At 40.2% G+C, this 143,875-nt stretch overlaps 7 protein-coding genes across 9 annotated transcripts; 3 read left to right on the top strand and 4 right to left on the bottom strand.

Moving 5' to 3' along the window:
• Positions 1-15,318: 15,318 nt before the first annotated feature.
• gsx1 (GS homeobox 1) lies at positions 15,319-16,662 on the top strand. The gene is made up of 2 exons (XM_088321151.1): positions 15,319-16,065; positions 16,133-16,662. The coding sequence occupies exons 1-2, from the start codon at positions 15,702-15,704 to the stop codon at positions 16,486-16,488; spliced, it is 720 nt and encodes a 239-aa protein (XP_088177277.1). The 5' UTR covers positions 15,319-15,701; the 3' UTR covers positions 16,489-16,662.
• Positions 16,663-26,452: 9,790 nt separating this feature from the next.
• On the bottom strand, positions 26,453-47,060 carry arhgap31 (Rho GTPase activating protein 31). Its single transcript, XM_088321515.1, has 12 exons — positions 46,698-47,060; positions 43,063-43,165; positions 40,748-40,892; positions 38,485-38,567; positions 38,292-38,399; positions 38,057-38,199; positions 36,564-36,768; positions 36,373-36,494; positions 34,273-34,329; positions 31,179-31,820; positions 28,897-29,006; positions 26,453-28,811 (listed from the first exon to the last, which is right to left on the bottom strand). Exons 1-12 carry the CDS (start codon positions 46,795-46,797, stop codon positions 26,943-26,945), a joined length of 3,687 nt encoding a protein of 1,228 aa, XP_088177641.1. The 5' UTR covers positions 46,798-47,060; the 3' UTR covers positions 26,453-26,942.
• Positions 43,189-96,965, top strand: LOC148349082 (cationic amino acid transporter 2). 3 transcript variants are annotated; one of them, XM_088321519.1, is made up of 18 exons: positions 43,189-43,401; positions 46,480-46,594; positions 48,319-48,510; positions 55,480-55,627; positions 70,388-71,779; positions 71,867-71,961; positions 78,753-78,873; positions 81,662-82,043; positions 82,127-82,282; positions 86,027-86,183; positions 87,599-87,732; positions 87,814-88,036; positions 89,730-89,866; positions 89,933-90,035; positions 92,040-92,164; positions 92,241-92,407; positions 95,456-95,564; positions 95,639-96,965. In XM_088321519.1, exons 7-18 carry the CDS (start codon positions 78,802-78,804, stop codon positions 95,752-95,754), a joined length of 1,881 nt encoding a protein of 626 aa, XP_088177645.1. In that variant the 5' UTR covers positions 43,189-43,401; positions 46,480-46,594; positions 48,319-48,510; positions 55,480-55,627; positions 70,388-71,779; positions 71,867-71,961; positions 78,753-78,801; the 3' UTR covers positions 95,755-96,965. The 3 variants fall into 3 exon arrangements, with proteins under 3 accessions (XP_088177645.1, XP_088177643.1, XP_088177644.1); XM_088321517.1 differs by lacking the exons at positions 48,319-48,510; positions 95,456-95,564; positions 95,639-96,965 and having other exon boundaries at positions 92,241-92,551; XM_088321518.1 differs by lacking the exons at positions 43,189-43,401; positions 46,480-46,594; positions 48,319-48,510; positions 95,456-95,564; positions 95,639-96,965 and adding an exon at positions 44,820-45,452 and having other exon boundaries at positions 92,241-92,551.
• On the bottom strand, positions 53,615-62,204 carry b4galt4 (beta-1,4-galactosyltransferase 4). Its single transcript, XM_088321520.1, has 7 exons — positions 61,760-62,204; positions 59,349-59,787; positions 58,138-58,370; positions 55,488-55,675; positions 55,263-55,385; positions 53,882-53,986; positions 53,615-53,816 (listed from the first exon to the last, which is right to left on the bottom strand). The coding sequence occupies exons 2-7, from the start codon at positions 59,593-59,595 to the stop codon at positions 53,687-53,689; spliced, it is 1,026 nt and encodes a 341-aa protein (XP_088177646.1). The 5' UTR covers positions 59,596-59,787; positions 61,760-62,204; the 3' UTR covers positions 53,615-53,686.
• casr (calcium-sensing receptor) lies at positions 70,296-74,983 on the bottom strand. Its single transcript, XM_088321516.1, has 5 exons — positions 74,696-74,983; positions 72,760-73,599; positions 71,788-72,018; positions 71,490-71,613; positions 70,296-71,428 (listed from the first exon to the last, which is right to left on the bottom strand). Exons 1-5 carry the CDS (start codon positions 74,966-74,968, stop codon positions 70,296-70,298), a joined length of 2,601 nt encoding a protein of 866 aa, XP_088177642.1. The 5' UTR covers positions 74,969-74,983.
• Positions 96,966-99,951: 2,986 nt separating the features above from the next.
• Positions 99,952-120,203, top strand: kif20a (kinesin family member 20A). Its single transcript, XM_088321050.1, has 19 exons — positions 99,952-100,178; positions 102,071-102,233; positions 102,333-102,449; positions 102,530-102,649; positions 104,124-104,262; positions 104,360-104,535; positions 104,598-104,697; positions 108,118-108,330; positions 109,663-109,774; positions 109,864-109,938; positions 112,481-112,624; positions 112,686-112,854; positions 112,925-113,074; positions 114,497-114,636; positions 114,718-114,820; positions 114,887-115,070; positions 116,532-116,617; positions 118,130-118,267; positions 119,630-120,203. Exons 2-19 carry the CDS (start codon positions 102,075-102,077, stop codon positions 119,984-119,986), a joined length of 2,682 nt encoding a protein of 893 aa, XP_088177176.1. The 5' UTR covers positions 99,952-100,178; positions 102,071-102,074; the 3' UTR covers positions 119,987-120,203.
• Positions 120,204-121,351: 1,148 nt separating this feature from the next.
• On the bottom strand, positions 121,352-133,056 carry LOC148349080 (cell division cycle protein 23 homolog). The gene is made up of 16 exons (XM_088321051.1): positions 132,917-133,056; positions 132,506-132,578; positions 130,199-130,336; positions 130,064-130,106; positions 129,887-129,992; positions 126,605-126,737; positions 126,348-126,525; positions 125,268-125,365; positions 125,112-125,193; positions 124,883-125,036; positions 124,698-124,817; positions 124,545-124,620; positions 122,875-122,936; positions 122,724-122,802; positions 122,536-122,655; positions 121,352-121,572 (listed from the first exon to the last, which is right to left on the bottom strand). Exons 1-16 carry the CDS (start codon positions 133,027-133,029, stop codon positions 121,417-121,419), a joined length of 1,731 nt encoding a protein of 576 aa, XP_088177177.1. The 5' UTR covers positions 133,030-133,056; the 3' UTR covers positions 121,352-121,416.
• Positions 133,057-143,875: the final 10,819 nt, after the last annotated feature.

Below are 143,875 nucleotides of genomic sequence, written 5' to 3'. Positions count from 1 at the left end.
CTGTGTTTGGTTCCTGGCAAAATTTGCACCATTCCTCTCTTTCTGCCCCCTTGGACTGTACCCTGGAGAATGATAGAAGAATAGAATAGAACAGAATATACCTTTAATGTCATTGTTACAAAATGGGTTGAACATATTGTAACAACCAAATTGGACGTGGCACTCCAGGTTCACATTTAACAGTGAGGATAAAAGAGAATAAAGAAGATCTAGGCTAGTCCTGATGATCTTGTTATGTGACCATACCACTGCAGGTTGCTTCTTCTCACAGTTGACAACAGTTCTTCATAGGGTCTAATGTGACCTCTGATGGTGTTGGGCACCGTTTTGTTGGTCACATGGGCTCAGTAGCTGATGCCTCTAAGGTTCCTGTAGCATTGCATCTCCAAGGCCTGGATTTCTCTTCCAGCTTTGCTGTGAGAATCCATGTCTCGCAAGCGTAGAAGATGGAAGTCACCAGTGCTTGCATGAGTGTGATCTTTGATTCCACTGCGATGTTCTTGTCCCTCCAGAAGGGTTTGAGTCTGGCAAGTATGGCTGTGGTTTCAGCTATCCTGGCTATGATTTCTGGTTCTCACCCCTCTTTGTCGCAAGCCAGTAACACGGAGACAGGACCCAATAGCGTTTATTTTACTCAGTTTTTATTAAGAAAGAGAGCAGTGCTTGCATCCACGATCCGATGATTGTCGGATTGTCGGTAGCAGCTGGCAGGAACGCGAAAGTGGCACTTCCGCGTCGAGCGAGCAGGGTTGGGTGGGGTTACTTTAACTTGATTACTTTCAATTACTTTCGGATTACTAAATATGAATAAAATGACCAAATTTTGTGCAGGCTTGGGGAGTAACGGAAAACATGGAACGGCAAAAATGGTGTTGGCAAGCTGTTTGGATTTATTTTCATTTTGTTTCTGTCGCATTTTATGTTAGTTTTGCCGGAGATCAAAGAGATCAAAGCCAGGAGAGAAAGCTTACCACGTGTTGTGAGTCATCATTTTATTCATATTTAGTTTCTTTTGTCTTTTATTAGCATATTTGGTATTGGAGTAATCCAAAAGTAATTAAAAGTAATCAAGTTAAAGTAACCCTACCCAACCCTGCGAGCGAGGGTAGTCGTTGACAGCGAGAAAACAGGTCGATGGCCAGGACGGGGGAGCAAAACAGAAACGGGTCCAGAAAAGAGGTCGGCAACAGGTATCAAGCAGGAAACAGGGCAAAACAGGTCGATGGCCGGGACGGAGGAGCAGAAGCAGACACGGGTCCAGAAAAAAGTCGTAAACAGGTATCAGGCAGGAAAACAAGGCAGGATAATGTCAGAGAGTACAACAGCTTGCCTAGCTGATAGCATGGGTTTGCAGACAGTCTGACGGCTTCCTTTCGGAAGACGGAAGTTCAAAAAGAGTCCAACAGCCAATCAGGGCCGCGGCTGTTGGCGCCATCGGGGCAGCCTCAGGTGCCCCGAATCAGTACTCATGACACTCTTCGTATATGACAGCTCCAAGATCTTTCAATTTAATGACACTTTGACGGTGATGTTTGTGGTGATACCTTCCAACACAAAGCTAAAAACGAACAAAACAGAATGAGCCGCAGTGTTTTGCCACTTGCTCCCTGACCTCCCCCTCCTCCCTTTTCCCTCACCCCCCTCTGAGGTTTCCCATGAGACCCCAATTGACTCAATTAAGCCAACACACAACTAGCATATGCTTAAAGATGTTTGTTCTCACCCAAACGACTTTGCAGCTGCATCCAGACCACTCTCCCAAAAACGTCCTCCCATCCCGTGTTTCTGTGATCTTTCGTCACGCCGGGCGGCGTCCCCTGGAAAAATTTGGCGTGGCGGCGATGAGGTCTAGAAAAAACAGTCACAATGGAGTCAAACGTCCAACTGAATAAGGGGAGGATCGGCAAAGTCAAGTCAAAAACCAGGGAGGGTTTGTCCAGAGTCGTCTTGAAGCCATAACTCGTCTTTGTCCGGCCCACAATAATGTCTCGGGCTCGCGGCACGAAGCTCGGCAGGGAGAAAAAAATCAAGGGCTACAAAAGATGAAGGCACCGAGGCGGCTATTGGCACTCAAACGCCTCCGCTCCATCACTGTCGTGTACGGAGGCCCTTGAAGGGGCCTTGCTGACCTGCCCATCTCCCTTTGCTGGGGTTCAAATGGCAAGACGCTTCTTTTGTGTAGGAGAGAGTTCATTAAATTCATTGGTTTGACCCAAAAAGTTGAACAATTTGGAGAAAAAGACAAAATCAACTGGAGGCAGGCGTACGTAATCGCCTGCTGACCTTCCAAACTCTTTGAAGAGAGATTCGAGGCTTTTTATGTGAAAAGCAATCGATGGCAGAACAAATGGATTCACATCAAAAGGTTCGCAAGGATCGGATACATTTAGAGGTCACCAGTATAATAGATTTATTCCAAAATTGTGAGATATGTTTAAGGCTTGTATAAGTAACCTGTATTGTTTTGCACTAAAAAAATAAACATTTCATAAAGTAATATGCTCTATAAAGATAAATGAAGTTGAGTTTAACTTAGTTTTGGAATATGCGCTTCAAGAGTTTGGCGACTTCCTCCTCCGTGGTAAAAAGTGGCCGAAAAAAAACGATCCAACCATTTTCTCAACCGCATCAAGATTTCTTATTACACTTTCATTTCAAAAGAAACGACTCGCCTCTTCTTTACACTTTACACCAACCTTATTGAACGAATGCAGGAGATATTAGACAATAAGATTGTCAAAGTTCTTAAGAGTGCTGGAGATACAGTGCAGTGTGTATACACACGAACTAGGAAGTAGAAGCCGGATTTCTTCTTCGGGGTGGAGGCATGGTGACCTCTCATAGCGCCACCACACGCCGGTAGTGGCGGAAAGAAGCACTACAGTACTGTCCTGTACTCGGAAAAAGGTGCACACAATACAAAATCGATCTTACAGCAATGTACGGATATTTTTCGACATCCCGAATATTTTTTCCGTATCTACCGTTAAGTCGAATGGTCCTAAGTAGGGGAGCATCTGTATTTATAATTGACTATTTGTTTAAAATCTTTTTTTTAAGTAGCATTTCAAGTATTATTTTCTTACTTTACTGTTTTTTTTTTGGTTTTGTTTTTATGATTAATGGTTTGAAAAATTTTTTTAATTCCGTACTAATTTAAGTGTTATTTTCTTATTTTGTTACATGTTTTGCCTTTTTTATAATCAGTTGTATTTAAAAAAAAATCTAAATCCCTATTTTGAGCGTTATTTTCTAATTTTACCGTATTTTGGGGCTGTTTGAATATTTCTTTTACAATTAATGATTTTTCTAAATATTTTCAAATTGTTCTTTTAAGTATTATGATTTTGCTATATTTTTAAGTTTTATGTAAATAGTTATTATTTACATTTTAAATGTATACTTTAGCTGTTATTATCTTATTTTATTATATGTTAAGTATATTAAGCTATTTTTTCAATTAAAAAAATAAACATTTGAAGTATTTTGTTATTCGGCATTTTTCGATTGTCAGCCAATAATTTAATTATAACTATACACTTTTTACATTTTTCAGTTCACGTGGGCCAGGGGTCCTCAACGTGGTGCTCGCGGGCACCAGGTAGCCCCCAGATCGGTTCTGAAAATAGCTCAACAGTGACAGGTCATAGTGATTTCCAGGAAAATTCAATTTCTAACTGAATCTTTAAATACATGATCAATTCTTCCAAAATTATTTTTGAAATTAGCCTGTAAAGTATATGTATCGTCATGGGTTATAAACCGAATAGTGACAATGATGCAGTGTACAAGCTTGCGATAATAGTCGATATAAACCATCCCTGGCTTCATAATCAATCATCTTTGCAAGCGTTCACTGTTCAAAATTTACTCACACATAATCATGAGTCAAATAAAGAACAGTGACAATGATGCTTATCAATAATATTCCAAATAAACCAACCCTGGCATTATAAGCACTCTTCTTTGCAAGTGTTCACTAATCAAAATAAACAACCCTAGTCATATGAAGAACAATGACAATGATGGAATCAATGCGCAGGTTCTCAATAATAGTAAAAAATAAACCAACCCTGGCATTAAAAGAAATCTTTTTTTCAAGCTTTTAATAGTCAAGATAACCCAAACATCGACAGAGGTTATATGGAGAACAGTGACAGTGTTGCTTATCAATCATAGTCAAAATAAACCAATCTTATGATTTCTAACTGCAGCTTTAAATACGAGATCAATGATTCCCAAATTATCTTTTAAATTACCCTATAATTTATATATGTAAATCACTCAATGCCCTAAAACAAGGCAGATAATTTAGCGGTGGACTGAGCCTATTTTCACCCTATTTCTAATTATCACAACATGATAATAACATAGTAACAACATAAGGTGTTGTTTTAGAAATGCATGTCAAAATGGGTGCCTTTCGCGCTCATTAGTAAGAAAAAAAGTAGCGCTCCGCTTGAAAAAGGTTGGTGACCCCTGGGATAAATGACAAAGCCAAGTCCGAGATGTCAGAAAGCAACTTGAGCCTGCAAGTTCCCATAACGCGGCTCTCATTTACATGTAAATCGCCTCATTAGGTTGGCGAGACGCTCAGGTTTAACATCCATCTTCCATGTATCATTGAAAGGCCTTGAAATGGGCAAACTTAGGTTAAATTGAACAAGTTTACACCTTAAAAGACTTTTTCCAAATGTGATTTTTATTGAAAAATATAAAGTCATAAATAAAATATGGTCAAATAAGTACAAAAACATATTAGATTAAAAAATATATCTGAAAAAAAAAAGGTTAAGAATTAATAAAACATGAAAAAATGTGAGTAAAATAATTTGGAGTCTGAAAAATATTTGCAATATGATTATCATAATAATAATTTGTCAGGACCAGAACGGAGACAGAACCCACTTGCGTTACGTTTCTCTCGGTTTTATTTGAATAAAGGAAAGGTTTGCACCCACGATCAAGTGATCGCTGGTCACGGGAAGCAGGTCGCTCTGAACGCGGAAGAGGGACTTCCGTGGCCAGCGACGGCGGTGATGGGAACGGAAAAAACGGGTCTGTAGCTAGGACAGGAGAGCAAAAAAAGTGGTCGGGATCAGAAACAAGTTGAATGAAATGAAATGAAAAGATCTGCATTTATTTAGCGGATTCGAACTGCGATCTCTTGATCCCAAGACGAGCGCTCTACTTTCTGAGCCACTGCCGCCCCAAAGCCAGGAGAGGACAGTAGACGTTGTCAGGAACAAAAAAAACGGTCAAAGCCGGGTCCCAGACCGGAGCAAAAACAGGTGGGAGTCAGGGTCGAAAAAGGCTTGCCTAGAGTAATCTGAGGTTTGCAGACAGACTGACCAAAGGGGACAGATAGGAGTGGTTTTAAATAGGGACAGGGAGCCAAACAGAGTCCGAGGCAGTTGGCGCTAAAAGAACGTGCACAGCTGATTCACATCAGTAATCATAACATAATTAGAAATCCTAAAAATAATACTTAAAAATATCAATTAAACTGAATAGTTTATGATGCAATTTACTTTGACATTAGAAAAATAATTTAAAAGATACTGAAAGAATTGATTGTGTTGTTTATTTGGTAACTAAAATAAATTTGTCTAAACATACAGTGGTAGCTCTACCAATGAATGTCTACATACGAAAGTTTCAGGTTACGAAGTACCTGAACGGGAAAATATTGCCTCTGGTTACAAAGGCGTTTCAGGATATGAAGTCCAGTCCATGCTGCAATTAGCCACTCCCAGAGTTTCCTGAATGTAAACAAACTGGCTATCGCTTCAAATCTGCCTGGAAACCAGTGCGCATGTGTGCTCCCAGCATGCTCTTCGTGTCACTGTCACATTTCAGAGACGGGGAAGAGGAGGGGTCCAGGGAAGATAGCGCAGAGGAGGGTGCAGGCATCATTCAATCAGCCCACATGAAGACAATTAGGCAAAATTCCATGAAGTCTCAGAACTTGTGGAAAGGAATCACCCGGAAATGGTGTTGACAAGTCGGGCTATCGCTACGTCTTCCTGGTGCATTTCCGACGGATTGTCAAAAGCCGGCAAAAGTAGACGTCATTGGATCAGTTTTTCAAGATATTTGGGGCAAAAAAGTAAATGAATATTCTTTGGGGGGTTTTTTGGCATGATGTGTCTCTTGTTTTATGTTTATTGTGCGGTGATCTAATTGTAAAATTGTAAATGTGAGTGTGTTCTTGACTCTAACCACCTCCCACTAGTGGGGTATGGCTTCAGTTGGCCCGGAGAATAATGGGTGCCACAAGGCTGTACTTGCCCAAGACACACCACAGGAAAGGGTGCCTCTACGACCCTAGTGGTTAGGGAATCCAACCAACCAATTTATGTTTCATGTTCTGATGCTCTTTTATGATTTATTTTAAAGAATCTGACGGTACTTTTGCAAGGCCTGGAACAGATTAGCGCATTTATATTCAAAATACGTCTCTACTTACGACAATTTCTGGTTACGAGGCTGTATTCTCTTTGTTTTTACTCTACAAAATCTGTCTTGCTGTGAGTAAAGAGGTGTATTATGGCTTAATGAGGGGAATTGCAATCACTTTTAAGGGGAACAATTGGCTTTTTCCTCGTTTCAACAAGTTCACATGCAACAACGTTCACCTGTAGAGTCCATTTCATCTCCCAAGGCTCCGTCCTAAGCCCCCTCGCTTAAAGATTCATTGGTCCCTATAGACAGCGTCAGGCCCGGCATATTGCGCCATTCAGCCGCTACTTAAGTGTCATCTGTTATCTATCGAGCTGGTGTTTGTGTCGAGCGTATGAATGATAATCAGCTCTTTTGTGCGTCCCGAGAGGTGCGGCGGGGCGGCCATTTTGCCTCGGGGGGAGATTAGTAGGGCCCAGCCGGCCCTATGTGTCACGTCGCCAGTCACAGCGCCCGTCCTCGGCCCACTGGGACCTTAAATCCTGTTACACTCGCAGCTAAAACCATCATTGCTATTAGAGATGTGTGGGTGTTAAGTGCACGTACATATTAAGTGCAAAAAAAGGGGGGGTGGTCTTAAAACTATGAATAATTCATTCCAAAAAGAAAAGGAGATATTGACTACATCTCCATAAACAGACTGCGCTCTTTTTTTGTCTGCGGGCACGAGATCTTGGCCTATCCTTGCATAAAAGCTCGAGATGGTCCCGCGGATCAGCCGGGGCCCGGTCGGTATTATCGTCGGGGATCGCTTATTGAGTGATGTCGATTGTTCCCGCTTAATATCTTATAAATAATTTACTCCTTGGAGGACTTGTATCGCTTTAATCCGTTTGGGACGATCTCCATAGGCAGCTGGACAGAATTGGATTGGGACTGTGGAAGGATTCTGTAGCCTTACACAGTTGAATTGAGTTTCATGTCATTAAATATGTTAATATTGTTTTTTATTGTATATATTTTTTATTCCTATTTTTGTTACTGGATGTAAATGTCATTGCACTTATTTCCATTGCACTATTCTTTTTGATTCATAAACACTGCACTAGCATTATTTAACCTAGGCCAGTCTCTAGTCCAGGGGTGTCAAACATGCGGCCCGGGGGCCAGATCAGGCCCGCTAAGGGATTTGAATCCGGCCCGCGAGACAACGCTCAGAGAAGCGCAAGAGAAAAACGAGCTGCAGGTCTAAATACGTCCACTTGATGTTGCCAAAGCCAGGTGCCTCTCACAAAGACGGTGTACTTGTATTTATTTCTTTATCTCTCTCTTTCTTTATCTCTCTCTGTAGCTCTCTCTTTCTTTATCTCTCTCTTTATCTCTTTCTTTATCTCTCTCTTTATCTCTCTTTCTCTTTATTGCTCTCTCTCTCTTTATCCCTCTCTCTCTTTATCTCTCTCTTTATCTCTCTCTCTCTTTCTCTCTCTCTCCTTTTTTTCTCTCTCCCTCTTTCACTCTCTGTCTCTTTCTCTTTCTTAGTTTCTCTTTGCCTCTTTCTCATCTGCGTCTTTTTACCTTCTTTTGGTCTCTCTTCCATTTTTCCTTTTCTCTCTTTTGCTCTCTCCTGCTTTCCCCTTCTCTCCTTCTCCCAATCTCCCTTTCTCTCCTTCTCTTTTCTCTCCTTCCCTCTTTCCCTGTATCTATTTCTCTTTGGATATCATTCTTTCTCTCTCTTTTTTTCCCCCTCTCTCAATATTTGTCTTTATATCTTTTTTGTTTCTCAAATTCTCTCTCCCTCTCTCTTCTTTCTGTCTTCTCTCTCTCTCTCTCTCTTTCTCCCTTTGTCTTTTTCATTGTCCCACCCTCTCTCTTTTTCTCTCCTTCGCGTTGTCTTATTTCTTTCTCTATTTTTCTTTCCCTCTAGTACACTAGTCCGGCCCCCGAGAGAATGTTTGTTCTATCTTGTGGCCCCAGAGGTAAAATGAGTTTGACACCCCTGCTCTAGTCTAAGGACTATGTTATAAATAGCTTCTGTTTATCTATCCTGACAGTCTTTTATTTTCTCTTTAAATACTTTATTACATGTTTACCCTGGAGTGGCATGTCTAATCTCTTTGCATACAATGTTTTTACAACGTTGATATCAATGACGATAAAAACTATTCGATTCAATTCAATTACGAGTCTCATCTCATCTCATTAGCTGTACCGCTTATCCATATTAGGGTCGCGGGGGGGCTGGAGCCCATCCCAGCCATCTCCGGGCAGTGGGCAGGGGACACCCTGAACTGGTTGCCAGCCAATCGCAGTCAATTACGAGTGTTTGTTTTAATTATTGGAAACGGGTGAGTACCTATACTAGGTATTGATATGTTCATTTTAATTTGTTTCAATGTAACTATATTTAGCACTACTGTTTTTGTTATATAAGATTTACAAATTACTGTTTTATATCCTTATTCTTTTATTATTACACTGATATTTGTGTTTATTATTAGGAATGGGTAAGAACCAATATTGAGGAATTAATTTTAATTTTAATTTTAATTTTAATTTTAATTTTAATTTTAATTTTAATTTTAATTTTAATTTTAATTTTAATTTTAATTTTAATTATCTTATTGTCTTAGTCATATTATTAAAATTAAAATTATTGTTTTATTTTATTATTATCACACTTATTTATTTTTTTCATCAGGAATGGGCAAGTTCCAATTTCCTGTATCTTTATATTTATTTTATATCATCTTTGTTATGTTGTTTATGTTATCCTTTTTCAGCATCGTTACTAATATTGTTTTTTATTATTAGAAATGAGAGAATATCAATACCAAATTTTCGTATATTTAATTCAATTACTGATAACAAAGGAATTTAAGTAATTTGACAAGCAAATACTGTAAAAACTATAGTTCTATTCTTTATTTTGTGCAAGTTCCTTAAAAGTTATCTGTCCCAACTGTGCCCCTCCACGATAATGGGGGATGTGCAAGCTCAGGGAGGTTCTACCCTCTAAACATGCTTTATCTTAATCGATGCAATCTATCTGTCATGAACCAGAACAGGATCAGAACCCAAACGCGTGACGTTTCTCACACAAACCTTTTGTTTTACGGGAAATGGGGAGTCATGTACGTTAGGCAGCAGTCTAGCGTGAAATGATAGGAAGCCAGAGGCCGACAAAATCGATACCAATTGCCCGAGTAGATATCGTACAGATGGGTTTGATACCGGACAGGACAGGACAGACAGGATTGATAATGAAACAGCATATCGAAAATAAACAGGACAAACTAGACGGGAACGAAAACTGAAGAGAATAATAAACTGAACAAAAATAAACGGGAACGAAAAACTGGAAACCGATATTAATCAGGATAAAAATAAAAGGGGAACAATACCGGACAGGAAATACCAACAGAAAACAGGACTGAATCAAAACCCACGTCTTGCGGGGCAGAGGTTCGTTGACGGACTGACAAAGGAAGAATAAGAGCACTGAGCTTAAATGGACAAAAAGCCACACGGGTGGGGCCAATTGGGCGCCCTGGCAACCGTGACACTATCAAGTCTATCCGTATCTTAGAAAACCTGCGAATTTGCATTCAAATACTAATATATTTTCAGTCTCTTGTGTTGAGAATGACCTAAACATTTTGGAATAGGCAGAGTTGAGTCATAATGTTGGCAGATTTGAAATCATGATGTTAAATAAAATGGTCTCAAACGTGATATTCTCCTATTTTTGCATGTTTTGGTGTAAGTAAGCATGATATAAATAATCTTGCATTATTTTACATAAAAACCTGATAATTCTAACATTAAAATTAAGCAAGGCTGAGTGGGTAGCGCTTCAGCCTCACAATGCAGAGGTCCAGTGTTCAATTTCATCTACCGGCCTCCCTGTGCTGAGTTTGCATGTTCTCCCACTGACTGCGAAGGTTTCATCTGCGGCATTCTGGTTTCTTTCCAAAAGCGTGCATGTTGATGGGCGGGTCCAAATTGTCACCATAGGTGTAAATGAGTTGTCTGTCTCTGTGTGCCCTGCAACTGGTTGTCAACCAGTTTAGGGGTCCCCTGAGATGGGCTCCAGCAACCCTAGTAAGGATAAGCGGTGCAGAAAATGGAAAAAATATAGCATGTAGGTTTTTTTATGATTTGTGGTGGACCTAGATGCAGGAATTATTGTAAGGTGGTCAAAAGTCTGGCATTTAATAAAAAAAAAAGGATCTATAATGTAACAAAAAAATGGTCAAAGATAATAATAAAACTGCCTGAAATAAAAAACAAACCTCAGAAACCAGGATGGAACTGCTAAAAGGTATTGATGGTGGAAAGTGGATGATATAAAATGAAAATGACCCCACAAGGGGTGCTGTCCAAAAATGTTTTTTATGAAACTTCAAGCTAATTAGAGACAGTTGTGGAGTGATTGTAACCATTTGTCCCAATTACAAACCAATCAGGCGCCCTCTGGTGGATAGGCGTGCCAGATCCTAACAAGATTTTATGCATAACATACATAAAACTTCTTCAAATGCAAAGTTTTACTGTTGCTGGATAAGTTTAAATGCGGTTTTTGTTTGATATGACCCTATTAAGGTTTTCATTTATAGTGGCAGAATGAAAAACTATAACATGTAAAAAAAAAACACAGGAAATTGATTATCTATACACGACACTGCCGTGCGGAATTAACATGTTTTTCTGAGGATTCAACAGTTATTTAATGTAAAGCAGTTCTGCAGTAAAGTTATTTACCATAGGCTGCTGTATTTATTTGGCAGGAATGCTTTAGTAACGAAAGTTTTCCAGTAAAAACGACCGTTTTTGTATGTAACGCGTAACGCAGCAGCGTTAGCGAATCTCCACGACACGTTGAACTTCTGCAGGGGTTGGGGGTACTTGGTGGGTCAGAACTATTTGTCAGTCTCCAGTTGGGTTTGCAAATTGGGATCGTGGCGACCCCTGCAGAAGCTCTATCCCTGTCCACGGGGGCAACCCATTTGGGAATTAACGCGTATAATAGCCGCTTTACGCACAGCGATTGATCAAAACCTCGGCTTTTAAAATAAAAACCCGGCGGTGTTATGGGTTTAAATGCTCCTAATTCACCGTAATGGCGAACCTGTGATTACAGGTCCAATTTTTGGGCCGTTGGAGGTACGTGACACCGTTTGGATGGATTTAGGAGGACGTTTGAGGGTCAAGGGTGGGGGGGGGGGGTTCCCTTTCCCCGTGCTTTTTTCTTTTTTTGACGTAAAAGATTTCCCAAAAGCTCGACTTTTTCGTTTGTGGTCTTTGAGGGTCGCCTTAAAGCGAAAGCAAATGTTTTCCTATGAGTTAATTGAATGAGCGCGCAATGCGAGGCCGCTGCCGCTCCATGACAGAGCGGCCTTTGTTGCGTCTATCCGCCGCTGTCACACACTTTAATTCGACTCTCTTTCTCCCTCATTCAAAGGCTCCACAATGACATTCAATAAAAGGCCGGCGAGTGAAAACCTGGTTATTTTTACATATTCTTCCCCCTGAACCGACCCCTCGACGCTCCCCCCACGACTCCGCATGGGGGCCCGAGCAAAGGAATTAATCACTGCTCTTTAACAGAACTGCCTCCAGGCGATGACTTGTCCCTTTTTTTGTGGCTTGAAAATGACACATTAACCCTGTGTTTTGTCTGCATGGGCTTAAAGAGACAGTGTGTATTATTTAGAGCCTCCTAGTGGTAAGAAGAACAACCATCAGTTGTTTCAAAGAAAACAATATTGATTTGAATTACAAGTAAAAATTCATTCAATGACATATAAATGTACATTTTTTTAAAAATAGAGGCAGCTGGCATGTTTTTTTAGATATCCTGCTGCTATACAAAAACGAAAAGCTATCTTTTTTTTATTCTTGTTGTTTTTTCCCCTTTTTTGGAATTGTTTTTCTCCTGTTTTCTTTCCTTTCCTGCTTTCTTTTTACTATTTTTTTTCTTCTTCTTTCTTTTAGAATTTTCACCCTCGCTTGTTTCCCTCGTTTTTGTTCTCTTTTTTAATTTTTCTTCAGTTTTCTTTGATGTTTTTTTTAATCTCCGTTTATTTATCTTTCTTTAGTTTTTGCTTTCATTTTACATTCTGTTCTTTTTTGTTTTTCTTACGTTTTCCTTCTTTTTCTCCTCTTTTTACTTTCTCTTTTTCCATTTTTCTTTTCTATTTTTCCTGTTTCCCTTTTATTTTCTTTGTTATTGTATGTGTTTGTCCTGCTGTCGGTCACCCCACTTGAGGGATATGACCAAGGTAGGTAAGATAGATAGATAGATAGATAGATAGATAGATAGATAGATAGATAGATAGATAGATAGATAGATAGATAGATAGATAGATAGATAGATAGATAGATAGATAGATAGATAGATAGATAGATAGATAGATAGATAGATAGATAGATAGATAGATAGATAGATAGATAGATGGATTGTTCCTGTTTATTTCATTTTTATGATTTTTTTTTATCCTTGGTTCTTTTTTCTCTCTCATTCATGAAAGGCTGGGTACAAGGAAAACAGTGCATTTGGGTCATTTGAGTCTCTTCAGTTTGTTTTTTATTTCACTGCGCAATACAGTGACATCTAGTGGTAACATATTACACACTGTCTCTTCGACCTTCAGCTCTAAAAAACGGAATACTTGATACAGTGATGTTTCGGACCAATACTACAGCTTGAATAGTCCGATAACACATACGATACAATTATACAGCATGTTTGAACTTGATTTTTTTCGTCAACTTTGCAAAGAATAAAGTGCAATTGCAGCTCCATTACACTAGGGAGCAGTAGCACTCTCATTGGCAGTATTTTGTTTACATTTACCTTCCATGCGGTGCATATAGCAGAGTATGAGCATTGAGTATAAAGTGTAGATAAAGTGAAGCAGACATCATTAAAAAAAATAATCAACCGGAATGAGGGAGAGGATTTCTTCTTCTGAGGGGGATGATGTGACAGAAAATGATTGAAAAGCACTGACTTAACACAGTTTTCTGGATTTATATGATAAAATATTAAAATGTATTTATTTCATAAAGCCCACCTCAAATTGGTCGATTTCTTTAAAAGGAAATCACCCACCAATTTATATATTTTTTTGTTCTAAAAGCAACTCCAAATTGGCCAATTTTAAAAGAGAAAATCACTCACCAATTGGATTGTTTTGTTTAAAAAAAGAGTCCTGTTGTGCAAAACGTCCACCAGAACTCGATCATTTAGTTTCAAATGAGGTTTTTCCTTTTTAAAGTACCTCAATAATTATATTTTTCTACAATTTTTTTCTTAGCCCCATTCAGGTGTCCCCAGAAGTTACATCAATTACTGTTATAAACTACGTTTTTTACAATAAACGCCACAATTTATTTTATTTTCAATCCAAGATAGATTCTTCCTTTTTACAGGCTGCCAGTAATTAACAAAGTATACCCCAAAATGAACATACATTTCTGTTAAAAAAAAAAAACAACAACAACAAAAAACTAAATATTTTTGTCGAGAAAACTTAAAAAAAATTCAAAAAGAAAGTCGTGTTTGAGTTTTTTATAAATTACACCATTTTCGTAAAATAAATTTCAGAAAATAAAAATGAATACGTGTACTGTGTTGTCAATAAACAACCCCCAAACCGCGGCAGTCATTTTGTGTGGAAATACTCCAAAATGTAGATTATTCTAAATTGTCCCCAAAATTACATACATTCCTGTAAAATAAAATAAAAAGGAATAAGTGTGTTGATAAACAAAAAATTTAGTCATTTTGTCCAAGACAATCCAGAAAGTTGGATTAGATTAATCTGAGTAATGGTTTTGTCCGTTTTGAACCCTAATTTTGGGTTATTTTTAACCCATGTGTTTTTAAAAGTCTACCATTTTTTAGTTTTCTGATTGACAGAAGAAGATACCGGTATCAACTTGCATGTTCATGGTTCACAGATCCCATAACTACATACTGTGGTGTGTCTTGGGCAAGTACAGCCTGGCAGTGTCCATCCTTCTCCAAGGTATTTGGGGTTGCTCCCCATATGAAACAGATAGGTTCATGGTTACCAGTAGCAGGAGAACTCATATATAGCACCTTTATCATCTGGTCGCCGTTGTTTTGGGTGTAAAGCGTCATCTGAGATGCCGTAAGGGCACCATTTCCTGTGGTGTGTCTTGGGCAAGTGTAGTGGTGCACATCCCTCTCCAGGCCAACAAATGTTTCCATCTGGTCTCAAACTGGGGACCTTTCACGTGTTAGGGGAATGTGCTAACCACAGTTAGGTCTGGGGGGAAACTATTTTTTTCTGAAGTTTTGAGGTTCACATTGGAAAGTATGCTTTGCATCACTTCTGGCTTTCAATTTTTTGTTGGAAAACAAACATTATGGCGATTATAGGCTCCAAAGCTATTTGTCTGATAATGTATTATTTATCTATCTAGATTCAAGTTATGTATGTATTTAAACAGATAAATAATTGGATACAAAAATGAAACCGTTTTTATTTTAATAATAAAATATTTCAATGAAATTGCTTCATTAAAAATACGTGGGTAAATAAATACACGCGTGTCTAAATCAATTATTAACTTGCAAATACCCAAGCTACTGACATAAATAGCCATCTAATAACACTTTACCGTAGTGAGACATGCTAAAAAATATCACTCAGGAATGTCTACACACTGCAGATAAACAACACATGACATTCTACTTTTTAAAAAATAAAGTAAAATCCAATCACCATCCAACTCTTGTCACCTTTTGGGAAAAGAAGCATCATAGCATCAGCTTCGCAAAGCTTTAACTTAATCTGTATTAATGTAAAACAAGTAGTCTTTTTATCAAGGAATGATACCTTTAATGTCTGGTATTGGCATCTGTCCCTGACAAAAAAATAATCTTAAATAGATCCTTAAATGGTTTTTCCCCCCGATGTGTCGATTTAAGCTGCGTTTTATGATAAAATAAGAGTGCCGATAAAAGGGTCGAATGGGGCAGTGCCGCCTCTCGCGGCGTGGGTGGGGCCGACAAGAATAGACTACATTATGCAGTTCATTTAGTTAACAAGTGAAATAATGGGGAAGCGTGCAGTGGGAACGCACGCGGCACAAAACCCTATTGAGAACTCTCGGCCAGCTTTTGCTGCGTAACCGTCACATGTCCGGAGCGCCTCCATCCACGGAGCCTATTTAAAGGAGCCCACGGCGCGCCTTCAGCACCACTTCGCTGTCCACCCTTTGCACGCGAGAACTCCCCCCTTCCCTATCCCTCACCCACCGCAACCATGCCGAGATCCTTTTTGGTGGATTCGTTGATTTTAAGAGAAGCCAACGAGAAGGGGAACGAAACCTGTAGTCCTCCGCTCTTCCCGTACGCGGTGCCCGGCGCGCACCCGCATGCGCTACCGGGTTCGTGTCACTCCAGGAAAGCGGGCCTGCTTTGCTTCTGCCCGCTTTGCGTCGCCGCTTCCCAGCTTCACCCTTCCCCACCCGCAATGCCGCTCCTCAAGGCGTCCTTCCCCGCTTTTGGATCGCATTACGCAGCGTTTGCGCGCCAGCACGCCCCTTCCAACCTGAACCACGGGGCTACCATGTACCAAACCGCTTACGCAGTACCGGACCCTCGTCAGTACCACTGCATCTCAATCGGTAAGTCCTTTTTTTTATCACCCTCTTCACACAAAAAATCCTAAAATCCCCTTTTTTGAATCACCAGAAAACACCAACAGCAAACTCCAGAGCAGCAAACGAATGCGCACGGCCTTCACCAGCACGCAACTTTTGGAGCTGGAGCGCGAGTTCACCTCCAATATGTACCTGTCCAGGCTGAGGCGCATCGAGATCGCCACCTACCTCAACTTGTCCGAAAAACAGGTGAAAATCTGGTTCCAGAACCGAAGGGTCAAGCATAAAAAGGAAGGAAAGAGTGGAAGCGGAGGCCCGCGCGCTTCCAACGGCGGCTGCAAATGCTCGTCAGCCGCCAGATGCTCGGAGGAAGAAGAGGACGACGGACCCGTTTCGCCTTCGTCCTTCTCTGAGAAGGATGATGTGGACTTGCCCGTGTCCCCCTAAAATACTGATGACTTTTTTAACGAGCCAAAAAAGACTGTTTTATTTCTGTACATATGAAAGAATATTTAATCAGGGAATTGTCCTGAATGACTGTGTAATACTGTATACATGTTTTCCGTTTTGTAGTTTTTTTTTTGTCCCTTGAAAACAAATGAAAAATAGTATTTTCCCTTCCGTTTTCGAGCCCGGCTTCTGTGTATTTTTGCGTTGCAAATTTATTTATTTATTTAAACATGTTGAATAAAAAATTCTAAGCCGCATTGGTGGTCTTGGTGGTCTTTCCTCCCCGTGAAACTAGAATTTTAAACGTTATAATAGAGAATAGAATGATATAATAGAATTGATTGTCATTGTAACCAGTGAAATGCACAAAGAAATTAAAAATGCCATCAAGATGGTGCAAGAACATATACCAGATAAAATATCACAGCTAAAATAAGTATATAAAATATATTAGTTAAACATAAACAAATTAAGCAAACTGAGTCATCCCTATAGTCGCAATTGCACATTCCCGTCCAAGCAATTCACAGCATTAAGGGTGATTATTGCCTTAAGGTAGAATCTGTTTTTATTCTCCTAGTTCTAGACTTGATGTTCTTCAATAGTCGACCTGAGGGCAACAATTAAAACAAGTGGCGTCCGGGGTGGAAGGTGTCCTTTAACAATTTTCTAAACCCTCTATGATAAACCATGAAAAGACGTCTTTACGCTCACACTCTTTGTGGTTTTCTCCCGGTGACAAGCAGATTTCCCCGCCACTCACTCATTCATTTGTGGTCTTGAGATGAAACCATAAGTCTCGTGTGACCTCACGAGTTCATCGTCATCAATTAAATGGAGCTTCTGACGCTTTAAGATATCGATCTATTCAATTCGACGTGGTGATAGCGCGGCTTGTTGTGCGTGTGCGCATGAGTTGCGTGCGGATCCCGCCGTGTGGAGTTGTTCCCATCGTGGGATTTATGACGAAATAAATATTAGCAAATTATTTTTTGCCTTAACGTGTGCTTTAATCTGTATATGTTTCCTTGCTGTCACATAGATCCGCGCGCGCAATTGGTCTAGTCGGAATTTCGCGCGTTTTACGCACCGTTCTCAAGGGGTTCTGCTTTACTTTCTGGACCTTGGATTTATTTGGTCTCACTCAATAGACTTTGAATAGTATCTGTGGCATTTTAAATACATTGTGAGATAGTTTAAAGAGGGGAAAACATTTTGAAAAGTGCTCATTATGGATTTCGCCTTTGGATGTTTGGTTTCGCTTTTAAACCTTCCTTTAATGCTCCACTTAACAAAACTTCAATATTTGCATTTGTTAAGAGACGGGATTATAGGCTATTTTGTTAATTGCATCATATAGCCCCATTTTGCTTTGAAAGTGCTGTGCAAAGAAGCTTTTATGCCTTGAATAGCTATACGCGCCCTGGGGGAGCTTTATGCGCCCGCTGCTCCAAATGCTTAATTTATTTATTCTTAATTTTGTGCCGATCAATTCATTGAAGCAAAAAAAAGGAGAACCGTGGAATAAAAGGCGATTGTGGACGTAACCCCAACGGGGGCTGACGAGAAGGGCTCCCCTATCCCCCCCTCCCTGACGCTGGAGAGCCGCTTGAGTCAACAGGCGCCCATCTAGCAGACTCGCCCTCGTCTTTTATCCGGCCTAATTTTTTATTTACGGCTTTTCTTTGACATGTCTCTTATCTATCAGATTAAAAGAACGGCTTGTAACAAATCAGTCTGCCTGGTTTACAACAGCATTTAAAAGGGGACAAAAGGAGCGGGGCAGTCAGTACCTGAGAGTCTGGTAGACGGGCGCAGCGCTCGCAGCTGATTCGATGGTTTGAAAAAATACGCACGAAACAAAATACTTGAATCCTGAAAAAGAGCCCTTTGTACGTCCCTTTAGAAATCAAGCAATTCTGCATGACAAAGGACAATTAATAAGCCGTCTTTTCACGACCAGCAGCTGGTTTCCCCGTCAAGGAAAGTTGGAGAGAAGAAAAAAAATCGGGCTGAATGCGCGCAAAAGCCCCCTTTTGCGCGCACACAGCAACCCAAGGTGACCCATTTGGCACAGTGAAAATAACCAAGCCGAGGTAAAAGAGGGGGGAACTGTCAAAAACATTTAAGCTGAAATATCTTGAAATTGCAAATCCCTTTATGTGGAGGGACGCTGCCGATGTGGGTTAGTGGTACAAAGGAGGTGGTTAAGTTGGAGAGGCTTTGCAAACGGACACGTGGCTTTCTCAATGAGAGCTTGCAAAGCTTGCTGGGACTCTGCGTACTCGAATACTTTTCAACTTGTGCTTGGACGGTATATAATCTAAAGAGGAACAAACAAATGAAGCTCTTAGCGCCCTTCTTTGAGTTATTGAACTTGTTTGTTGGCCTTGCGTTTCGAGGAAAAAAGGCAGCTGCTGCTCTGAACTTGCAACCTGTTTTTAAATCAACCACAAAGAATATTTAAATCGAATTAGCAGCCGTATTAAATTGTCATTTTATTTTCGTGTTTGTTTAAAAAACACCACCGACCTTGTGATGTATTTTTTTCAATTAAAAACAAACACAGCCGTCGTTTAAGCACAGCGAATGTTGATTTAGCTAAATGCGCTTCATAAAAAGTCAGCAAATGTTTTTGTAACTAATTCCGCTTCATAAATAGTCAATGATCTATTTTTTACTGTTTGAAAACACGTTGCTCTTGTTTTCTGCGTTCCATACGTCAAATATATGCGTTTTTTTTCTCACGGAACACGTTTCTGCCAAAATGTCAGAGAAGGAAACTGGCGCCTTGAACTCCTCCAGTGTATTCTTCTCGGCAACATTTGAACCCATTCAGCTGCATATAATCTGTTTAACAGCTAATCAGTAATGTAAAATGAAGGACTGGCACGCAGCTTCACTTTTCCCTCACGTTGACCCCCCCCCAAGAACACCCCCCCCCCCTAACCCTTTCTCAATTGAATATTCAACGCGCGCAACCGGGCTTCGCTTTTCGCTTCGCCTTTTTTTTCCAGGGTGCTCAGAATGCGCTTTTTTTCAACTTGGTCTTTGCTTATTGTGGGGGGGTCAGGGGTCATCAAATAATGAACTGACGTAGACATGGAAGTGACCCCTGCAAGTGGCAAATGATAGACTTCGACGCGCAAGTGTATTATGCTTGGCTCCTTTTACGCGTTTGGATTGGTTTAGAATTTTGAAGTAAATACTGGAGCCAACAATGTTTTTTTTAATATATATTTTGGCAATAAACAAAACAAATCAGTTTTTTTTGCGTTTGAAGTCCCAAATAAATTGTATTGGAAATGATTTAATAAGCTTGATAATAGATGATGGATTTTTACGCACCAAGATACTGATGATTACTTTAAATATTTCGTTAACACCAATGGATTCTAACATGTAGTACGCGTTAAGGTATACTTAAGGGCCCCTTAAACGCACCCACACCATGCAAACTGGAGTTTTTGTGGTTGTGCATGCAGCTGGACTATGCAGCCAGTTTAGCGCATGAGCGTCATCTGCTGGCAAGGAAAGACAACGTGAGCAACATATCGATTGAGGACATGCATGGGCAAACAAGGAGTCGGTGCAGGAGGTTTAAAAAGTGATTTACTGCTTTCATCGATTTGTCTCTATCCACCGAAAATCTCCAATCCAATACTTCAGCAGTACATAAGGAAAAAATAGGCCTATCCAAGTACTCTTATTTCCATTTTTGAATAAATATCCTTACAAATATTTACATATTCGTGTTAGATTTCATTTTATGTTTGTTTATAACTAAACTACAATAATTTCATCAAATTGGTTTTGAAACACCCAGAATGAATGCGAAAGAGTGGGTCCCTGTTTTTAAAGGGAAAGTGTGTATGTATAGTGAAGCCCCTCCTAGTGGTAAAAAAATATATAGATTGAAATAAATAAGCAAAAACACGTGAACCTTTCAAAAATAGCATGCACTTTTTGACTACTTATACAGTGGCTTGCGAAACTATTTGCCCCCCTTGAACTTGGTGACCTTTTGCCACATTTCAGACTTCAAACATAAAGATATAAAACGGTAATTTCTTGTGAAGCATCAACAATAAGTTGGACAGAATCATGAAGTGGAACACACTTTATTGGATATTTTAAACTTTTTTTAACAAATAAAAAACGAAAAAGTGGGTGTGCAAAATGATTCAGCCCCTTTACTTTCAGTGCAGCAAACTCTGTCCAGAAGTTCAGCGAGGATCTCTGAATGATTCAATGTTGATCTAAATGGCTAACGACGATAAATGGAATCCACCTGTATCAAGTCTCTGTATGAATGCACCTGCACTGTGATAGTCTCAGAGGTCTGTTTAAAGCGCAGAGAGCCTCATGAAGAACGAGGAACACACCAGGCAGGTCCGGGTTACTGTTGTGTAGAGGTTTGAAGCTGTATTTGGATACAAAAAGATTTCCCAGGCTTTAAACATCCCAAGGCGCACTGTGCAAGCAATAATATTGAAATGGAAAGAGTATCACGCCACTGCAAATCTAAAAAGTTCAAGGGGGGCAAATAGTTTCACAAGCCACTGTAGGTTGAGAAATTTGCATTTATTTTACATAGGATAGGCCTCATCTAGAGGGAGCTGACATGATTGTCCGGCATCTTGCTGCTACGGGCACCCAAAAAACTACAAAAGCCTATCATAAGGCTGTGAGTTTGGTTACTCTGAGTTTTCGTAGTTTGGATTCGTCATTGTGCTTTTTATCCCTTGTTTTTGTTTGGACTACATCGACATTTAGCGTTCAAATATTACACAATGTCCCTATAAGCTATAACTTGATAATATGCATTGAAAATATTCAAATTGAGACCAGGCTAGCTCAGAAGGTTTATTTTGTTTTCTTGGGGGCCATTTTTATAAAAAATCTCAATAAGGCCCACACAAACAAGTCAATATGTTGTGTACTTGGAGCTAAAACCACAAATATGAAGTTAGCAATTGTTTTAAGCTTCGTTTCAGTGCTGTAATGGCCATGTTGGCTGCGGCTGCATCGGCTCGCTACAACGGGTCAGGTGCAATCGACATTTCGTTCTGTGTACATTGTTACACAGAATGACAATACAAGGAAATTATTATTATTATTATTATTATAATGATCCACCAGGGGCCCGTGGACCTGTTCTAAAAATAGCTCACCGGTGCTTGGTCGTTGTGATTTTCTAGTAAAATGATTCTTTTAGTCAGGGGTGTCAAACTCATTTTAACTCGGGGGCCACACGATAGAACAAACATTCTGTCGGGGGCCGGACCAGTAGATTAAAGAGAAAGAAAAAGAGAGATAAAGAAATAAGAGAAAGAGGGAGGGAAAAGGAAAGAGGGCAGAACAAAAAAAGCAAAAAGAGAGAGAGGGAGAAAAAAAAGAGATAAAAAGTCGTGAGAGAGGGGAAAAAGAAAGGGAGAGGAAGAAAGAAATCCAAAGAGAAATAGAAAGACAGAAGGAGAGAAAAGAGAAAAGAAAGTGCGAAGGGTAGGAAGAGAGAAAGAGAAAAGAGAGAAAAGGAAAAGGGAAATTTGAGCAAAAGAAGTTAAAAAGACACAGAGAGAGAAAGAAACAAAGAGCAACAAAGGAAGAGAAAAAGAGAGACACAGAGAGTGAAAGAGACAGATACAGAGAGTGGGAGAAAGGGATGGAAAAGAGAGAGAGAAAGAAAGAAAAAGAAATACAAGTACAGTGACTTTGTTCGAGGAACCTGGCTTTGGCAACATCAAGTTGACATATTTCAACCTGAAGCTTGTTTTTCTCTTGCGCTTCTCTGAGTGTTGTCTCGCGGGCCGGATTCAATCCCTTAGCGGGCCTGATTGACACCTGTGCTTTTAGTGGTTGACTGAGTCTGTGTAACCTCACTTCCAATAATTAACCGGTTAATAACAGGCAGGTTTCAGGGTGGGAAGGAGCACCACAGAACAGATTTTTAATCTCCACATCCCATGCGAGAAGTTTCAACAACACCAGGGAAACTTCTATCACGTTTTTGTTGATTTTAAGAAGGTCTTTGACGGAGTATGGCAAGCCGCTTTATGGGCAACCATGTAGAAGTACAACATGGGCGGGAAACTAGTTCTGACCATTGAACAACTGTACGCCAATGCCAACAATGTAATACTGATCAATGGTACCATTGGACCGTGGTTTTGAACCACAGTCGATGTGAGAGAAGGCTACATTCTCTCTCTAACTTTATTCAACATTTACTTTGAGAAGATCATGTCTGAAGCTCTGGAGCAACATGAAGATACAGTCAGTATTGGGGGACACAAAATCACAAACCTCAGTTTTGCTGATGATTTTTCCGCATTGGCTTGCGACAAACAGGAACTCTGAGATCTGGTCAGTCGCCTGGACAAAGCATCAACCCGGTATGGAATAAAAATTCGCACGGCAAAATTGACTTACAATCCCATGTGTTTCACCACATAAATCACCATCAACCACAGAGAGCTAGAACCTGTCACCAAATTTAAATATCATGGAGCTGTGAGATTAGATGAGGGATCAGAAACAGAACCCATCTGGTAGGACAAAAACATAGCAGTGAAATACAAGATCAGACTCATGCAGATGCTGGTCTTTTCCATCTTCCTCTATGCTTGCGAGACATGGACTCTTGCAGCAAAACCTAAAAGGATAATCCAGGCCATGGAGATGCGATACTACGGCAAACTTCTAGGCATCAGCTACTTCGCGCAACACCATCAGAGGCCACTTTGGACCCTACCAACAACCGTTGACAACCTTGTGCAGGCAAAAACCTCAGTGGTATGGTCACATCACAAGATCATCAGGACTGACCAAAATCATTCTCCAGGGCACAGTCCAAGGGGGCAGAAGGACAGGAAAAACGAAAAAGAACTGGGCCGATAACATTAAGTAATGGACTGGAGCCAACTGTGCCAGGACCCAAGAACGGGCCAGGGACTATCAACAGTGGAGGAGGCTGTCCAGAGTTGCGTCCTCATTGGTGCCCTGACGACCCATACGTGAACCGTAAATAGCATAGTAATAACATGACAAGCTGTTCTTTAAGAAATGCATAGCAAATTGGGCACCCTTTGCACTACATAGTATCAATAGTATCAGCTTGAAAAAGGTTCGAGACCCCTGCTCCAGACTGTGTGCCAAAAGCAGCAACTACGACATTTAAAAATCTGCACCGTGGAGCACCTGGAGGAGGCCAAGAAGGTTGAAGAAGTCATCTCCTCAATCAAAAGCCAAATCCAGGAACTGAAGCCCAACCTGGCGTCCATTATTGGCATTGTGTTAGAGTCTGACACACTTCCTACTACCAGAAGGCTTCAAGGGGTTTAAACTGGGCACTCGTGTGTCCAATTATCACAGAACCCTTTAAAAGGACATTTTGAACATTACATATTGACTTTGCAGTTGCCATTTCCATGCCCCCTTTCATCCGGTCTTCTGTTATCCATTCCGGTTCCCCGCGTTTGGGTCCACCTTCACAAACGTGCTACACGAAGAAGCAAAAAAAAAAATGGCTGGCAAAAATATTGAGCATGGGAATGAAAAAAGTTTGCTGGCATGGAACAAAGAGAAGGAAATAGTAGAGGGTAAGAAGGACATTAATACATTCAAAGCAAGATATTTTTTCCGACCCAAGCTTTGTAGAAGTTTGGACATTATGTGATATTGATGGTCCAAATTGTCCCTAGGTGTGAATGAGCGAGCGAGTTGTCTGTCCCTGTGTGCCCTGCGATTGGCTGGCAACCAGTTCAGGATGTCCCCTGCCCACCGCCCGATGATTGCTGGGATGGGCTCCAGCACCCCCGCGACCCTACTGAGGATAAGCGGTGCAGCTAATGAGATGAGATGCTCCACTGTAAAGCCTAAGATTGGTATTTCTACAGTTTTGTTACTTTTCATTTTTGTATAAAACAGAATTATTTAAGAGCTGGTATTTGGCAGAGATTGATCTTCTGCCAAATGAATGCTCGATGTAGATTCCCGCTAAACTGTGCACATTTTAATCCTAAAAAACAATATATTTTATTTTTATATACCATTGTATAGATAATTATTATATTTTTACAGTTTTTGTTTGGTTAAAAAGCCTCATGGTCCACATTTGCCCATTCGTGGCCGTAGTCATCCCACCCCAGAGTTGTTTTTAGTCTGCAAACAAGCCACTTATGCAGAAGTGCATCAGGTCTCTCTAAGGGTCCTCAGGGGCCCCTCATATATATTTTTTCCCTTTAAGTGCAGCCCTTTATCTGACACTTTCCACTGCACAATGCGGCCTGGAGGAGCAGCTAACCTGAAAATAAACAACATCGGTTAGCTTGACTGATTTAGCCGTTTTAATGAACGCAGTGCTAGTATTGTACATACGTATGCAGAGTGTGGAAACAGCCCAAATGTCACTTTCCCATTTCAAAATCATTTTTTTCTTTTTCTTTTTTCGGAACTGCACCATTGCAGAACTTTTTTGAGTGACCATAAAGCAAAACAAAAAAACATTAACATCAAAATGGTGTCATGATTACTGATGTGACTCACCTGTGCCCGCTCATTTGGCGCCAACCGCCACGGGTTCTGATTGGCTCCCCGTCTCCATTTAATCCCAGTCCTGTCATCCCCCTGTTGTCAGTCCGTCTGCGAACCTCTGTGCATACTAGGCAGGCCTTTTTCGACCCTGACTCCCACCTGTCCCGTTTTTGCTCCCGTCTGTCTCCGGCGACGACCCGTTTTGATCCTGACCAAGTCTCCCGTCCCAGCTTACGACCTCTTTTTGTCCCCGACTACGTCTACTCTCCCGCTCTGGCTTACGACTAGTTTCCAACCCCTACCACCCCTTGCTCTCCCAGTCCCGGCTACCGATCAGTTTTTCCGTCCCTCATGCCGCCATCACTCGCTACGGAAGATTCACTTCCGTGTTCAGATCACAATCCAAGCATGAGAGCGACTTGCTTCCCGCGTCCAGCAAACACCAGATCAGATTCAATAAAACTTGTGGTAAACGCTACGCAATTGGGTCCTGTTTCCGTTCTGGTGCTGACAAATGGTCAACGTGTATAAAAAATGCATCCATGACATCTAGACTTCAGTTAAAAATGTTGTAGGTCTAAAGTGTTTTAGATACTTCAAAAATCTGGTGGAACAATTCCAGGATCCGTCAAGTCGTTGGCTTAAAGGGACAGTGTGAATTATTTGATCACAATTGTTTGCTGTACTTTGTCGTGCAACACAAAATGAGTGCTAAAAAGCTCAGGGAAGAATATAAACTAGAGGCTCAGAGTGACCAAAGTTCACTGTTTTCCTTGAAAAAATTGCCAAGCCTTTCCCAAGGTTTTTGGGTTTCAGTAGTATTACTGTAGTATTTTTGTATTCGAGTAGTTTATTTTGTAATATATGTGTATTTTGGGGGGTTTTCAAACTAAGAGCAAAATAAAATATTAAGCCCCCATTTAATCACTTAATTTGATACTTAGTTTTGTAGTACCTCTGTATTTTTGTAGTATTTCTGTAGGAGGATGTTTGTATTCTTTCTATAGTAGTATTGTTTCTAGAATTGCTAGAGTATTTTTGTAGTACTGTATTGTCATAGTTGTTTTTGTGTAGAATTTATGACGATATGGGTCTCGAAGCTGGCAATGATGCTAAGGCGATAGCAAAAACATAGTAACCATGGAAACAGAGCTTCTGATTATTAAAAAATACAAAAGTAGGCTCACGAATGGCTACACTTGTTGCATAGCCAGAACCAAATGATTAGGACAATTGAAAAAAAGAAGGTGATTGAAGCAACAGAGTCTTCTAAATGCATGGCAATCCTCGTAAGTGGAAGTTTTAAAATCTGTTTTTTAATTCTCAGTCGCTGTCTTTTCCTTCCCTCTTTATCCACCTGCTACTCCACTAGACCAGCCCAAGTCACGTCAAAAATAGATCAAATTTCAGTTTTCCTTCACTTGTATATTTATTTATACTTTTATTTAATCATGTACATGTATTTAACACATGAATAGTATTTATTTATTTATGGTGTAATGAGGATCCGGAACGTGTTGCAAGAGGGTCGTATCCCCTGCTGATTGATATAGATTCCCCTGTTATATCAATTAGCAGGAGATAGCGATTTCAATTGGCATTTCCCATCTCAGAATGGATCGATGTTGTATCCGGGGGCATACTATACATATGTAATCTCCTTTATGATAATTGTTACAGTTTAGCGGGGCATTCTTTTTTTTTCTCCAGTGAGTGACAGAACCTGGCATTTCCGAGACTGCTCCATACAGAAAAAAAATCTCCAGTAAAATGAACCTTCATTGGCGTTCAAGTTTAAAAGTAAAATCTGCAGAAGTTCTTCTTTATATGATTTTTGTGAGAAAATTTTAAATTACACAAACCACCAAACTGTGATTTACAATGTTCTTTTTCTCTGTGAGTTATTTACAATTTGGTTACTCAATGTGTCTATGGTTCCTGCTATCATATATCATGGATCTCCTTTGCGGCTGGTAGAAGCAGCTGGTTGAGGTTTCCAGTCTCTGACCACTTTTTGGGATGGTCATTTTGCTTTGAAGAGCAACCCCCTCCCCCGAAGTCTCTTTCGCCGTGGACTCCTCGTTCAGACTCTTAATGGAAGACAGAAACTTGCCCTCTTCACCCGATGGAGGGTGATCCATGATGGGAAAAGGGGGACTGAACAGTATGAGACTCTGAGGTCTCTGCCGGTTTCGAAACGACGGTCTTTGTAAAAGGTTCGCTTTGCTGGGTTTGGGACAATCGACGAATACTTCAAGACTTGGGTGGTGACGCCTGGTGATGACCGGGAGTTCTGTCAGGGTATTCCTTGCGTTTTCTGCTGTTTTTTCAACCTTTACGTATGGCTTTTGTTTAGGAGCAGGTTCTTTATTCTCTAACTCTTCCTTCAGGGACGATGCAGAGTGGTCTGTGTTGGTTTGTGGACATTCTTTGTTCCGGTCCTTTCCTGTGTCGGTGTCTCCGTCTCTTTTGGAATGAGGGATCTGGCTATACTGAACCTTTGGGGGTACGACAGGCACAGCCTTAGCCTGGCAAGTTTTGATCATGAAAGCGGTCCGCACTGACGAGACGCTGACGGGAGCAGAGTTCCGCCGCAAAGGTGCCTGGCGATCATTCAGGAACAGGTCTAGCTCTGAAAGAAGCCCGTCATTCGTAGTCGCTGACAAACTCCTTGAACAGGAGGAAAACTCGTATGGAGGACGACTTTGCTGATTAGAGATGTCCCTGATGGATCGAGAACCCAAGTCCAAATTGAGGGAGTATGGTCTGTGCTTGGAAAGGTTTTCTTCTCTTTTATCGGCTGAATCATGAGACATCTGTCTGTAAAAATGTTTCTGTTTCTTTGGTCCGTATTTCCCAGTTGAAGCTTGCGTTCCGTTGCTGGAGTTGACGCTTGTCTGTGTTGAAGACAAATAAGAGGTTTTGGTTTCACAGTTGTTGTTCGATATTTGAGGAATGGTTCCTGGCAAAGTCTTAGCCAGATATTCATTTTGGGATTCTGTGCTCGAAGGGAACGCTGTCTGTTCCTCATCTTCTTGTGATTTGAACAACAGTGGCTGTTTAAACAATTCTTCTATGTCGGGTGAGTGCAGGGGACTGGTGACCCACTGTTTGCTGGAGCTGAGGTCCTCTAATGATTCCACAAGGTCGAGTTCTTCAGAATTCCCTGCATAAATATCGTCCTCGTGAATTACCAGATCTAGAGAATTGGGTCTCTCTATCAAGCATACAGAAAACTTGGGAGTAGCTTCAGGAATTGTCTCCACATGAGATGAGACGTTCTGGTTTCCTTCAGGACGTTTGGGTTTTTCAGATTGTTTTTGGTCTTCACCTGCTGAAGAGTCACTTATAAGGTCTTCACAAAGACAGGTTTCCTTCAAATGTGTTAGGTCGTTGTTCAAAGATGGACTCACTAGAGGTATCTGCTGAGCTTTCTTGTTATTTTCTTCCAGATCAGGACGGACTGTTTTCCTGTTCTCATTAACCCAGACATCAGTTTTATAAAGAGTGAATAGTATGTCTGACTCTGATGGTTGCTTTTTTGTAGAGTCCGCCCTGGAGGGGTTACTATGCTTACTGAGAGAAATATTTGAAGTCTGGTCTTTGGAGAACATGGAAAGCGACGAGGAGCTGCGACTTCTTTTCGACTTAACATCCATGGTTAACCTCCTGTTCTCGCAAGGTGAAGTGGAACCGCAAGTCTTATCCGAGAAATCAATTTCATTTTCGGTTATTTTCAGCTCTTGGCGGACGTCACGCCAAAGCTCGTCTACGATTTGTGTATCCTGGGTTTAAGGGACAAAAAAAGTTGACACAATGAACGGAGACAATTCTTAAACAAGTTCCAAAGCCTTCCGAACTTCTTTTTACCTGTTGGGCATTACTTTCATTGTTGACAGGTCTTGTAGAAGTTAATTCTCTCTCTACTGAAATCGCTTCCACTGCTCCCCTGGTTCCCTGTATCACTTCACAGGGTGGACCTGAGAATAAAGCATGTCATTAATTTCTGATCTCTTACAGCACTTTTGACACGCATGCTGTATACAAAGAGTGTCACAAAAGTCAAAGCTATTTCCTAGATTATATATACAAACATCGTAAAATTCGGAATATAAGGCACACCTGATTATAAGCCACACCCAGTACATTTTTAAAGGAAAAAACATTTTGTACATACATATGTACAATGTGACCAAATTGAAAAATGAGACATTCACAGAGAAAGACGGTACACAGAGTTTTAATAATATACAGTACCTTAACCCCTTAATGTTCAGCCGGCCCGCCAGGGGGCTGCCGAACTTTTCATAGAAAAATACGTGTCCGTACAATAACACCAGTCACTGAAATATGTCCGCCACATATGTTTGGAAGGCTAAAACTCTTAGGATTAAGGATATGATGATCATTTCAAAATATAATCATCAAAGTAACATCACTATCAGTCTGAAATAAGATACCCGAAAACTATAAAGCCGAGGTGACTCTATTACGTCCCGTGGCCGTCTTAAACTTCTTTGAATGTCCGCGAATATGGCTTGATTACATCAAGGACAATCCATAGAACCCAACAGTGTAAAATAATTACTCCAAAACACACGATAATGCCGACAGATTTTCTTTTCCCATGATGAGGGTTTGTTCATGCTAGTTTTATTCATGCACAAAATGCAAAGTTATATTAGAGTTGGGTCTTCCTTGACACACATTCCACCTGTTTCACTTTAATATTATATATATATATATATATATGGACTATAATATGGACTATAATCCAACACAAGGGTGTGTTTACTTGTGCACATTACTGCACAAGCACAGCTTACCTTATTAGACATAATTTTATACACTAAAGCACTGTGACACTTGTAGTACAGAGACGGATAATACACGCAAACTCCTGTTTACACGCTAAAAAAGCCTCACGAGTATTGGTTTATCCCTCTGGGATATTTCCATTTTATTATCTGGCCCACAGGCAAAAATGCCACTATTGTATCCATCCATATAAGATGTGAGTCAATGCTTCTGAAAAAACATGTATGGGCACACCTTACAAACACCCGATGCAGCAATGGTGCCCACTTTTGAATCGAGAGCAAGCAAGCACAGTATTTGGTTGATAATGTAGTGAAGGTTATTTACATGGAGATAAGACATGACACTCCAGGACAAACAATTAATAGACAGGTTTAAAAATGGGTCAGGGCTTGATAAGATGAGAAAGATGTGGTGGAAATACTGTATTTGTTCGTGTACAGAACCTCTCATTTTTTATCAAAAATTGGTATACAATCTCGGACTCTTTCTTAGCTCAAACTAAGCATTGTAAGTGACATACGTTGTTGAATATACGCGGCCATGATTCAAATGATTTATTGACAACTATGAACATAATAACAACATACCGTAACATTTAGAATGTATTTATTTCATGTCCTTCAAACCTTGGTTCATCATCAGATGCACAAAAGAGTTATTTCCCTCGTCCTGCTTTTTTATGTTTATTTATATCGTCCAGGGCGAGTTTCTGTTTTCTCCATTCTCTAACATGCATTTCTGGTATAGATAATAAAATAGTGTGATAATGAGATATAATCTAAAGCGCGCTATATACAAATATACATGGTACTGCTGCCTGTGCTAACTACACTGATTTTTAGGAAATATCATAATATTCCTCTCCCCACTTCAAAACATTTTCTCATTGGATCATACAATTAACTTTCGTCACCCTTTTTGACTTCAAAACTGTGAATTTCTTTTAAAGATAAGAGATAAAGGCCTAAAAAGAAGTCTTGAAAAAAAATAAGATGAAATAGGATTTTAGTATGTATTATGTAGTAATAATACAAATACCGTGATGCCAAAAGCCAAGAGATGGCGACAGCGAGTAAAAAGGTTTTAAATTCTTCACAGCTCTTTTAAATCCTTCACGATCAAAAATAGTTATACACCAAAATAGTCGAGCTGAAAACTTAAAATTTTATCACTTGGATATTTGAATGTCATCTTTTGCAATAGCACTGGTGGAACTAAGCTGATACATCTGTTAAGAGTAATGAAAGGAGGAAGAAAAGGAATGAATTTGGAAGATTCGATCAGGAACAGATGGCAGTTTTAAAAAAAGGCTTCAAAGAAGCAGCTCTTACCCTCTGGCGGTACACTTGAGGCCACCTCCGATGATTTGTTCTCCTCTGTTCCATCTCTCATGTCAAGCTCCACTTCGGGACCCTTGTGGTTTCTCCCGCTCTTCTCAAAGGTCTCCCTGCAGGGTTTCAGAGTGGCCGCAGCCATTCGGTCTTTGGAGAGCCCTCTGCACGGTGTGCTGTTTGAGCTGATGACGGCCGATACACGCAGTGGTACAGACACCGCAAAAGGCTCCGATATGTTAACGGCTCGACGCTGATGCCTCGGCGATGACTCCAGCGGAAAGAAACTTCCCGGGAAGGAAGGTCGAGAGTTGCTGTTGTAGGAAGAACCGGAGTATAGCATCCTCCTGTTTTTAGGCGATGTCGGTTTGTAGCTGCTCAGGTCGTCTCCCTTGAATACCTTTAGCTGCTCCGGCAGTGTCCTCTGAGTGGTTCCTGAAGCACCTGAAGACCCTCCCCTTTGGGTCGGACCTGTGTTCCAACCTCCCGTCGCCCCGCTGGACGTATTCCCCTTAAAATCCCAGTTTTGCTCTTGTTCGCTCAAGTCATAAAGTGAATCAGATCCCAGTGTTCTTGATTTGACATCAGGAACAAAAATGCTGCCTTGTCCTCCCGATCGACTGCTTCCAGTTCTGTCGTCATCTGGAAACAACCGAGGTGGAGTAAAAAAGATTGGAATTGAGACTTGCACATACAGTAGACCCTTAAGATCATCATATATACGTTCTGAGGTGGGGATAATAAAGGGTAGCTTATGTGTTCCAAAGCATTTAGAAAAGTGATCAGCAACCACAGAGTCCCTGACCGTAACGGGCTGTGGGTTGTTTGGTCCTGGGTTGCAATGAAAAATAAAATATTTGCCATAGTTTTTACTTAAACCATACCGGTACGGGTATAGACGCATTTTTTTCTATCCACAAAAAAGTTTAGATGTGCATTATATGGTACATCACCTTAATTGAGCAATAATTGATTGAAATATCCATTATTATCAGCACCACTTATCCTCAGTAGGGTCACAGGGTTGCTGGAGCACATCCCAGCCATCTTCGGTAGTGGGCAGGGGACACTCTGAACTGGTTGCCAGACAGTCACAGGCCACAAATAGACAGATATCTCACTCGCTCATTCACACCTAGGGACAATTTGGACCGACCAATTAACCTGACATGCATGTTTTTCGAATGTGGGAGGAAACCGGAGTGCCCGGAGGAAACACACACAAGCACGGGGAGAACATGCAAACTCCACACAAGAAGGTTTGATCCCATGACCACTGCACTATATATCGCGGACTTAATTTGCTTAACAGTGGATGCACCGAGGGTCGATCCCGGATCACGACGACAAGTGTGTTGAATTCCAAACAATAGGCCACTAAGGCTGTGGTTGAAAGGAAAAGGCATGAGATTAAAATCCGATGTCTCTTTCATGTGTCATCTAGATCTCCAGTGCTCGAGTGATTACACTGTGGATTTGGGCTTAATGTTGATATTTTTATAATTACCGTATTTTCCGCACTATATGGCGCACCGTGTTATAAGGCACACCTTCAATGAATGATATATTTTAAAACTTTTGCCATACATAAGACGCACCCCATTATAAGGCGCTATAAGTGCATGCTGGTTTAAGATCAGGTAATTGTGCAATTTTGTAATTGTAATCCTGTGCAGTCCTTCGAGACATTTTTGTGATTAAGGGCTATTTACGGTAAATAAATGTGACTTGACTTGACTACAGTAGAGAATGTAGTTACGTTATGCAACCTCTAGATGTTGCCACGCTAAAGGGAATGTCAACAAAACATTCAAAAAGGTCAAACTTTATTGTTAACAAACGAAGTCAGCTGGCAGTTGCTGTGAAACAGTAGTTCGAGTACGGATAGATAGATTGCATCTTTTCATAAAACGAAAGCACCAAGTAGGACCACCCCTGAATTCTTTAATATCGAGTTCCTGTGCCAGCGCTGTTGCCTTCATACGTATAGTTATCGTACTGACACTTCTGCTTGCCGCTCTTTGTTGAACAACCCACTGTTCAAGTGTCTCCTCTAACTCTGGCCATCTTGCTTTATTGCCACGGAAACTTTGTTGAGTTTTCCCTACTTGGCGGAGCTTATCTTAATCCTTTCTCCACTTCCGTACCATCGATTAATTTATGTTTAACTCTCTCGCTGCCGCTCTATTGCCGTGTTGTGCTGCGTGACTGATCGCTTTGAGTTTAAACTCGGCGTTGTACGCGTGTCTCTTAACAGGAGCCATTTTTTTTATACAAATGCACGTATGAAAGAGAATCGTTGTTTAATATTTCCGAAAAATGGAGTCGGCGGCTGTTTCTCGTAGTTGCGAGACCTTGCGAATTTAATATTGAGCCATATATAAGGCGGACTGTGTTATAAGGTGCATGGTCAGCTTTTGAAAAAAAATTAGACTTTTAGGTGCGCCTTATAGTGCGGAAAATATGGTATTATTATTGTCATCATTCTTATCATTTCTAATGTTAGGATTAAGCCGAGCTGCAAGAATATAGTCAGATTTTACACCGGTCTGTGGTACTGAAATCGTTGCGAACGACTGCCTTGGAAGATTTGCATTAGTTCCGATCGTCAATATGTTGTAGCCATGCAACTTAGTGAGAATTGCCCTCATCGTATTTCATCATAAACGCAAGATTGGTTTCTAGGGCCATCATGCTTTTGCGTCACTTCAGGCCTCGGACCCATGGTGAATAAATATATTACAAAAATTTGGTGTATTATCGCAGACTTGCAAAGTCCTTACGAAGCACACGTAATCCTGAAGGGATCGAAGGAAGAGAAAGGCATTGTGGGATGTAGTTCAGCCAATGGCAAATTTGTATTTTCATGATGACATGATGCAAACCAATAGCAGAACATAGGCATCTTATAGACGTAACTCGTAATACCCACAAACTTTCATAAGTTCATAAGCACCGTATATTGGGGAAATGCCATAGGGAGGGGCCGAAAAATCATCTTATTCCACATTGCTAAGTTAAAACATTGTAAAGCGGGGACACCATATTCCAGGGTCTACTGTATACCTTTTATTTTTATTGTCATGGGCTTTACCTGTTGGCAAAGAGCACAAAGACTCCATGCTTCTGGATGAACGAAGAGATGTCTTTTCTGAGGAAACAATACAAATGGTCATAAAACTTAAAAGGAAGCAGTGAAGGCTCTCAAACTTCTTGACAAAGTAGTAACAAGCTTGTTGGATAACCGTTTTGGATTGTCAAACAGAGTATGTAGAATATGGTCTTTAACTCCAAAAAATGTGGTCGTACGGTTGACAACACCCGAAAACGTAATAAATTCAGTCCTAGGGATACACAAAGCCATCATTTCCTAAACAAGCACACAATACTATAAACAAATAAAGGGTATTTCAAAAATATCCTTAGTTATGTAAATGTCACAGAAAGTACATAAGAAAGGCAAATTAAAGTAAAAAATGATTGATGTTAAAGATCATGAGATTTATTCTTTAAAATGTGAAGGGGAAATTAAAAAGCTTGTGAATTATGTGAACGATTGTTCAATATGCGCACCACCCGAGACAAGGCATTTGTCAAGTCAGTAGTCCAGCTCCTGCCAAACATGCTTTAGCATATCTTACGTAACAGTCTGCAGCAGATTACTATTTTTGTTCCTTTTTATATACAAAATCTGCTTGTGAGTTGGTATAGGGAAATACATATATTTATTATAACAATTGATTAGTAATATTCGAAGAATATCAATTTTTTTGAAACACCCTGTATATCTACCGTAAATTCCGGACTATAAGCCGCTACTTTCCCCCCAAACTTTCAACCCTGCGGCTTATTCAGTGATGCGGCCAATTTATGTAATTTTTCTAACGGCCGCCAGCGGCGCTTGAGTACCAAAGGTAAGATTTAGACCGCTGGAATATATACGCCGAGGAAGACTGCAACTTCTTGGCTTGTGCATAAATTAAATTAGGGTAAACATACCCTCATCATGCAAAATGCAAAAAGAAAGGCACATGACGCAGCTTTCAAGCTAAAAGCAATTGAGCAGTCCGATAAAGAAGGAAACAGCGCGACAGCGCGAGTGAGGCTGCAGGAGCGTGGGACGACGTCTATATGACAAAGTTTCTTTCCGACACTGAGGAAGACGACTTTGATGGCTTTAGTTCTAAGGAGGAAGATGAGGACGGTTTACCATGATTTTTACAAGTACGGTATGTTTTTTTAACAGACCCGTTTACTGTGTTGCAAACGTGTTGCTAGCGTGTTGCTACCATTAACTCCCCTGTCACGGGCACTGTTTGGGATGAAAGTTATATTATTATTATTATTATTATTATTATTAAAGCTTTGAAAACTCTCTCGGTGTACCGTCTTTCTTTGTAAATATGTGTAACCCATGTATAATATGTATTTGCAACTGTATATTTTTGTAATGTATTTATTTGTACTTATTTGAGACACTTATTCTGATATGTTTTGCACGGGCAAACTAAAAAAGGGGGCGGAACAAACGGGGTGGTGACGGGAAGTGGGGTAAAGGTGAGACCTGTTTGTTGTCGCGGCGGACAATAGTGGATATATATTTTTCCCACCCTTACCTTTGGAAATACACACATTTTTTCCTTGGATTACTTTCAACGGGTACCCGGACTCTGCAGGTCTGCATCAGACCTTAAGTACCGATATCATTTTCCGTTCATTTTGCCGGCTGTGATTTTTGGACTGTGTACTTCAATGAAGGACATTTAGTTTCAATCGCGGGACTTGAAGTTGGGTTGGGATTAATTTTGCGTTTGTGTTACATTTCTTTAATGTGGGCGCATGCGGCTTATAAACAGGTGCGGCTTGTGTGTGTACAAAATCGGTTTTCCTCTTAAAATGTGGTGGGTGCGGCCTATAATCAAGTGCGCTCTATAGTCCAGAATTTACGGTACTATGTATAGGAGAAGGGATACATATTGGATTTCTTTACAGTATTCTTATTTCTGCAAAATGTTCCTGCTAGTGCCATTGCACTTTTTACTGATGTACAAACAATTTAGGCCAGTCTACAACTATTCCCCTAATTATCCTAAAAATAAATTCTTACGGTTGAAGTCTTCTAATCTTTTTGTGAACAATGTTCTTTATGTTGTAATCAATGACAATAAAGACAATTGAATTATATTCTACTTGCCTGTTAACCCTGAAGCTCGAATGAACACACTCCCATTCCGGCTCAGTTTTCCTTTGGAGTCCACAGAGCGTCCCAAATTGAAGATGGATTTCCACTTCTTAGATTTCCCAGAAAGCTTTCTCCTAAAAGATGTGCAGGTGTGGCTTAGAGGCTACATTTGAGCATGGAGTGTTTCCCCCAACGAGACATACTTGCTGTCCAAATCAATGACTGTGTGGTAGAGTGTGGCCGTGCTGGTGTCAGGCAGACTGTTCTCCCGTTGGCGTTCCTTATGCACGGGATGATTTGGACTCAGGGAGCGAGCCTGGGCTTCTTCCAGGCTCATCAGTTTCATTGGCCCACACTGACCGCTAATCGGGAGGGTGGCATACTTCTCCCCGCACATCAGACTGGACCCTGTTGAATTAGCATTAAGATTAGAATTGCCTTTGTCATTGATAACAATTTAGAGAACACTGTTTTCAACCAGACATGGTACTACTGAATAAACACGTGAAACAGACTTAAAAGAAAAAAATTAGATAAAAAGAATGCCAAGATAAATAGGCAAAACTATTTACAAGGCAGTGCTTGTAGTTAGGCGGCTGGGTGGATCCGTTGGGACTAGCCAAAATTGTAAGTGCATCGTAACAATAGTGCGCTGGAAAAGGGTAGAGTAGCATTTAGCAGCAACAGGATGCCCAAATGAGTTGATAAATAAGATATGACGACCCATTTTCTACTCAGGTGCAGGATATATAGGTTGTTTAGGGTGGTAATGGCCCTGGGTAGAGGTAAAATCGGGCCTAAAAAAATCCAGTCTGACCCGACCCGCAGCCCGAGCCCGACAAATTAATTTGATTTGAGGGACCGAGCCCGAAGCAAACTCGAATTTTCATATTTCATTTGTTGGGATTTTTTTAATTTGTGAGGAGGGCTTCTCTCTCGCTGTTATTTTTTTAAATTATCACCCAGTCATTGTTCTTAGTTTATTTTTCTTTGTAGAGGATTCACAAGCGGGATGGATTCACGTTGGGCGAAAGGGGATCAGAATTCACTGCGTGGATCCTGCACAAAGAAAAATAAACTAAGAACAATGACGGGTGGATAATTTAAAAAAAAAAGTCAGCAAGTTTGAACTCGGCTGAGCCCAAACCCGTAGTAACGATTGATGACATTTTAGGCCCGACCCGAACCAGGTTTTGATTCGAGCTAGGGTCGGGTTCTGGGTTAAGATCTTACCTCTAGTACTGGGTAAGAAACTGTAGAAGCCTGTTCTTTGCACCTACCAGAGGGCAATAGGGAACTCTGTCACCATTTCCAAATATTTTCCAGGGTTTGTTTCTGACACGTTTTTGTTTAGTAGATACTCAAAATAACAGAGATAACATCAATTAAGTTTCAACAGGAGAGGACTGTACTAAAACCCCCCACAATGCCAAATTCCAAATCTGTTCTAAAAGACCTCCCCTGAGCCCTTACTTTTTATTAAATCTCCAAGGGTACACAAAGCAAATGCGCCCTAAAGGGTGTGGAAATCAAAGAACAGCAACATTATTGGTCGATAGTGACAACGATGTAAACATTGCATAATAGTCTAAATAACGGACAACAGTGAGGTATAATTGTCACAATAGAGAACCCATGCAATCTCCTTTGCAGATGTCCAATATTAAAAAAAAGAATAATTCCAGGAAATTAATACCTTCTTTGGGTTTGATTATTGTGGAGTCAGTATTGAAGATCTGCTCTGTGTGGTTCAGAATGAACTCCACCACTGACTGTTGTATTCGCACCTCTTGGAAAGCCATGTCTCCGTTTCCAGATGTGGCCTCTATTGTTTTGGATCTGCGAATAGATATCACACATCTGATCTTGCAAAAGAATAGGCAGTTTAATGTTTTCCCCTTAAATTTCCCCTTTGCATGAGTCAAACTCACCTTAAAAGATTAGGAGCCCAAACTAAGGCTAGATTGCGTGTGTGCATGTTTGTCTGGGCACTAAAAGTAGCGAGGCGGGCCAAATGCTTGGTGAGATACTCCAGAGTCCTAGAGGCAGTTGAGAAACACCCAGTTATCTTTATTTATTACAATACTGAGTCTTGCATTGGTTATAAAAACGGCTCTGGTTCACCTGAAGTGAGGGGTCGGCAGTTGCTTAACAGTCTTCCGAATGTGTAGAAGCCTTTCATGATCTCCAATCACAGAGGCAACTTCCTGCATGTAAAACATACGCCATGTTTTTATTCTCCTTGTTGTTTTATTTGGAATGTAAACCAAATTCCTGAACTTGTGTGCACAATGGCAGCTCCCTTCCAGCAGGACTTGGCCACCTTTGTGAAACAGTCAAAATGTGTTCATGCGTAAAGGATGGGATCGATTCCAAAGCGCTTTTTCTAGATTTATTTGGTAGGTGTGACAAACATTGCTTTCATAAGGTCTCAAACGAGTCTGGCGGCAAGTGTGTGGGCATAGATCCAAGGAAAAATTGTAATAATAAAGCAGAGGATGACAGATATATACCCCAAAAGCTTTCAGGAAGGTTATTGGGGGACGGAGGAGGGAAGTTGAAAATCACCTTTGAAAGACGAATCACTCTCATGATGCCAAATCAAACACAAAACAAATATCTGGGAACTTGAGACTGGCACACTTGACATAGACTTATGTACAGATGCAAGAGTTTGCTAACCACAGTACAGAGGAATGAACAAAAAAGGGACTTTCTTAAGTTTTTTTAGGATTAAGCCAGAACTAGTGACGTTAGCCCAATCCAAACAGAGTCCTGGTTATTTTTGAACAAGGGAGAACTTGCAACAACACAGTCATGTCAGTCCCAAGCTTTTCATTCTAAAAACAGCTGCTAAAAATAACCCAAGTTTCTCCCTTTTTAACCCTTTGTTTTTTGTATGTTTATTTTTTTTTTAAAAACACAATAAAAATTGAGTTAAAAAACCAAGTTTGAGTCAAAATAGACCAACCCAATAGTTGCCTTGATTTGACCCAATGTCCTGGGTTATTTTGCAGCCCCCACAGAAATTGTGTAATGTTTTAATTTTTTTCTGCAAGAGAATTATGCAAAAAAAATCGATTTTTCTTAAGAATAGCATCCATTTTAAAATGGTTGACTGTATACCTAATAGTCTGGGTTATTTTGCTTAGAACAACCCAACTAATTGGGTCGTCGACCCAAAAAAATGGGTCACATTGATCTAAGTGTTTTGAGTGTTCTTGTGGGATCGCTCAATCCCTGCTATTAAACCATTTTATTTTAAACCCGATTTTTAAAACTATTAGTTCACAAGTAAAGGGCTGTTTAAAAAAAATGGGATTTTGTGATTAGGTTCTTGTTTATTTTGGTGATGAATTTGAAAAAAAAAAACATCATACATTCTGGATTCATTACAATTAAACTGGAATTTCGTATGCCTTTTATTGTTTTAAAATTGCTGATTATGGCAAAAACTCAAACATTCCATCTCTGAATATTGAAATATGAAAAAGTATACTACAAGACTTTAAGCCCAACATAATATTGTTGATTTTAACTATAATGTATTTATTACTTATTATACTAAAAAACTGATAAAAGTTGATATGTATTAAAGCAAATGCTCCACAGGGAAATGTTTCCTCATTTTACCGGGTAAGCATTTATTTTGTTTTCTCTTGAAAAAAAAGGCAAAAAATAGTATACTTAAAAACACGTTAAAACTACAGTAAAATGAAAAGTTACAGAGGGTAACAGTCACCCATATCAGTAGGTGGCAGCAGACCAGATTTATTTTTTATTTTTGTATAGTAGTTATCAGCTTATGAGGTTCACCTGAAGTGAGGGGTCGGCCAATTAACCTTACATGCATGTTTTTGGAATGTGGGAGGAAACCAGAGTTCCCGGAGGAAACCCACGCAAGCACGGGAAGAACATGCAAACTCCACACAGGTAGGTTCAATCTCTTGACCTCAGAACTGTGGTGCACAAGCGCTAACCACTGAGCTGCCGTGCTAGTTAGATTTTATATAGAAGAAAAAAAATGTTCCACTGGAAGAATTTAGAAAGACAAGATAAAATATAGCACAACTAGAAAAAACAGGTTTATAAAGAATCAAATCCTAAATTACAGAGAAATCATTAACCCAAAATAAATACTGTATTAACTCTTTAGCGAGGGCAACCACAAATGATAATAAAAATATTACACAGTCAATTAACGCAACAGGATAATTAAGGCTTTAAAAAAAAACATGAAACTGGAGCCGGGAATTCTTTTTAAACATTTTCGATGGACGATGTGCCTTGGGATTTGTTTTTAACGATAAGATTAAAAAACACTATTCATTGAACTGACTGTACAGTAAAATGCAGTAGTAAAAGACAAAAAGGTCTGAAGACTTACAGTGAACTTGCTGTAAAGCTCAAACGTGAGCAGAGGATTGGGAAGCTCCCTGAAGTACAGCTTGCATAAGGAACCCACACAGTGGATGTCCTGGAGGTACACCTCCTTTGTGAGGTCAGGGCATGCCTCAGCGCTGAATTCCTCTCTGCACGTGCACAAAAAACAAGTGAAGTGACCCTAAAAAAGAAGTGGAGTTGACCCCTGGGATACAGTGTCCCCATCTTACGACAATTTTACATTACGGTGCGGTTCGAGAGGATTATTGAGCCCTCTTTAGTGATTTTCCACCACTATACAACATCAACAGCAAATTATTTTGCATGCTCAAAAACGTAAAATTAAAACAGTCTTTGTACACGAGGTTCGTCTCGATCAAGCATTGGTTTTAACCTAAATTGTTTTAACCTAAATTGTGAGGGATTCTGTAAAACTATCTGTAGAACAAATGAAGTCTGTATAAGAAACACCAATACTTTTACAGCAAGTGTGGAGAAAACTGAAAGAATTGTTTGTGTTGTTTACCCTGGTAAATAAAATAATCTTCTTTATAAAAAAATATATTTGTTTTATTCTACATACTCTGTCTTGCTGTGAGTAAATAGGTACTGCGTTGTTAATGAGGGTAATTACAATCATTAATAAGGGGAATAATTGGCTGAGGTTGACAGGTATGAAATTTATATATTCTTTTGGCTGTACTACCTCCCAAAATGCCTCCCTTCGTTCAGTTCAGAATCTAGTGTGCTTGGTAAAGACTTTGTGAATAAGAGATCCAAAACAATACTTTCTTGTACTGGCTTTATTTGCTACAGTTCCAAGACTTGCGGGGATGCTAAAGGGAGAAGCAAAAACATGATAAACAAGGAAACAAAGCTTCTGATTACCAAGAAATACGAAAAAGCCACACAAATTGCTACCCTTTGTATGTTGCATGACCGTAACCAATCGACGATTTAAAATAAGGAGTTTGTTAAGGCAGGGAAGTCTTCTGCGGTTGGTGGAAGTTTTAAGATCAGTTTCATTTTTACTCTCCATCTCAGCCCCCTTCTGCGTTCACCTGCTACTCCACTCAACCAACTTAAGCCACGTCACATCAAGGCAAATAAAATATTATTTTAGCTTTATATCTATTTATAATGTTTTTTGATAATATGCACTTATCTTACGTCATATGATACCCTCAAATGTGAGTGGGAGAAGTTGATTTTACTTTGAAAAGTATTAAACACAATTTATATTGCTTTATCTATTTATCTAGATGTATTGCTACAGTGTATTGTCATGGGAGGAGGAACCATTGTGCGGTACCTGTTCACCGGTGGGCTTTACGGGGTGAGTGACTTCCACCCAAATTATATCAGTAAAAGGATTCAAGCAGAGTGGTTTACACAGCCTCATTCCAACACACAATCCCCTTATTTTACAGTTTAGTCTGTTGTTTATACACAAATGAAAAGAAAAATAGAGTTCACTAAGTAGCTGGTTGGGTTTCACCTTTTTGACACGGACTGTGTCCTTTTATCTTCATGTATTAGTTTGGAGTGGTTAATTGAAAGAGTAATGGAGGAGTGTGCACTTTTGGTTTTTCTATTAAATATTTATTGAATATAATAGGATAAAAATGCACTAGATTAACTCATGTGGAACATCACAAAGGGAAGTTCCTAATTTTGTTTATGGTTACCTTGTTTGGATATTTGACCTTCCTATGGATAATGTCTGTCATTGACAACAGTAAATTAAATAATATCAGCGAAGGGATTCAAGCAGAGTGGTTTATATAGCCTCATTCCAACACACAATCTCCTTATTTTACAGGAACCCTGTGGGTGAGACCTAGGCCACTTTAGGTCAATATCGTTATGTGGTATCCAGGCTAATAGAATAGAATAGAAAAAAAACACAACACCACACCACACCACACCACACCACACAAAATAAAATAAAATAAAATAAAATAAAATATACCTTTATTGTCATTGTTACAAAATGGGTTAACATATTGTGACAACGAAATTGGGCATGACACTCCAGTTTCACACATTAACAGTGAGGTAAAAGAGCCAAGACGATAAGGGAACAGATTACAAAACAATGAGGATATGGTTATAGTTATAAAAGTCACGGATTTGTAACAATCGCACAAACCTATTTCGTTATTTTAATGTTTTTATATGCCGTTTTTTTCCGAAAACATAACAATACAATACAGCGGGTTTCTACCCCCCACTATACAGCAATTTCACTTTGCATCCCCACCACAGAATAGGTAAATGTCGTATCCCGGGGGTCTTTAGTACAACAAGGTGTCTCACCTGAGGCGCTGGATATTTGATGTGATTCCCGACAATCTGTAAATCCCATGCACAATACCATGCTTCTCAATAAACTCTGCGCATTTTTGGAGAACCTGCGGGACTGAAGCACAGAAAGTGTTTTTTTTTTTTGTGCAAAAAAAAATCAACACCATTATTTTTTCCTCCTTGAGGTCACAAAATGTAGGTGGCCTTCGACAGGAAGTTAAAAATGGTTTGTTTGTTTCAGAGGAAGGCTGACACGCCTAGCCAGAGTAGCGGGTATAACTTACGACATTTCCTCTAATAGAAAAGGCGCTCGGAGAGCATCGCTGGAAACTTGAAGTGGAGCTGCGCCACGTGAGGCATTTTTTTTTTTAAATAGAAGCATTGTTGCAGTCCATGTAATTTGTGTCCGTCACATTGAACGACGCCCTCGTTTGTGTCTTGCAAGGAAGATGGCCAACAAGTTATTTTTATCTGTTTTTCGTTTTCTCTCGTCTGAGCGTCTCCCGGTTTGCCCTCCTATGTCTAACTTGCCAAATTGCGTTCTTGTGGTGCAAAAATGGAAGATGGCTTGCGTCGCCAAACCTGATTTATGCGCACTTTGCGGCCAGACGTCAACACTGACACGCTCCGAGCGTCAAGATGAGCTGTAAAGTGGAATTTCAACAGAAGGATTCCATGACAGCATGAAACAGTATTTTGTTTCTGTAGAATATAAATTAAGAAGAAATATCCACCTATTTTAGTCCATAACCGTGACGCCATTTTGAGAAGACAGTCGGGTGAAGATGACGTCGCAACTATGATATTTTACTTTTTATATTGCAAGGAACGCATATATTTATTCATACATATTCCACAGCAATGTTGCGTCAACAATTTAATCAAAGTGCACACAAAAAACTATCAAGTCTCACCGACTTCCTATTTAAAGGGTTTGTGATGTCATCTTCATGCGACAGCATTCTCAATATGGCCGCCCACAGAGTTGAAGAAAAAACGGGTAGGTTTTAACGTAATTTCAACTTTATATCAAAATTCTACAACCAGGATAGGCTACATATTAATTGGTTATTGAATTTTTTGTGGGCAGATAGATTTTTGTTGGAAGTTAATAACAATGCACCTTCAATTTGATGTAATTTCTTTATACACGTGCAATGCTAAATGCTAATGCTAATTATTCCAATTGTTGGTCTATGACAATACAAGGAAATTATTATTATTATTATTATTATTATAAAATGTTGAGAGTCTATAAAATGTTGACTTTTTACTATCTTTTGTACCATAATTCGTATTCTGACATGTACCTTTCATCTCTTAAAGAAAACATTTAGTCTTAGGATCAAAATTTCTTAAAATTTGAATTACTACCTTTTAAATAACAATTTTGGGACTATGAAAAATACCACTACTGATAATACACAAAGGCGTGATTTTTACCTTTAACGAGGAACTTTTGTTTTTAGTCCAACTATCTCTGTATGTATTAGAATAATAACACATATAGAGAAAATATGTCAGAACAAATGTAGGATTGTATTTTTTCTTTTACTACTTCATACATTATATTTATTTTATACTCCACATATACTTTTACATATTCCGAACTTGTGTGTTATATCTTAGAGGTCTGCTTTTTGATCTATCGATTGAGCCATTTTGATATCTCTGTAGTCAAACGACTCTGAAGTCACACAAATCTCAGGGATGTGATTTTTCCGCTAATTCGCGGAATTCCGCTTTTTTTATCTCCAAAAATAAAATTTTAAAATTTCCGGTGTTTTAATTGGTAAAAAAAAACGATTTCGTCTCGACAGCATGCCATTTGAGTGTTTCCGTAACTGAAATGAAACGTACTTGCGATTGGTTGAAGTCTCGTGTTGACCAATAAACGCGCTTGTTATAGGAGTGTGCCATTGTTCATTTCTCACACGTTTTTGCCGGGTGTTTAAAGAAAGATGTCCGTGATCGAACGCAAAGATGCTCCGCGAGCTAAAGAAATTGATAAGATTGTAAAAAACAAGTTTCGATGGGACTGGTTGGAGAAGGAATTATCTACGAATGTTGGAAAGAAGACTGTGACGAATTTGTTCAATGACTTTATTCGGAAGATCGATCGTGCCGGGAAAGCACTTTGCATTTGGTGTCATGATACCATCGACTATGGTGGGAGAGGTTTCAAAGCTCTTGAAAGTCACGCAAAGAGCAAAAAACACGTGAAAGAACTCCAGTCAAGAACGACAAATTATTCCATCGCTGGAAGTTTCGGTGCCCAAACGAAAACTCCAAAACTTTACGGCCTCCATCCCTTATTGACATCACAATCGGAAGCGGTAATAAAGAGACGTGATCCACCCCAACAACCTGTACCAGTTGCTGATAGAGTCGTGAATTTTGAGGTAGGTGGTAAACTTTTAAAATTTATTTTAATGTGACTGATTTTGAGTTGACTTAAACTGTAATTTTATATGGGATAGTTCAATATACATTGAAAATTTATGCTGTTGTCTTGTCTATTTCTTTGTCATCTGAGTGCATTGAAAGTACTTAAAGAAACCCATGAGCTCCGGGGGGGGGCTTCGCCCCACTTTTCCCCCCACCAGGGCACTGCCCTGGTCCTACCTGGTTCCCCCCCCCCCCCCCCCCCCCCCCCCCCAGCTAGCAATCACCCCCCCCCCGCTAATTTTCAGATAATTTCACTTTGGTCAAATCACATCCCTGAAATCTGTATTCGACCAAATGAAATTGAGTCATCTTTTCTTCAGTATTCAAACAAAGTCGAAACTTGAACAATCTCGAACAGGGCCAAAGTGAGTGGCTACTCATTTTGAAATAGATTTGAGAATTTCCTGCATCGAACATCCTTTTTTTCCAGAAATAATAGGTCCCAAAAAATCCTGATAAAAGGAAGGAAAAGAGAAAAACGGTGAGAAAATGATTGAAGATGGAAATGACTGTGAAATCTGAGAATGGAGTACGAGTGTCTTCCATCAAACTGCTGCTCAAAGTACATTACGTACATAAATACCATTACTTTGCATGGGAATTTGTTTGGCAGTATTACAACACAGATCTTAGTACTTGCGTATTTCTTTTTCATCTCTAGCAACTACAATTCTTAAGGAAAAACATTTACACGTATATGTGACAGAGGTGGACAGTAGCGTCACTGTAAGACCCCCCCACCCCAACTTCCTGGACAGAACGCTCCGCCTCACACTGTGAGCATGCAACCTCCCCCGTTTCCCCCTACACCCTTTCTATTTTAATTCAACTAATAATTTTCATTTCCTCTCTGTTCCTTTATAAGTCACTGCTAAAGACTTGAGTTGGTTTCAAATAGTTCTAGTCATACAATCAACTGCAAAGGTCCTTCTCTAACTAATTGCCCATTTTGTTTTTTGTGCCGTTTTCAATTTCCTGTAGGCAGCAGCGAGGGCAAGGCGGCGAGTCACAGGGACTCTCCACTACTGGAGCAATTGAGTCTAAAAAAATCAGAGGGAGCCACACCCAAGCTTCACAAATGACCGGCCAATGAATGGCAAGTAAATGTAAACTCTTTGAATATTCTCCAGAATGTCACCTTTTAAATTGAAGCAAGTGTTTCAAGTCATTGTGGTTGAATGAGAACGCAAAATCGTTACCATCCTGCGCCGAGTTGTGCAGATGTTCCGTCAGGTCACAGCCGAAGGCATCTTCACTCCCTTTGCTTTTGAGCTTCTGTTTGTTCCCTTTTTTCTTCATGTGGTCCCAGTTAGCAATCCCGTGGTTTAACAGCTCCCTGCGAACGTAATGGCCAATCCATACGAGCGAAAAGCGTCCGCCGGCGACTTTGTGTCAAAGGCGCTCCGCATCCGACTCACATTTCCCACAAGATCTGAGTACAGGAGTGACGTCACCCGTTTGGAGTTGAAGAAACTTTCAGGGTGGCATCGCTCTACCAGCGACACTTGGGGACGGCTTCTTTATCCGTGACGGACTCTGAGGAACAACATTGGAAGCGCCGCGTTTCCTGTTGTCGGGAATTTTTCACCCCTTGCTCCTCCTACTTCTTTCCACTGGCCAGTCCTCTTTGCTCCTTTCTATCTCCTCCTCTTCCCCCTCATTCCAAAAGCTCCTCGTTCACTGGCAAAGGCCGGTCATCTTCTATTCTGGAGACCGTTTCAATTTGAGATGTTTGCAATCGAAGCTGTGACGTGGCACGGATTTTAGTTCTCGTTTTTTTTTATCTGTGTTTTCACTTCAATTTCTTCCCCTTCCTGAATGCTCACAGTGTATACAATTTCCTGTGCAAAGCGCCCGGGCCTGGAAAACAAAAACAGAGGGGTTGTGAAGGAAGGAGGGAAGTGGGAGGTGACTGAAGTAAGGGCTTGAAGGGCACAGATGGGAAGTAAAGGGGGGTGGGTTAGGTTTAGGAGATGGACACATGGTTCTTGTTAGCTGTATTTTATCTTGGGCTGAGTGGACATTCCCAAGACTTTCTCCCGCTCTTGTTAGGCATCTCGAGTGGATGTCATCACTGCGTTGTGGTCGACTTGATCGACTTCCAGTATTCCCAGACGTGGTGTTCCCACAGGGAAGATTGCACACCCGCAAACCTCAAATTCCATATCGCCGCGTTCGAAATCTGTCGGCGGTATTCTTAACCTTCCCCAAAAGTCATATCTCAAGCTACTGATTTCCAATTGCCGTGCAATCACTCAGACGGGGCCGCCAGCCGCAATGATTTACACAAACGCATTTCGAAGTGGGGCAGCACGGCGGCGCAGTGGTTAGCGCTTGTGCGGCACAGTTCATGTCATGGGAACCTGTCGTGGGTTCAAATCCAGCTCCAGACTTCCTGTGCGGAGTTTGTATGTTCTCCCCGTGCTTGCGTGGGTTTCCTCCGGGCACTCTGGTTTCCTCCCACGTTCCAAAAACATGCATTTCAGGTGGATTGGCCAGTCCAAATTGTCCCTAGGTGTGAATGAGCGAATGAGTTGTCTGTCCCTGTGTGCCCTGCGATTGGCTGGCGACCAGTTCAGGGTGTCCCCTCCCACTGCCCGGAGATGGCTGGGATGGGCTCCAGCCCCCCGCGACCCTAATGAGCATAAGCGGTACGGCTAATGAGATGAGATGAGATTTCGAAGTGCAATGTGATGAGAAGTGGAGCAGAAAATCCATGTCAGGATATTTTACTAATTTAAGTGGTCATTGCTCAACAAAAATCAAAAGCCTTATGTGTAATTTACAGTGTCACTTACATTAAGCCATACGGCATTACAGTGTGGTAAGCTGGGAGCACAACCTTACAGAGTCATCAACACTGTCCTGAACATCATCAGCTGCGCTCTTCCAGTCTAAAGGACATTACTGGGTTGAGCTACGGCAGTGGAGCCAAAAACTTTCTTAAGGACTCATCCACCACCTCTTTGACATGCTGCCTTCTGGCAAATCCTTCAGGTTCCATAAAGAAAGGTGCATATTATTCAACCGCTAGATGATGCGGCTTTGTGTATTGCAACTCAATTGAAAAGCCGCTTCGAGAGCCAATCCGATACTAACTACAGATACCAACCTTATCAAAGTATTGTCTCTTGTTGTGGTGTCGATACCATACCAGTATTGGCTCTTTCCAGCGTCAATTTTAGAATCAGAAAATTTAAATTAGAGAGACATTATAGCGCTATTATTTTTAAGCAATATTAGTGAAGATAATGATTTAGGATAAAGTGGTATTTCTTTAAAAATATCAGTATTGTTTTGAGAGCATGCAGGGAGTTTTATGTTCTTGTGGGGTTTGGAATGCATTATTGGTATTGATGGCAACTCAAGAGATAAGTACTGGTCTATAAAAAGAGATAGTGAGAAGAATGTAATTCTTTTCATTTGTAAAATATGATTCCATTAATTCCATATATCGATCGCCACGCATGTTTTGATAGAAAATCGATTGTTGGATATTAGGGTAAAGAAATTAATTAAATGAATTGCCAATATAGTAAAATAGGTAAGGCCTGAATGTAAAATACATTTGTGAACAGTGAATATCAAGAAAACAACCCAAACATGTACACTTTTTCTTAGATCTATAAATAAAGGGAAAGTGTTTATGATTTCTCCACTGAGTGTTGCTGTATTGTGTGATGTAAGCAAAAACGAGTGCTAAAAAGCACAAGGTGAATACAGACTACAGAGACCCAAATTCACCAAATACCATTTTTCTTCCAAATATTACACATTGTCCCTTTAAATCGAAGACTAACGGGTGCAGACTGTTTTCCCCAGAGCCATCACCACTCTAAACAACCACACAAGACCGTGGGAAAAAAAATCATCTAATAGAAAAATGTACGTCCAAGTTATTTGTTTTATTTCTTTACTCTTTGCACAATGTTGCTGCTACATATTACTGCACTATTTTCCGATGCACACACATTCTACAAAATGAGTGTCAAAAATGTGGGCCGGATTAGGCCCACCAAAATGTTTTATCTGGCCCGCGAAACAACAATATATGTCCACTTGATGTCACCAATGCCTCCTCGGCACTTGCAAAGTCATGCTTATTTGTATAGCCCTTAATCACAAGAAGTCTCGAAGGACTGTACAGACTACAATTACACCATCCCCTCATCTAAAACCTACATGAGGGCAAGGAAAAACTCAAAAACCTCAGCATGAAAAAACAAAGAAACTTTGAGAAGAAACCGCACATGAGGTAATCCCCCTTTCCGGATGACCAGGCTGCAATGGAATGGGGCTGGATTGGAGAATGCTCTCGAACCTGCGGATTTCTGAGTGTTTTTTGGGATCACTTGTAGACCAGCATTTTACGAGTGAAGGCTCCGACCAGGAGCATAGGGCAGGATCAGATATGAAACGTATGAGGGGGGCAAGTGAATGTATAATTTTGAATAATACCGACAAACCTTAAAATCACGTCTTAAACTGACAGGGAGCCGGTGCAGGTCTGCCAAAACCGGGTTATTGTGATCAAACTTCCTTATTTTAGTTAAAAGCCTCGCTGCAGCATCTTATATTGGCTTCAGGCTCTTGTTGCTAGACTTTGGAAGACTGGAAAGTAGTACATTACAGTAATCTTAATGGGCGGTAACAAACGCATGAATTATAATCTCAGCATCACACTTGGACAGCATAGGGCAAATTTTTGCAATGTTGCGAACAAGGAAAGATGAAAGATACAGTTGAGTGCATCTGAATAGCAATGAAAACTGATATCATACTTGCGAATAATATCACCTAACGGAATCATAAATGCTGAACAGGAAAGGGACCAAGTACTAAACCCTGTGGAACGCCACAGGTAACGCTAAAGGGTTTTAGAGGTCATATCCCCTTATCTAACACAATCAGTCAGTCCTATCTGAGAGAATGTGGGGATCAGTTCCTGAGAGACCAATCCATTTTTTCCAGCCGATCTAGTAAGATATTATGGTCCACAGTGTCAATAATCTCTCACTCTTTTTTCTTGCATTCTTTAATTTCTCTTTTCCTCTCTCTCTCTCGTTTCCCTTTCTTTTCTCTCTTTTTCTCAATCCTAACATAGTTTTTCCATTTTATATTCTTCTGCCACGTCTGATCTCGTAGTAAACAATGTTCACTACGTTGTTATCAACGACAGAGAATTCTTTCCTATTCTAAAAATTCTTTCCCCATTGGTGTGAACACTACACGCCTGTTATATAAAAAATGTGCTTGTGAGCCTGTCACATGTGTGCATGATGACTAGGCCTGGCCTCTGAAAGACAAAGCATCTTTCTGCTCCATAGGAAGAGGACATGACATCATTTTGTTCATACAAAGCCTCAGACATCCCGCTCTATCGTTGCCCCGTTCAAAAAAAAATAGCCGAGAGGTCGTCGGGAGCGAATAACAAGCCGCGTTCATTGTCGAGATCACCGTTTTATGGCTGCAAAATTGAGCTTGTGACACTGAGTGGAAACTATGTTCAACTATTCCTGTGTGAAAATAATTGTGGGATTGATGGACTTTAAACTAGTTTCATTATTACTCACTAGAATTAAAAGTCTTTGAAATATTCTTATGCACTCCACTAAAGCACCAGTGTGTCCTATATAGCCACCTTTGATTCTATAAAAATGGATTTAAGTAAAACATTAGGATAAGCGGTACGGCTAATGAGATGAGATTATTGACTAAAAAAAATAAGGAAAAACACGTCCGATCCTATAAACATCTTTTTAAAAACTCACAGGGTTCGAAATGTGTAATTATATTCCACAACTTGAAGAAGCAGACGTGTTTGTCTGGTATCTTACTACTATGGAAGCTCAAATGATTATTTTGCAAAGGTAGCTTGCCCCAGTGGTGCTCTGAACACTTAGCGGCCACTTGCCCTCCATTGTTGAGCCCTGCATGTGATGGACGCAGAGTCCTGGGATTCTGACATCTTTCACTTGTTCTCACCGTTTCCTTCTCTAGGCACTTATGTAAGTCATTTTGCTGCAGGATATAGCTCGCTGCAGTTTTTACCTTCAGTATCACTGGCCTCTCACAACAAACGTTGACTAGTTCATCTTTGTTCTGATCACAAGTATTTATAAAGGGTCTGGAGCTAAAGTGCTCGTCTTGGGATCAAGAGGTCACAGGTTTGATTCCCGGCTCCCCGGAGTTATATGTCGGAGTGTCCTTTGACAAGACACTGAATCCCTAATGCCCCCGATAGCAGGTAGTGGCCTTGCATGGCTGACGCTGATATCAGTTAGTGTGTAAAAGGGAAAAGTGCGAAGCGCTTTGGGAGGTCTTCATTGACTTAAAAAACGCTATATAGATGCAGACCATTCATTCATTAAACTATTAAAATATGTATATAAATAACTTGAGACGCCTTTTGAAAAACCTGACTTGTTTGGCTGGCATCTTACTACTACGGAAGCTCAAATGATTATTTTGCTAAGGTAATTTGTCCCAGTGGTGCTCTTAGCGCATAGCTGCCACTTACCTTTCATTGCCGAGCCCTGTATGCGACGGTCGCCCAATCCCGGGATTCAAGGATCTTTGACATTTTTTCCCCAGTTTCCTTCTCTATCCACCTATGTAACCCCCTGGCTGCTGGTAATGGCTTGTTTGCCGCTATTGTTAGCTGCTTCATGTTAGTGTCCCACGAGACCTTGGGTCATATACATCCTTTTTTTTGGGTGGGGTAGAACTGACTATGCAGTATTACATATAATTGTAGTCACGTATCCATATTTAAAGCTAGCACGGTACTACACTGTACTGTTCAGGAAATGTTTAATTTTACAAAAATAAGAATTGTTTATTTGACTATGTTGCAGTGTAAAAAATATTTACCTTTTTTTCTCTAGTCCTCTACGTCGAGGAAATCCTTAGAACTATTGTACACAATCATTTTAAGCCAAAGATGTGACTTGAACATTATGCGACTTAAGTCACAGTATATGACATTTTGAAGAAAATAAATGTGCCATCTACTTAAATAATTAATTGGACACATTCAACCTTTATTTTATCAAACAAAGTGCCCCTTTATTAAAAATTAATACAAAAAAAGAATGCACCAGTGGCACTACAAAATGATAAAACGTGAAATAAAAAGTTGACATTAATTTGAAATGGAACAATGATGGGCATTTTCCTACTTGTGTATTCACATTTCCCCAACATAAATTAAATTACTATTGATTATTCTTGCAAAAGCAATAACATAAGGCCATTTTTCTGAAATCAAATATAAAACAACAACATACTTTTAGTCCAAACAAGAGTGCAAAAAAACAATACCAAAAAAGGCATATAGGAATATATTTGTCTACTTATATACTAAACATAGAAATGATCAAGAGCTGGAGTCTAAAACGTATTCATTCATTGTTGTCAGTTAAATGTATTTCACTTACTGCATACTTCAAGTATATTTTGCATTAAAATATTTTTTATAACTGGTTTCAATTTCTAATATAATGGCACATCTCAAAGCTGCACATAAAGTCATCTATCGTACTAGTAAATTGAATTCCATCTAATAATAAACTATAAATATTTTTGAGCCAGCTTTTTTAAAAATAATTGGTTTATTTTCTTGGTTGCCTAGTGAGTATTTCAAATCCTTAGTGATCCAGTGATCCCTTTTTTAAATTGAGTTTCTTTGGTTCCAGATGGATTGACTACATAAGAAAAAGGTACGTTTGAAATCACCTTTTCTTGGACTGATGCAAAACCTATACTCAAGTCTTCTAGTCATTGATACCAGATAGTGATGCTACTTGTACATAGAATTCCCTTCCCCAAATAACATGATCATTTTACATAAAAATACTACAAACCCTGATATATATATCTGATATATATTTTCTATTCATAATCACTAAAAAAAAGTTTTATTCCTATCATTTTTATGTCCTGGATGATAAACAGCAACTCAAAGTTGAGCGGAATGTTTTGGTATCAGCCATGTTCGCTATTTCCTAAATCTCAGTGGCTGATTTTAGCACTGATATTGATATCATAACTCACTTGTCGCCTATTTATTGTATAGGCTTATAAAATGTCCAAAAGTGCATTTTAATGTAAAACTAAATTGAATGGGCACAAATGTAATGTTCTGAGATGATGTGGACGAAATGACATTTTTTTTCCCCTCGAAGTCCTACGGCTTCCCAATGTCCACGGTCACATTGACATACAGTGGCAGCCTCTCCACTGATAAAGTCTTATATTTGCAGCTGTTCAGACCATCTTTTCTCCAAACCAGCGTTGTCCTTCTCAAAAGCTTCATCCTAGATTCGGCAAAAGAAGACAAAATTAGGGTAAAGCCGTCAGATTGTGATAACAATTGACTCACCTGTCTTTGTTGACTTCGTTGCCGCTGTCCCGTTTGTGAAAAACCATCGTGTAGCGGCCGATGTCCGCCGGCGGCCGCACGATTTTCATTTTTTGCAGCTCCACCCTGGCAGAACACCAGTGGAGACGTTAAGGAACGTTTCCACTCTTAAAATAACTTCGTTTACATGCAGCGAATAGTCCGATTGGGATCAGAAGCCGGATTTTTGGAGCAATCCGGATGAATCGATAATATGCTTAAGCACAAACGTATAACCTCATATAGTCAAGTCATGTTTATTTGTGACGCCCTTAATCACAAAGAGTCTCAAAGGGCTGCGCAGACCACAGATTATTATTACACCATCCTCTGATCTAAAACCTACATGAGGGCAAGGAAAAACTCAACAACCTCAACATGAGGAAAATGAAGAAACCTTGAGAAGGGACTGCACATGAGCTAATCCCCCTTCTAGGATGACCAGGCTGCAATGGATGTTGCAATAACAAATAATACACAGATATTGTCAACATAAAATATAGGTTATTCAAATGCCATCGAATAGAAGTGTGTTTTAAGCCTAGATTTAAACAGCAGATCGAATCTCATATAGGAGTTTTTCCGATTACAAGGGCAAAGCAGGAACAACGTCTTAATACAAATGGATGTTTCTGCATTTTAACTTTCGACATCAAACAAAGGATGATTTCATGATGTCACCAAATTCAACAAATTGTTTTCTCTGTGCTCAAAAAGTGAGCTTTATTGCAGCGTCCCGTGTTTTTACAATATGTGCTCGCATGTGGCCTGCCAAAATCATAGACTTATACTATGTGTTATAGATACAACTGCTACATCACTATATATTTCCGTCTACACCTATAGCATATTTGGAATGGGTGCAGAAACTCAAAGAAGAGACAGACAACCACCCTCCCTCCTACGTAAAAACAAAATTGCTAGTGAGCATGTGTGTTAAGAACGTAGATGTAGACTTACTTGTAAATATAAAGGCAAATAAAATACAATATACAATTACAAACTGAGCTCGAAAACATTCAATTGTAAAGGGGTATTGCTTCGAAATTGTCAAATGAGAACAATAAAGAACCAAGAGAATGAAAGCACGGGTGGAACGAGCCTGCGAGAGAGAGCAAGAGGCATTTGCACAGCAATTGTTTTTGAATTAATATATTTCAAACTGGGATGCAATGAAGCCGCCAAGTACAAAGTCCTAAGTAACCGAGGATCTCAGTAAATGCACAAAATATTACGCTTCCCACTAAGACCTTATATTTGATTTCTGTGCGCATTTGCATGGTTTTACATAATCCAAATACTGGATCATAGTCTTTTTCCAATCGGATTATGGCCTGCCATTGACATTTTCTTCCCCTCTCACCTGATACGCAGGTCATCATCTTCCCCACCCCAACCCCAGTAGGTGTTGGCAAACCCGTTGACTTTACGAAATTGCACCCTGCTCATGGCGGTGACGCCTCCAAAGTAGCCTTTGTAATGCAGCCTGTCGGGAAAAGCAAAAGAGGCTTAGGATCATTTCCAATTCGCGAGCTAAAAACGGCAAACAGGAAATGAGGTTTTTTTTTGTCTTTTCACAGGAACTTACTTGTATCCGGTGGCGTTCCGGCCCACCACCAGGTGCTTGGGTTGCGAGTCACAGATGTAAAGATTGCGGTCGTTTTCAGGAACCAGGTCCACATCGTGGAAAATGAAACAATCCCATCGGTAGTCCTTGAGCGCCTCCAGGTAACCCACGTTCAGTAGTTTGGCACGGTTGAAGGTAGCATCGCCAGCCTTTCACATAACACACTCAAATTAAAAGATTATGCAAGAGTAGAGGATGTTTAAGACCATGTACTGACACGGCTTGAATATTAGGTACAACTAAGAATCCATGTATTCCCCAAATGTTCCAGAGATTGCATAACATTTTGAGCAATAATTCGATACTAGCAAAGCGAAGGGATCTTTTATTCCAGGGTTCATACATCTTTTTGGGGCCAAATTCAAGCACTTTGAGGACTTTCAAAACAAATTTTCCTATTTCTTGGTATCGTTAAAAGGAAAACATCCAGGGTGAATCATGTATTTTGCAGAGCCATAAATATATATGCAATTTATGATCTTGTGTACAGAAGACATACTTTTTAGAACTTAAATTGTGAATAGATTTGTTTTTGAGACAAATCTCTCTCCATATAGGTGTTGGGTAAAATTACGGTAATGTGTATCTTACATTTTCAGTTGCAGGAAGTTTTTGCCATTCCCTTTAATTTTTTGCACAGGCCATAATAAACGTTAACGTGATACAAAATCCTTGCAGTAAAACACATTTCATAGTGCCCTGTTTAGGTGTAACACCTGTCTTCTTAGGGTCAGTGATGATGTTTCATAGGACAATGTCGTACAAACTAATGCCAGCTTCAGTTAATGACGAGGGAAGATGAAATGCAATAACAAAGCGGAGCCACCTAAGTGCAGTGTCGGCGTCATTTTTAAGCAGGCTTGTTGAGAAACATGGCGACAACTTCAAGCATTTACAAGCACGTCACCCAATATTCAAGCATTTTTCAATCCTTGAAAACACAACATTAAAATTAAAGCAACTTGATCTTCCTGTGACGCTTACGCAGAAGAGGACACGTGACGTCCAACGCAATGTACTCATGTTTGAGGAAGTACTCATGGATGTGAACAGCGAAGTGTCTCCCCCGACCCCCAATATTAATTTAATCCAAAAACTTGCTTTCCTTCATTGATTACTGAATGTGTGGTGGGATTTGAATTTATAAGATACTATCGCTTTAGAATGAAGTCGGGTGACATGTTGTGAATCACGATGCGATGTTGGCTGTTTCATGAGTCACAGAATAAACAAGTGTTCCTCTTCCATTAATGTGTGATTTAATGACACTCATGTGTTTTCGACTGCCGTCATTGTTTATTTCTGCGCTTCCTCCCGCCTGGTTAAGGGCAGAATAGTGACGTCTGCTGCAAATCGATGACGTGCAGGTCGTATTAATGTGCTTTGACCGATCAGACAGCAGTCGCATTCCAAAAGATCGGAGATATATTGGATTTAAGACCACATACAAAAGTGGCCAGGGTCTAGTGTGAAAAAATGGGATATATGTTCTGTGCGTTTGGACCTTAACAGATTATTTACAAGAGGCATCCGTGCAAAGAAATTCTATTTTCTTGCAGTGTTAACCTAGCCTTAGTATTGCTTCAAAATAAAGCAGACTAAAATATTAGTCTCAAGTCAAGAATTTTTTTTTCTGGGGGGGGGATTTGAAAAATAAATTGGTTGACGTTTTTAATGGGAGAAAAGTGGTAGTCTAACACATAAATCAGTAGTGATGGTGAGTATGCAATATTTTACTATTAAAACTGTCCCATAGTTGTAGTAATATCAGATAAAAAAACAGCAGCCTCTGGTGGGTATTTTGCTAGTACAGCTTCAATATAAGCACAATTTTCCAAATGAGGGGTATTTAAAGGGTACAGTAAGCGTAATTTAGCACCTCCAAGTGGTAAAAAAAAAAGCATCCATTACAACAATGTTAAGTAGTAAGCAAAAACTAAATAGTAAATAGTCTGCATTTATATAGCGCTTTTCAAGTCAATGAAGACCTCCCAAAGCACTTTACAATGTGCTTCACACTTACCCATTCACACACACACCAAAAGGGAGTCAGGCATGCAAGGCACTTACCTGCTTGTTAGGGGCATTAGGGATTCAGTGTCTTGCCCAAGGACACTTCAATATATAACACGGACTACACAACTATCATATAAATTTGAATTTTTAAATACTCAAATGTCAAAAGTTAGCATTTATTTGCCCTATATTGAGCCTCACCTAGACTCTAGATCCTAGAGGGAGCTGACATAAATATACGCCATCTTGCTGCTACAGGTACCAAAAGACCAAAAACGTTGCTGAGTTTGGTTACTGAGTCCCTCTAGTTATTCCGTGTGCTTTTAAGCACTCGTTTTTGGTTGCACTTCACAATACAGCGACATCTAGTGGTGAAATAATACACACTCACTTTTAAACCGTTAACAGTGTTGTAGAATTGCTAGAAACAGTACCTTCCAGTGGTTATTGTGCAAGTGCAGTTTCATTTAAATTAAGAACCACTTGCAGAGGTAGTAGAAATTAACCTGAGACCTCATCTACTATTTGATTCCCTCAATAATGATAAATTGTAGTATGTTCAAAACAAAACCCCCGATTATCTTCGTTGTGGTACCTGCTGGATGACATAAACTGCATAGTGGAGTTGCTGCCTCTGCAGGAAGGGATGCAAGTGGCGCAGCAGGTAGAGTAGGTGGCGCTCTCGGTTGCGATGGGGGATGAGGATGGCTACGCTCTGCCTGGCCGTGCAGGACGGTGGACGAAACAGGCCTTCGGACACTCGCTCGTTCTCCCTCTCTACCTCCTTCAGTTTAAGGGAGGGCTCGAAGTTCAACTCCACTGCTCCTTCTGCGCAATAAAAATACACAATGTGAAAAGAGAAACCTTTTAGAGATGGCTTTCTTGACTGCTTGAAAATCTGTATCAGCACTTCCACTTCCGAGGATAGTCATGCCCTGAGAAGACTTGAATCATCTTTTTATGCTTATTAATAGCCCCGATCATAAATTACAGCCATATTCCTTATCGAGGGGAGCTATGTGTGTGCCTTCGTCTTTCTTGATAATTCCAAGTCAGGTTTCCACGGGTAAAAATTTTTACCTTCTCCCTTTAGTTTCACTGCAACCTTTGGACCAATATCGAATAAATAGTGTACATACATATAGTTTGATAAAGTATTAGGTCGTATACTGGCAAAGTCGTTATATGCATGCAAGATTCTGAACTAAATGAAGGGAAAGGCATAGTAGGAAGTAGTTCATCTAATTGCATATCGGCATTTTTATAGCTGCCATAACACTAACCAAAAGCAGACCAGTATTTTATTTGATTTCAACCAAAAGCGAAAAGCGTTAATCGCCTCCTCAGTCTTAATTATCCTGATTTTACGGCAATATTCCTGAGCAACGGTAGTGATGCGAGTGCCTTTTTCGTATTTATTTATCATCGCAAGCTTAGTTTCCATGGTTATCAAGTTTTACAAAAAAAGTATTGCATCGCCAACTTGAAAAATCTTAAAGCACACGAGATTCTGAGATAAATAAAGGGAAGGGCATTGTGGGAGGTTGTTCAACCATTAGCATATCAGCATCTTCGTGATGCCGTGACACACACCAATAGCAGACCATCATCTCATATGACATCAACTATTAGCAGAGTCATTTTAGAGACTAGAGAAGCATGTGACTTTTACAGGTATAGGTGAGGGGAAAACTAACTAGGAGCAGAGAAAAAACATCTTATTCCACATCTTAGCATGAAAGCATCAAGAGCTAGGTAGTTTTTTGGTCTACTGTAAATTCACAAATCAATTGGATGTCAACTCACGTAGCAGCGGCGACTTTTCAGGACACTCTCCCATCGGTGTTGGCGTCATCACGCGAATCGCCGCAATCGTATCCACATCAAGCTGGCTCTCCCATTTGACCGCCGAAGCCACCGAGGGAACTAGAGTGGATTTTCCACCTCCGCCGGAGAACATGGAGATCCACGCCAGGACGGACAGAGAGAGAAGCAGAAGGAAAATGTACTTGACCATGCGCAACATCTTGCACGCCGACGAACACAAGGCCATGGCGGTGGATGTTGCCGCTCTTCAGAGTTTCTCTGGTTGATCAACTTTGTGATATGGACTTAATGCCCGGAGCCAGCAACAAGTGTTGGGCTCTTTAACGGTTTGCCCCGCGTGGCTCCATAGCGAGGTTTTACATCCACAGCTGTCACCTGGAGATGTCTGCGTTTTTTCATGTGAATGGAATAATATTGACTGTGAAGAAGAGAAATCAAATGTAAGTCCCTTGCAGTAACATAAAGAATAAAAATGAGAGCCTATATGGACAAAGGGGTGAAATTTTGGACCTCTAGATGTCGCTGTATTGGGTCGTGCAACCGAAAACGAACGCTACAGAGCACAAGGAAGATTAAGAACTACAGAGACCAAACTGCTCTATTTTTCCTTCTAGTTTTTTTCCAGAAGATTTTAGAGGGGTACCCTTAGCAGCAAGATGTCAGACAATCATTTCAGCCCCCTCTAGGTGAGGCTCATACTACGTGAAAACATTTCCTGACCTGCAAGTATTTAAAAAAATTTAAAAAGTTTATATAATAGTTAATGTATTTTTGCTTTTTATTAAGATCACTATCGTTTAAATAAACAAGACTTCTTTTCATGAATGGAATATTTTTTACCTCTAGGAGGTGCTAAATAATACAAAGTTCCTTTAAATCAACATATTTTTCTTATTTTGGCCAACCTGCAAGAAAGCTCATATACATGGTACTGTTAAACCCCTTAAACTGGTTTTATATTTTCTACGCATTCAAGCCAGAGGATAGGGCCAGAGGATAGGGCCAGAGGATAGGGATTATGACTTCAATTACAGTAGAATAATACAGCTTCTTTGCCCTACAAGAATTTGACTTTACAATGTGAAATAAATGTTTTTCCGGATCTTCTTCATGGAATTTTTTCCCCACTACAAACAACAATAACAAATTATTCAGCGTGCCCAAAAACGTAAAGTTACATCTCTAAAAAGACTTTCTGCTATTGATCAACGTCAAACAAAATCCTGGTCTGCTATTGGTTTGCGTCACAACATTACAAAAATGATGTGCTATTGACTGAAATACCTCCCACAATGCCTATCACTTTGTTCAGTTCAGATTTTCTAGTGTTTCGTGAAGACTGAACCGGCATCACAATACTGTTTTTGTTCTGTATTAGTTATAATCATATGTGGTGTAATAATAGGCTGTATAGCACTTTGACATTTCTTGTGAATAAACAACTATACCAATAAACATGACTATTAACTATTATTTACAAGGCTAGCTGTGATGCTAAAGGGAGGAGCAAAAACGTGATAACCATGGAAAGAATGCTTTAAATTTTCAGGAACTACGAAGGTGCAAGCATTATTACCCTCGCTAAGGGTAATAATTGCTATTGATTTGCGCCACGGCATAAAAATACTGATATTTTTGGCTGAAAGACCTCCCACCAGGCCTTTCTTTCATTCAGTTCAGAAATTCAAGTGTTTCATAAAGACTTATTGTGACGGCAAAACAATACTCTTATTATTTGCATTGTATTTATTAGGTATGGTTTCCAAGGTTTGCAGTGATGCTAATGGGAGAATCAAAAACATGGTAACCATGGAAACTAAACTTGCTATTTTCAAGAAATATGAAGAAAGCACATGCATCGTTACCCTTGCGAGGGAATATAGCTGTAACCAATCGACAATCATGGCTGTTATTAAAAATAAGGAGGTAATTCAAGCAAGGACATCTTCGAAGGGCATGTAGAACCTTGTTAATTAAAGTTTTAAGTGTTTAATTTGCTGTTGCAGTTTCCTCACCCGCTTTGCATCCACCTGCTACACCACTTGAACAGCTAGAGTCACATCACACACAATGCATTTTGTATATTTTTGTATAAAGTTATTTACTCACATACAGATGAGTATTACTTGCCAACAATTTAACTTTTTTTTTTAAAATGTTTTACTCGGGGTAACGGTGTTATTTGACGCATCAGCAACTTACCATACGGTACTATACCCCTCTAAACGGCAAAATACACAATTCAGGGAGAATTTATGACGTATCCCGGGGGTCTACTGTATTTAATGACGTAGTCGTGACCTTAAGTTGCTGGGTCGTTAGATACAACACTCAATCGAACATAGATAACATAATCAAAACAAAACGAAAATACTTTAAGGGTTACTTACTCCAAATATTTCTAACGATGCTTGTTTTTCCTCGAAGTCATCTTCTTCCCAGGAGGAGCCAAACTAGCATCTGCTAGCTCCACGAGCATAGAACATTTGCAATTGCAACACACACAAAAAAGAGGGGGAAAAGAAGGAAGACAAGTGAACACCTTTCACAAAGGCGACACGTCCTCCTCCACCCGGATCTTCTCCATGTTTGCACACAATGCACACGTCCTTATCTCCGTCTTCTCAAGTCCTCGCAGGCTTCTGTCTCGCTAGTTTGCAAGTGTCAGTGGGAAAAAGGCGCACACATGCTGTATAAAACCGCCAATTCAATGTTAAAAGCATATTTTAGTACTAAAATCTTCCAGGAATATAATTTAGAAGGTATTTGTCTACTCTGGTAGTAGCACTGCAAGTCTCTGGATGACTGCTGTTAAGTTAAACATTGTGTCCCACTTCCGGCATTGGGGGTTTAAGAAAATAACATTAAAAAGAAATAGCTCTTCCGGGTGTTTTTGGTATATTTTCAAAGTACGTTTGGTATGCTAATATTAATTGTAGGATTGTCGAAGCGATCGTTTTAAATATACACTGTTACTGTGTGTACAATAACCCTCTTTATTTATGTAGACAAACACAGAAATTATACTTTCAGAATACAGCTACTCAACGGGTCTTACTTCAGGACCCACCATTCCATCCTAATGACAAGCTGTGACCCAAATCAAGAAATAGCTTTCTACTTTTGAAATGTATCCAATTAAAGGGTTGAGCACTTTAAAGAAGATATATTAGAATGTGATCTTTTTTTTTCTCCAAAAAACATAATGACCTCAAAATGTCTTCAAGTGCCGTATATTCTTGCATATTAGCCTATATTGCATACAGGCAACTCCTTAAAACTGCTTTAAAATAGCGACATACTTAAAGAAAGTCAAAATATTAATAAATAGTATACCTAAATGTCAATAATTATTTAATTATGTCGCACGCAGCTGCCCTTCAATGTTGAGGTTTGGCTCATCTCAACAACAGCGACTAGATGATGAAGGTGCTGTATCGGAGTCAGATCAGATCCTCCTGCTGCAGGTAACCATGGAAACCAGTTTGATCTGTTTCATGTGGGGGAGCAACCCCTACCCCACCCCTACTGGTCAAAAGCTAAAAATAAACCATTTTTAAACAATTTACTGTACCTTCCAGTATCCCTTCAATGGCAGACATTCCAGTTTTGTATTTCACAATCGTTTCCGTCTTTGACTCGATTGTTGTCACTGTCACGGTTGCCATGGCGCCCAATTGCCCCACCCGTGTAGTGCCAGCTACGGCTCATTGACAGATTGGCTTTCCGTCTATTTAAGCTCAGTGCTTTCACTCTTCGTTTGTCAGTCCATCAACGAACCTCTCCCCAGCAAGACGTGGGTTCTGACTCGGTCCTGCTTTCTTGTTGGTACTTCCTGTCCGGTATTGTTCCTGTTTATTTTGTCCTGTTTAATATCGGTTTCCGGTTTCGTTCCCCTCTATTTTTATCCTGTTTATTATTCTCTCCCGTTCTCATTTCCGTCTAGTTTGTCCTGTTTAATTTCGATATCCTGTTTCATCATCATTCCTGTCTGTCCGGTATCGACCCCATCTTTCCGATGCTCGGGCAATTGAAATCGATCTCGTCGGTCTCTGGCTTCCTGTCTTTCCACGCCAGACCGCTGCCTAACGTGCATGACTCCCCATTTCCTGTAAAATAAAAGCTTGTGTGAGAAACATCACGCATTTGGGTCCTGATCCGGTTCCGGTTCATGACAGTCACTGTTTTCCACCTTTCCTTCCCCTTATCACCAACTTTCTTTGGACCCGTTGTTATGGGTAGACAAAGAAAATAAAACCAACAAAATCGCAATAAAACGACATGTGTTCCCTCTCAAACACGCCAATTGACTGAACAGGAAGAAAAGATCAGGCATGACATTATCGTGATATGTTAAGGAGTGTATCCAACCCTCCATTGTATCTTCTTCTTAGCATTTTTTTGCCATGCCAAAGGCCAACGACCCACGGAAAACGGTTTCATGACCCACGTTTGAGAAACCCTCCTCTAAAAGATTCAGCCAAGCCAAGTAATTGGAATTTGTTTCTATCGACATGTAATAGTAGGATGATGGTGTGCTGTAAATAAATCAAGACTGATGGTCCCTATATGAACCATGAATTTAGATAGATAGTTTAATGTGGGCTTTTACTCCCCCGGGCGGAGTTAAATAGCCTCACGGCATGAGGAAGAAATGATCTCCTCAGTCTATCCGTGGAACAAAGGCATTAAAATCATTAACATTTAAAACGTGTTAGCATGATACAAATATTATTTGGGTAGCCTGTTTTCAGTAGCCTGGTAAAATTTTACTTCAGGGGTCACCAATGTTGTATCTACGGGCACCTGGTAGTCCCCTGAGAACACCTGAGTACCTTGGTAACTGGTTCTGGTCATCGTGATTATCCAGGAAATTTGATTTCTAACTGGCATGATGTTTTGATGGTTGACTAAACCTATTATAACGTTACTTTTTACAATTACCTGGTGCAACATCCATTTTGGCCCCTGGTCATCCTGGAAGGGGGGTGACCTCATGTATGGTCCCTTCTCAAGGTTTCTTCATTTCTCTCATGTTGAGGTTTTTGAGTTTTTCCTTGCCCTCATGTAGGTTTTAGATCAGGGGGTGGTGTCATTATAGTCTGTGGTTTGCAATAATCTGTCGTCTGTGCAGCCCTTTGAGACTCTTTGTGATTAAGGGCTATACAAATAAACATGACTTGACTATATGAGGTTATACGTTTGTGCTTAAGCATATTATCGATTCATCCGGATTGCTCCAAAAATCCGACTCCTTGTAATTAAGGACTATAGAAATAGAAATGACTTAACGTGATGCCACGACAACCTCGTCAGCAACATGCACATGCGGCTCTTTGGCTCCTCCTCGTGGCCTCTTCTTGCTCTTTCGAAGAAAATTAATAACGAATAATGATATTCAGTACTGTACAGTAGTTTTTGTTGGAGGACAAACCTGACACTGCCTTTTCAATGAATATAGATATATACAGTATATGTATACAGTATATTTTGCCTTCTTTGCAAGGCTTATATAAAGATATTAATTTTGTTTGTAGCTCTTAACATATGCTTAGTGGCTCGTTCAACATTTTAGGTTGCCATCCCCTAATCGAAGTGATTTTGGGATTCATGAACCGCGAATATCATACTGTATTAATAACAGTAACATTTTTTAGAAAATAATATAAAACTGGTAGCTTTTGAGTACTTCCCTGTGGCCATTTTAGAAACATGAACTAATATATTACTGTAGTTCTCATAATGACCTAAAGAGGGCAGCTAAAACCTGAGGCAAAATGATAATCCAATGCAATTTAAATTAATTGACTGTGATTTTTTTCATGTTTTTCTTTTTTTGTGTTAATAAATACTATGATATTTGTACTTGGAATTGGTTTTCCTAACTGCTCAAAAGTGGAGTGATTGTATTGAAAACTGAGGCAAACAGCATGTGTTTTATTCTCATCTTACGCCGCAGAGCAGATGCGCACACCAGGCTGGTCTCGGCTGGACATCGAATTGTTTGTTTTTCGGTTCTTCACTCGTTAAACTGCTTTTTCAGCCTGCATAAGGTCAAAACTGATCCTGACTTTCACAGTGTGTCCTCCTCGAAAGCTTCTTGGCTTTGTTAAAGTGACAGTGCACAACAATTCACCACTAGAGATCGTTGTAGCTGAAGCATGTTAGAAAACACACTACGGATGTCCCAAGGCTACATATTTGCAACCTCCAGAAACCATCCATCCAACCATTATCTGCACCGCTTATCCTCATTAGGGTTGCGGGGGTGCTGGAGCCCATGCCAGCCATCTCCGGGCAGTGGGCAGGGGACACCCTGAACTGGTTGCAGGGCACACTGGGACAGACAACTCGCTCGTTTATTCACACCTAAGGCCAATTAACCTGACATGCATGTTTTTGGAATGTGGGAGGAAACCGGAGTGCCCTGGGGAAACCCACGCAAGCACGGGGAGAACATGCAAACTCCCCACAGGAGGTTCGATCTCATAACCTCAGAACTGTGCTGCACACGCGCTAACTACTGCTCCGCCGTGCCGCCCCTCCAGAAACCTATTTCCATATTTTCTGATTCTACCTAGTGAAAGGACATCTACAAAATATTACTACAGGAATACTACTAAAGTGAATACCAAATTTAGTGCTTAAAACAGGGACATGTTAAATTTTCCTCTAACTGTGAGTGTTTGAAAACCAATTTGATGAGACGAATCCTATTTAAAAACAAATATGAAAAGAAATATACAGAGCCATAAAAAGCTATTTGTGTGTCATGTCCTGTGGGATTATTTGTGTGCTGTGCTTCAGGGATCAATTACTTTCTCACACAGAGCCAGATACATTATGATGTTTTATGTGCCTTAATAAATGGATTCAACATTTCAAAACTGCAATTTGTATATTATTGGGTTGCCTCTGTAAAATATTAAAATTGATTTGATTATCTGAATTTTTTTATGACTGATAAAAATAAAAAAACAGACATCAGGAAGAGGCAAATACATTTTCACGAAACTGTGTTCAGGCACTGTATTTCATCGTCTAATTGAAAAAAAAATCATGTTTATACAATAGTACATGTGTTTTTTGCTATTGTAGTTTTTTGGTTACGTGAATAAAGTATTTTTAAACCACTAGAGGTCGCTATATAATCCACATTCGGGATTGAAAACGGGGACGAGGGGATTCCATTCTAGATTTTGATCCCAAACTTTCGTGCAAACTGCAGTTTTGACTATCTGCCGTTGAAATGAATGCAATGAGATAAATAAAGGTGGGCTGCAAATTCTGAATAGCATTTAAACGTGAGGCACATCTGCACTGTTTGCTCTCGTCATGCACTCGCGATAAGCAAGCACGGAAAGTTCCCTCAAACTCTTTTCAACGGATTTTCTATGAGCCTTTGTTGCAAATGGACTGATCATATTGAGATGATTTTTTAAAGAAAAATATTATAGATTTAAAACTGAATGAAATCCACTCTGAGTCGTAATATTATCTGATATTGGTGGATATTGAGGTGTGAAATAAATATGAGGGCAGAGTGATTTTTATTCATTTCTTTTATCAGTCAGTCATATATTTATTTACATTTTTCGGGGGGGGGGGTCGTATAATATATATATATATATATATATATATATATATATATATGTATATATACTGGACTGTCTCAGAAAATTAGAATATTGTGATAAAGTTCTTTATTTTCTGTAATGCGATTAAAAAAACAAAAATGTCATACATTCTGGATTCATTACACATCAACTGAACTATTTCAAGCCTTTTATTATTTGAATATTGCTGAATTTGGCTTACAGCTTAAGAAAACTCAAAAATCCTATCTCAAAATATTAGAATATCATGAAAAAATATACAAGTAGGCTATTCAACTAATCACCTGAATCATCTAATTAACTCGAAACACCTTGCGAGGGTTTCCTGAGCCTTAAAAACACTCAGCTTGGTTCAGTAAACTAAATCACAAGTATGGGGAAGACTGCTGATCTGTCTGCTGTCCAGAGGACCATCATTGATACCCTCCATCAGGAGGGTAAGACACAAAAAGAAATTTCTCAAAGAGCAGGCTGTTCACAGAGTGCAGTTTCAAAGCATATCCACAAAAAGTCTGTTGGAAGGGAAAAATGTGGCCGGAAACGCTGCACAACCAAGAGAGATGACCGCAGCCTTAACAAAATTGTGACGAAGAGCCGCTTCCAGAATTTGGGGGAGCTTCAAAGACAGTGGGCTGAAGCTGGAGTCCAGGTATCAAAAGCCACAGTTCACAGACGTGTCCGGGAAATGGGCTACAATAGCCGTATTCCCATGGTCAAGCCACTTCTGAACTCAAGACAACGGAAGAAGCGTCTGACTTGGGCTATGGAGAAGAAGCACTGGACAGTTGCAGAATGGTCCAAAGTCCTCTTTTCAGACGAAAGCAAGTTTTGCATTTCATTTGGAAGTCAAGGCGCCAGAGTCTGGAGAAAGGCTGGAGAGGAGCAAAATCCAAGTTGCTTGAAATCCAGTGTGAAGTTCCCACAGTCAGCAATGGTTTGGGGAGCCATGTTAGCTGCTGGTGTTGGTCCACTGTGTTTCATCAAGTCTAGAGTAAATGCAACTGTGTACCAAGAGATTTTAGAGCACTACATGCTTCCATCTGCTGAAAAGCTCTATGGAGATGAGGATTTCATTTTCCAGCATGATCTGGCACCTGCCCACAGTGCCAAAACCACCAGTAACTGGTGCACTGACCATGGCATCACTGTCCTTGATTGGCCTGCTAATTCCCCTGACCTGAGCCCCATTGAGAATTTGTGGGGTATAGTTAAGAAGAAGATGAAAGACACCAGACCTACAAATGCAAATGAGCTGAAGGCCGCTATCGAAGCATCCTGGGCATAACACCTCAGCAATGCCACAGGCTGATTGCCTCCATGCCACGCCGGATTGATGCAGTAATCCGTGCAAAAGGATTCCCAACCAAGTACTGAGTGCATCAATGGACATTTTCAAATGTTTGATTTAGTTTTGCTGTTATAAAATTATTTTTTTACTTGGTCTGAGGAAGTATTCTAATATTTTGAGATAGGATTTTTGAGTTTTTTTCAGCTGTAAGCCAAAATCAGCAATATTCAAATAATAAAAGGCTTGAAATAGTTCAGTTGATGTGTAATGAATCCAGAATGTATGACATTTTTGTTTTTTTAATTGCATTACAGAAAACTTTATCACAATATTCTAATTTTCTGAGACAGTCCAGTATATTATCCCCTGATCTAAAACATATATGAGGGCAAGGAAAAACTCAAAAACCTTAGCATGAGGAAAATGTTGATCCCAATCCAGCTCCGAGCACAGATTGTGTGACGCCACAACCGAGATGAGTCGAGTGAATAATTATTGATATTGATGCTTCGTTTCATGCATCATTTTTTCACCATTTCCCTCATGCTTATGCATGGGGGGGATGCTTATTCCGTCTTTTGTTTGAACGACCACTTTACTAGGAAAAGCGCTTTCTGACGACATCCTATGCAAAGAGGGGAGAGAGTTGGCACTATTATACTATTCTCGTGCAAGCTTTTCTTACAAATCAGACAATCTTCTCTATTATTTACAAGTATTGGTTGTTTTAGTTTGCGCGTGTGAAATGCATTGATTCTTATTTGCATGTTTACTTTTATTTTATTCATTTAATGTAAACATAGTCATTTTGTCCTCGTTATTAAACAAAGTGTTAGACGAGTCAATGCCAGAACTATGTACAATAAAGTTTACCAAACAAGCTACATAAGTTTTGTTCCTTGCCCTGCCGTGACTCACAAAATAAAAGGGGACAAGATTAGCGTGTGGACCCCAAAACAGGGAAGCATGAATAGAGGTAGGCTTGCTCAACGATGAATAGTATTTAATAACAAAATCCAGCAAAGCAAAACAAAAAAAACTGTGATATTAAAACAACTAATTGTTCAAATCAGAACCAAAAAACAAAAACGAAACCTGACATAACAATCAAAATGACCTGACAGCCTTTGAATACACTAAACAAACATAAAACAGACCAAATCACTGATATAAGTTTTAAATTCAATTCAATTTAATACTCATATTGATGATTGTGTAAATTACAGTATTAATTATCAGTACGGCTGCTTTTGTGATTGCTACTATGACAGGATGCCCGATCTTCTTTAATGGTTTGCAGGAGATTATTGTAACATGTAATTTATGAGCTACTGTTAGGGTGTCCACCAAAAGATTGTTTGCTCTGAGTAATTTTTCAAAATTGCTTGCAATCGCAGCGCCGCTGTGCGCTAAACTTTTTCTTCTGGTCATCGAAAGTTGAAAAATGTTTAACATGGGGAAAAATGCGACGCTCGTCAATGTCACACATTACTCAGCCATCTAATCACGGTGCAAGCGGGGCGGGACGAACACCGCAACAACTGAATGAGAGAGCAGGCTTTAACATGGGGCAGTACAAGACACTGAATCCCTAATGCTATCGGTATGTGAATGTGTGTGAATGGGTAAGTGTAAAGCACATTGTAAAGCGCTTTGGGAGGTCTCCATTGATTTGAAAAGCGCTATGTATATAACTGCAGACCATTTACATTTAGATGCAGACTGACCAAGATTCCTTCTGAATGACAGATACATAGCACAAATGCACACCATAGCGTTATATAATGAAAAGTCTAAAAATTATTATGATTGACTTTGCATTCAAAAAGATTTGAAAATATAAATAAAATGTAAATAAAACAAGTTTTTGAGACTCCCCGGCCCAATTAAACCCTAGTGGCCAGCCAGAATCTTACTATGTATGGGAAACACTTCAGGTGTGTGTAGTTTCACCCTAGTTAACACCCTCTTGGGGAAGGTGATGTGCAATATCCTGACAAGGCAAAGCAAAATGGCAGTCTATTACATCAGCGAACTCCTTCTGTTCCCTTCAAAACTCAAAGACAGCATGACAGTCCCGTTGCTAAAGCTCACTCTCGGCTTGTTCTTTTCAGATGGCGTTTCGCTGCCGACGTCGCCCTTGAGGCTGACGGAGGACGACGGGGTGGAGGCAGCCGATCCCCTGAAGCTTCCGGACCTTTTTCTGGACGCCGTGCCCTGTTTTAGCGTGGCTTTGGCGGCCACTTTGAAGGCGTGGGCAGCAGTGCTGCACCTGACTTCCTCGATGGTGTTCCGGGAAGATTTGAAGAGGATGATGTAGACTTTCGTGAAGAAAATACAGGCCAGCATTCCGAAGCTAGACGCCAGGATAGCGATAACTTCCACCGCCGAAACGAACTTCCCGTAGGTACTGAAGTAAGCGGGGATGAAAGAGATCCAAACGATGAAAAATATAAGCATGCTGAATGTGATAAACTTGGCTTCGGTGAAGTTTTCGGGGAGTTTGCGTGACTTGAACGCAAAAAAGAAACAGACGGCCGCCAGGAGGCAGGTATAGCCGATGAGAAAAGCTAGCGCCATGTCGGAGCCCTCGTCGCAGGTGATGAAAATAATCTCATCTATGTCGTGGTTCATATAACTCGAAGGGGGCGCGTTGTAAAGCCACACCACGCATATCATAACTTGGACGAAAGTGAAGAGGAAGACTAAAAGAAACTGCATGTTTAACCCCCACCATTTGCGCTGGAAACTAGTAGGGATTTTGGCCTCAAAGACCAAAAGCACTCTGTTGGTTTTGACCAGGATGCAAGAAATACAGAGGACAAAACTAACGCCGAAAGCCGGTTGGCGCAGACGGCACGTCCAGTCTTGTGGCTGCCCAATGAAGACCAACGAGCTGGAGAAGCAGCAGATGAGCGAGAAGAGCAAAACATAGGACAACTCTCGGTTGGTGGCCTTGACAATGGGGGTATTGCGGAATTTGACAAACACAGCCATCACGAAGGCTGTCAAGACTACTCCCAGCACCGCGCAAATAGCCAGACCGATCCCGAACGGTTCGGTCCAGGACAGAAACTCGATTTCCTTCAAAAAGCAGGAGGTGTGGTTCCCACTGGACCAGGAGTTGTTGGGACATTTGATGCAAATGCTGGCGTCTGCGAGGAGAGATCAATCTTAGATCAGGGAGTTTCATACAAAGACAGGTTTTTGGCGCACCTTTGTGGTTGCTGTACTCGCCATCTGAGCACTCGTTGCATTCGAAGCAACATGTGGGCATGCTGTCTATAATGCCCTTTCTGGTGCCAGGTTGGCAGTCCTCACTGCAGTTGGAGAAAGGCACCTGGACAGAAAGAAAACAAGCCAAACTTAAAGGAACACTTTGTAATATTTAAACACTAGATGTCACTGTATTGTTTAGTGCAACTGAAAACAAAGAATTCGAACTACGGACTGCCTGAAACTCTGAACAGAATAGTCCCAGGACCCCAGACACAAAGTTGTGATTGGTACGTACCTCCAAACTGTATCCATTCCAGAGAATCTTGGTTTCATCAATGACCAGCTTGCCTCCCCTCTTCGAATGAATGTGATAGTATCCAACTTGCTCGAAGGCGACGGAACCGTCTTCAGCCGATCTGTGCCAGTTCATGATGGTGTAGTTTGCAGCCACGTCAAAGTTCTCGTCAAGGTGCGTCTTTTTTCCTGCGCTGTTTGTGTATCTGAGGTGTCTGAGCTGCTTCAGTACCTGCAGAGTGAAAATTTTGTTTGTAATGAAATGCTTTTTGTATACAGTTGTTTGCCTGGAAAGCGATGGGCGCCACCATACTGTACTTGCCCAAGACACACCACAGGAAATGGTGCCCCTTCGACCCTAGTGGTTAAAGGGTCCAGTTAATGTATATTTTAAAATATTGTCCAAAAATTATTCATGTGGAATGTATGCCAGCTATGCAGGCTTACTATTCTATTACATTTTTTTGGTACAGAAAATTGAATTTTTAAATTATGTAACAGTAATAAGATGACAAAAAGGAAATGTAATTTTAAAAAATTAGAATACAATATGTAATATAGTGAATGAGTTAGTTTTTAGTTTGTTTTTCGATCTTTTATTTTCTTTTAATTTCTTGAGAGATAAGTACATTTGATTATAGAATAGTATGATATTTAGAGGATACTTTACACCGGACAACTACGGCGACCAGAGGATGAAGTTGCTGTATCTGAGTCAGATCAGGCGGTTAAGGGATTCTTGAGTCGTCAATTAATTTCAAGTTAATCACAAATTGGTGGTAATTACTATACTGTATACTTTTGTTATTTTAATTTTCTTTTTCCAGGGTACTGGGGGTTAAGAGCTTTTGACCATAGATTTCTATCCCCTGCTATACACAATCTCACTTTGGGATCCCTACTCCAGAACTGATTAACGACATTTCCCAGGGGTCTACTCTAGCATTATTGTATAGGAAGTGCAGTATCTTACCTGCCACGCCTCCATTTTTTTAATATCAGCACAAGAGTTGTTAGCAAAAAGTCCTTGTCCAGGAGTGCATGTTAGGACATTCTGCAGGGCCTGAGCAATCGAGTAAACCGCAACGTACACATTATATGAGATGCGTAGGTGGGTGTAGTCCAGGTACGGCGTCTCCACGCTGGTGATGTCTTCTTCGCCGGTACACAAAGGCCGAAAACTTGTACTACCATTGTCACTGTCTCGGAGTCTCGTACTGTCTTTCAGGTAACAGTTAAAAGTTTCCTCCCAGAACTCTCTAACAAATTCATTGTGACTGTCTTTATCTGGCTGGACTTTTTGAAGGAATTCTTTAAACTCGGGAATCGGCCCCGACTTCAAGGCAAAACCAAGAGTGCCTGCTATCACGTCCAGATATTCGGGTTTGGCGATGAGAGAGGAGCTTGCCCAGGCTTCACTGGCGATCCAAATGCGATCTGTTATGTTCCTCCGGACCATTTCCTTGATCAGAGGCTCCATATCGGGTCCACTGGCGAACACCACGATCACTTTGGCGCTGGAGTTTTCGATCCTGTCGGCCAGCGCTCGGATTTCGTGGTCCTCCATGTACTGAGAGATGAGTTCATTGAGATGGATGCAAATGTCCCTTTCTTCCATCTCTTTCTCGAACTTCTCTATACCGGGACGACCGTAGTCGTCGTCCGAGGCCACGGCGATGACCCAGTTCCATTGGAAATATTCGATGACGTCGGCCATTGCCATGGCCTGGTAGTCGTCAGAAGGAATGGTTCTCATGAAGGATTTGTACTGGTTCTTGTTACTAAGGAGACGACTGGATGAGGCATAGCTGATCTGAAACATAAGTTGAACCCGGAATTCGTTATTTGGCAGATTTAGATTGGAATACCTTTTCCTCTCTTTTTTAAGTTACACATTGTGCCACAATTAAACACACTCATTTGCAGACTATGTCCGCAGCTGTCAATCTACATCAACGAGCACAGCAGTCAATATTGATTAAATTTACATTAACATACAGTATGTGCAGGAGTGCGACAAAAACCTTTTCAAAACGCAATGTATGTATTGGCTAAAATACAGAAGCCCTTACAATCGCAATAGTCTGTATCCATGCTCAGCCATGCAACTGTTCTTAAGGTCTCCCATCCCTTGTGCACATGACAAAGTAATAAAGGGGAGACTAAGTTTTGATTGTACTACATTAAAACGTCGTTATAGGTGAATGCTAGGAATATTTCTAACAAGTTGTGTTGGCTGATTATTTTAGTGTGGCAGTAGGTTACTAATTATCAGTTATATTTTTCAGAAAACTGTGACATCATATTAGGCTGTTATCAGTCTGATAATTATCGGCCACCCCTTCTTAGTTAGTGCCGGCATGTAAAATGATATGTTTTTTTTTTTATGAAGTAGTAGTGATACTTTGTCTCTTCTCAATTACTTTAACATGTGCACAAGGGATGGGAGGGCTTAAGTTCAATCGCATGGCTCAGCATTTGTACTCGCTGTTCTGTTTGTACGGGCTTGTGGTTTTTAGTCTGTACAGTTTGTTTTGAGAATATTATTTTTGCACTCCTGCTCTTTTTGGTAATGCCAATTTAATTAATATGAACTGTAGCGCGAGTTGATTAAGATTTAGGATGCATAAAAAAGAGTGTTTCAATCGCGGCACAATGTCTTACTTTCCTGCACATACAGTAGTTACAGTACCCCTGCACTTTACTTGCGGTTCATTGATTTTTTTCACTGATGTTCGGAGCACTAGGCAGAAATCACATCGTGTCATTACCTGCTGCAGGCCCTCTTTGATTTAATTAAACAGTTGGAGTCCTTGGTCCGAACTAGTTCTAAGACAGCTGCAAGGCGCCAGCAGAGGCGAACCGCTGGGGACGTACCCCTGGACAGAATTTATGGTCAACATATTTACCTGTGGGATATAAAACAGTCCCAATAGGTTTGCCACGGCCGTGGAGACAGCCGATCCAGCAGCACCGACCACAGCAATCGTCGACGGGATGTGGTCGGTGCAGTTGCAAAACTCATCCAAATTCAATGAGTCAATCTTATTTTGGGCCACAAAACTGAGAGTGGCTTCCAGTGCTTTGGAGACGGTGTTGCAGGTGTCGAAGATCCTGTATCCCAGCGTGATGTTGGGCAGGAGTTTCGTGCTGTTGTTGACCTCCTCGATTGCAAAAATCATGGCCTGCAGCCAACGGAAACCACGGAAATTAAACCTGAAGGGGAAATAACATAATAAGCGGTAGCATGTTTAAAGAATAAATTGCAATGTATAACAAGAACACTTGGATGATTATAAATGTAATAAGATCCAGTACAAAGGGTACAGGGGTGGTAAATCCTGGAAGTAAAAACCTTTCTTAAGTAGGAAAAATACCCTAGAAAATCATATTCCACACTGTAAAGTGAAAATTTCACAAGGCAGGGTCACTTTATCCAAGGAGTTGGGGGTGTACAGTGGATATATCGTAACAAGAAGTTTAATTTTCTGGATACAGATTTTCCAACCCAAATAAGACACATTTTTAAGTGGGTCACCTGACACACTGTGTAGACTTGGGCCGTGCTGCCAGGTCCTGGTCTTTGGACGCAACCCCCAAATGAATGGGAAAAAGGCCCCCCAGCAATATATCACCAGTCATCTGCGCCCGTTGATGGGGCCCGTAGGCAGACATGACACAAGTGCATTTAAAGAACAGCAGACAGCACAGAAGGAATCGCATCTTTTCCGATCGGAGTGTAGGGCGTTTATTTGTTTTTCTCAGCACTCGCTGCGATGCCTTGTGATGGTCATGCTCACCCCAGCGAGGAGATCTAAGTGGAGAAAGAGAAGAAAGAAGTGTTGAGTTGCACTCTAATGAGCTTCCTGCAGGCTGACCCTGTGGCCAGTGAACCAAGTCATCATGCAGAACAACCTGCCGCTTGCCTTATACGGCCGGAAAAATGCCAGGGCGGAGATGTGAGAATGAAGAAACGGCCACCTTACACTTTACCGTCTAAAAGCTTGCAAAGACACCCAGGATAAACGTTTTCATTTTATATTTTTTAATCCAGTTGAAAACCGATTATTTCCAATCCCTGGAGATAGAAAGGGTATCAACAGATTCGGTTAAGGTAGCCATCCACACATGAAGTTCAATCATATTGCCTTAAACAGTGTGTCCGTTACTTCTAGTAAAATAACATCAGGATGGGCGTTTTGTCAAATGTTCTCTGGTTGATAAATGGTAGCCTGCCAAATACAGCTACATTGGGTTGCTTTGGTAATGGCTCCTCGCTTTGCTGACAACCAGTGGACATATTTAAAACTGCAGCTTATTGTTTGACATTAAGCGGCTCATTATTTTCTTGTGCTTTTCTCGGCATTGTCTCATGGGCCCTGATTAATGATTTAAAAACTAAACTACTTTTTTGGCCAAAAGAACACATTTCAAAACATCATAAAATATATGATAAAGGAAAAACACATTTTAATTCGGTACATTTTCTGTCACCCGTGCAGGGTTTGTTTTTGCGGGTACCGCATTGGTGACACCTGGTCTAAATCCTGGCACTTAAATCCAAACTTACTTACGTTTTCGTCGCCACGACAGATTTTAATGGAATTGATTAAAGTTTTGATGAATAGGCAAAATCGTTCAAGGAACACATTATTTAATAGACAAGTTCAACTTACCTTCTAAATCTCTTGGAGATCACTGTCATAAAATTCCCGGACTCATTGAAAGATGCTTAACTAACTAATCCTGAGAGTGGAATGAATTCAGCGGCCAATTACTTTGTGAGCTCACTTTGTGGTCTCCATAAATGATTAACCGGGAGAAGGTTTGTCCATTTCCTACCGCTAATAAAGCTTGCTCACCCTCCTACCTCACCTAACATTTGCATACACTAGTAAGTACATTTCAGTAATAGTGTTGAATAAATCATTCAAATATTTCAAACACATTTTCTTTTAGACATTTACCTTCAACCTATACAGAAAATCTCTAGAATCTAAGGACTGCACCATTAGTGTCCTCAAACAGTGTCCCTTCTGCTCTGATGATCCTTTACTCATTTTGTTGCCGAGTACACGTTCCCGCTAAAAACAATTTCACTTGACGTCACACTTCACATTCAACTTGGATCCTTATTGTGTTTGTAAGGCAGTGATGCCTCACTATAATTTCACTACCGTTTGAAAGTTTGGAGTCGATTAGAAATGTCTTTATTTCTTGAAGAAAACATGAAGCTAATCAGAAATACACCCTATACATAATTAATGTGGTAAATAACTAGTAGACCAGAAACTAGTTCAGACCATTTCACAGCTGTATGCAAATGCCGACAGTGCGGTACTGATCAATTGTACAATTGGAGCGTGGTTTCAAACCATTGTTTCTTCAACTTAATTCAGCATCTTCCTGGAGAGGATCATGAACGAAGCAATGGATTACCAGGTACACTCAGCTTTGGGGGACAAACATTACTACAGGACTGTCAGGAAAAGAACAAAAACTTAGAGATCTGGTCCATCGCCTGGACAAACCATAAACCCAGCATGGAATGGGAATCAGTACAGAAAAAAACAACAGTACTGACCAACAACCCTCAAGGTATCGCTTCAAACATCATCTGTTACCAAATTTAAACATATTGGAGAACCAGAAATCATGGCCAGAATAGCTCAATCCACAACGACACTTGCCAGTCTAAAACCCATCAAGAGGGACAAGAATATTGCAGTCAAATCAAAGATCAGACTCATGCAACCCCTGGTTACTTCCATCTTTCTCTTCACTTGCGATACATGGACTCTCACAGCAAAACTGGAAAAGAAAATTCATTTCAAACCAGCATGTGACACGACCCAGAATGGAATCTCGGACCCAATTGCGTTCATTTTAACGGAATCTTTATTGGGTTGAGCTGACAGAGCTTGCTTTGGAAGCCGATGGTTGTCGGTCGCTAGCAGCGTTGGACGGAATGGCAGTTCCGTGACTGGTAGGCAGAATCGATATGGCTTAGCGGGCAGGTCGATGGCCAGGGCAGGAGAGCAGGTTGTAAACGTGGGACAGAAACAGGGCGAAACCGAATCAAACAGGAGAAGTCTTTGGTACTGGAATCTGGCAAACACACACAGAGAGACACAAGTACGGTCTGACAGTCCTCTCTGAGCGCTGACAGCTTAAGAGGAGAGTGCCAGCCAATCAGAGAGCGCGCTCCAGCACGCCAAACGATTTCCCCAGGTGTCTTCATTTTGGCAATTATGACAGTAAGAATATTAAGGCAAAAACATTTTATTCATAGCTCCTACTTGAGTTTGTATAGCGTGGTGAGTTGGTTCGGCACTAAAAGCACATTCACTCAATTGTTAAAATAAACCAGTCACACCTTCAATACCAAATATAAAAATCATTTTTTTGCCCATTGTTTGTAAATAAACGTGTTGTGCTTAAAAAAATCATTTGTCATCCTTAATTATGATATGTAGGGTAGGTTACTTTTGTGGGTTGAATGATAAAGCATAATAATGAAAAACAAAGCTAAATATTTGGAGTTTAGATTTTTAGAACAGATATCCTGGATCTGTCCCCAGGGCCAAACTGAGTTTGACATCCCTGGCTTTTTAAAACAGAATATTCTGGGCAAAGATGAACTACATGACAATGGGTTGTAGGATTCACGAGTGCGCCATCATAATAGCTGACTATAACTTTTATACTTCTATTAATGTTATTTAATCAAACTTTATACAACTTTGTCATTTTACAGTTTTTACATTAGCTATTTATTACAACTTTACTTAGTACACCATTTCTACTTGACAGATTTCTCCTATCACAGGTTTTTTTTTAAACATAAACCCCGCCGTAAACGATAAACAGTATTCTGTTTAAATTATTTCTAGCCCTCTGAAAGTGACCCTTGGTGATGCTCAAATCCAATAATACTCCCTCCTTCACTCTGTTTTCACTCCCCAGAAATGACAAGTATGTCTGAAATGTAACATAACGCATCAAAAAACTCGCTATGAAGATTTTGCAGTTAAGGGTTCGACACAACCACACCGGCGTTGAACGTCAGGCTCATCCTGCTGCAACGGTGAGGGAATAAATAGTAAATATTTTTATGAGCTACTATTTTAATGACTATCAATACTTTTTTTAAAATCGTGTAACGAAGGAGTCACTATCCTTTTTTATTTTGTTAACTGTTGGCACAAAAAAGTACCAGTATGATATGCATTTCTAGAATAACTTATCATTGTATTACTATGTTGTTATTGTCTTGTTATTATGTTATTACTAGGTTATAATTTTGAGAAGTGGGGTTAAAATAAGCTGAGTCAATTACTAAAAACGGAATACCCCGACCTGTCAAGAGAACAAAATTTACGCAAAGTCTGTATCAAGAGCAGGTTCAAAAGACGTTTATTTATAATGATAGTCCTATTCTTTAGCTTGGATCTCCTTTTTATATATATTTTTTGGCTTTTTAAAAAAAATATTTCATTTATTTTTGGTCTTTGTTGTTCCTTCTTCCACTACTGATGTGTTACTGTGAATTATTTTTAGAAAATGTGATTTCAACTTGCATGGGAAATCATTGATTTTAAAGGTGTCTTTAAAGGGACAGTATATATTGTATTGTCGCTCCTAGTGGTAAAACAAATTTTCATTAAAACAAACATTGATATAAATACTAACAAAAAAATACATGATAATATAAATGTTGACATAATTGTCCGCCATATTGTTGCTTCAGGTACACAAATAACAAAAATTTTTGGATGAAAAATGGTGCAGTTTGCTCACTTTGAGGCTCCGTAGTTTGTATTCCTTTGTCGTTTTCGGTTAGGCAACACGATAAAGGACATTTAGTGGTCAAATAATACATACTGTCCCTTTAAAACAGGTGTGTCAAATTTAAAGCCCAGGGGCTGGGTTTGGACACGGCTGGATTGTTTATTCTGCCTGGCCATAAATTTCTGAGTACGTCTCAAAAAGAAACGAGTCCGTAGGTCATTTCTGTCAAACGTTATGATTATTTTAAGTAAATGCAAACCTAATGCTCATTTTGACCACTGGAGGGCAGTATGGGATATACTCTCATCTTAGTAGACCCAGCCTTGTAGTTTGATGTGATGCAGTCTGGATTTTTACCTATTCATTTCAAACCAGTACAACATTGAAGGCTAAATTATATTGTTTCCTTAGCTCCCACTTGAGTTTATATAGCATGGTGAGTTGGTTCAGGTGTAAAACTGCACTCACTCAACCGTAAAAATAAACCAGTTAACAGATTCAATCCCATACATGAAAATATTTTTCCCTATTGTTTGTGAATAAATGTGCATGCTTAAAAAATATCCCTTGTCATTTATGGTTGTAACAAGTAAGGTATGCTACTAAAGTAGGCTGAATGATGAAGATTACTAAAAAACTACAGTAAGCTAAAATTTGAAGTCAACATTCTTTCGCTGGTCCGGTCCGCCTGAGAACAGAAAGTCCGGATATGGCTCCTGTGCCAAACTGAGTTTGATATCTCTTGGTGTAAATACTGTATATAATTAGTTCTTTCAAGATTCTTTTTTGAATTAGACTATAATTGTCACATAAATTCAGACAGACCTAAAGGCAGGACACAAAGAGACAAAAACAGGGTTCACGCAATCAAACGCTTAATAGGGAGCGTTTATTTAATAATAATATAACAATCACTACTAGGCCTTTAGTGTTAACTGTGGCGTTCCTCAAGGTTTAGTACTCGGTCCCCTTCTTTTCAGCATTTATATGCTTCTGTTAGGTGCTATTAATCACAAGTTAAATATCAGTTTTCATTGCTATGCAGCGGGACCAGGACTGCCAAAAAGGGCAATTTGGGATGATAAATTTGGGGAGGTTGTCTTGGAGGAGAAAGTCTTGAGAAAAATATTTGAGGAATATTTTGAATTTGATACATTGAGACAAATGTTCCGGTATCAAGAGCTTGCCGTCTTGGAGAGGTAATATCTCGAGATGAGTACAATGACGACCCAGCAACATGGAGTGGGAGACTGGAGTATTTATAGCAAAGGGTGGCTAATGATAATTGGGTGCACCTAGACAGAAGAGTGTGGAGGGGAATGAGAAAATGGGGCAATGCTGCCATCTCTTAGAAAGGGGAGGGACTGCAGGCGCAGGACCAAGACAATTATGTATTTATCTTTTTAACTCTGTGCCTATATAGTAAGCAAAGGTTTTAGTGGTGCCCTGAGCCTGTTAGAATCCTATTTCTATCCATCTATCTACCTTGGTCATATCCCTCAAGGGGGGTGACCGACAGCAAGACAAACACATACAATAACAAAGAAAATAAAAGGGAAAAAGTAGCAAAAAAAACACACACAAATTTTTGGACCATGGCCAACCCAAATGCCCAAACACCCAAACAAGTTAACCACCTTGGCACCCAAGTTGGTCATGCTTTCGTCCCTCCAGAGGAAACGGGACACAAGAGACACAAGGGGGGCGGGAGACAGAAAGGTCTCGCAAACCCTTGTTATAGGGTCACTAAATGTGAGAGGATGTGGAAGTAAAGCAACTGAGTGGAAGAAAGAGGAGATCGGAAGGATGTTAGAATCCTACATCTAATAATTACAGCCTGGTAATAACATAATAGTAACATAGTAATAGCGTAAGTCCTTTTATAAAATAGATGAAACTGAAGGCCCTTTTCGCTAATCAGAAGCAAAAAAGTCGCTCTTAGCCTCAAAACAAAGATGTTGGCTGAGGCTCACAGTAGCTGTCAAAGGTCATTTTCCTCAATTTGTTTCTCTTCTTCCTTTTTTTGTCAGGTTTTGTTTTTATATATGACAAAAGCTTTATAAAAATGTGATTTGATGTTGTAGTTGCCCGCCAGGATGTCCGGTGCAAAGATCCTGACGTTCCTTCAGAGCTTATCACGCAGGAAACCTCTGGAGCCCGAAGGAGAGGTCTCCAACTTCCGACGCTGCCTGACAACCCTGGACCTCGTGGCTCTGGGGGTGGGCAGCACATTAGGGGCCGGCGTGTACGTTCTGTCCGGGGAGGTGGCCAGAACCGTGGCCGGGCCTAGCATCATCATCTCCTTCTTGATAGCCGCCATTGCTTCAGTCTTTGCCGGACTGTGCTACGCCGAGTTCGGAGCTCGGGTTCCCAAGACCGGTTCTGCTTACCTCTACAGCTATGTGACAGTGGGCGAGATTTGGGCTTTTATCACCGGGTGGAATCTTCTTCTGTCTTATGTTATCGGTAAAAACATATTTTGTTTTTGGTCCGCTTCCTCCATATCCCAATCGTGGGTTGTTATTAATGAAGTTTCCATTTGCATTCAGGGACATCCAGTGTTGCAAGAGCATGGAGTGGAACTTTCGATGACCTCATTGGAAATGTTATTGCTAATTCACTGGGAAAACACGCTGCTATGGACCTGCCAGGTTTAGCTCCCTACCCGGACTTCTTTGCAGCTGGACTTATCATGCTTTTGGCAGGTACGCTTCAACCATTCCAGGCATTCAAGTATTACATCTGTCAGGATCTGGAACGCTAACTTCCCCTGGACCTGGGTCAGGGACGTATGGTTCATGAGGCAGGTATGGCTCTTTGCATGAGTACATCTGGCTCGGAGATCAAATAAGGAACTGTTGGGAATTAAATACCAAAATGTACCGTTTACCAAATTGTTTGAATTAGTTATCTGACTCCATTAACCAAACACAACCTACATTCACTCAACAATTTATGCGCGCTCGTTTCTTGAGGGAAACGATGAACAAGAAAGCCGACATTTTCACACGGGAGCAGATTTAATCTCAAAAACAATTTAACTGAGTTTACTCCATCGAAAACAGCCGAATTCGTCGAATTAGTGTCGTTGGAGTCCCTGGCAAGCCTTCTCTGAAGTCCTTTTGCTTTCTCTTCTTGGCCCACGTCTCCCCGCAAGATGGCGTCTTGACTCCTCCCATGGGCGTGCCAAGGAAGCCCCCCCTGGGTGTTGCAATATCTGGAAAACTCTAAACAACACCGAGCGTTTCTACGTCATCAGGGCCTTGTTCTCAAAACATCGCCTGCCGTTCTCCGTCAGAGTCCTGTTATCAAAATTCCCCAGTCAAAATATTCTGCATTTGGAACAGCGTGACCTGAAGCCTTTTCAGTGAAAATGTTCATTGCATTATGAGTCAATCGGTTAAAATCCTTTATAGTCCAATGTATAAAATCCTTTATAGTCAAATGTATAAAATCCTTCAGAACGCAGTAATCTTTTCTGTGACTTTTCGATTGCGAAGCCAAAGAAACTCTGTAAATCATCTGTTCTATCCAAAATATATTGGGAAAAATGTTAACTGCAGTTTACACTCATGGTGTTACATCAACTGACCCCGTTTAGGCTCTGCGTCTCTGAGGAATCTTTTACATGTAAGCTCATTAAACAATGTGCAGTATGCTCACTGTGTCAGGACCAGGACAGGAAACAGGAAGCGGAACCCACTCGCGTAACGTTACTCACAGTTTGTTGGGGAGAAGAGAAAGGAGTGCACACTCGATCCGGAGATCGTTGGTCGCGGGGAGTAGATTGCTCGGAACACGGAAGTGGTCAAAATCAAACAGATCTTGGCGAGAGCAAAACAGGAGCAAAAAACACAGGAAAAAAAACGAGATTCACGGGGCTTGGCAAACAACAACAAAAACACAGGGAAAAAAAGGAGATTCTCAGGGCTTGACGTGTCAAAACAGAGTTTCGCAGACGCTCCGACTAGAAAGGCGACTCACAGGACAGTAGTCAGGGAGCAATCTGTCAACGAGTTTCAACTGGTGTCCTTGGGCGGGGCCAATTGGGCGCCCTGGCAACCGTGACAGAGGCTGGCGCCACACGGCGGGGGCCCATTGGGCGCCATGGCAACCGTGACACACTGTTGAGATGCCTTATGATGAAAACCAGCAGAACAATCTCTAAACATTGGAAAACACCAGCCAAGCACCCAGAGCAATTTGATTGGGTAAGCAGTAGGGGTGGGCGGATCTCTGCACACACAGTACACTTCCTTCTCTTTTTCACCCACTGCCCTGTGTGCCAAAGGTGTATACATCCGTATCCTTCTCGTTTGCAGTATTTTGTGACATTTTTACTAAATAACCCTGCTAGCACCTTGTTTTGAAACCATCATTTAGAACAAAAATGAAGGTCAAAATGAAGTAAGAAGGAAGAATAATTTTTTTCTACTTGTTTGGTGCTTTTGTCCAATTTTTTCCCAAAATATATGGTGTGGCTCTTAAAGAAAATCTAAGTATTTTGCTTTCATGGCTCTTTGAGTCAAAAATGTTCTCGACCCCTGCTCTAAGGCAAAGATGGGTAAATTACCAAATGAAAATGATAAAAGATATAACCACATATACAATGGCAACAAAGTAGTGCTTAAAAAAGCGTTTTGGTGCAACTCTTGTCCCCAGATTCCCTTTGTGTATGGCCCCCCTTAAAAATATTTTTTCATGTTACTGCGCTCAAGGCCAATATTCAAATAACTGTCATATATTTATTTTATTTATCAGGATATTTCTCTTTTTCACTGCTTATTATCAAATTCAGTGCTTAAAAATAGGGACTTACTATATTGTCTTTTCTTTATTGTGTGTACTTCTGAGTATATCCTATACTGTCCTCTAGTGGCCAGGAGGAGCATTCTGTCTGCATTTACTTTAAGAAAAAATCATAACTTTTGCGAGAAATGAGCTAGGGACTCGCTTCTTTTTAAGACATACCGTATTTTCCGCACTATAAGGCGCACCGTGTTATAAGGCGCACCTTCAATGAATGATATATTTTAAAACTTTTTCTATACATAAGGCGCACCGGATTATAAGGCGCTACAATGGGAACGTCGACAAAACAGTCAGATAGTTCAGTCAAACTTATTACCCCCTTAACATTCCGAACGCTTGCAAAGAAGCAAATACGTGTCTCAGACATGTACGGAAACAGTGTCTGTACGATGTCACCAATCACTCAAACGCATCGTTCCAAATATCATTCGGAAGGTTAAAGTCTTGGGATTCAAGAAATGCCAAACATTTCTTAGTTTCCATTTTATTTTTTGCTGGCAGCAAAGTAAGAATTTTATTGTGCAGGGAAACGGGGTTCTTTACTGTGCATATGACAATAAACACTTTGAATTGAATTTAGTTTAAAAATACACTCATCACAGAAACATCAAGATCGTTCTAAAACAAGATACCGGGAAAATATAAAGCCGCATAGCTCACCTAAGTTCTCTTTCAGCCATCACGTTCGATAATGATACGTAACCATGGTCTTCTTACAACCGTAAGTGTAGTAAATCCAGGAGGGTAAAATATTTAGTAAAAAATGTTTTCTCTATGCCGTAGTGCAACCCAACGTGTGATTCACATTCATCTTTTTCGGCCAATTGCAGGCTTTGTTTCGCCCCTTTAGCCTATGCGAGCCTGTAAATGATAAAAAGGATCCGCCCCTTTTACCTCCGAATAACTTTCGCCAATAGTGACTGATTCAAATGATGATTGACACATTGGTTAGGAAATGAAACGCCGGTATATAAATCCCAGCATACACTGCGAACTACTTCGCCTTCGGGGAAAAATCTAGTCGGCGGCTGCTTGCCTTAGTTGCAAGACTTTGCGCCCTAATATTGATCCATATATAAGGCGCACTGTATTATAAGGCTCATGGTCAGCTTTTGAAAAAAATAAAGGCTTTTAGGTGCGCCTTATAGTGCGGAAAATACGGTACTCATTTTGGAGAAACGAAACTATTTATAAAGCAATATAGAATCATATATTCTCCAAAAAGTTTGCACACCCCAAGAGGGGTGAGGCAAAACTGCACATATCTGCATCCATTCTCTCCACACCTGTCTCATCTGGCAACATAAGCTCTTGGCTTATTGCCATCATTGCGATCACAACAGGTTCCTGATTTCTTGTTTGGACAATTTCTCGGTTTGTGACACTATACCTGGGATTATTAAACATCTTCTTTGAGCTCTCCAGCCTAGTTTTCTGCTTCCTTGTATAGAAACTAGAAACAAACATAACAATGGCAATGACAAGTCAATTAAAAAGGCCGGGTATGATGAGAATTGGACACAGGTGTGCACAGTACGGCCACTCCCCCCTGTGGCACTCTCTGGGGGAAGGTGGCATTGCAAGATCCTGACAACATAGCAACTTCTCTAAATGTCACTGTGTGGTTTCCTTTCTAGGGATTCTTGCATTTGGTGTAAAAGAGTCCGCCATCGTGAACAAAATCTTCACAGCAGTCAACATTGTCGTGCTACTCTTTGTTATTCTCACCGGCTTCATAAAGGGAGATCTCAACAACTGGTACATTGATGAAGAACATCTTCAACAATCACAAGAGTATGCCTAGTTTTTTTACGCCACACAATAGACAGCAAACATATCAATACATACATAGATGAATTGAGACATTAAAAGAGAAGACAATGGATAAATAGTACATAATTAAAAGTAATGAAGGAAGGATGGAAGGAAGGAAGGAAAGAGTAAAAGAAAGAAGTAAGAAAAAGTAAAAAAAGGAAGGTAGTGAAAGTGGACAAATAAAAAAATTATGTGTATATATATATATATATATCTCATCTCATCTCATCTCATCAGCTGTACCGCTTATCCTTATTAGGGTCGCAGGGGGGCTGGAGCCCATCCCAACCATCTTTGGGCAGTGGGCAGGGGACACCCTGAACTGGTTGCCAGCCAATCTCAGGGCACACGGGGACAGACAACTCACTCGCTCAGTCACACCTAGGGACAATTTTGACCGGCCAATTCATCTGAGATGCATGTCTTTGGAATGTGGGAGGAAACCGGAGTGCCCGGAGGAAACCCACGCAAGCACGGGGAGAACATACAAACTCCGCACAGTAAGGCCGGTAGCTGGATTTGAACCCACGCAGGAGGTTCCCACGACCTCAGAACTGTGCCGCACACGCGCTAACCACTGCGCCGCCGTGCTGGTATATATATATATATATATATATGCATATTTTTGTATACAAGTATATTTGTGAATAAATAGATAAAATGATAAAGGAAGGAAGGCAGGAAGGAAAGATGGAAGGAAGAAATGAAGGAAGGAAGGAAGGGAGGAAGGAAGGAAGGAAAGATAGAAAGAAAGGAATCAAGTATGGAAGGAAGGAAAGGAGGGAAAATGAAAAGAAAGAAGGAATAAAAAGGAAAAGATGCAAGGAAAAGAAAGAAAGAAACTGGATGAATGAATAAATAAATAAAAAAGTATACATATATATATATATATATATATATATATATATATATATATATATATATATATATATATATATTTGTGTACAATTATATTGATGAATAAGTAAATAAAATAATAAGATTGATAAATGAAGAAGGAAGGAAGGAAGGAAAGCAAGAGAGACAAATGAAAGAGAGAAATGAAGGAGAGACAGAAAGAAATTACAGAAAGAAGGAAAAGAAAGAAGGAAAAGAAAAAAATGAAAAAGATAAACAAAGAAATTAAAGACAGAAGGAAAAGAAAGAAATGAAAGCTAGAAGGAAAAGAAAGTAGGGAAAACAGAAGGAAAAGAAAGAAATTGAGAGCCAACAAATGAATATATAAAAAGATAATTTATATTTGTATACAAGTTAATTGACGAATGACTAAATAAAATAAACCAAGGAAGGAAGGAAGGGATGTTTTCTGTTGCATACACAACACAGCGACATCTAGTAGTTTGTTAATACAAACTGTCCCTTTAAATAAATCAAAAACTGTTTATCTTTCCCAGAAACACTTCATCCTTCAATGAAACTCTGAATTTTGGAAGCGGCGGATTTTTCCCTTTCGGATTTGACGGCACGCTAGCTGGAGCGGCGACATGCTTTTACGCATTTGTGGGCTTTGACTGCATTGCCACAACCGGTAAACAAAGAAAAAACACCCCAGATAAAAGAAAAACCGATCCGTTTTTATCAATGCTTGTTTTTGTTTTGTTTTTAATAGGAGAGGAGGTCCAGAACCCCCAAAAATCAATCCCCTTGGGAATCGTGGCCTCGCTTCTCATTTGCTTCCTAGCTTATTTCGGCGTGTCGGCCGCCCTGACGCTAATGATGCCGTATTATTTGCTTAGCGTTCACAGCCCGCTGCCCGCAGCTTTTACCTACGTGGGCTGGGGTCCCGCTAAGTACGCTGTTGCAGTGGGGTCCCTCTGCGCACTCTCAACAAGGTAAGAAACTTGTACAGTAGACCCACCGGGATAAGGCATTAAACTGCTCTAAAGGTGGGCGATATTGCTGTATGGCGGGGGATAGAAAACAATGGTATTTAGCTAATGCATTACAAACACTTGAAACAACTAGAGATCCCAGGGGCCACAAACCTGCCGTTTGTTTCTAAAGTACTTGAAAAACTTGTGGCACAGCAGCTGAATAATAAGTCTGGGAATAATCTTTTTGAGGATTCAGGGCTGATCACTCCACTGAGACAGCCCTGATTATGGTAACAAACCATCATCTCCTGGCGTCATCACTGTAGTTGTTGCTGGATCTCAGTGACCATAATATTTTACTAGATCGGCTGGAAAAATGGATTGGTCTCTCAGGAACTGTCATCTCATGGTTCAGATCCGACCTCTCAGATAGGACTGATTGTGTTAGATTAGGGGATGTGACCTCTGAGCACTTTGATGTTACCTGCGGCGTTCCACTGGGCTTAGTACTTGTTCCCCTTCTTTTTAGCATTTATATGCTTCCGTTAGGTGATATTATTCGCAAATCAAATATCAGTTTTCATTGCTATGGGGATTACTCTCATCTGTATCTTCCATTTTTTCGCAACATTGCAAACATTTGCCCTATGCTGTCCTAGTGTGATGCTGAGATTATAATTCAAGCATTTGTTGCCTCCCATCTCGATTACTGTAATGTACTACTCTCTGGTCTTCCAAAGTCTAGCATCAGCTGGAACAAAACACTGCAGCGAAGCTTCTAACTAAGACAAGAACATTTAATTACCTTAATTGTGGCTGACCTGCACTGGCTCCCTTCATATATTTCATATTTAATCTCGCCCTATGTTCCTGCTCAGAGCCTTCACTCGTAAAATGCTGGACTACTAGTGATCCCAGGAACCAAGAAGAAATCTGCAGGTTTCAGAGCGTTCTCCATTCAGGCCCTGGTGCTGTGGAATGCTCTGCCCTCTAAGATTCGGTCTGCAGTGGAACTGTTTAAATCTTGGCTCAAATAACACTTATATTCTATAGCTTATGAATGACCCATATTTCATGTTTAAGATGTTTGTTGATGCCTTTGCAACATCCATTGCAGCCTGATCATCCTGGAAGAGGGAATACTTCTTGTGTGGCCCCTTCTCAAGGTTTCTTAATTTCCTCATGCAGTGGTTTTTGAGTTTTTCCTTGCCCGCATGCCTGTTTTACATCATGGGATAGTGTAATAGTACAGATACCGTCGTACACATGAAAACTACAAATTTTAAAATTTGTAAACTGACAGTATAAATCCCTCAAGATGTACAATATCCGTCTCGAAAGACCAATTGTTAGGATCAACAGGCTTAAAATAAAGAAGTAATACTTATACAGTAAATGATTACATGACTACCATGTTTCTATAGTGCAGTGGTTAGCACATTTACCAAGATACGGTGATAACATTTGGTGGCCTGGACAGGGATGGGTGACACGAGGCTGTGCATGTCAAAGACACACCACAGGATATGGTGCCCCTAAGACTCTTGTAATTAGGGGTTCCAACCTACCAACCCAAAAAGCTTTTGGGCATTCAAAATATTATTAGTTAATGTCGGAAAATGCTGTAATTCCACATCATAATGTGAAAACATCATAAGGTGGGGTCGCCATATCCCGGGGTTCTACTATTAAGTACTTCTTCTCCCATCAGCCTCTTGGGGTCGATGTTCCCGATGCCCCGAGTGCTCTTCGCCATGGCGAGAGATGGCCTTCTCTTCAGCCCTCTCAGCAAAATGAGCGAAAGACAAAGTCCTGTGTTTGCCACCATCGCTTCAGGGGTTGTCGCGGGTAAGAAAGACGAATACAACAACCATTTTAGTTCTCGAGTCTGAATGAAACCTTCTTTCTTTGCAGCCATCATGGCATTGCTTTTTGACCTGAAAGCGCTCGTTGACATGATGTCCATTGGAACCTTGTTTGCTTACACCCTCGTTGCCATATGTATTCTCATTTTAAGGTAAGGTTGTTTAGTTCAGTCGGGTTATTAAATGTCGAAAGACCAGATTTATTTTCATTTCGACCCTTCGGCTACATTTATTTGTGCATTCGTACTTTTAGGCAGGCAAGTGTTGGTCACCTATCCTTAAATACAGAATATACTTTTTTTTAATCTACCATTCAAGCTAAGCTGTATACGACCCCAGCTAATTACAGTAACCCCTTGCTTTATCGCTGTTTACTATTTGCGATTTCGCTGCTTCAACAATTTTCATCGTGTTAAGGCCAGAACGGAGACAGAACCCACTTGCGTTACGTTTCTCAGTTTTATTGGAAGAAAGGGAAGGGTTGTACCTACGATCCAGTGATCGCTGGACGCGGGAAGCAGGTCGCTCTGAACGCGGAAGTGGGACTTCTGTGACGAGCGATGGCGGTGTCGGGAACGGAAAAAACGGGTCAGTAGCCGGGTCAGGAGAGAACAAAAACGTGGTCGAAAGCCTGGGGAGAAGAGTAGACGTGGTCAGGATCAAAAAACAGGTTGAAGCCGGGAAACAGACAGGAGCAAAAACAGATGGGAGTCAGGGTCGAAAAAGCTTGCCTAGAGTGCACTGAGGTTCGCAGACGGACTGACAACCAGTGACAGAAATTAGTGGTTTTAAATACTGACAAGGAGCCAATCAACGTCCGAGGCAATTGGCGCCAAAGGAGCGGGCACAGGTGCTTCGCATCAGTAATCATGACACCTCGTATATTGTTCATGCATCCTGATTGGCTAAACAGAGGAAGGTTCTTTCTATCGCCAACAAAGTTGGACTCCTAGTCCCGCTAAACTTGCTCTGGAGACACAAGCGGGTATCTGGTGCTCGCCTAGTGGCTCCCTGGCGCTTGTAAAAAAAGTGTTTGATAATGGTAAAATATATGGTTTCTGTAGGATAAAACCGACAGGTAAATGCAGTTCTTCATAATTTACACATGATGGCGGCAAAGTATCATGGAGAGTAAATTGGATTATTTCCTTAATCCATACAAGTGTGTGAAAAAACAGCAAAAATATTTTTGAAATTTTAATTTGACAGTAAAAGAAGTTATTTGTGAATAAAAAAAAGATTTATAGAGTACAGTACTTTTATTTGTTAAACAATTACTTGAGCAAGTAAATTGGTTTTGAATATCGTAGGACGTTTTTGGAACCCAGCCCTTGTAAAAAACAAGTGATGGTTTTATAACCTTTTTATTTGTTCAGCCATTTATAACTCCTTTATCTGTTTAGCCAAAGTTAGAGCACTTAATAATTATTATTTTTAGGTTTCAGTAAGGAAAAGGCCTTGAGTTTTATCTGTACTTGCCAGACTTGGTCCAGACAAAGTGTCGGTGTAAAGTAGGAATTCTTCTACTATCTTTAAAGTTTTATTTTTGTCATGGCCTGCCCTCCCAGTATGAAAGTAGCTGTCAGTCATTTTGAGGGCGCATTCGTGAATCCTACATGCCATTATCCTGTAGCTCACATGTGCCCATAATATTCTATTACAAAATATTTTCGAAGATACTGTGTCAAGAACCGGAACAGGATCAGGACCCAAATGCGTGACGTTGCTCACACAAGCCTTTTATTTTACGGGAAATGGGGATTCATGCACGTTAGGGAGTAGCCTGGCGAGGAATGACAGGAAGCCAGAGGCCGACGAGATCAATACCAATTGCCCGAGCATATATCAGATGGGATCAATACCGGTCAGGACGGAACAGACAGGATTGATAGCAAAACAGGATATCGAAATTAAACAGGACAAACTAGACGGGAACGAAACTGGAAACCGATATTAAACAGGACAAAATAAATGGGAACAATACCGGACAGGAAATACCAACAGGGAACAGGACCGAGTCAAAACCCACATCTTGCGGGGCAGAGGTTCATTGACGGACTCACAAAGGAAGAGTGAGAGCACTTTTATTGTGACCGTCTCACAACTGGAACGATTTAGACCTTCCTTCTTCATGATCTAAATTATCATCCGTACAGATACCAAGCTGATGTCGATACAGACAACAAACAAGAAGCTTTTACACTCCGTGGACTCTTTTGTCCACACTCTCATTGTACGACACGCACTTCTAAAAATGTGTCTTTTTTGACAGTTTCCATCAGTAAGTGCTGTTTTCAATCTGTTTGTAGTTACAATATCATTTTAACCCTGACAGTGTTTTTTTTTCCCCATTTCAGTATTTTTAGCCATCATCCTGAGTCTCCTCATCTCGCAAGCGTCGACCTCGCTGCAGTCTTCGGAGTGGTGGAGCGTAGTTTGCGTGGTCCTGACCGTGGCCATTCTGCTTCTCACTGTCGTTCTCGTCGGGAGACAACCGCAGAGCACATCCAGAGCTGCTTTCATGGCATGCTAACTATGCAAATCGCAACACTATGACATATTATATAGAGAGAAATGATACAATTATGAATTGGATTGACTAGTTTGCAAGGCAAGATTAGTTAAGTCCTTTGCAGAAGAAAATTAAAGCACCAGTGTGTATAACAGAGCAACCCCCGGTGGTGTAAAAATACTTCATTTATTAAAGAAAAACACAACAAAACACATGTAATTGCCAAGACCAGAACAAAGACAGGACCCACTTGTAAAGGATAGTACACACGCTCCGTAGATCGCTGGTCGCGTGGAGCAGGTTGCTCAGATGGCGAAAGATGGCGGTGTCGAGAGCGGAAAAAAAAATAGATCAGTGGACAGGACGGGGGAGCAAAAATCGTAGTCAAGTTCAGAAAATGGGTCGGGAATCAGAACAGGAGAGAGTCAGGGTCCAAAGGCTTGCCTAGCGTGAGCTGAGGTTCGCAGACAGACTGACAACCGGTGACAGGAAGTCGGGGGTTTTAAAAGGGACAAACAGCCAATCAGCGTCCGAGGCAGTTGGCGCCAAAGGAGCAGACTCAGGTGCCTCGCATCAGTAATCATGACAGTAATATCTAATAAAAATGTTTTTTTTTAATGTTGTTAGTTTTAGAATTTCGTAATTTTTTTACAAAATTTGTTGATAAAATTATGAGTTGGAATTAACTAGGTTTGCAAGGCAAATTATGTTGAGTCCTTTGCAGAAGAAAATGAAAGCACCAGTGTGTATAATAGAGCAACCCCTGGTGGTGTAAAAATAGTTTATCAGGAAAAAAACACTACAAAACACATGTAATATCTCATAAACAAGTTTTTTTTAGTTTAGAATTTTGTAATTATATTACAAAACTTGAGACGCCCTGTGGAGATGTTGACAAGTTTGGCTGCCATTTTAAATCTGCGGAAGCCCGAATGACGACTTTGCAAAGGTAGTTTGGCCGACTGGTGCTGATGGCACTTCACAGCCACGCACAGCTGACCCCTGATGATTGCCAAATCCCATGAGTCAGACATCTTTGACTGTTTCCTTCTCTAGCCACTCAGATCAGCCACTGTGCTGCAGGCAGTGGCCATCCGCTGTCTGCTCTTGTTATTTTTAGCTTCAGTGTCACTCACTTTCCACAGCGAACGTCGATGAGTGCTGTGGTTCCATTAACTTCTTTTTCACTGTATCTTTTCTTAGCCATTCTGGTTGCAGGCTGTGGCTCATTGCTATTTCACTTGTAAGCGTCTCCGCGTGAATAAAACTCTCTTCTTCCCTTAATGTCCTTCAGCCGGTCATGCAAGCGAAGGTCACTGAGTTCCGTGATCCAGGATCACGACCCTTAAAAGAATTCTACTATGCCCTTGCTGTAATTTACTGGCCTTTCAATAGCTACTTCTGCTAGCCGCAAAAGTTAGCCGCTTACACCAGCTCTGACCAACCCCAGGTACTCACTCTTTTCAGACGCTCCGGCTGTATCCAGCTCACTCAGTCTTTTGTTGACACTCGCCTGCTTTCATGTGCTGTCACGAGCTGAAATTCATCCTTTGCTAACGTAAGAAAATTATGGAAAGGGGTCTTTGGAAGTTTGTGAAGCGATATGCTTCTCAGCTTCCGTAGTGTGTCAGCTCAGAACTACCCAACAGTGGCCTCTTGTGGTGATTTATGACACATGTTCACCCTTAAGACAGAAATGATGAAATCATAAATAAACCTCATACCTTGTCGCGCTCCAGGGCTCCATGCCCTTACAAAATGTCGTATTTTCCCTCACAAAATACAAAATAATCTAACACCAATTTTTTTTCCCAAACGTGTTTATTGATGTAGTTTAACATGTTATATTGTACATGTGTTTCGTTATATCATATATATTGTTAATTAACATTTTATTGTGAGATCCTGAGCTGCTCGACATGAATGAAGTTTATTATAAAAAAGTACAAAAATGAAGTAGCTTGGACGTTCACTGTAGAAGAAAAAAATACATGCAAATATAATTAAGTAGAATAATAAATTTTTTAATTCTAATTATGAACTCATTTTCTGCATTAAATTATTGTTGGTAATATACTAATTAAAGGGATAACCACAAACCTGTCCTTTTTCATTTTCTCCATTTATACTTCCTTTTTTTCTTAACTTCTTTATACAACATCATAATTCGTAGTATAAGATAGATAGATACTTTGTTCATCCCCGAAGGGAAATTCACATTTCCAGCAGCATCCCTGAGCTGAGAACAATCGAGAACAATCGAAAATAACACGGGAGCTGCTGGAGTGGCTGCCATTCGTGACGGCGCCGGAAGAAAAGATTCAATTTGAATCATGTACAAACAAACAAACAATTGAATCATGTACAAACAAACAAACAAAATATTCATGTTTCAATAAGTGGAGTGTCAATAAAATGGGGGGAAAATAATTTCTGATACTGATATAACCAGGTAAAACTAATTTTAAGTTACCTGTCCAAATGAATATTCAACTTGATGAAGACGGTTTTTATTTCTGTAGTTTTTTATGAATTAAAGTATAGTGGAACCTCGCTAGTTCATGGTTCCACTCGTGCGGGTTCAGAGCTTCGCGGGTCTAAAAATTTTTACCTTACCTTCTCAATAAAAGCATTTATTGACTTGACGCCATTGAGCGCGAGCTTAATGCATCAAAGCAAGTGAGCCGTTTGAGAGCTGGCTCTCTTTAACGAGTTGAGCCAAAAAAGCCGGTTCTCTAAAAAAAGACGGACTTCCTTTCACTACACCAATCCGCTCGCTTCGTTTGCAACGAAAAAAAACCCCGATACCGAGATAGGGGCTACCACGGCGAACTCGTTTGACTTGATTGATTTGCCGTTTCGTGATAGTCGGTGTATACCGGATGGTACCCATAATTGACAAATTTGCGTTTTTCCGTACAGATTTTCTCGTACGTCGTACACGTCTTAAAATGCATAATAAACGTACTTTGTACGGCAAAAACGGACAGGTTGACAGGTATGGAACCTTATTTTGTATTTGTTCAATGTTTCAATATATTTGTTCTCTTGCAAACACAGGTCCCCTTTGTGCCGTTGCTTCCTATCCTGAGCACCTTGATCAATATTTATCTCATGGTTCAACTGGGATCGGACACATGGATACGCTATGCCGTGTGGATGGCTATTGGTACGTGTAGAATCTTGAAAGAATGTCTTTCATCGAAATGTGTGGACCACGTCTCTGTTTTCCTCTAAACGCAGGTTTAATCATCTACTTTGCATACGGAGTTCAGCACAGTGTTCAGAAGCAACGGCTCCAAAATTCACACAGTCAAGTCCACGTTGACGGAATCTCCTCCAATGCGGATGAAAATTGAACACTTGCACATGATTAATTGAAAGTATGTTAAAAAAAAAGATCCAGTATGAGGTTTTATACTCACAGACCTTTTTATTTATTACAGTGGCTTGCGAAACTATTTGGCCCCCTTGAACTTGGTGACCTTTTGCCACATTTCAGACTTCAAAGATATAAAACTGTCATTTCTTGTGAAGAATCAACAATACGTGGGACACAATCATGAAGTGGAACACACTTTATTGGATTTTTTAAACTTTTTTAACAAATAAAAAACAACAAAGTGGGTGTGCAAAATGATTCAGCCCCTTTATTTTCAGTACAGCAAACTCTGTCCAGAAGTTCAGTGAGGATCTCTGAATGATTCAGTGTTGATCTAACTGATTTACGATCATAAACTTAATCCACCTGTGTGTCATCAAGTCTCTGTATAAATGCACCTGCACTGTGATAGTCTCAGAGGTCTGTTTAAAGCACAGAGAGCATCATGAAGAACGAGGAACACACCAGGCAGGTCCGAGATACTGTTGTGGAGAAGTTTGAAGCTGGATTTGGATACAGAAAGATTTTCCAAGCTTTAAACATCCCAAGGAGCACTGTGCAAGCAATGATATTGAAATGAAAGGAGTATCAGACCACTGCAAATCTACCGAGATCGGGCCGTCCCCCCAAACTTTCAGCTCATACAAGGAGAAAACTGATCAGAGATGCAGCCAAGAGGCCCATGATCACTCTGGATGAACTGCAGAGGTCTACAGCTGAGGTGGGAGAATCTGTCTACAGGACAATAATTCGTCGTATACTGCACAAATCTGGCCTTTATGGAAGAGTGGCAAGAAGGAAGTGATTTCTTAAAGATATCCATAAGAGGTGTCGTTTAAAGTTTACCACAAGCCACCTGGGAGACACACCAAACATGTGGAAGAAGGTGCTCCGGTCAGATGAGACCAAAATCGAAATTTTTGGCAACAACGCGAGACGTTGTTTGGCGTAAAAGCAGCACAGCTCATCACCCTGAACACACAATCCCCACTGTCAAACATGGTGATGGCAGCATCATGGTTTGGGCCTGCTTTTCTTCAGCAGGGACAGGGAAGATGGTTAAAATTGATGGGAAGATGAATTGAGCAAACTACAGGACCATTCTGGACCATTTTTCGTTTTTTATTTGTTAAAAAAGTTTAAAATATCCAATAAAATGTGCTCCACTTCACGATTGTGTCCCACTTATTGCTGATGCTTCACAAGAAATTACAGTTTTATATCTTTATGTTTAAAGTCTGAAATGTGGCAAAAGGTCACAAAGTTCAAGGGGGCCAAATAGTTTCGCAAGCCACTGTATACCTTTCAATGTGTATTATGCATCTGTTTATGTAAAGCTTGGAAAGAATGAAGCCATTAACTCGATAACAATGTGTGTTGGTCCTTAAAGGGTAACTGTGAATGATTAGATCACTGGATGTTACTGTATCGTGCTATGCAACCCAAAAAAGAGTGCTAAAGAACACAAGGAAGAATAAAAACTGTCTCAAAGTGTATTTTTTACTCTCATTCTTTTGCCGGGCCTGGCGCAAACAAACTCTCGCATGATTTCTGAGATTTTGTACATAACAGCCAAGAATAATGACTTAAGAATCAAAATCATTTCAACCCGGCTAAAAAATAAAACAAGTCACACACAAATCAAAAATCGCATTGTTATATGAAACATTTTAGAATTAAGAATATGAATTGTCTTAATTGAAGTGGCAGGCCGTGCTTTTCACACCTAGGCCTTTAGTGTTGCTACATTTAAATCTATTCAACCCTTTAATAACTATTTTAAGGTTTTACTGCATCTACAGTTGAAAACATCAATAATAACCTCATATTATTTCGGATACAGCCACATTTTGTCTCCTAAAACCCTTTTTTATTAGTGTACAAAAAAAAACATTTTTTTTTTCATCAAGATTTCAATTACTCTGTCTTAAAAGACATGCTAAGCTCACGTTTAGCATCCCGGACGCTAACATGTAGCCACCCGGAGCTACCCGGAGCTACCCGGAGCTATCCGGCTTCAACGCCGCTATGCAGAGACACGAAAGCCGGGGGGAATCGGAGAGGAGGCGGACTTGCTAACACGAGGTGGTGTATCCCTGGATTTTCACAAAGAAAAGATTTCCATCTGCCGCAGGGATGTCGAACTTTTGGACTAGCGTGACGTCATCCACTCCGCTACAAGCACTCCTAGGGCATCATGTTAATCTGTTAAACGGGGTAGACTGCTGGAAGAGTGAATTTCCCTACAGGGATGAATAAAGTATCTATCTATCTATCTATCTATCTATCTAAAAATTCTTTGTGCGTTTCAGTTTAATCAAGAAGTTCTTTTCTATTGCCATCAAAGCTAATGCTGAAAGTGGAGCCTGTTCTGTCGTATTTCTGGTATGCGTTTTTAAAGCATTCGTTTAGGGATCAAGAGGTCGCAGGTTCGATTCCCGGGTCCTCCGTGTTATATGTCGAAGTGTCCTTGTGCAAGACACTGAAGCCCTAATGCCCCTGGTAGCAGGTAGTTGCCTTGCATAGCTGACGCTGCTATCGGGGTGTGAGTGTGGGTGAATGGGTGAGCGTGAATCACATTGTAAAGCGCTTTGGGAGGTCTTCAGTGACTTGGAAAGTGCTATATAAATGCAGACCATTTACATTTAAATTCAATTTATAGCTGAAAAAGTCAGTTTGGCAGAAGCAGTGGAGATTTTTTTCTTCACATAGTTGAAAAGTTGTCATAGTTTGTGAAAACAGTGACATGTTGCTACGTCTTCTAGAGTGTGCTGACTCTCCAACTCTGAATCGGATTTGCTAAACCAGAAGCTTTGTCTTCACTTGGGGCCTGCAGAGCTGATTGTGAAGGCCTCCAGCTAGATTTCCGACCCTAGCAACAAGTAATGATTGAAATTTAATTTGTTAAATGCTTGAATATGAAAGCACACATCCAGAAGCGGTCAAACCGGGGGAAAAGCAATTAAAGGAATCTTACAGACAATTTGGAGGCATTTATTAAGATTAATGGACAAAATATAATGAACATCACATGATCCAAATAGGGTAGCACGGCAGCGCATTGGTTAGGGCATGTGCGGCACAATTCTGAGGTCATGGGATCAAACCTTCCTGTGTGGAGTTTGCATGTTCTCCCTGTGCTTGCGTGGGTATGCATCTACTATAATGGCCCGGCAGATAACTCTCAAACTATAATGCAGCGCTTCAGCTACCTTGCCGCCGCAAGATTTCTCGGAAAATTTCCCGTATGAATCAAGTTAGCTGTAACCTGACGAACAACATGTCGGCCAGTTGAAAAAAAACGACGGACAAGTGCATTAATAGTGAGTCTTTAGTGTCAGGAAGCGGAGAAGTAACGCCTGGGGATAAACTTCCATCCATCACGACGCAACGGAAGGCTAAACGGAAAAAAGCAGGGTGACAACTCTGTTGCTGTGGATTACTTCAGGACCAAACATCAGAGGCGGAATGGGTGGTTAGCACGCAGCCTCACAATGCGGAGGCTCAGGGTTCAAGTCCGACTATTGCAGCCTCCCCGTGTGGAGTTTGCATGTTCTCCCTGTGCATGCATGGGTTATCTCCGCGCACTCCGGTTTCCTCCAACATCCTCAAAAAAACATGTCAGGTTAATTGGCTGGTTCAAATGGCTGGGATGGGCTCCAGCGCCCCCGGGACCCGAGTGAGGATAAGCAGTGCAGATGATGAATGGATGGAAAACATCAGAGTAAGCTGAAAAACCTCAATGAAGAGAAGAAGATACAGAAAGTTGAAGAGTTAAAGAAGAATATGAGGACCCAGCATATGATTTTTAACCAATGTAATATATTTCCGTTTTTTTTCATATGTTTATTTGAATAGTTTTGACTGGCTATATTTTTATGGAGAACGACGTTATTTAAGGTTTAAGTTTGTTTATTCTGGAATAATATTCCTGACTGTTTTAAATTCATATTTATGAAAAAAGGCAATGTTTTAGTATATTCAATTACTATTTATCCTATATCCTGTGTTTTGTGTTTTGGAGCGATACGAGTAAGCAGAACCTTTGAATGTCTGACTAGTTTACGTCGAGACTTTTTAAACGTCGCACCTACTGTATTTGTAGAAGCCAATCAACGTAGACCATGGCCGCCAGTGGCCAATCAATGAGCGGTCCTACAATTGGAGGTTCATTCAAACGCTTAACTGCTTTAGTTCTTGCTCCCGACGGGTCGTCTTCCGCGTCAAGCGGAGTGGGACTTTACTCGAAAATAGAAACAATAATTTATACAGTACAGACTAAAGTTCATTTTCAAACTTTGTCTTATTTTACATTTTAGTCGTTTTTTTTGATATTTTACTCCCTCAGGAATTTTACATTTTTGGCGAACGTCCGAGCCGTCCATTTGAACCTCTAGCGGGGTAAGTTCAAAATAAAAAACGAATGTATAGAATTAATACATACTTGTTGGAGTGTGATGAATTATATTTGGATTTAAACATTGTCATCACTTATATTGGATTTTAAGTGGTATTACACAAACTGGTTGTAGTTTGTGTGAGGTATTTGCAGTTTCACAGTGAACCCTCGTTAATCGCGGTGGTAACCAGCGATAGGCGAAATAAAAAAACGTTTTTTACGATTTCCAATTGTTTAGTGAAATGATTATAATAATCGTCAGCTAAAGCTCGGAGATTGTTTAAGCAAACAGAATCTAAAACATGCAAAATGTAGATCAGTGAAGTGGTTAGAACGTGAAAAGTGAACCGCGTTGCATCAAGGGTTTATTGTATTTATAGAGCTTTATCGAGACACACATCACGACTAACAAATATATTGTTAATTTTCTCCCCCTTATGCATTCTGTGCTACTATGATAATAAAAGCTTAATATTACACAAACTGCATCTTAATAAAGAAGGGTAATGTCATGAAATCAAGCCAAAAAATGAAATTCTTATTGACTTAACATACTGACCCTTTTATTTGAACAACAGTGCAAGATTTCAGCATGTTCGGTTAAAACCTTCTGAGGAACAATGCACAGTTGAAATAACAGGTATTTGAATCAACTTTTCAGTCATAAATTGTAAAAAATGAGGTGCATTGAGGAAAGAATGACACCTATATGAGACAAAGTCTGCAGCTTTTTCCATATTTTGGGGCTTACCGCTGTAATATTGAATGTAAAAAAATATTAGATTAGACCAATATATATCATATTCGCGACAGCCCTATGTATATTCCAAACAAGTGTTGTTTAATTCAGCAAACTGCCATTAGAATTGGTATTCGTAGTTTACATTTTCCTCCATGTATTTCGAGGTGTGTGTTTTACAAATCTTTCCTGTTTGAAAACCCAATGGTATGTTTTTTGACACGCCCTCATGAGATCCTGTATGTTGTCAGTTTATTCATCGCCATTTCAATTTGAATAGACAACCTGGGAAACCACATTAATCGGTTCTGAGGTGAGGATCTCAAAGTGAAATTGCTGTTTAGCGGGGGATAGAAACTTGTGCTAATTAGTTTCAATCCCCCTGTATCCCCATATAAAAGAATGTTAGGACTACCTATGTGTAATAAATATAACTAAATACAATTATAAATAAATGAACATGTAAAGGAAAAATAATAAGTTGACCTTTGGTGTGACACGCTGGTTGAGTGGAGTAGCGGGTGGATGGATGGGGAGAGACAGCGCATGATAAATGAAACAGATTTCAAAACTTCCCTTTGAGAGGATGGTGGTGCCCTTAAAAATCTTCCAACACCCTCCTTTTTAATATTGACCCCTGTCATTGAGTGGTTATGGCTTTGCAGTTTAACATGGGTAGTAATTCATGTGCCATCTTTGTATTTCTTAATTTCCTAGCTTAGTTTCGATGGTTATCATGTTTTTGCCTCTCCATTTAGCATGACTGCAAGCCTTGGACCCATAGCAAAAGGATACAGTACAAAAAAATATAGTACTGTATTGTATTCCTACACGATTTTGACCGAAAAGAGACAGATTGGCATTGTTGAAAGGAGTTCAGCTAATTGTATAGCAGCAGTTTAATAATGCCATGATGGGAGCCAATAGCAGACCAGCGTTTTATGACATCATCCAATGGCAGGCAGGCAAGTTATGTTGTTGATGTCATGTAAAGACAGACAGGCCCAAAAACATCTAATTCCTCACTGTAAGGTGAAAACATCATAAGGCGGGGACACCTCTATCCCAGGGTTCTTCTGCAGTAGACAGACTTTCCATTCTGCACCCCCTCATTTTTTCAGGCACAGTCTTAACTTGACATATTTTTTGCAACAGGTCAATGGCGTTCTCCTTTTCCCCGACGTGTGCTTCTCCCTTTGAGGAAGGGGAGGAAATGGCAGTGTTTGAATCCACAGCAGCAGACTACAGAGTATCGGGCATGCCAAAGTTTCCTGAGCTATCCGTCATATCACCGGGCCTGGAAGCTTCCACTATGGAGGTGATGAATGTTGAAAAAGCTCAAATTGAAAAAACTCAATTACACCTTGTTTTTTGACCAATGGAAAATAATAATGTTCTTATTCAATGGGTATGGTAGAAACTACCGGCTTCGGCGATGCAACAAAGCGGCGACAAAGGTAACCCGGAGAGAGTGAAAGTCTTCCTTCGCATACGACCTCTCACAGACACAGAAAGAGAGAAAGGCGAAGAGCAGGTACGAACCCTGTACTATCTGTCGTGGTCTTCCATGGAGCTTCTTTAAAATGTGTTTGCGTGTCTCCCCTGAAACTCCAGGGATGTGTGGAAGTGCAGGATGAAGAGACTCTGCTGCTCAAAGCTCCCAAGTGCTCCCAAAACATGAAGATGGCAGAGAAGGGTGTCTCTCAGAGCTTGCACAAGTTCACTTTTACAAAGGTGGGTTTGTCTAGAAACGTAAAATACAAGCGAGTGTGACAGCAATTTTTAAATATATTTATACGTTATATAAAAAATAGCGAAACTATCTCTCTTTTTGACCAAATTGAGTTTTTTTTGCCTAAATCAGCTTCCCATAGAAAGCTGCGCAAGTCTGTTACCAAAATGATTTAGCCAATTATGTCAGTAGTCAGCACAGCAGTTGATTGGTTAGGGCGTCCGCGGCACAGTTCTGAGGTCATGGGATCAAACCTTTCTCTGTGGAGTTTGCATGTTCTCCCCGTGCTTAAGTAGGTTTCCTCAGGGCACTCCGGTTTCCTCCCACATTCCAAAAACATGCATGTCGGGTTAATTGGCCTGTCCAAATTGTCCCTAGGTGTGACTGACAAGTGAGATGTCTGTCCCTGTGTGCCCTGCGACTGGTTGGCAACCAGTTCAGGGTGTCCCCTGCCCACTGTCTGAAGATAGCTGGGACGGGCTCCATCACCCCGTGACCCTATTGAGGATAAGCGGTGCAGATAATGGATGGATGTTATTAGTAAGCCGATACTTAAAACGTGTATTTATGGATATTAACATTGGTTGGGTGTTATTAAATCAGTGTCTTATAATATACTTATGTGCTACTAATGTTCTTAGTACTAAATGGAACTATTTTTTGGACTTAGCAAAACTGAAAACCATGAAAGTGAAATTTCTCTGACGAGAATAATGCAGAGTTGTCCAGATTGTCATTGATTACAATATATTAAACATGGTTAAATGGTAAATGGTCTGTATTAATATAGCGCTTTTCAAGTCAATAAAGACCTCTCAAAGCGCTTTACAATGTGCTTCACACTTACCCATTCACACACACACTCACACACCAATCAGGAGTCAGCCATGCAAGGCGTTTACCTGCTTATTGGGGGCATTAGGGATTCAGTGTCTTGCCCAAGGACACTTCGACATATAACACGGAGGAGCCGGGAATCGAACCTGCGACCTTTCATCCTAAGACGAATGCTCTACCTCCTCAGCTATATAGAGACTATTCTCTCAAGAATTAAGATGTAATTAAAAAAAAAAAGGAAATTAAGATAAAACGGCAATATTTACAAGCTAGCAGGTCAGAACAATGGTGCAATGACATTCACGGCAACATTGTGCTAGAATAAAGAATAATATATGAATATATATTTTTATATACAAAGGCAATATTATTTTTCAGTTTTGTTTACTTCTTTAGGACAGGGATCGCCCTGTGTCTGTTGTTAAGGGTCTGCCTTCTGGCAGACTAGGTGGTGGTCAGGGTGAGAGGACTCCTTCATAATATTATCAGCTATGCTGTGGTAGAGAGCAGCCGATGATTTTCTGGCTGTGTTGATGGTTGTGTGTTTTTGCTACCAAGCTCCTAGCATAGCACGCGATACGCTGTCCATAGTTTTGTGGATAAACTGCCATACCCTGCTTTTGTTTTTGTATGTTTAAGATTTGTGGCCCAGAGTCGACGCAGCAGGATATGTACGAATGCACCATGAAAGAAATGGTCAAAAATGTCCTCAAGGGAGAGAATCAGCTCCTCTACACTTATGGCGTCACCAATTCTGGAAAGACCTACACTATCCAAGGTGAGATGTTCATTTCCTGGCGTGACCTTCCACCAAATTCTTCACGCACAAGAAAAGTCCCGTTTGAGACGACAGCACATCCTACTATTCCATGCAGGAACCGGCCGTGATGCCGGCCTCCTTCCCAGAGCTTTGGTGTCCCTGTTCCGAAAACTACAAGGGCGTCTGTACGGCGGCATGGACCTAAAGCCCGTCTTGTACAAGGACGTGAGACATCTGGAGCCCTCTGAGGTCAGAGTGGAGGAAATGCGCAGGAGATCTTTGCTCAGCGAGGTAATCCAAGCCGAGAGGTTCGTAGCGAGTCGCAGTTTGATGATTCATTCGATGTATTCAAGGACGAAAACCCGACGTGCTCTCGAGGGGGAAACACGTCGACGTGGGACAGCGGCGTCGGAGGGCTTTCTGCTACCAGCCGCATTGCGACACAACTGGGTGGTGAGTGTAGCATCTATGCTATTCAGTAGAGGGAAGAAAGGGTACCGTGCTAGTTCAGGGTTGGGTGAGTAGTGTTGGGAATTAAATATTAAAATGTAGCGTTTACCAAATTGTTCGAATTCGTTATCTGACTCCATTAACCAAACACAACCTACATTCAACCAAACAATGCGCGCTCGTTTCTCGATGGAAAAGATGAACAAGAAAATCCGACGTTTTCACACAGATTTAATTTCATTAGCAATTTAACTAATTGAACTCCATCGAATATGGCCGAATTAGCGTCGCTCGAGTCTCTGTAAAGCCTCTCTAAAGTCCTCCAGCCTTTTTTCCTCGGCCCACGTTTTTTTTTTTTGCAAGATGGTGTGCCGGCTCCTCCAATGAAGCCCAACGTGAGCCCCACCACCTCGCCGCGATGTCTGGAAAACTCAAAACAGCGGAGAGCATTTCTCAAACAATGCCTGCGGTCCTCCGTCATCAGGGCCTTTCTGCGTCGTTAGATGTGCTGACTATCTTATCAGCCTCACGTCCCGTTCCCGCTGTTCCTGTAAATATCATTCTCCACTAGTTTGCACTGAACGGGGCCCACAGCCCAGCCAGTGAATATCTTTTGCGTTAAATGTAACTTGTATTTGATCGTACAAAATCCTTTATAGTCAAATGTATAAAATCCTTCAGTAGTAAGATTATTAGAGGAATCACAAGTTAAAATTAATTTAAATAACAGCGGACAATTACATGAAAAATAGACCACATTTAACACAAATTATTGTGATAGAACTCTCTTACATGGTTGAAAATTCTACGTCGGTTTAATCTTGGTTAAATAACCCTGTTGTATTTCTATTTCAGTTTAATCACTGGTTTCTGTTCTAATTTCCATTTATAAACCTATAATCAGCCGTAAAGAGATTTTAGAAAAAAGCGAGATCTATTTCTTATTAGGAATATAAAGTCGCACAATAATACACTTTAGATTTCAATGACACAAATGAATAACAAGAGGGTTCATCAAATAAGCAAAGAAAACACAATTTTGATGTTCTACAGTTCAAGGAATTCCATGGGCATGTGCCATAAGCACTACACTGGTGGTTCTCAAGGTTCAGCAATCCAGTCATGTCATTTTTATTTGTATAGCCCTTAATCACAAAGATTCTCAGAGGGCTTCACAGGTTATTACACAGACAATTTTTTCAGACTATTATTACACTATCCCCTGATCTGGAACCAACATGAGGGCAAGGAAAAACTCAAAAACTTCAACATGAGCAAATAATTGATCCAATTTCTACCGGGACTCTGATGTGGAGCTCTTTGAAGAATCAGACCCTTGTCGGATTCCTGGTCTGGGGTAGCTAATTACCTGGACCACCTAGATTTCCAATCGTACAAGGAATTGAGGAAATTTCCCGGGAAGGGAAAAAACGGCGCCATTTAAAAGGACGAAATATAATCAGTCTTTTTTTCTTAAGAATACATATTGACAAAGTCGAGGCCATCTATGGCTACGTGTCGAGGAACATTTAAGGCAGGGGTCGGGAACCTATGGCTCTTTCTATGAGTATCTGTGGCTCAGAGACAAAGTTGATTGCATGCAAAATTTCTCCATCTTGTTCAAAACTTGAGTTGTCTATCCTATCCAGGTACACGCAAAGCCGTACCAAGGCTTACTTCGCAGTATATATAGGGCACGTTTTTCACTACAATTTACAGTCAAGGTGTCACACAAAAAAAAGGGGAAAAAAACTCGTTTTTGCTGTACAACGCTAAAGAATCCTTTATATAAAAGTTCACTATATAATCTGTGTTCAGTGTTCAGATACCTTATGATGAATCCACAGAACTGTAAATACGCCAAAACACCGGAAGAGAACTTAGTCATTTGATTGGGTGAGTGGGAGGGATGGGTGGAGCTATGCAAAAAGCGCAAGCACTCCCTCCCATCTCTCACCCTACGCCGTCTGCCCCAAAAGTGAGCTCATCAGGCTCCCTATTTGCAGAATGTTGTGACGTTTTTACACAATAACTGCTTGCATCTGGTTTTGAAACCAATATGTATGAAAAAAGGGTCAAAGGGAGTTTCACCGATCTTGAGTAATTTCAAGAAAGAGACAAGTTTAAAGTGGTATGTTTGTTGATTTTGGGACAGGGGCTCTGGCACTATTCTCTTTTCATAATTTTTATCAAATCATCAAAAATAAATGTGGGGTTTGGGGTTTTTAAGGTTTATTGTTCTATCTTCGTAATTCATTATCCATTATCCGTTATCGGTCAGTTCATAATTCGCTACAAAGTCTAGGAGCCGGGACACTTACTCTCAGCCAAAAGGCCAAGCTAAGGTCCTAGCCCTAAAGCCTTGCTGCGATCATTGCAAATGCACCGTTCCCGGAGGTACTGCAATACCGGGCCGATGCGTGGAGTGGACAGAGCAAGCTCATATACTACACTTGATCTTAGCCAAAGACTAAGCTTTTGTCTGGGGCGCGGGTTTAGCAATTTAGTAAATTTGTCTCATAATATATGGTGTGGCTCTTTCCCAAAATAAAATTAATATTTTTTGCTTTTATGGCTCTTTGAGTCAAAAAGGTTCCCGACCCCTGATTTAAGGGGTGACAACTTTTAGCGTCAAGCTAGTTACAATAACTTTTAAAATTACATAGAAAATAGTCAAGGAACAGTATAAAAATGTAATCGGAGACATCAAATATTAAAAGAAGATCCCATAATCTCCAGCGCCTCCCCTCACCCTTTTTTCCCCTAGCATTAATTCTGTGTTAATAAAGTGTGTGTTCTATTTTCATTGGCCTGGTTCATTGAATCAATTTTCTTGGGATTAGTGATTCATATCAGAAATTAAAGTAATAACCTAATTTAATTTTTTTATCAGTGTAGGAAATTCTAGCATCCTTCAGAGATCTCAAATTTGATTAAATGTTATAATGCGTCACCATAAACAATATTTTCTTAGTGCATCAAAGTATTTTTTTTTTTACAAAACTACAATGAGAAATGGAAACAAACTCAATAGAACTCATCGGGTCTGAGGCTTTTGTCAAAACGAAGGTTTTGTTTGAAAAATTGATTTTTTTTGGGGAGGGATTTTTATTGTAATGCCTTGTTAGTGATTGCTATGACGAAACACGTGCTAACGGCACTCCCTGTATGTTTTTTACGAAACTTTATTGACAGAAGTAATTACAAATCATTGTTTACAAATTAAAATAATTTATTTCTTTGGAAAATGTAGTTAAATGATTCAAATATTTGCTACAATGTGATTCCTATAAAATGTCATTATTTAATTTAAATATCGAATTATCCATTATTTAAAGATTTCTCTGTTTTAACGGCGGTTACTTGAGGTTTCTTTTGGATGACATTTAAAGCTAAACATTCATGTGTTTATTTCCCCCCCAGACTGTGATAGCGTGTGTCTGGACCCCGACAGCCTGTCCCACAGCAGCGGAGACGACCTGGAGCAAGGTCTCCAGTTCTCCATCTGGGTGTCCTTCTACGAAATCTACAACGAGTTCCTTTACGACCTCCTGGACGCCGCGCCCTCCATGCAGCCCAGGAAGAGGATCACCCTGCGGCTGAGCGACGACAGGAACGGCAATCCCTACGTCAAGGGTAACTCGCCTAGCTGCTGTTAGCTTGTCAAAAGGAGACGCCGGATCGTAGTGTTTTACCATGATGAAATACTAAGTTGACCTGTGATCTGTCCAGAACCAAAGCATCGTCAAAACTCAATTATATTCCCCGTATGCTTAAAAGAGCTAAACGGAAATAGGAACTTTTTTTCCTCGCTGCCGCCATCTCCTGGCTTATGTCATCATTGCGGTCTCAGTCAGCTGACTCATGATGCGCGTGCAAGTATGTGCGTTTCTTAGACGCGCTCGAATATATCCGTTCATCTTAATTGGGTTTTGGGTTGGCGTTTGGACTCTGCTTGAAGCAACCCTTTCACTAATTTCATGCAACATTAACAAATTACAACGGAAAACAAAACCTGCTCACTATCTCCCATTCTCCTACCTAATGTGTCCACCCCAAGCAGCTTTGCTAAGTTGGATACAATCAGATGGGCGCGGTGAAAACAGCATTCAAGCTCTTTGAACTCCATTGTTAACACATTTTTAATAGAGAAAAATTTTAAGGATACCTCAAACGACTCACCCAAACTTAAATTCAAAATACATTTCTATCTTAGTTTTAATGTTTCAAAGTAAAGAGAGGAGCCCAAAGGTGAAATTAGCATCTACTCCCTTCAAAAAATGGTTCTTGACAAATACATTTTGGTCATACTTAAAAATAGTACAACACCTTAAAATTTTCTTTATTGAAATGAAACCACATTTTTCTTCTATTCATATTGCGTGTATTATACCGTGCACAAGGAGCACAGGCAAAACACTGCCTCTAGAGGCCAAAATCTGCAATAACAGCCAGTAGTTGTTTTCAGTTGAGCTAATTAATTTAACATATCTAACTTTGCATTGTCATTATGAGTCTTATTTAAAGATGAGATGTTCATTTTCAATATGTAAAATGAATATCTCAGAATTATGAATCAGCTTTTTCTTCTATGTTCCTTAATTTGATATTTACTGGACTTACAACCTGCTTGGCTTGCGTCCTGCCGCACTTATGATCATGCCCGGTTTTCCAGCAGATGCTCATTTATGTTTATTTATTTTTTTCAATTCGATATCTTGCACTGCAGCCCGTCAACGCGTACGGCCATTCTGGCAGCTCGCTGGCACAGCAATCTACTATTACGCTCAGTAACCAAAGACTGCTCAGCAGTAGATCGCACCATCGTAAAAAAGTATATGTCTTTTTTTTTTTTTTTTTTTTTATGCGTAATCGACATGGTAACGAAAGTGACCTTGAAAATCGAGTTCTTTAAATACAGCTATGTGTAATTCAATGAATCATTTTTCCATTTGATGGTTCTTTTAGGCCTCACTTGGATTCAGATCCGCACTGCCGAAGAAGCTTGGAAGATTCTTAGAGCCGGACATCGTAACCAAAGTTTTGCCAGCACGTTTTTTAATCAAAATTCCAGTCGGAGGTAAGAAAAACTTGTGGTTATCTTTCCGCTTGGTCGCTACAGATGTTAGTTATATCTTTTTTTTAAATTTTTTTTTTTAACCTTTTCAGCCACAGCATTTTCTCCGTTCGTGTACTGCACATCCGCCCGGATGCAGAATCTGGTCGTAACATGCACATCAGCGAGTAAGTCCACTCCAGGCCGAAATCAAACTTTTATATAAGGGATGCAGGATAACTTATTTTATATCCATATTCATAACCCAGAAGAACATTTTGTCCATTTTTAAAATTTAAACTGAATTAATCTGGTGAATTTTTAGAGCAGAAGCTAGATCTAAGGTGAATGTTTGCCCTTGTGAACAATTGAATTCTAAATACATTCGTTATGGAAGGTAATGACACAGCAAACAAGTCACATTCACAAAGATTGGTAAACGAAATGGGAGTTTAATGCAAAATAAAAATCTGCTTGTCATCTAAATACACTTCAAATAACTTGTGCTGTTCCGATGCAGACGCTGTACTATTTTTAGGTGAGTGAACAGAACAAATCATTGATATGTTTGACTTTGATTATCGGCACCGATATTTGGGAGTTTGACTGATATCGGTATCGCGATATTAAGCACAACACCGAGCAACAACTGTAGAGCAGTTAAGCCCAGCACAAAAATGACTTCCACCTTTTTTTGTTACAAATAGCTCACTTTGGATGGAGCGACTGCGTCCTCTTTTGTACAGTTCCCAGTCATACTAATTCACCGTAATGAAATTTGATAACACGAAGTTTTTAATGTAATTAAAACATCCAAGGCAATGTATTGATAAAATAATGTTCTCATTGTACGTAATTATGTCGATTGGAGGGACATTCTGGAAACATGGCGCTGCCAATGCAAGCATTTGGGAAAAAAACGCTCGAGGCAGGGGATCCCTTTGTTAAACACATGTCTTAACCACATTACAATAACCTCCTGTAAACCCTTGAAGAAGAACCGCTATCCGTCATAGCAGCAATCACAAAAGCAGCGGTAATGTTATTTAATACTGTATCTTGCCAAATCACCAATATGATTATAACATTTATTTACATTTAAATCTACTATCAGTGATTTGGTGTGTTTACTCGCTGCTATGATACCTTAAAATAGTGAAGCATCTGCTGTCAAGGTTAAAACTTGAGATTGTATTAGAATGAAGAAGAGAACACACCCTGATTCAGAGATTTAGGTTTTTGATAGCCTTTCCATCGGAGGCGCGTGCTTCCATGATCTGATCAGGAAGGAAACCCTAACCCATGGCAGGAGGCTCATTTATTGGAAAACACAAGAATGAAACAGCACATCTGATTGGTTTAAACGAGATTATATGAACACAGGAAACACATCTGATTGGTTTTGACAGGAATCACATGTTTAAATGCAGTGTATAATGTTGGCCCCTAGATGTCGTGCGAGTATAATAAATGAAAAATAAGGATAGTGAAACTTTGTAACACAATGCGTCTCTAACTGTAGGGAGGCAAGCTCTTGAGCAGACCTGGAATGTGGGCAGGCAAGCTCTTGGAACGGGCACTAAAAACGAAGGCTATCTTTATTAAGAGTTAGCAGGCCCCAAGAGGATACAATTGTTGCAAAAATACAAACAGCACCTGGATATTATCTTTGGTTTCGTTAAGCCACTTCAGAGGATAACATACAAAGGCAAATTCAAACTATAATTTCTCTTACATCGGCATCAGAACACTATTATTTTTATTTCAATTAGATGACGAGGGGATTTGTTTTCATTCAACTCCTGTCTCAATGACCATGCTTTGGGGTGTGACTGGTTTGCTGTGCCATTGCCTTTCATTTACGTCCAAGTAGCAAAGGGACACTACAGTGGAACCTCGGTTTTCGAACGCCTCTCAGTTCGGACAAATCGGTGTCCGACCAAAAATTTCCAGAAATTCTTGCTTCGCTGTTCGGTCAACAAATCGGAGTTCGAACGCCGGTACTCAAGGGTGCGATGCTGAGCGGCGTACGGGTGTTTTAGCCCCTAATTATGCCTCCGAAGAAGGTCAGTGCAAGCAGGACAGGTGAAAAAAGACAAGTTGTTCGTCCAACTATTGCCTTTAAGAAAGACATAATAGCTAAATATGAAAGAGGTGTACGAATTTCCGATCTTGCTAGTGAATACAGCATGGCTAAATCTACTATCAGTACGATAGTAAAGAATAAGGAGGCTGTGAAATCAAGTGATGCGGCTAAGGAAGTTAGCGCTATAAGCAAGCAACTGCCGCAAGTTTTGGAAGAGGTGGAAAATTTTTTGATGATTTTTCTCTTCCCACCGTCCACCACAAAGGTAAGAAATCCTATTCATCATCCTTTTGTTATTTTTACACGTTCATGTTAGCGTAATCTTTCGTACGGAAGATTACGCTAACGCGAACGTACGATTAGCCTGGGTTAGCTTCATGTTTACGTTCATGGTAAACATTCAGGGTGTTGGAACGGATTCAAACGATTTTACATTACTTTTAATGGGAAAAACGATTTCGGTGATAGAACAAATCGGTTTTCGAACAGGGTTCTGGAACGGATTGTGGTCGAGAACCGAGGTTTCACTGTATTCCACAACTGTGATGTAATGTTTGGCAGTTAAGGGTTTAATCCTTATCGAGCATCCCCAGTGTGATGTTTTCAGATGCGCTTGACTTATTTGCTAATCCGATAACTCCTAGACTGACCGTGTGCGATCTGGCCGGGTCGGAACGCTGCAAAGTGCTCCTCAACGCCGAGCGGCTGAAGGAAGCCACCAACATCAACACCTCCCTCCTCACCTTGGGCCGTTGCATCGCTGCTCTCCGATATAACCAGACCAACAAGTACGCCGTTAACCAGACACTAAACATGTGTACGGTCTTATTTACGAACGTGATTTTTCAGGTCCCGCCCACCCCAAGTGGTGCCGTTCAGGGACAGCAAGCTGACACGAGTGCTTCAGGGGTTTTTCTGCGGCGGAGGAACGTCCAGCATGGTGGTCAACATCAACACGTGCGCCTCCACCTACGACGAGACGCTCCAAGCCCTCAAGTTCTCGGCCATCGCCTCTCAAGTGAGCGTCCGGGTCGGCGGGGAATCGAGCTCGAGGAATAGCGAGATTGATCGTTCTTGTTCTCCCCCAGTTGATCCACGCCCCCTCCACCAAAAGCAGAGTGGCCTATATCTTGTCTCTCCTGCATGAGCAAGCCAAGAGGAACGAGAGCACCATCTTGGAAGAGGAGTCGGACGACAGCGACGTGGAAGACGGTGATATCGCCTCCTTGAATAAAGAGGTGAGCTGCAGGAATTGGCGATTACTATTACATTTGGGTGTGTACCATTTAGGCATACTAAATAACATTTAATTTAGTTACATTTATCTAAAACGCTTTAGCAATTGTATCATCATTCAAGGGCGTGTCAATGCACCCTTAAAATTCTATTTACCCTTATTCTGGACTATAAGGCGCATCTTCAAATAGTCTTTTGTGAAATATTTTTGGACTTTAAAGCCTTGGGATTGAAAGTACGGTCAGAGCAAGGGTTTCATGGTAAACCCTAGAATAACCTGACATTATGTGAGTAGGTTAGACTAAAATAAATCAAAATAATTAGTTCCCTTCATTCATTAATGGTTAGCCAATTCCTTGTAATTACCATAAACCCCAGACTATATTGTCACAAGCTTTCGGCCCTGCGGCTAATGTATGTACAAAATGTTTTTCCTTCAAAAATGTTCTGGGTGCGGCTTATAATCAGGTGTGCTCTACAGTCCGGAATTTACAGTAAGCTTTCCTCATTATATGAAACATTACGGTGTCAAAGGCGCCTTTTGAATTTCTGGTCATTTAAAAGAATAGTTGCGCTTTATAGGGATTAGGGTACATAATATATTGCTGTATAGAGCGCTCGTCTTGGGATCATGAGGTTGCAGGTTCGATTCCTGACTACGTGTTATATGTCGAAGTGTCCTTGAGCAAGACACTGAATCCCTAACGCCCCCAATAAACAGGTAGGCGCCTTGCATGGCTAACTCCCTATTGGTGTGTGTGAATGGGTAAGTGTGAAGCACATTGTAAAGCGCTTTGGGAGATTTTCATTGACTTGAAAAGCGCTATATAAATGCAGATCATTTACCATTTAAAACTGCAATCAATATGCTTGGAAAAAACTAACCATTCATCTTCCCTAAGGTTGCAATTTCAAATCACACATTTTCCAAGGATTTCTATGCCGTTTGTGTGTTTTACCTTGCCTATGATGATTTTTAATAAATGTAATTGATAAAAACATCATGGATACCTAAGCAAGGCACAACCAAACCCACTTTTGCTCTGCTCTATTATTAAATACGTGTGCTTGTGTGTCTGTCGTTGATAACATGATAACATTAGTTTGTGGTAAAGCCCGGCCCCAATTAACGTGATTTGCCGGACCGAGCCTGAAGCAAACCTGAAATTTCATATTTTAATCACGAGGACTTGAGAAGTGATTTATGATGACAAATTAAAGCCGGTCTTTTGTCATGAAATCCAAGTGAAATATCTTTTATATTTCTGTGTCTGCAGAGACTTAAGGTGCAAAGTAGGCGTAGTAGAGGACGCGTTGGTAGACATAACTGACTTCGCTTTCCTGTACAGTGCGCCTTATGGTCGTTAAGACCCGGTAAATAACCATTCAAATCAAAAATGAATTCTTTTCTTCCCCCTCTTTAGAATCTATTGCAAGTCATCGACAGCCTGAAGCAAGAGGTGCAGAGGCAGCAGCACGAAAAAGAAGTTCTGGAGGCGGAAGTCCGCGAGCAGGTGGTCTCCGAGATGATGGAGGTCATCACCAGGATCAAAAACGAATTTGGGTGCGGCCCCCGCTTCTCGAATAACGATTTTTGTTGTCGTCTGTTTAACGCGAGAAAAAAAAAAAATCTTCCCTTTCGTAGAGAGACGATGGACGTTCAGATTTCCCTGGTGGAAAAACTCTACGAGGGCAAAATGGCCAACCTGCAGAAACAATACAAGGACTTCTACCGCCAAGAGTTAGAGGTGACTATTCCGGACGAATGAGCTCAAAGCGCGGAGATTCTGACGCGCCTCTCGCTCCCGACGAAGGAACGCGATCGGGAGATAGAAGAGCTGTCCCTCGCCCTGGAGGAGAAGAGGAAGAGCGAGGCGGGGTCCCCGCCAGAAGAAAACCAGGGGCCCAGGCGATCCGAGCGCCTCGGCACCCAGAAGGACTCCCAACTGCGTCAAGAACTTGAGACGTGTCGAGCCGAGCTCATCAACAAGACGCGGGGTAGGTAAACCGGCTCGTAAAGCGAGGGGGAACGGTGTTACCCGAGGACCGTGAAGGGACAGGGGTTTATAAGGGTGCTTGGAATCCTTAAACGCTTGAATTTTAATGTGTTTGAAAAGTGCTTGAATTTTGGGTGCAGTGCTTGTAAATGCTTGAAATTGTTGCCATGGTTCTCGGCAGTCTGACTCGATGGATTACTCATTAAATCGAGAAAAGTACAACTTTTGAAGAATTGACTTTGTTTGGCCCGCACCCACCTTAATTGCATCGTAAATGCCGGTTGGAACAAAAATAATTTTAACGACTATTATTAACCCAATAAGAATGTATGATTTTTTATTTGAATAGTGCTGAAATTGGAAAATTGACTTTGAAAGTCCTTACAAAGTGCTTGCCACGATAAAGGTGTACACTCGAATTCTCTGAGGGTTTTTGTGATTCTCTGGGAAAATTGATTTCTAACTGGTATTATGTTTTAGTGGTTGACCCTGCTTCTAACAATCACAACCTCATAACGACACAGTAAAAATGTGTTATTTTAGAAAAATGCTTATAAACTGGTGGCCCTTCACTCTACTTTAAAAAATTGAACAATTTACTTCAAAAGTATTTTATTTTAAAAATCGTATTTTCATTATATTTGTAGCTTTGTTATTTAGTAATATTTCTCCAATTTTTATTTTAATGATTTGAATAATTTTATTTCATGTTTTTATTACACTATATTGTTTGCATTTCATAATTACATTTTGTAAAATCTTTTAGAAATTATCTTATTTTAGGATTTTGTATAAGTTTTTTTTTATTTGACTCCTTTAACATTTATCATTATATTTTGCTATAAGATTAAAAAAAAATTATAATAACATTTTAAACGTTATTTTACACTTTCAAATTTAAGTATTATACTTTTTTAGCTTTGTATCATTTCACGTTTAAAAATCCTCAACTTTTCATTTGACTATTTTCATTAGACATACTTTTTTTTAATAACGCTTTTTTTAAGTATTCTATTCTTATTTCACTATATATATATTTTTATTATTTCTTATTGTCAGCTTCAAATTCAGATAAGAATGTTCTCAATGTTATTAGAAAAATACAGAAACGTTTTACAAGGAATAAAAAGTCTGAATGTACTAAAACAAAGATAAGAACCTTACATCTCAAAAACGGTTTTATGGCAACGATTTGCTCATTACAAGTCAATTCCAATTATTTTACCAAAACTGAATCATCAGCCAAAAGAACCCCAGAAGCTTCGATTGCATTTGTTTCGAGGGCGCCAAGTATCCCTTTGAGAAGACCGTAGTAGTCCGGGTGGGAGATCCTAGGAATCTTGGTATCAATCCCAACTCGGAACATATAAGAACTGCATGTCAAACTGATGGGCCGTCTCGCTAATCGGTAACGAAAATAAGAAGCTCTAAACTTCAAAAACGTTCTCCTCTTCTGTTCTAGAAGTGACTCAGCTGAAGCTCCAGCTTGAACCGGCGAGTTTAGGGGGCACCAACGCCGTCGCCCGCAAGGTAGAAGAGGGACAAAAAGTGAGTAGCCGCACCCACCTCCATCAAACTGATAAGCGTATTTTTCAAACTATAAGTCTCTCCGGAGTATAAGTCGCATGAGCTGAGAAATGCAGAATTAAGGAAAAAACATGTACAGACGCTGCCCCACTTGCGAACGAGGTTCCGGACGATCGTTCGCAAATTGAATTTGTTCGTAAACTGCTACAGTGCTATATTTTGTATGTTAAAGGTTTATATAAGTATGTATAAGTAACCTGTATTTTGTACTAAAAAATAAACATTTCATAAAATAATATGCTCTATAAAAATAAATAAAGATGAGTTTAACTTTTGGAAGACGTGCTTCAAGAATTAGGCTACTCTGTGGTAAAAAGTGGCCGAAAAAGAGCGATCCAACCATTTTCTCAACCGCATCAAGCTTTCTTATTCCAATTTCATTTCAAAAGGAACGGCCCGCCTTTTTACACCAACCATATTGTACGGAAGCACGAGATGTTAAACAATAAAAACGTCAAAGTTCCTGGCGCGCTGGAGTTACAGTATAGTATGTTTACACACAAACTAGGAAGAGGAAGCGGATTTCTTTTTCAGGGTGGATGCTGGGTGAGCTCTCACAGCGCCACACGCCGGTAGTGGCAGAAAGAAGCACTACAGTACTCGGAAAAAGGTGCGCACGATACAAAATCTAACTTACAGCAACGATCGGATTTTTGACATCCCGAAGATTTTTTTTTTAATATCTACCGTTTTTCATAAGTCGAATGTATGTAAGTGGGAAAGCGTCTGCACTACTATCTACAGCTAGAGTAATATTCTCAAAATATTAAAGAAGTATTACTCAAGTAGTAAAATAATACTACTATGGAAAAACTTCAAAATATTTATACAGAAAATTACCACAGAAATATTTCAATAGAAATACTACTAAATACAGTTAAAGGAATATACCCAAAATAATACTAATGTACTAAAATACTACTACTAAGGAAATATTTAACACTTTTACAAAAATACAATCAAAATGACCACTACCATAATACAAAAAACTACTCCAGAAATATTCCCCAAAGACTACTGAAATCCTAAAATATTCTACTTCAAAATATTTCAGCAGAAATATTACAACAGTAATACTAATAAATACCGATACAGTAATATTCCCAAGATACTAAAGAATTACTACAGAAATACTAATATGGAAACAATATAAGAATGCTGGAGAAATACTAAACCAATACTACAATGGAACTACTTACGTTCCGGATACAACGGCACGAAAATCGATTCTGGGGAGAAAGGTCGTTCGTTTTTAGAAAAAAAATCAAAATAAAATCACAATATATACTTGAATTGATATTTTTTTTAGGCCCAATGTTTTTTACAGTATACTTCACACCCACACATGAATAGCGGAGTTCGCTACTGTGTTGAAATTTGACGGATAAGTATTACCGGAGTATAAGTCTTCCCCTGGCCACACGATGGAAATATATATACAATAATTGTTTTTTTCGTCTGCTCCCGCAACAGAACCTGCGACAACTGCGCTCCGACCTGCGTCAGTTGGGCTCGGATTTGCAGTCTGGCGAACGGGCCTGTTGCCGAAACACGGGCGGCGAGAGGCTACGCCAGGCTTTAAACACGGCCGATGAAAAGCTGGTCAAGCAGGTAAAGTCCACCTTCCTTTTTGTTTGGCATACTGTATTTTCTGCACTATAAGGCGCACCAGACTATAAGGAGCTACAGCAAAGGCTGGGGTTACTGTACGCTAAGCAGTCGTTACATTAGGGTTGCATTGCGATTGTGACACCGTTTTTTTTCAAGGATTTATAGTCGGCAACCTTAACAAAGCTCTCCAGAAGAGGGCGCTTTTTACTTAAGTGGAACCACTTAACAAATCTGTAAATTTCACCTTAAATCCCAATGCATGACGTTCCTAAAGTAAATTGAATGCTGTTGTCGAACCCTTTGGAGAAACTGGAATGTTTTGGTCTCTTTAAAGGAAACATTCTGAATTTTTGTCCCCAAATGAAATCATTCCTACAAGTGCTTCTTGGAACACATAAAAATAGTCTGTTCTTATTCCTGGCTGATTTTTTTTCTTCTTTTTTTGCAATCGCATGCAAGATGAGTGTCGCATAAGCATCTTAGCTGGAAATGAGCTGGCACGATAGCATGAATTTTGACCTGGGTCAGGGTCTTTACAAAATCACTGAAATGGAAATGAAACGCCGGTGTGTATATATATCCCAGCATGCACGGCGCACTCATTCTTCTACGTGGGAAAAATCTGCAGCTCAATATCGATCCATATGTAAGGCGCAGCGTGTTATAAGGTGCATGGTCAGCTTTTGAAAAAATTGAAGGCTTAAAGTGCGGAAAATATAGTAGTTGTACATTTACAATTTGTTTAGCCCTCAACTTTTAGCAAAATTTGCCATTTGGAGGTCAAAATGTCTTACCAAAGTGAATCTGAGGAGAAATTGTTTAAGGGGGGTATGGGGAAGCAGCGTCACTTACTTGGAGTTTTAAATATGAACACACTAGTGTGGGGGTCAGGCTGGAGAGTTAAGTCATGCTTGTCCCTACAGGTGGTCAGTGTAACATGAAAATGGTGAAAGTAAGAAAAGGCTGCTTCAAGTAGAGTACAAATGCCAACCCAAACTCCAACATGATGAAAAGGAGTTCATTTGAGCATTTCCTTTGTACACGCAATCACGATGGAGCTGACAGAGGCTGCAATGATGTCTCAAGTCAGGAGATGGCAGCAGAGATTAATAGTTCCAAATTCAGTCCAACTTTTTAAGGAAAATGAAAACCGTTAATGCCATAAGATTGTCAGCAACAATAAAAACAATTTTTCTTTTTCTTTCCCCATTTCCTCCTCCTCATATTTCACTAACCCCTTTTCCTTCACAGACTAAATTTTAACCCAGGTGGTGCTTATTTTTGTGTGCTGGAGCATGTGGAGGGTTTGCTATCCTAACTCGGCTGTGTGACCCTGTTAATTCCCCCCTCCCCCGTTCTTAGGACCAGATCCTGGTGGAGCTGCAGAACGGCCTCACGCTGGTCAAGGCCGACTTGAGGCGCAAGGCCGAGACCCCCGCCAAGGACTCCAAGCCGGTGCCGATGCCCCGTTTGGGTTTCGCCACGCCCGGTTCTTGCAAGAAACGGGGATGCGGGGCGGCGGCCGGTGACAGTGAGAACAGGCCCCCGCAGAAGAAACCTTTCTACCACGCTTTGTTCCCCTCGTGCACGCCGATCCGTAAATATAACTTGCGCGCCGACGCCAACATGACGCCGTCCTCTCGGATCCTGAGGTCGCGCCAGCAGACTCCGCCTCCCAGCCCGGCGCCCGCCTCCCGGGGCCTACGCGGGAAATACTAAAACCTGCGTTTGTATCTTACTGCTATGGACATTTTTATGTTTTTTTATCCAAGGCATGTGGTGCATGTTGAGCTTTATTAAATACGGTGTGCTTTTACTGTCATCAACGAGGTTTTGTTTTGAGCACAAATATATTATTGCTTTCAGTGTGTTTATAGCGACCCCTAATGGTGTCAAAATCATTTAAATAAAAACACTCCTGATTCAAGTTGCAAAATCTAATGTTCATGCATCCCTTAAGCACCACGGTTGTGGGGGCACCAATTCCTGTGATGTGTCCTTGGGTCAGTACAGCCTGGTGGTGCCCATCCCTATCCAGGTGGTATTTTCAGTTAAGGGTTTGAACCCCCCGCCCCCACATGAAACATATAGTACTGGTTTCCATGGGTGCCCCTACCAGGAGAAGCCTGCTGATTTGACTTGACTTGGATACAGCACCTTCATCATCTGACCTCATTTAAAATAAATAAAATGGGAGTAGGTATACTGACATTAATTAAATCCTTTCTGCAGCAATATTCACAACTTCTTTTTAAGGTGTTGGCTGAGTTATATTTTAGGTGTTTACTTATACTTGTATAATAAGCATATATGTATTTTTAATTGGATGTAGCTAAAGTGGAATATAAAGGCCAAGCAGGAACAATAACAAATAAACCCAAATAAATTGACCAATACTTTTGACTTATCTAAAATATAGAACAAGTAAAAATGTTACTCAGCAAAGGGCAAAATTATCTTTGCCGGTCTATTAGTGATCCCAAGAGCCAAGAAGAAATCCACAGGTTCCGCAGCATTCATCTGAGCCCCAGTGCTGTAGAATGTTCTGCTCACTGAGATTTGATCTGTAACCTCAGTGTTACTTTTTTAATTTGGGCTTAAAACACTTCTGTTCTCTAGTTTACGAATGACCTATATTTCAAGTTGGTTGACTATGCCTTACCAGACACACACCTCACTGCACACCATTTTAATGCAGTAACAACGAACTTATTCAAAGATAGAATAATTAAACTTGGATGTATCACCATCTCACTGCTACAGAAGCCCAAACAAGGATATTACGAAGCTAGCTTGTCCCGATACTGCTTTGAGCACTGAACAGCCACTTACCTTCCTGAGCCGAGGCCTGATGTGATGGTCACAAAGTCCCCTGATTCTGGTATCTGCCACTCTTTCCATTGTTTCCTTCTCTAGCCATTTGGCTGTAGGATACGGCTCACCGCTATTTGCTTGGTATCCCTCGCCTTCCACAACAAACCTTGCTGATTTGAGGGGAATCACGAGATGGTAGACACGCCAGTATTGATCGCTTCGGTTGCGTTTTAAGCTGTTATGACCTCGAGCGAATGATCCCACACTCAGTTTAGCAAAAGGTGCACAATTTATGAACAAGTGATATTTTACATGAAATGAACCTTGCAAGAGGGTCAGGACGTAAAGGAGAGCGAGCTGAGCGTTGCCACTTGCTTGACGGGCGTTTCCTCGTTGTTCGAGAGCAGCGCGAAGGGATCGAACGACGGCGCCTCTGTCCGATCCCGGACTTGAAAAATTTGCCTTAATAGAGCGTTCCCTTCTTCTCGTGCCTACAAAAAGATACAGAGTGGTTCAGGAAAGGATTAAGGTATCTCCAAACTCTCTAAGAGGCAAAATGTGACCAAATAGTTATGGACTCAATTTAATGATATTGATTGCTCCGAAGCAAAATGACTGACTGCTGATCTTTGGCTTTTGTTTGACTTAGTTGTGATAATTTTGACAGCACAACCCACTGCCACTAGTGCTGTTTGCTAACAAACCAACATCAACATGGTAACTGATTTATGCTAACGAGTCATGCTAGCATCCGTGTGCTAACAATTCATCTACTCGTTAGCATCCACCATAAACCCATGGTTAAATTTCATGTGGGACATTGACACACTTGGGCCACCCCCCTGGAAACTTCCCTGGGTATCACGGTGAGTCATCGAAATAAATGGGCCACATGCATTCTGGATGGGCCATTCATTTTAAACGGGCCCATTTAAAATATATTAGTGTAATAACAGTGTTATTACTATGTTATTACCATGAATGTGACTCTTAGACTTTCCACAATGCAACTCCTTATTTCTAACAATAATGGGCCCATCTCAAATGAATTTGCCAATACCGGTTAAAAATTACAGATACATCTCACTGGCTTAAAACCCTTCATGCTAACTCATAATGCAAACAACTCAACGGTACCGGTTCTCTACCATCATCTTCCAGAATAACTATCACAATTGCCACGGGAATTGTCTAGTTTTTTATGTTTTTCAGAGAATCTGTTTCTAAATTGGATAAAATAGAATTGTAATATTTTTTTGCATTTTATCATTTATAACATTGAAGAGTCAGTATTTCGAGATTTTGTGTTATTGTTCAGTGTGTGATCTCCGCAATTACCAGCGTATGGAATATTTTGCAACATAGTTATGGGGAAGAACACGACACGTTCTGTCCCTGATTGAAACTAAAATCTAAATGCATTTAAAAACAAAAGATGGTGGAGTGACACTCACATCGTCGTAGTCGAGGCAGCGCTGGGCGCAGAGGGACGCTTCGTCGTAGAGTTTGCTCTTGAAATAATACTGACCGAGAAATTTCAGGGCCGTGCTGACCTCGGTGTGTTCCAACTGTTCCTGTGTGAACGAAAAAACGATTTCTCACCCTTTTAAATATTCTCTGTCCATTCATCCCAAATTCTTACCCCACAGGAGAAGATATCTTGGGCGTAAAGCATGTAACAGCGGGCCGCCTCATCGCAGTCACTCAGCTGTCCGTGGAGGCTTTAAGATCACACATTTTCTTCTAAGCTCGCCAGGACAGACAAATAAAGCATCGTTTCACTTGCTACCTACTTTGCCAGTTTGAGTAACGCGATATTCTCCACATCTCCAACCGAGTACGCTCTCCAGTAACACTGAAAGAAAAATTGTTTTTATTGGTATGCAATAAAACAGTTCCAGGATTAACATGTAATAAAATAAAGGGCATTAGGATAGATAGGCAAGATTTACAAGGTGGTGCTTATAGACTGGCCTTATTGCAGAGGGTTCATTAACGTGGCTGGAATCCTTTTAATGCTTGTGTTTTTAAGGTTTGAAAAGTGCCTATAATTGCTTAAATTTGTAGCAATGTTTCCCGGCAGTCCGACTCAATTGCCTACCCCTCAAACAAAAATAAATCAAATATGCTAAAAATGACGCCAACATGTCTGCTCTGTTGCCTTCGCTTTGCCATTGCGTTTTTTCATCCCTCGTACCTAACGGCAGCTGGCATTCGTTTGTATTGCGAGACCAAGATGCCAGGCACTGGAGAAATTAGAAAACGGGCTTTGAAAGTGCTGGAATTCAGCGATGAATAAACCTTATTGCAAAGACATTAGCAGCCTGACCCTGATGACAGAATTACCATTAGTAACTAAAAGGACAACGTGTAGTATATGCACTTTAGGTGTCACTGCATCGTTTACTGCAACAGAAAATGAGTGCTAATAAGCACAAGGTAGAACTTCTGAAACTCAAATTGACCAAATCGCGCCATTCTTATTTTTTGGCCAAACCTTTTGTGAGTTTTTCTATTTTTTAGGGGATACCCATCGCAGCTAGATGGCGGACATTTATGTCAAGTCCCCCAGGATGAGACTCATGTTATGTCATATTAATACAAATTATTGACCTACAAGTACTTTTATTTAAAAATGCACGTTTATTTGCAAGTTTGTATATTCCTTCTTATGATTTAAACCAGGTGCTAAATAATTCACACTATCCCTTTAAGGTACGTGGCATTGCTACTGAATTATTTCACAATAACGGCTAAAGTGATGCTAACCATTAAGATGATGGGTAATGAGACTAACTGCTACGTTAGGGAAAATATGCGCTAAATCCAAACCTGTTACTTAAATGTATTACCAACAAAACTGTGCAAAAAAATAAACAAATAGTTAAACAAAATATGAATACAGTAATCTCTTGCTGTGTCACAGTTTCGCTACTTAACAAATTTTCATCATGTGTTGAGTTCATCTTCTGATTAGCTAAACAGAGGAATATGCTTTCTATCGGCAACAGAGTTGGAACTGTCGACTTGGTAAACTAGCTCGGGAGCCACATGCAGGTCTTTGCAATTATTTTTTTTGAGAAGCCGTCATTGTTATTCTTTGTCTCTCTGTCCGTCCATCTCCTTAAATGCTGCGCTAGCTTTTTAGGGACATAATGATGCTGTAATTTATTGTCAATTTCAACCTGTCAAAAGGACGTCACTCAATAATGGAAAATGAATGGTTATCATAACCTCAGCAGACCCACAAATATAAAAGATGTGAATGTCTAATCTTGTTCAATTTGGATTTGATAAAGACAGGCTTTCATTTGTTATCATAAATCACTTCTCCCGAGTCCTCACAAATAAAATATGAAATTCCAGGTTTGCTTTGGGGTCCGTCCTTCACCTCTCGTAGTAACATAGTAACAACATAGTAATAACATGTGAGTTTAGAAATGCAGAGAAGAAAATAGTATACCTTCTTGGCTTCAACTGTCTGGGACAGTTTCTCATAGTTTTCACCCAGTGCAACCAGCATGCGTGAGTCATTGGGTCTGAACAGGTAGAACAACCGGTCATACTTAATGTTATTTTGCCCTGTTTCAACAACACATTGCAGTGAAGCACAAACCTGAGCTGGTGAGCCTTTTGGTAGTAGTAGAGACAATAGAACGGCATCTTGAGGATTTCGTACGTTTGACCCAGGCCGTACCAAGCTCGGTAGTCCCGTTTGTTGACTTCGAGGGCGTGTCTGAGAGAGAAGAGCTGTCCAACGCGGGCAATACGGCAATCGTCGAGGCAGAGTCGGAAACTAACCTGTAAGCTTGAATGGCGGCCGACGTGTTTTTCATCTCCATGTACTCGTGTCCCATGAGGGTCCATGCGCTTAGGTAGCGGGGGTTAAGCTTGAGGGCTCGTTGGAAATATAATGCTGCCTTTTCGTGCTGGGAGCGCAAACTGTAGTAGTTACCTAGGGGGGAAAACATTGAAAGACCTCCATCCAAGCAATTGGGAAGTTTCCAGTGATCCAGTGATGAATACAAACCAATAACGCAGCATGTCTCCACTCTGTACTTGTCAATATCCACCAAAATGTGGGCCAAGTAACTCAACTCTGGCTTCATATTCTGTGGAATTACGCAATTAAACGGTGAGATCGTTGTTAGCAAAACATTGTCATTTTTCTATTCTACCAATTTACTTTGACGTAGAGCAAGTTAGAGAAGGTGTCCATGTTGTCAATCCGATAGGGATCTTGTTCTCTCAAATTGTTAAACAGCACCATCGCCTGGTCGTTATCTGCAATGACAGCATATTTAAGACCTGAAAACAGCCCCCCTATGATGGAGATTGAGATCTTTTACGAAGTGTCTAAATAGTATGAGAAATTATTGACGTTATCAGTGTCTTTAAATACATAGTAAATTCTTTTAAAACGAGCTTGTAATTTACATATAAGGGTGTCCCCAAAAAGTATACATATACATTTTAGCAGCTGGTGACTCAATTCTGGTTTCCTTGTTATACAGAGTGATGGCAGTCAGACTTTAAAGAAAGGAAAGGTCTTCTAAAAAATGCTCCTGATACACGGCAATGCAGTAGAAGCAGAAATACAATTTAGGGGGGGGGGGTTTAACCAACAACCACCAACACAGCCATCACTTGAGTTAGAAAACAAGTTTGAAGCGGATAGAACCGTACAGGATGTCCTTGAAAAGCAGTGCAGAAGACCACATAAATCGAAAAATCTTTCAAACACTTCCAGTAAAATTTATTCTTTGGGAGGGCTTTTTGATGTTTTTGGTCCTGAACAGTTCCATGAGCTTCCAAATGATCTCTAATTCAAGTCATGGTAACTCCTTGTTCAACTCCCTAAAATATTTGACTTCTACTGCATTTCTATACTTCCAGTAGTCTTTCAGAAATATCCCTTCTGAAGTTGGGTAGCCTTCACTCTCCGTTCAATGGGTTAGGTCTATAAAAGCATAACTAATTGAGTTATCAGCTGCTAAAATGTGTGTAAAAATTTTGGGACACCCTTTATGTAATTTAATCTGTATCCTAACACAAGGCAGGATTTTAGGATTTGACTGAGTCCATTTTAACTTTACTCCTGAACTCTCTGGGTAACTAAGCAATAAAATCTTTAGTTACGCATATCAAACAGGTTGACGATTATGCTAATAGGTCACAAAATCAGTAACTATTAGCTTCAGCAAATCTAGTGACCCCTGATCTAAGGCTTAGAGTAGAAAAGCAAAAGGATTCGAAATGGAAAAACCTCGAAGGTTGTGGTGAGCAACCGCCATCTGCGAAACGATGTACGTGCTCTTAGCAAAGCCGGCGTCCATCAGGTTCTGGTACTTCTGCAGCGCCTCCTTGATCATCTGCAGTTCTGTGTACATGTGGGCCATGAAGAAGTCCTTCATCCAGCAGTCGGCCAAGGACAGAGACTTCAACTAGGGGTGGACCATATGATAGACTTTCAAGTTATGTGCAGTGGGTTCGCAAGAGGGCAATCGCAATTCAGCTACATACCATTTCGATATTGGTGACCAGGTTACTGAGCTCCAGCCACGCCCCCCAGTGAATAGGAAGTGCGTGGATGGCCTCCACAAAAACTTCCACCGCCTCCTTTAGCAGGTCCAGTTTTCGAAGCACCACTCCGTACCTGCCGTTGAAAATACACACATATGAACCTACCGAGGTCTAATCGAATTAAAGGTATTCCCAAATATATATTTTTTTAATTAGGCAAAGAAAGTGTGGTGTTCCTTCCCACAATTAGGCAAATATTCCATGCGCCAGGGGACCCAGGAAATTTTGTCTCGAATTTGACCCATCTGGCTTGTTTCCTAGAGAGCTGTGATGTCATTGAAGTAACTCAATTCCAATAACACAACATGTGAGGCGGGCACCGAAACCGACAGGAATGTAGAGAACAAAGTTTTCTGACCCCGAGTTTAATATTACATATACAGCTGTATCGATTCGAACCCTGCTTGATGCAGGTGACAAGAACAAGTGCAAACTTGACAAGAGAGACTGGGTGATTGTTTCCTGAACACAGATTAAGATTGTGTTTTAGACATTTTTATTCTGGGGTAGTGTTTAATGATTTCATAATTTATTGTTTGTTCAGCAAGTTATATAAGCGATGATTATGGTAGATTTGAGGCAATTTTAGCAAAGTTAGACGGTTAGACCTATTTATTTGTTGGGAATTTTCAAATAAACATTATATTTCACAAAAAGTAATTTTTTCTGTGTTTTTTTGTTCATTCTGCCAATTCTTATACTGTCAGCATTGCAGCTTTTAGACTTATGTGTATTATAAATCAAGACTTTATTTGCAATTGTTATTAATAAAACAAAAGACAAAGCAATACGTCCTGAATATTCCCAATATTTCCCAAAATTCCGGAAAATTTCCAGGAAAATTTCCCTAAATTGAAAATTCCGGGAATTTTGCAACCCTAGTTTGATCGAATTAGTAGTTTCGATTCCTTTTTTAGAGGTAATTTTGCAATGTTTTTTTTTGTAATAAAGCGCAGTTGTCAGAAACTGCACATAGAGTAGTAAAGACTGACAGGGTGACTATATTTACTGCTGAAAAATAAATTATGTTGCACTGAATATTTAACATAAACCCTGTCTAGAAGCATTACCTATTGCCTATTGAACTGCATTCTTCAGTTTTTAGTGTATTTGCGAGTCACTTGAGCACAAAACTCGTTTTTAGTGATGGTGCAGGAATCAAGTTTCAACATTCCCTGTTGGCGTGATATGAGATTACTTTTTAAAAACAACAACATGATTGTATCATTTTTTTAATCACCAAGGCAAAAAGTTATTGATAGACTAGTGTGGTTTACTTTAGTTATCCCCTGCACAGTTACACTAAGTAGCTACGGGACCTTTCTTACCTATGTGCCTGCATTATATTCGCCATGCAAGGTTCAGTTTCTTTATAGTGAAGCGTCTCTTATTCTTTCAGTCTCCCAAACGGCTCTTTAGATTGTTGTTGCTCTTTCATCCATGTAACATTAGTCACAAAATCATATAAAAACGGCAAAAAATAAAGCAAAATAGAAAAAATAGACAATAATTTGAAATAAAAATGTAAAAAATGTTTGTCAACATTGTACTGTGTTCATATATATCCAAATTATTCATCTTTTTTAATCTTTTATCTTTACAGTCAAATGTGTAACTAGAGTGCCACGTCCAATTTCGTTGTCACATTATGTTCAACCCATTTTGTAACTATGATAATAAAGGTATATTCTACTACATAAATTCTTCTTCTACTTCCGCTAAAAAGTGTGATTAAATACAGTTCTGTGTGGTGCAACCTACTAAATAAATCCACACAAAGTTTAGTATGAAAACAAAATATAATTTTCAAAAACAGAATACTTATGTAATAATTGTTGTGAAAACAACTGATTCATGTGGGCCACGTGACTTCTAATATTACAATCACATTAGAAAAACTAGTGTTGCCAGGAACTCAGCAAAATGTAACTTGATTTGATTTTAGGTTTTGGACATGTTTAATAATGATTTGGTTGCAACACGCAAAATTGATGATACAAGTTACATTTTTTGATACTGTTGAGAAAAATATAATCTCTTTTTTTGCTATCACAAGGTGCAGTGTCAGCAAACACTCACACACAGGGAAGGTGATCATTTGATTATTATTGCTTTTTGGACTGTTGTATGATCAGAAAGATACATGCAAGAGTAAATTTATGTATTAAGGTGTGTAGCTAGCTACCTGGGAGGGAGATTTTCAACCTTAGTTAGTAGCTGTCGTTGCTGTTATGGACTCTCTGGACTAGTTTACAGGCTTGGGGCGTCGTTGCTGTCATGCACTTTCTGGACAAATTTCAACATGTTACCCAGTGTTTTATTTTATTGATGTTTACTATGTTTGTGTACTGTAACTCAATGCTAAATCTATTCCACCCTGGTCATCCTGGAAGGGGATTACCACTTGTGAGGCCCCTTCTCAAGGTTTCTTTTTTCCTCACGCTGAGGTTTTGAGTTTTTCCTTGCCCGCATGTTGGTTGAAGATCAGGCGATGGTGTAATTGTAATCCTGTGCAGTCCTTAAAGGCATTTTTTGTGATTAAGGGCTTTATAAATAAATGTGACTTGACTTGACTAACCTCTTTGACCAATCAACACGTAAAACAATATGGCTACTGGCTTTCTAGAGTGCTGGTGTTACTCCGACAGGGTCACAGCTCAGGATGTCAAAGACAAGAAAGGTGGTCCTTATAATGCATTATCTTCGGCGACATTTAATCAGGCATGTTTAAGGACTGTACTTCTCAAATCCATTCAACACGTAGACAGGGCAATTAGGGAAAAAACACTGGACCGTGTGTACAGTAAGATCAAACATCTAGTTGGATCCGCCCATCTCTGTCTGTCCCTCACCCCCTCATACACCCCCCCCCCTCCGGAGGAAACAAAGCCTATACAACAAAGACAGTTAAAACATCTTCTTTGTACGTTTATCTCTTTGTTTTCCTTATCCTCACTGTAAAATGTAGAACTGGAGTACCACGTCCAATTTCGTTGTCACAATATATCCCATGTAGTAACAATGACAATAAAGGTAAATTCTATTCTATTCAATTCTATTCTATCTTCGAAAATAACTGAAATATACAGATAAAATATACAGTATCTAGATTTTATGCAAAAAACGTATTCCTCACATTTTACATGTTTAAAAATTTGGAAATACCTTTAAAGCAATTCTCCATAATCACCAGCACTATTGAGATACTAGAAATGTTCTTACAGGTATAAGGCAAAACCATCCAGCTCTCCTGCGTCACGCTTTTGACTGAGCTCCACTCTCAGTTCCCCCAAAGCTTCGTTGCGCACCTGACCTTTCTCCAAAGGACCTAACACCACCAGTAGAACGTTTTTAGGATTAAAAACAACAAAACACATTTTTGTTCTCTATAGAACTCACCCAGGTTGTCGACAATCTCGTCATCTTTTTTTTTCTCCCCGGACTGCAAAAAAGAAAAAAAGGGAGAAGAAAAAACATGCTTTGACTTTGCAAGTGAGAAAATGTCGCCCGAGTGAGTGTTGACGGAAGTGTTACCAGATATCGTGAATACATGTAGAGGAAATAAGCCTTCTGACTGGTGCAGCCCTTTAAAAAGTAAGCGGTACGGTCGTACTCTTTTAAGTCCAGATAGCATTTAGCCAGCCTAAGTGCATCGTGGTCTTGTATTTCCTCCTGTGGAAGGGCAACAGGGAGGAACATTTTATGGTGTGGAATGCCGAGAACATGGCTGCAGACGGGAAAATCTTATAGAGCAGGGTTGGGCAAAACGGACAAAGGTGAGAGAAGCACGAGAGAAAAATCACCTCAAAGAAAGATCTGCAGTTTTAAACAAGATCACTGGATGTCATCAAATCTAAGCATGAGTCCCTGTATTTGCTGACTACCATTTATCAAACAGAGATTGTTGAAACAATCCATCCCAATGCGCGCTCTTTAAAGCAATGTGATTTCACTCACCTGGATTAAAGAAATACCCAATTATAAAAATAGCACCTGGGTGTCTATGCAGAAGTTGAACGAAAGTTGAGTTTCTTTCTAAGATATTAATTCTAACAGAGATGTTCCCAAATTCAATTAAACATTTTCATAAAAAACTAAAAGGCAGCTTAATACTTTAAAATCATTCAGTTATTTAAAAAAATGCTTACATTTGAAAGAAAATGTGCTACTGATGAAAATATGTTGTTATTTTAGGGTCTTTTTTTATCTTGTGCCCATATAAAATTTATTTTTCATTGTGTTTACGGTCAATATCTAAATAGCTGGATGCGTTTTTCTGTACTTGCTTTAAAAAAAACAATTTTATTTATTGAGGTATTAATTTTTATGCAATAAAACACACCTAAAGTATTTTTTTCAAAGCAAATGATCAAGTATTTTCACATTTATTCGTTAATCACATACCCGTTAACTTGTACACTTTCCATGTATTTTATGCATTTTTTCTCATCTTGCCCATGTCGACTCCAATCCAGATTGTCTCGGTCACTAGCAGCAACGTCATCATAGATTGCTAATACTATTAATTCTGCGAAATCCGGCACTGCTATGTATAATAAGCAATGCTAAATTTACTTGAAGTGGGGAAAAGACCAAGAAAAATGCTCGCATATGTTTATTTAGTTTACTTGGTAACTCAAAAGAAGTTGTTAACACAAATAATATCCTTCCATAGATTATCTGCACTGCTTACCCTCAGTAGGGTCATGAGTGTGCTGGAGCCCATCCCAGCCATCTTCGGGCAGTGGACACCCTGAACTGGTTGCCATCCAGTCGCAGGGCACACACAGATAGACTATCCACTCGCACATTCACACCAAGGGACAATTTGGACCAGCCTATAACCTGACATGCATGTTTTTGGAATATGGAATGAAACCGGAGTGCCCAGAGGAAACCCACGCACTGGGAGAACATGCAAACCCTGCACAGTAAGGCTGGTAGCTGGATTTGAACCCATGACATCTGAACTGGACGTGCTAACCACTCAACTGTCGTACCCACAAATCATATACTGTGTATTTTTTATTCTATATAGTCATTGCCGAGAATAGATAGATACTTTATTCATCCCCGCAGGGGAATTCACATTTCCAGCAGCATCCCTTCGCTGAGAACAATACAATAATAAAGCAAAAGGAATACAATATACAAATACCCAATGTGACGTGCTAATACCCACTGTAGGGTGTTGTATAGAGTATTTAAATAGTGCTACATAAAATACACACTGCAATAAAAGTACAGTAATATGCAATGTAGGGGGTGTGGTTTAATGTGGGCCTTTACTCTGCCGGGTGGAGTTAAGGAGCCTCATGGCATGAGGAAGAAAAGATCTCTTCAGTCTGTCCGTGGTACAAGACAGTGACAGCAGTCTGTCGCTGAAGCTGCTCTTCTGTTTGGAAATAATGCTGTGAAGTGGATGTGACGAATTGTCCATGATTGACCGCTGCTTTTTCAGTGCCCGTCTCTCAGCTACTGTTGTCAGGCTGTCGAGCTCTGTGCACACAACAGAGCTCGCTTTCCCCGACAGTTTATTGAGACGAGAGGCATCCTTCTTCATGACGCTTCCCCCCCTAACACGCTGCCACATAGATGAGGGTGCTTGCCACAACTGTCTCATAGAATATTTTCAGGAGCTTTTTGCAGATGTTGGAGGAGGCCAGCCTTCTGAGGAAGTAATAACCGGACGGCACCTTTTGTTTTTAAAGGTTTATTATCGCTTTATATGGAGTTTTCCAATCATAATAGGGAAGCAATTGGTTGAGGTTGACGGGTAAATTATGTCAGTGGAGTTTTATCAGATGCATCGATTGAAAAGTATTAAGAAAGCGTACCAACCTCTAGTAAGGGTTCTGGCGATGGTAATGCATCTTTGGGAAGGGGATCCAATGCAAAAGCCAACTCGGAAGACCTAAATGCAGAAATAAACGTTGAGTGCATAATATGAATTGAGGTGGTGTGTCATTTATGTTATTTCGAATGAAAACACGAATGAATTTGCCCACCTTCCCTATTGTGGTTTTGTCAAAACACATACATGACACTTATTTTTGATTAACTTAATAATTCGGCAAGAATTGCCTTTATTTACAAAACATTTAGCATTATTGCGACAATAATAATTCATATATCGATAGTACTACGCATGTATTTTAAACGAAATGCTAACGTAGCAAACAGTAACAGTTATCAGTTACTTCTAGACAAAAATAGTCATAACACCGACCACTATTTAAAATTGTAATGTACCACTTGACGCTGTGTAAAAGTCTTCTTTCTTTACACCTCCATGTTATAGACAAGAGCTGCTTTTTGATTTTCACCAGGTCGCCAAAATCACTATGGAGCGCCGCCATGTTCATATTTTGACCAAGAAGGCTCGCGATTGGTGGAGGTTTAGTAGATGTGTTCGTCGCGCGTGGTGACGTCACTTCCTCTTGTTTTTAATTTTAATTTAAATGTTTAAAATTATTTTTATTAAACATTGCAAATACAAACAAAATTAGCGTGGAAATGTCAAAAAACAGTACATAGTTAACATTTTCACGTGAATATAAGGTGCTTTGGAAGTATAAAAAATAAAATAAATAAAATAATACAGTACAGTACAGTTTCTTCTTCACAACTCTACTAAAGAAAAAGTAAAAATTACAGTAATTTATAAGTACAGAATGTCCCAATACTTACTCAAGAAAATGTAACAGAGTAAATGTAACTCGTTACCACTCACAGGGAGAACAAATGTTGCCAAAGCTAGGTGCCTCTCGCAAATACGCTGTAGTTGTATTTCTCGCTCTCTCGCTTTCTTTCTCCCTCTCTCTCACTCACTCACTCTCTCTCTCTCTCTCTCTCTCTCTCTCTCTCTCTCTCTCTCTCTCTCTCTCTCTCTCTCTCGCTCTCGCTCTCGCTCTCTCTTTCCCCCCTTTTTTGTGACTCTGTCTCTCTCTTTTACTCTCTGTGTCTTTTTTCTCTCTTTCTTTATTCCTCTTTGTCTCTTTCTTTCTCTGTGTCTTTTTACTTTCTTTTACAATCTCTTCCTTTTTCCTTTTATCTCTTTTCTCTCTTTCTCCCCTTCTCTTGTTCTCTTCTTCTCTTTTCTCTTCTTCTCTTTCTCTCTCTTTCTGTTTCTCTATGGATTTCTTTCTTTATCACCTTTTCTTCCCCCCTCTCTCATTATTTCTCTTTTGTATCTCTTTTGTTTCTCATGTTCTCTCCCTCTTTCTCCCTTTTTTCTTTCTCTCTCTTTCTCCCTTTCTCTCTTTTTTCCCACCCTCTTTCTTTTTCTCTTCTCTCTTTCTCTTATGTCTTTCTCTTTTTTCTTTCTCTCTCGTCTACTAGTCCAACCCCCGAGAGAATGTTTGTTCTATCATGTGGCTCCCGAGTTAAAATGAGTTTGACACCCCTGATCTATTAAGTTGGGTATTAAGTACAGAATGTCCCAATACTTACTCAAGAAAATGTAACCGAGTAAATGTAACTCATTACCAACCACAGTGAGAACATGCAAACCCCGCACAGGGTGCCGCCTGTCATCTAAATCCTCAAAATCAGTATAAATCTATAACTTTTGAAAAAAAAAGGCAATAGTTTCTAGATAACACATGAAAATGTGATGATAATAAAGTCAATTGATGAGGAGGAAATACATAATTATGAGAATACATCTTGAATTTTATTCTGGATGGGATGTTTTTAACTTCAGCCACAGTTTATATTTTGCTTCTATGTGAATGTGTCACCTGTATCATCCAGGTTCTCTCTACTCCCTCTCTCTCCTAGTGCTGACAACTGTATACAAATAATTAAGAGTTTTTGTGTTTTTCTTTATGGTTATTGTGGGTAATTGACGCGCACCTGAGTCTAGGTGACCCTCAAGTTAAGTCAATTAAATGCTTATTTCTTACCTAAAAATTATGCACATCTATATAATAGTGTCAAGATCCGGAACAGGATCAGGACCCAAATGCGTGACGTTTCTCGAACAAGCTTTTATTTTACGGGACGTCATGCACGTTAGGCAGCGGTCTGGCGTGGAAGGACAGGAAGCCAGAGACCGACGAGATCGATTCCAATTGCCCGAGGAGATATCGGACAGATGGGGTCGATACCGGACAGGACGGGACGGACAGGATTGATAATGAAACAGGATATAAAAATTAAACCGGATCAACTAGACGGGAACGACAACTGGAGAGAATAATGAACAGGACAAAATGAATGGGAACAATACCGTCTAGTTGGAAATACCAACAGGAAACAGGATTGAGTCAAAACCCACATCTTGCGAGGCAGAGGTTTGTTGACAGACTGACAAAGGAAGAGTGAGAGCACTAATCTTAAATAGAAGGGAAGCCAATCGGTCAACAAGCTGTAGCTGGCGCCACACGGGCGGGGCCAATTGGCTTTTTACCAATGTCCAGTAAACAACAGGTACCTGACAGGACAGGACAGGACAGACAGGATTGATAATGAAACATGATATTAATATTAAACAGGACAAAATAAACGGAAACGAAACTGGAAACCGATATTAAACAGGACAAAATAAACGGGAACAATACCGGACAGGAAATACCAACAGGAAAACAGGACCGAGTTAGAACCCTCGTCGTGTGATGCAGAGTTTCGTTGACGGACCGACAAGGATTGAATGAGAGCACTGAGTTTAAAATAGACAGAAAGCCAATCTGTCAATGAGACGCAGGTGGCGCCACACGGGCGGGGCCAATTGGGCGCCACGGCAACTGTGACAAATAGTTTATGTATTTGTGCTTATTTTTCGAATCAATGTTGTTTTTTTGTTGTTTTTATGATTACCACTAGGAGGCACTAAATAATACATACTGTCCCTTTAAAGTAAAAGCTTATCAGGCAGGGTCTACTCTCCTTGCACACTGAATATGTACGATCCCTTGTAGTCAATTGTGATACGTTTCGGAAGGAACACGCACTTTGTGACTTCTGCTTGTAGCCAGAATGTGTATTTCTTAATGACCTGTCCGGCTCTTGTCATTTTCTTCTCACATTGCCTCGCTTCTTTGGAGCACGAGTGCTCGTGTTGCTGTCTGTCAAGATCAGGAGCATCGCAGGATTTTTTTTTTATTATACGAAAAAAAACAAAACCTTTAAAGAATAAAATCCCAGTCCAATGCAAAGATTATAATTCATGCGTTTGTTACCTCCCGTCTTGATGACTGTAATGCCCTACTCTCTGGTCTCCCGAGTTTTAAAATCAAGAGCCTGCAGCTGGTACAAAATGCTGCAGCGAGGCTTTTAACTAAGACAAGAAAGTTTGATCATATTACCGCGATTTTAGCTAACCTGCATTGGCTCCCTGTTAGCCTAAGATGTGATTTCAAGGTTCCCTTAGTATTATACAAAATCATACATGGACTTGCTCCCTCATATCTTTCAGATTTAATTTCCCCCTATGTTCCGGTCCAGAGCTTTCGCTCTGAACATGCTGGTCTACTAGTGATCCCAAGAGCCAAGAAGAAATCCGCAGGTTCGAGAGCATTATCCATTCGAGTTCTGGTGTTGTGGAATGCTTTTTGAGGCTCCTTGTCATTAAGGGCGTCACAAATGAACATCACTTGACTTGACTTTGAAACAAAGGTGTCAAACTCGTGGTCCACAGTCCAATTTGCACCCCCCAGGATAATAGTTTGATGCCACTACTTAGTCTGAAAAATAAAGGAAAAGTGTGTATTATTTGACCACTAAATGTCACTGCATTATGAAGTGCATCCAACAAAGAGTGCCAAAAAGCACAGGGAAGATTACAATCTTCATGGACTCAAAGTGACCAAAACAAACCATTTTTCTTGACATTTTCATGCACAGCCTTTTGCAATGAAAGAAAGAAAAAACAAGAAAAACATTGAATATGAGGAAAAATAACAGACAAAGGAAAAGACAAAAGACAAAAAAATGGTTAAAAAATACGAAAAAGAAGAAAAACAAAAAGGAAAAAGAAGAACAATAGAAAGAAATCGGAAAAATGAAAGTAAAAATAAGAAAAAAAGAAGAAGAAAAGGAAAATGGAAAGGAAAAAAGAGAAAAAAGAACTAACAAACACCTTCCCTTTAAGTACTCCGACACAGATTATGGATTCATTCACTACTTGGGGATACATGTTCATATTATTCTTAATGCTTTTTGAAAAATTAATCGTATTTGTGTAAAAAATCTTTAAAAAAAAAATATTTGTGAAGAGTGCAATGCTTTTATTGTGTAAAACTCAATTTGGCATAACCTCCCTTAGACTCTGGCTCTGGTGGCCCCCAATTCAATTGAGACCCTTGCTTTAAATAAGAACATTCACACATCAATTCTGGTTCAAATTCATTAAAAGTTAATATTATACGGATTAAATGTTATTTTAAACTACAGCAAAAATAATCCTGTGTAAAATAGGGAAACGTTTTAAACTGCTGCTTCAGATTTTTCAAGAATTCGCTCGTGATCATTAATTGACTTCCGTTCTGTAATATCTAATTTGGCCTTGGAGTGGCGCTGTTTAATTACATTCTCTTTCAAATGACAACAGCCTTTTTTAATTTTACATTTATTTCTTTATGCCGGAAACAGGGGTCATTGCGTCACTCGTTGTCACGTGACCAATCCATATCTTTTCCATGTAATAAAAAACTGAAATAATCTTTTCATTAAAAGTGGACATTTATATGGATTATATTTGGGATATAAATCAAACTGATATTATTTTATTATCTATGCTTGTTATGTTCAACAAACTAAATAATACATGTTTAAATGTTATTTCTTAAACTCCAGAATAGATTATTTCGATTTCCTGATTTTTAAATTTCTTTCAAACAAACAGGCGGCCCGCGGGCCGGTTCAGACCCGTTAAGGGATTGAATCCGGCCCCGGGGACAACGCTGAGGGAAGCACAAGAGAAAAACGAGCTGCAGGTTGAAATATTTCTACTTGATGTTGCCAAAGCTAGGTGCCTCTCGTAAATACACTGTAGTTGTATTTATTTCTCTCTCTCTCTCTCTCTCTCTCTCTCTCTCTCTCTCTCTCTCTCTCTCTCTCTCTCTCTCTCTCTCTCTCTCTCTCTCTCTCTCTCTCTCTCTCTTCCTCCCCTTTTCTGTCACTCTGTCTCTCTCTTTCACTCTCTGTGTCTTTTTTCCCTCTTTCTTTATTCATCTTTGTCTCTTTCTTTCTCTGAGTCTTTTTACCTCCTTTTACGCTCTCTTTCTTTTTCTTTTTCTCTCTTTCCTCTCTTCCTCCCTTTCTCCCATTCTTGTTTATGCTTGTTGTGTTCAACAAACGAAATTATAAATGTTTAATTGTTATTTTTAAAACTCCAGAATAGATAAATTCTTTAAAACAAACAGGATCAGGCCCGCTAAGGGATTGAATCCGGCCAGCGAGACAACGCTGAGGGGAGCACAAGAGAAAAACGAACTGCAGGTTGAAATATGTCCACTTGATGTTGCCAAAGCCAGGTGTCTCTCACAAATAGACTGAAGTTGTAGTTATTTATCTCGCTCACTCTCTTTCTCTCTCGTTCTCTCTCTCTTTTCCTCTCTTTTTCTGTCACTCTCTGTCTCTCTCTTTCACGCTCTGTGTCTTTTTTCTCTCTTTCTTTATTCCTCTTTGTCTCTTTCTTTCTCTGTGTCTTTTTACCTTCTTTTGCAATCTCTTCCTTTTTCCTTTTATCTCTTTTCTCTCTTTCTCCCCTTCTCTTGTTCTCTTGTTCTCTTTTCTCTTCTTCTCTTTTTCTCTCTTTCTGTTTCTCTATGGATTTCTATCTTTATCACTTTTTCTTTACCCCTCTCTCATTATTTATCTTTTTTATCTCTTTTGTTTCTCACGTTACCACATAGCCTACATAAGTAAATTAATGAAATTAGAAAATATAAAATTGGCCTCCATTTTTTTTTTGTGGGAATTTGGTTATGTCGATACCGATCCTTCACCTCACATGTCTCAAAATAATGGCCACATTTCATGCTATACAATGCAGAGAGCAGCACAAGAGAAAAATGAGACAAACAGGGACCTGCAGTTTTCAATATGTCCAATGGATGACACACTCTCAGCCTAAATGTTTTAAAAAGTAAATTTTATCTAAGAAGTAATCTTTAAAAGACCCACACACGTCAGGACCAGGACGGAAGCAGGACCCACTTGTGTAACGTTTACCACCAGTTTTATTGAAGGAACGACGAAGGGCTGCGCCCACGATCCGGTTTTCGCTCTCGTACTTGGCTTGTGATCCGAACAAGGAAGGGGATTTTCCGTGGCGAGCGATGGCGGTGTCGGGGAAGGAAAAACGTGTCGGTAGCCGGGACAGGAGAGCAAAAAGGTGGTCGAGGTCGGAAGCGAGTCGTAAGCCAGAATGGGAGAGCAGACGTGGTCGGGATCAAAAACGGGTCGTAAGTCGGGATAGGAGAGCAGATGTGGTCAGGATCAAAACGGGTCGTAGCCGGAGATAAATGGGAGCAAAAACAGGACAGGTGAGAGTCAGGGTCAAAAAAGGCTTGCCTTGTATCACGGAAATTCACAGACGAACTGACAACAGGGGATTGACAGGACCAGGTTCAAATAGTGAGAGCCAATCAGAACTCGTGAATCGCATCGGTGATCATGACAACTCATGGTTTCACTATCTACTTTTGTTGTGAAGAAAATAAGTTTAGTTGTCGATTGGATGGTTAGTGGGCAGCCCCACAGTGCAAAGGTGCAGGGTTCAAGTCCAGCTACCGAAGCCTCCCTTTATGGAGTTTGCCTGGTCTCCCTGTGCCTGCGTGTCTGTCCTCCGGGCACTCTGGTTTCCTCCTACATTCCAAAAACATGCATGTCAGGTTAATTGGCCGGTCCAAATTGTCCCTAGGTGTGAATGTGCGAGCGGATTGTCTGTCTTTCCAATTGGCTGGCAACCGGTCCAGGGTGTCCCCTGCCCACTGCCTGAAATTAGCTGGAATAAGCTCCAGCACCCCTGTGACCATACTGAGGATAAGCGGTTCGGATAATGGATGGATGGATAGTTGCCAATGTCTACATGACCAGTTGTCTTAGGTTGTGTACATATCATAATATTACAGGTTTTACCTGTCTGCTCTTCTCTATTCCACTGACTGGAATACTGCTTGGAAAATTTCACATTTTTTTGACATACAACTTGTTTTTTAAGTAACGTAACGTAGCTACTCTCCCTGGTAACTAGATACCTTTACTATAGAGTAATTAAATTACTAACTTAATTACTTTTTGGAAGAGGTAGTGAGTAACTATACTGAATTACTTCTTTAAAGTAATGTGCCCAACAATTCCACACACCCACGTCAACACACCGGTCCTCCTTCAACACAGACAGGGACGCTCCATTATCTCTACATAGAATTTGCTCTGATTCCATTTCGGACCCCCCCCTCCTTTCGCCTCAACTCACATCTTATTCTCCGTCGGCCATGTTGGGCCATTTGGCGCAGCAAGCAAAAGCCACTTACATACAAGACTGACAAAGTAATCAAGTCGGAGCGCAGTTTACAAGGCCGAGCGCACGGCTCAGCGAGCAGGGTGAAAGAAGTGCCGAGACGGGCCGGAGAAAGCATCCTTTCCCTCGGCCTTTCCTCGCTTTCTTCTTCTGAAATCCCATTTCTTCCCCTTGTTCTTCTTTATGTGTTCCTCTACTTCCATAATACCCAACTTAAACATCCCACGCGTAACCCGCAGGAACGAGCTGCAGAATTGAAAATGTAAGAATGTGCTGAGGCAGAATTTTAAAGGGGGCACTGTCTTGTGTAGTGCAACCTAAAAGGAGCTCTAAATCCACAATTAAGAATACAAACTACAGACACCTGGTGGCTAAAGCAAACAATTTTTCTTATTTTTTGGGGGAAGAAAAGGTAAGAAAAATACCTTCCGTCTACAACATACAAGTAAACAAAAAAATCGAATTGTATTAATTGCGAAGCGAATTGAGCTGGTACAGTGGGGTTAGGGGGTGGATGCAGAGGGAGAGAAGAGATGGCAGATTGAAAACTGATTTGAAGACATCCACTTGAAAGAAGTGTTGTGTCTTGCTTTATTCGCCTCCTCATTTTGAATAAGATTGTCAAGTGGTTAAAGGGACAATGTAATACTTTACCGATTGATGTATCTGTATTTGTCACGGTTGCCATGGCGCCCAATTGGCCCTGCCCGTGTGGCGCCAGCTGCAGCTTGTTGACAGATTGGCTCCCTGTCAGTATTTAAACTCGGTCCTGTCAGTCCCCTTTTGTTGGTCCGTCAGTGAATCTCTGCCCTTTTTTGCCTATCCCGTTCTTTGCTCCTGTTTGCCTCCTGCTATGATCGGTTTTTATCTCAATCATGTCTGCTCTCCCGTCCCGAATAACGATCCGTTTTTTATCTTGACCTCTTCTACTCTTCTCTCTTGGCTTTCCACTTGTTTCCATTCCTTACCACGTTTTTGCTCTTCTATCCCAGCAACTGACAGGTTTTTTCCGTTCCCGACACCGCTATCGCTTGCCACAAAAGGGCCACTTCCACGTTCAGAGCGACCTGCTCCCCGCAACCAGCGATCACTGGATCGTGTGTGCACTCCTTTCCCTTCTTTCCAACAAAACTGTGAGAAACGTTACGCGAGTGGGTCCTGTCCCCGTTTGGGTCCTGACGTTATGTGGTGCAATCGCAAAGGAGTGCTAAAAGTTTACAAACTACTCTAACTCAAACCGACCAAACTGTATGGGTTTTCTTTACATTTCACAAGGTTTTTGCAGGAACCCGTAGCAGCAAGATGGGGGGAAATTACGTCAGCTCCCTCTCGGTGGCGCCTATGTTATGTAAATACAAATATCTCGACCCAAAAGTATTTAATAAAACACACGTTTAGATGAAGTTTTTTTGTTTGTTATTTAAATCAAAATCATTTTTTTAATGAATCAAGTTTATTTAACCACAATGAGGCGCTATATATTACACAATTTCCCTCCCAAAGAGAAAAACAAGATTTAAAAAAGATTTAATAACTGATAATAGTTACAGATAGTGGTTGTAAACAAACTTTCATTTTATGTACTGGTACATCAGAGAACATTTAGTTAAAGCAGGTGTCAGCAACCCAAAATGCTAAAAGAGCCATATTGGACCACAGGAGGAAGGAAACAACAACTAGCTATCTATATTCATTGGGAAACATTAAGAATGCGTCCCAATTACGCTCTTACAGCAACCATATATTTTTCCATTATCACATTTTTTGGGAAAAAGTCCCTGGGTGCCACTAAAGAGCGCCAAAGCCGCATGCAACTACAAAGTCGCCGGTTAAAGGGACAGTGTTTATGTCGCTCTGTCGTGTCAACAACTCTAAAGGAGTGCTAAAAGCACAAGGAAGAATATAAACATGACTCAGAGTGACCAAAATGCATCAATTTTCTTCTGTTTTGCGCACACAAGGTTTTGGGGTACACCTAGCAGCACGATGGTGGAATATCATATCAGCTCTACCTATGTGAGGATCATGTTATGTAACTGAAATATACATTTCTTAACCTATGAGTATTTAAAAGTTTAGATATTTTTGCACGTAATTAAAAATCAATGTATATATTTTACCACTAGGAGGAGCCCTAACGATACACATGGTCCCTTTAAGACAGCTGAACGGGAAGCACAATGGGATTGTTTTTCTCCATATCACGCAACCAGCTGTCTTTGTTTTCTTAGTTTTTCTGAATTCTGTAAAAGGATAAGTGTGTAAAGAAGCCGAATAGAAATCTGATGTCGAGGCGGACATATTTGCGACTCCGCGGGAAAAAAAAACAAACCTCGGATGCTCTGCAGCTGTCGGGCAATATGGCGAGATGCTAAGTTCAAAACGTCTGAGGCCGTAAAAATAAACACGTTGGAGAGCAAAAACACTTCTGTGCATCTGTTGCGTTTGTGTAAGTAAGCATGAAAATGCCGCTTCGCCGGCACGCTCGGTCCCCGGGGTCCCGATCTTTGGGGCCCGGCCCCGGCCCAGGACCCTGCCGTTGGCCGGCGATGTTGATGGAGTGGAGTGGAGGGGAGCCAATGGCTAAGACTCATCGGGGTCAGCCACCACCTGAGCACTGGCCTCACTCACTCTCTTGCCTTTTTATATTCCGATAATATTTATGGTGTATTTCTATCTATCTATCTATCTATCTATCTAGCTATCTATCTATCTATCTATCTATCTATCTATCTATCTATCTATCTATCTATCTATCTATCTATCTATCTATCTATCTATCTATCTATCTATCTATCTATCTATCTATCTATCTATCTATCTATCTATCTATCTATCTACCTACCTACCTATCGATCGATCGATCGATCTATCTATCTATCTATCTAGACATCTATCTATACATCTATCCATCTATCTATCTATCTATCTATCTATCTATCTATCTATCTATCTATCTATCTATCTATCTATCTATCTATCTATCTATCTATCTATCTATCTATCTATCTATCTATCTATCTAGACATCTATCTAGACATCTATCTATACATCTATCTAGACATCTATCTATACATCTATCTATACATCTATCCATCTATCTATCTATCTATCTATCTATCTATCTATCTATCTATCTATCTATCTATCTATCTATCTATCTATCTATCTATCTATCTATCTATCTATCTATCTATCTATCTATCTATCTATCTATCTATCTATCTATCTATCTATCTATCTATCTAGACATCTATCTAGACATCTATCTAGACATCTATCTAGACATCTATCTAGACATCTATCTAGACATCTATCTATCTAGACATCCCCTATCTAGACATCCCCTATCTAGACATCTAGACATCTATCTATCTATCTAGACATCTATCTATCTATCTAGACATCTATCTAGACATCTATCTAGACATCCATCTATCTATCTATCTATCTATCTATCTATCTATCTATCTATCTATCTATCTATCTATCTATCTATCTATCTATCTATCTATCTATCTATCTATCTATCTATCTATCTATCTATCTATCTATCTATCTATCTATCTATCCAGAAATTTGGACATCTAGACATCTAGACACCTATCTATATCTATATCTATATCTACAGTATATCTATATCTATATCTATATCTATATCTATATCTATATCTATATCTATATATATATCTATATCTATATCTATATCTATATATGTATATAAAACTCCTAAACACATC

The sequence above is a fragment of the Urocampus carinirostris genome, chromosome 17 (assembly GCF_059441175.1).
Source record: "Urocampus carinirostris isolate Australia breed hairy pipefish chromosome 17, RoL_Ucar_1.0, whole genome shotgun sequence".
Classification (NCBI taxonomy): Eukaryota; Metazoa; Chordata; class Actinopteri; order Syngnathiformes; family Syngnathidae; genus Urocampus; species Urocampus carinirostris.
This window is presented reverse-complemented; position numbering and strand designations above follow the sequence as displayed.

Excerpts from the sequence above, each read along its gene's own strand:
- LOC148349080 (XM_088321051.1), bottom strand. The coding sequence starts at position 133,029 with ATGAACATGGCGGCGCTCCATAGTGATTTTGGCGACCTGGTGAAAATC. Across the intron at positions 126,738-129,886 it reads GATGGTTTTGCCTTATACCT|GTACGGAGTGGTGCTTCGAA; the intron begins GTAAGAACATTT and ends TTTCAACGGCAG. Across the intron at positions 125,037-125,111 it reads GGAGACATGCTGCGTTATTG|GTAACTACTACAGTTTGCGC; the intron begins GTTTGTATTCAT and ends TTTCCCCCCTAG.
- b4galt4 (XM_088321520.1), bottom strand. The coding sequence starts at position 59,595 with ATGGCCTTGTGTTCGTCGGCGTGCAAGATGTTGCGCATGGTCAAGTAC. Across the intron at positions 58,371-59,348 it reads TGAAAAGTCGCCGCTGCTAC|AAGGAGCAGTGGAGTTGAAC; the intron begins GTGAGTTGACAT and ends TTTATTGCGCAG. Across the intron at positions 53,987-55,262 it reads GATGATGACCTGCGTATCAG|GGTGGAGCTGCAAAAAATGA; the intron begins GTGAGAGGGGAA and ends GTGTTCTGCCAG.
- arhgap31 (XM_088321515.1), bottom strand. The coding sequence starts at position 46,797 with ATGAAGAAAAAAGGGAACAAACAGAAGCTCAAAAGCAAAGGGAGTGAA. Across the intron at positions 38,200-38,291 it reads TGGGCTCCTAATCTTTTAAG|ATCCAAAACAATAGAGGCCA; the intron begins GTGAGTTTGACT and ends ATCTATTCGCAG. Across the intron at positions 34,330-36,372 it reads TCGAGCTTCAGGGTTAACAG|AAAAGACATCTCTTCGTTCA; the intron begins GCAAGTAGAATA and ends TTGTTTCCTCAG.
- casr (XM_088321516.1), bottom strand. The coding sequence starts at position 74,968 with ATGATTTTTGCAATCGAGGAGGTCAACAACAGCACGAAACTCCTGCCC. Across the intron at positions 73,600-74,695 it reads GACTGTTTTATATCCCACAG|ATCAGCTATGCCTCATCCAG; the intron begins GTAAATATGTTG and ends CTTATGTTTCAG. Across the intron at positions 71,614-71,787 it reads GGAATGGATACAGTTTGGAG|GTGCCTTTCTCCAACTGCAG; the intron begins GTACGTACCAAT and ends CTTTCTGTCCAG.
- gsx1 (XM_088321151.1), top strand. The coding sequence starts at position 15,702 with ATGCCGAGATCCTTTTTGGTGGATTCGTTGATTTTAAGAGAAGCCAAC. Across the intron at positions 16,066-16,132 it reads GTACCACTGCATCTCAATCG|AAAACACCAACAGCAAACTC; the intron begins GTAAGTCCTTTT and ends TTGAATCACCAG.
- kif20a (XM_088321050.1), top strand. The coding sequence starts at position 102,075 with ATGGCGTTCTCCTTTTCCCCGACGTGTGCTTCTCCCTTTGAGGAAGGG. Across the intron at positions 112,625-112,685 it reads CGATATAACCAGACCAACAA|GTCCCGCCCACCCCAAGTGG; the intron begins GTACGCCGTTAA and ends GTGATTTTTCAG. Across the intron at positions 114,637-114,717 it reads AGGATCAAAAACGAATTTGG|AGAGACGATGGACGTTCAGA; the intron begins GTGCGGCCCCCG and ends TCCCTTTCGTAG.
- LOC148349082 (XM_088321519.1), top strand. The coding sequence starts at position 78,802 with ATGAAGATTTTGCAGTTAAGGGTTCGACACAACCACACCGGCGTTGAA. Across the intron at positions 78,874-81,661 it reads AGGCTCATCCTGCTGCAACG|TTGCCCGCCAGGATGTCCGG; the intron begins GTGAGGGAATAA and ends TTGATGTTGTAG. Across the intron at positions 92,408-95,455 it reads CATCCAGAGCTGCTTTCATG|GTCCCCTTTGTGCCGTTGCT; the intron begins GCATGCTAACTA and ends TTGCAAACACAG.